The 129,141-nt window shown below is 40.3% G+C and overlaps 1 protein-coding gene across 2 annotated transcripts; it reads left to right on the forward strand.

The window, feature by feature from the left end:
- The first annotated feature begins 36,747 nt into the window (after positions 1-36,747).
- LPAR1 (lysophosphatidic acid receptor 1) lies at positions 36,748-104,425 on the forward strand. Of its 2 annotated transcripts, XM_077790314.1 has the most exons (5): positions 36,748-36,831; positions 37,288-37,414; positions 59,613-59,783; positions 72,373-73,120; positions 102,716-104,425. In XM_077790314.1, the coding sequence occupies exons 3-5, from the start codon at positions 59,724-59,726 to the stop codon at positions 103,015-103,017; spliced, it is 1,110 nt and encodes a 369-aa protein (XP_077646440.1). In that variant the 5' UTR covers positions 36,748-36,831; positions 37,288-37,414; positions 59,613-59,723; the 3' UTR covers positions 103,018-104,425. The 2 variants fall into 2 exon arrangements, with proteins under 2 accessions (XP_077646440.1, XP_021380684.1); XM_021525009.2 differs by lacking the exon at positions 37,288-37,414 and having other exon boundaries at positions 36,770-36,831.
- The last annotated feature ends 24,716 nt before the right edge of the window (positions 104,426-129,141 follow it).

The following is a 129,141-nucleotide window of genomic DNA, read 5'->3' on the forward strand; positions in this document are numbered from 1 at the left end:
CTGAGGGGGCATTTCCCTGGTTGTGGACTCCAGCTTTTCTTTTCATTTGGTCCTGTTTGCTTTTGTTTGGGAGTTTTAGTCATCTCAATGGCCTCTCCTTATTGGTATAAAGGGGAGTGTTTAAAAATAAAAGGGATGGTAATTAATTTTGGAGTGTCTGTCCCTTAAATTGTATTAAACCCAGACAGACAGACTGTACCCTAAGAGCCCAGAAATATTTAACATATTGTCCATATTACTACCCACTTGAATCCCTGCTATGCTTTGTGGTGTTTGGTATGTCAGATGTTTAGACCATTGCTGCTGCTTCCTTGTGAATGGCAGAGAGGTCACTTTCAGACCCACAGGTGACACAGATCCCACTAGTCCTGCTCATCATCCTCTTGCAGGCAACATTTCATAAGTGGATAATGGGGTGATGGTTGTTGTCAGGGCTGGATCATGAGCCTTGCAAAGTGAACAGATGCTACATCACCTACCTGGGTTTGAGAGATGTGATTTTGGACTGTGTCTTGTAGGTAAAACATCTGACAGTGTTTTTTTACGAGGGTATTGGTAAATCCATTGCAAAGGAGAGATGTTTTCGCCACTACATCACACAGAAGACTTCGGCATTCCTGGGGTTGCTTTTACTTTTCTGCTGAGTACTGATACCAGGTATGAGTTCAGATTCCCCTGTGCTCAATTTCCTACTCAATCAAAGGCATTTTTGTTACTCTGACCAAGGGAAAGTCCCAGCCTGGGAGTACACACAACTGAAAGTGGAAATGGAACAAGTCCTTGGCAAATTATGTTGCCCATCATGAAAACACTAGGAATAAAAAAAAGCCAACAAAGCCAAAACCCCCCAAGAATTCAAAAGCTGGAAAGTTTCCAAGAAGCTGTACCTCATTACTGCAGACCCAGGCTGGATGCTGAAGCTGTCAATCACATATTTTTCTTGCAAAAGTCATTGCCATCAAGCTATGTTACCTGTTGTGGTGTCAGCGTGAGATCAGTCCAACACCACCAACACCACCGCCATGGCCACAGGTGCTAATGGTTACCCCGATATTACCTCATTACTAATTAAATTGTGCAACAGGCTAGGAGCACTCACCTCACATCCCTCAACAGAGGCTTGCTTATGTGGATGGGTGCCCCTCAAGCTGTTTCTGCACTGGAAGGGAATCAGTGGCCTCATGTAAAAGACCTTCTTAGTAGGGTGGCTGCAGTCAGGGACACTAGAAGGCAAGTAAAGCAGATACAAGTCGATCTGTTCCTTTGGTCTCCCCAGATTTTTCAACTGTCACTCTATCCAACCTGCTGCAGCAGATATCATTCCAAAACACTACAAAAATCCTGAAAAAAAAAGCCTCAGGAGAGCTACATTAGAAGAAAACACCTTCAACAACTTTTGGTACTGTAGTGTAGTGACTTCCCTTTTTTTTATTTTACAGTTGCTAACCCTGCAGCAATTACATTACTCACATTTTTAAGTTTTTTTCACCACCTTGAACAGTGGAAACGTTGTAAAAATGCATTTCCTGGGGCTTCACTCATCCTCATTCATTCAGTGTAGCCTCAAGCAAACAGCTGCATTGGACACAGGACGAACAAGGATAAATACAACTCAATTTGGTAGAAAAAAAACACAGGGGGAAAAAACCCAACAATAATGTAAAAAAGTTAGTGTTTCTTTTCATTTTCAGTTTGAATTTTGGAGTACATTTATTCACCACTTTTGCCCACGACTGCATATCTTTGTGAAGGCTACAATAGCAGCAGCAATGCTGTCTGTGAAATTCAAGAAACAACTTCATGAGTGGAGATGGGCTTATGGCTCTGTACAGTACTTGAGAAAAGGTGCAAAACTTACCATTTTTGATGACAAGCAATCAGCTCAGTATCATAGCACCACAGAATTCTTCTGATTAAAATACATCAATCTAACAAAATCCATTTCTTACTGTGTCAAAACAAATATAACACCTTTGTGATATATTTAACTTTTCTAAAGAGTTGTTCAAATGGATTTGGATCTAAGACAAACCCTAAAAGAGATGTAGTCTCAATGGGAATTATTTTTTTATTATGTGATCTAGGAATTGCTGAATTTTTGAAAATATTTCTTACCATCTCTGTAGAGTTTTGACAAAAAGGTTCAGGACTGAGATGAGACTAATGTCTCCTGATTTTTAGGTGCTCCTATTAGTTTGTATCCAGTGTGAGATAGTCAGGATGTGAATTGATGAAGTGGTGTAGTTGCACTTGTGAAAATAAAGGACACTTTGAAATGTCGAATTTGGTGGTGGTAAAATAATGGATTTGGTCCTTACACAAGGACTGTCATGACTGTTTTATTACTCATTGCTAGGTTTCTTATTCCCTTTGCCCATTTGATCTTAATGAGACCCACATTGCAAAAACATCATGCAGTCTGTAGGGAATACATACAACCTTGCATGTTTATTTAATGTTAGTTACTTCAAGACCACTAAGGATGAGGAGAAAGAAGAAGGTTTGATTCCTGCATGTGCAAAAGTAAAGGCATATACAAGCTGTGTTATGAGATTAAGGATATACTTGGAATTAATTAGTTTCTGCGTTGCTTTGAGAATATTATATACTGGTCTTGAGGAGTGCTGCTGATGTCATCTGCCATGAAAGCACAGCTGGAGCACAGCATGAAGGCAGCAAATCCCTGAGACAGAATCACACTCCTGGTATTTCAGCCATGGCCACGTGTGGTTTTCTGGCAACTGGGCTCTTACAGAAAGGAAGTTTGTTTGGAAGCAGAGACACAGATCTGCCCCCACAGGTAGGAGGTATTCCTGTCCAAAGGCAGGGTGGCCCTCAGAGCCAGCGCGGTGCAGCCATGCACTGGCCCTCACACACTTAGTCAAGCCATGGTCTTTGGGGTCTGTCTGCACCTGCACGCTGACATTGGCATAAAAAACTATGAACATTTCTCACGTCTGTGTTACAGAGATGTCTCTGTGCCCCAGCAGGACAGAGGTACCAACAAAGCATGTGGAACAATAGACCAAGAGCAGCAAAGAGGTGAGGAATGATGGTCCCAGTTTAGCGACAGGAAGGAAAGGCTTAGGCTGAAATTATATCACTCCAAGTCCTGGATATTGCCTTGAAACACAGGCTAGGAATCTGAGCTCTGAATTATGGTAAATTCCCCACTTGGCGTGTAAATCCTAAGTCAAGAAGCTCTGTCCTAGGGTAGATCCTAACAAAGGAGTAGAGAGAAATACTTGGTTGAAATAAGGGCTAGCTGTAGGTTTAAAACTTGGAAAAGGAAAGTTTAGGTCAGGCAGAGCTCAGTATAAATCAGAATTAATTAGGCTGTACATTTATTCAGGGCAAAATTACAACTGTAAGGGCACAGCAGTTTTCTACAGTTTTGCTTCACATCTTGTTGATGAGAAGCATAGACCTTTCCACTAGTTTCCTTTTCTTATGACACTGCTGTATCCTGAGTCACTGTCTGAGTCCCATCTTCTTAAGACTGGACTTAAGACTGGACTTCCTCTAACCCCAGTGCAATAAAGAAGCTTTTGCCTAGGAGCCTATTAGTAATATGGTGGTCTTTTCAGAAGTGGAGGCAATTTTCTCCTGCTTCAGCCCTTTCATCTTCTAGATCTTGGACTGAGCATTCTCTATATTGTAATGTGAAATGATGTTAAATTCATTATATTGCAGAGATCTTTACTTGTTTTGATGGTTATGCTTTCTCTTTCCCCATTCCTTCATAAAAGAGCAGCATGTAATCTGTATTTACAGCTCAGTAAAGTCATCTTTCAATTGAAATTTGGCTGCACTGTGAATTGTTCTGCTCTTTTTTTTCTCTTTCTTTTCCTGCACAGCTGGAAATGAATTCCTCTTCAGTCCTTTTTGGGATGAGGCGAAGAGTGGTGAGAGAAAAAAACCCAAAACTGGCAAGGACAATACTTGTTCTAGATAAAGTGAAATAAGCTGAAGTTAAACCAGTGGTGTTTCCTCTTCAGGGTTAAGCTGACAGTTGCGTCAATACTGGACTCATGGAGCAGCAGCTGAAGTGTGGGGACATAAACTAGAAATGTTCAGCAGTTTGGTGAGAAGGGGGTTGGCTGCTGACCAAAGGTTTGGGCACAGGGCTGTGAAATGAGCACACACCCTCTTGGCCTAAAATGGGGGACAGAGAGAAACACCCTAGTGTTTCACACTAACTGTGGCTGACCCCTCATTTGCGCTCACTAGAGGTGGTGAAGCCGGGGTGTAATAACGCAGCCACCTCCCTCCCTCCCTGGGAACAGGGTAAAAATTACAGCTCTTAAAAGGCATTTGACACAACTGCAAATGATGAGAACACACACTTGAAGTGGCTGAGATGCACAAGACTCCTCCTGAAACATGGCTTGATGCTGCAAGGAAGCTCAGAGTGTGACTCAGAGGCGGCTCATCCCCGTCACCACCATCAGGGCTGCGGGACGCTCGGCAGGCAGCGATGGACTGAGTCACCAGCTCCCCCCCACTTTCATGAAGCTCAGAGGGGAAGAAATTAAATCAGACCACGAATCCAGTGAGGTTTTATTGGGGTTTTTCTTTTGGAAAGTATGCTGTCGGTTTCTCTTAGGCCTGAAGTTTTTCCACAAACCATCCAGCAGCTTCCCTGCCTACTTTTTCAGCCTGCTCATTGCACATATACTAGCTTGAATGTGTATTTTGCTACCAGCTCAGAAAAAATAAAGCTCAAAATTAAGATTTTAAACTTACAGGCAGCAGCAGCAGCAGAACCAGAAAAACAGAAGTACTGGCTTAATTACCCTCAAGCTGTTCAGAGTAATGTTAAGTGGCACCAGTTGTGAAGACTCCCAAGGTTACCAACACACCTCCTAATTGCTTTGAAATTCTCCACTCTTCTTGCAAGAGAATTCACATCTGCAAGGGCTGGTAAAAAGAAGTTTGAGTAGTCTTTCACAAAGAGTGAAAGGCAGGCTAACAAAATGGGGAAAACCTGTATCTCATTCAAGGCGGGACATGGTAATTAACAGGAAATCCCTGAGGTTCCATAAAGCTCAAAAAATACTAACTCAAACTTTCAAATTAAAAACTCTGCTATTTTCTTCTGTTGGGCAGCATACTACATGCTTATTAGGACACAAATCCTGTTATATGTAAATACTCATAATATTCAGTAGAAATTAATAGGAAAATGCACTACAGCTCTTTGTTCTTTCAGCAGCTCCTTACATTGGGAAAATCTCCTTGCAGTGCATACTTCTTCTTGAACCCCACAGTCTTGATCTGTGTATGATGCTTCCTTAGGCTGATAGGTAGAAATGGCACAAAAAGAAAATAAAAGAAAAATAACAGAATATAAGCAAGATCCAAAAACAGAAACTTGGTTTTACCCCATCTGCCCTCTTTGGGCTGTTTCAAGCAGTGAAAGGAGAACTAGAAAGTTTAGAAGTAAGAGATTGTCCATTCTTCTTATTTACAATGGTTCTATATTGATTTAATTGTTTAGATAAAAATATCCCCAAGCAATACTGGCCATATAGACAAAACATTAAAAAAAAAAAAAAAGAGAGGGAAAAAGAAGCAGAAGTTACAGCTACTGGACTTTAATTAGATTCACTGCAGTGCAAAACCCTTTAATGGTCAAAGAGAAGGGGTTAGCAGTGAAATCTTGAAAAGGACTGAGATTCTCACTTGAGTCGACTACACTATGAGAACATATTGCACCATACAATGCTTTTCTGCCCTTTGATACAAGTTTTTTCTCTTTGTAACAGATCCATTTATTCATATGTAACTTTATAGTGTCATCCATAATTTAATCTATATTCTCACAGTTCTTTATTCCCGAACATGTTTACTTGCCATTTTTTCCCAGAGCTCTCCAACAAACCACTCAAGCAGAACAACATACCAACAAGCCAGTACAGTCATATAATGATAACCATAACTTAGAAGAAGTCTGGCATTCCCTGCTAAGCCTGTGATAGCTGTCCCCTGAATGCCAGCAGGAAAGGATAGGTATTTGTTTCTGTGACCTGTGTGTGACTGCCACACCACTTATTTTGGGTTCAAAGAAACAAATTTACACTGCAATACTGAATGTAAAAACTTGCCCAATGTGATATATTGGGTTTTTATTCTTCACCCACAATCTTAAAATCCTCACTGCATTTGCAAAAGTGCTTCAGACCTAAGATTCCACAGCTGTTTTGTTTCCTGTATCATCACCTAAATTACCAGTTCAACAGGTGAAACTGTTCAGCTGTCGCAAAAGCATAAAATAACTGGTATCACCCATGTGTGTGTGCAAGGAGATATTTTTCTACCACCTACGACATTTCCAGTTTGCTGTGTGTGAGTGCCTCTGGATTCACTCCCAGTAGAGGGCAGAAATCAGCACGAGGTTCACCAGGCATAAATTTGGTATCCTCAGGTTTTGCCAGAGATGTTCAGCAGAGATGCTCCCAGCCCAAGATTTTGCATTCAAATGAGATTTGAGAGAGTTTGGTGTTGCATGTGGTGCTGAATTCATTATTCACTGCAGTAGCAGTACTCTAAAGAAAAGTTCTTCATCCAAACATCACCAGCTTTTGAGCATATTGCAGTTTGAACTTGATTCTTGTCATCCAGGTCTCTCTCAGCTGTACAGTTCCTTGTTTCTAGAGAAGTGAAAAGCTTTTTTTTTTTTTTTTTAAAGCACTTTTTGTAGGTAATGTATTTCTAAGTTCTTAGACATAATGCCATTATATGGTCTGTATAGCATACTGTTCAATGCCTCCTTTCAGGAGTATGGTACTTGTAGCATCTAGATCCTAACAAGTCAGAAAACAAAGAAGGAGTTATATTTCAGAAAACAATGTCTGTGCAAAGCAAGTACTACAGGGGCCCAAGCCTTTTTCATGCAAGCTATACTTCCAGAAAGCAAAGTTAAAATACATATGTGAGAAACTCCAACTTGGGAATGAGCTGTCTTTCAAAGCCATTCTTTTTCCTCTTCTTTTCCCATGAGATCGATTCCCCATATATCTTTGCTTTCATCTCCTGCCTACTGATGGTGACCCTGTCACCTTTGCACTAGAAAAATAAAAAAAACCCACAGAAGGTGTTATTTCTACCTCTGAGAACTACTGATGATCTCAGAGAGGCCCAAGATTCTCACAAGGGAGCAAATTCTCTCACCCTGTTCCCTGAAAAACATTTCTTCTATAATCTGATTAAAAGATTCGCACAAAAGGTAACACATGACTTGTATCTTCTCAAAAAAACCCTGAGTTTGTAAGTAAATTATATTTCTAAAAATTATCATAATTTTCTAAATATTTGGTTGTTATCATTAATATTGTGTATAATCTAGAGTCACTGTGGCTCTTGGTTTTACCTTCTCTGTGATCTTAGTCTTGCAGGCTTCATTTCATAAGAGCACTTTCTTGTTTAGGCTTGGCAAAATATGAGATGAAAGATGGACCTATGCATTTGCTTTGCAACGTTAATTCTGTGCAATTCTTACCTGCATCTCTTTACCTATGGTAATTGTGGCTGAGGAAGAAAATCAATAGCTGAACACCTTCAGCAGTTGAGGTAAGAAAAGGTCTTCAAATAGGAAGGAAAACAAAAAAACCCTAAAACGTGTCTACAATAAGAAGAGAAATTAACATTTTTCTGTTTTAGAATATAAACTGGGTTCCTCAGTTAAAATGAGGAATAAAACACCTTTCATCAAAAATTCTTATTTCTTTATATTTTACAATTGTTTTTTCTTATTTGCATGCAGCTAGACACTGTGTATCAGATTAGCAGTCACAATCCTCACCTGTAAAACAGAGAACTGTGGTTCAACAAGACATTTGGAAGGAAAACTGGGAGATGGGGTCTTCTTTGGTTCTGCTCCTATGGCTAAAAGCTTATTTCTGACAGCTTGAATGGCAGTGGAGTTCAAGCTGGGAACTGCCTCTTCTGAAATATTTTGCACATGTGTTTCTGGGGGCAGCTGCTGTTTGGAAAGAGAGGCAGGGAAGGCACTGCTCTCTCACACCACACACCCTCCATCCTTATCAGTGGCTTATAGATCTTGGTGACTGCATCTTCCAATTTTGCCAGGAAAACCATAGCCATAGGTGAGTCTGAAAGAACAGTTTGCCCACACAAGCTCACCTGGTTTAATCTACCTTTCTGCACAGTTTAGAGCAAGGGTCCAAAGGCAGCAGCTGAAAACATCTCTGCCCTCATATTAAATGCCACAGAAGCCTCACTGGCACAGGAACTGATACCTAATGTGAGCTGAGCTGTTGATGTCTCAGATACACAAGACTTCCTTTTGTGGTACAAAGACTCATGCTGCAGTGCAGCTCTGTGTGTGGGAAGTGCACTGTGGCCATGTAATAACCATAAGTAATTGCTTGGTCATACATCATTTTGCAAACGAAAGCCATTTTTGTTCTTCAGTGGCAGTAAGCTAATGAGATGGCAGGTGATTTGCCACATGATGCTAACCCATTTGGAAACTTGAAATGTCTTATAGGGTCTGAGAAAATTTATGAATGACATTATGTGTCTCTATGTCTTCCCATCTCAAGGATGATTAGACTTTTCCCTTCCCTTCCCTTCCCTTCCCTTCCCTTCCCTTCCCTTCCCTTCCCTTCCCTTCCCTTCCCTTCCCTTCCCTTCCCTTCCCTTCCCTTCCCTTCCCTTCCCTTCCCTTCCCTTCCCTTCCCTTCCCTTCCCTTCCCTTCCCTTCCCTTCCCTTCCCTTCCCTTCCCACATAAGTGGGTGCTCCTCTTGCTTTTCTGCCCCTTTTGATGTATTTCACCCTTTAGGCTTTCTTCTGAGCGCAGGACTGGATCCATGGCAGCCTCCACTCGAGCAGGACTGCCTGCCAGGCTCGGGAGCCTTCCATCAGGGATAATTTGCGAGGGAGCAGCCTTTGTTCCATGGTGTGGGAGCAAGAGAGGGCCAGCCTCCTCAGGCTATGAGCAGGGCAGTAAGGACAATTGTAAGGGTGAGCTGTTTGCAAGGTTACAGTGATTTTTAGTGGGGACAGCAACCTGAACATGTATTGATTTAATTGTTTAGATAAACAATGATGACAGCAACCTCAAGATGTCTGAAATACCACAGGGATCCTGTAATGGGATACAGGAATGCCGTTATCCTCATTGACTGGCTACAACTGGAAAGACATATGATTTTAATTTTAGCTGGCTCTGCACCATTTCAGAAAGAGACTTACAAGAGTATAAATAGACAGAACAGCTCTGCAGACCAGCCCATTGAAGTACCCCAGAGCATAACCCTCCTCCCCCAATGCCACAATATAGGACCGACAATAACATCTGATGGAACACACAAAAACAACCACAGAAGGGTTTCATGCTTAACACATAAGATTTCATGTATTATTTTCCTGTCTGAGTACATTTGTGCCTCTCCACTGAACAGCCAGTGTAAGATAAATGCTGAACTAGGCATCCACAAGGCTTAAAAAAACAAAACAAACATGTAGGCTGCCTTCCAATGTAATAATTTTGTTGGATCCTATAATGGATATTTTGTCTGGGTTTTTTTTGTTGGTTTTTTTAATTATATTTTTTAGCAGGTGCTCTTTTAGGGTTAGTATGGAATTGGAACACCATGATTATACTGAAGAAGACAGCTGAAATAATATTCATATTTCATGTGGCCAAATAAATGATAGGCTGTCTTGATGAAGATGGCCCTACTAGTGCAAACGTGAATGTTTCTGAATACAGCAATGACAGAAGAGAAACAGAAAGTAAGTCTGTAGCATTAAGAGGATCCAATTTGGACTAAATTAGACTTATTACATTAGCAGAACAACTACAGAAGAGTGTCTGGAGGTCTAGAAAACCCCCCAAGGATAGTTTGTCATTGGTGTATCTCCTGGTGTCCAGAGCAGAAAGGATGCCGTATGCTTTGTGAATTAGTCCTGCTAGCCAGAATCAAGGCACGGAAGGGAAAGCATCTAAGTTCCATGAGACATTTTTAAGACATTTTTTATTTTATTTTTTTAACTGGCTGTTTTGTCTATGCAGCCAAAATCTACAAAACCAATAAATACAATTTTTAAATAACTTGTTGAAAGCACTGGTCAGCTTCCTCACTGTAGGACTTTCCAGTTTTTCAGTCATGGCTGATACATCTGACTGTGTAAATATGATATGGCTTTCTTGATAGGAACTAAATACTCTTTAAAAAAACAAAAAAAAAAAAAACAACCCAAAAAAAAACCCCACTTTTTTTTTTTTTTTTTTTTTTTTTTTTTTAATCTGACACTGGAGAAACCCAGAGCTTCACAGAGAAGACAAGGCTCAGTCTGAAAGCTCACACTGGAGCGAGACACTAGGCAACTTTGCCTCTGGCTGATATCTTGTTGTTTGGAAAGACATTTAATTGTCCTTAAATTTTATTATGAAGAATATCTTGAAACTGTGAGGGCAGAAAAAGAACACAGCAGGAGGACATGTGGCTCATACATCTTCTCAGTAGACCAGCATTCTGCAAAAAAATGCAAGCAAACAAGAGAAAAGGGGATTTTATTGGTCTTGAATTGCAAAGATCTTCTTTTATATCCCCCAAACTAGATTTGCCAACATACTGTTCTGTGTTTCCTTACCCTTCTTTTACTTTTTGTCCCTGGAAAGGAGAGTAAAAGATATATCTATCAACCCTTTGAAACTTTTTCAGCAAAATGCTACCCCACCCCCAAGCTTGGCCACTGCAGCAAAACTTAACCTGATGCTGTTGGTCACTGTTTTCTGTTGTATGAGGAGATCTGAGTCTCTATGCAGTACCTAGAGAGGATGACATAAAGATTGTACAGAGGCAAGGCACTCACCTACTTTCTGGACTTGTCTGGCAGGGCTCTTACTGTCCAGCATTCCTATTTCTTGCCTGTGCAAGAGGGGCAGTTGTGATGCTCTAGTGCATGCAGGGTTGTGAGTTGAGTGACATTGCAGGCATAAAAGCACTCAGACCCTGCAGTGAGAGAGGTCACAGTGCTTCAGACAGGTCAGCTAAGTTTAAAATCCTAAGGGAAGCCTTACCTTATAGAGACTAATAGGGATAAATAATGAATGGCTGCAACTTACCTAGGTACAGGTAGTGTCTAGTGTCATATCTGCCTCTGCAAAGCAGGGAACAAAGCAGCAACATACTCTTTGACATGTGATGTCATCTTAACTCAGAGTCATAACCCAGCGGGAGGATCCCTGTGGGAAGCTGGGTTATGCTTTTGTTTTTTGATCATGGAGATTGTGAAAGTGCTGCTTTGTGCACACTGGTACATATGTGTGCATTCAGAAGCACACTTGTGTTCCCAGAAATGCTGTGACCTGTCCGGCCAAGCTGGGGAGTCACAGGCCACTCTCAGTAACCCCATTCAGCAGGCAACAAGTAAGTGCCCAAGTGATACAAGAGAATTTGCTTCCTAGGAGTACTGAGTTACTTTCACTTCACAATTGGTCAAGTTTACCTTCCTGAAGTCCTACTGGAAAAATCAACAGAGTGTTAGGGGTTTGTTACCTTGTGTTCTTCCAAAGTATTATCTGGCAAAGCACAGCACCAAGCAGGTAGCTGCCTCCATGAACCCATCAGTAAGGAATATCAAACAGAAAAAGATAACTGATGTTTACTCAATATGATGTTCTATTTGCCATATTGATAATGCTTCAGTGAAGACAATGCTCTGTCTCAACAGTTACATTGCTTTATTATCTGAGCGCCAGCCACTGCTAAAAATGCAAAGACAAAGTCACTTTAGGCTTTCACAATTTAAAACTGTCAACTTTAGCCATAGCACTGCCGTACAAAGGACACCCTGAAATGAAAGTACAATCACCAAGATACCCAGAGAATGTCTTTGCAGCTCTCAGGTAATGGTTCCTTGGGTTCTGCAGGGTCCTGCTGTATTTAATGGTGGATTGCTGGAGGAAAGCACTGGGTAAAGAACAACAGAATTATGAGAAGTTGCTTTTGGAGGATCCTTCCTCAGTGCCTGATCACAAAGCTACAGGGCCCTCAGAGTTCCTTCTGATGGCCATCCCTGAAAGCAATTCAAAGGAATTTAGCTATCCAAGACAGGAAGCACACGGATTAGAAGACAGAGAACAATTACTTGCACTGGCAAAAAGCTCCACTGTAACCATTGAAAAGTAACTCAGGAGTCAACACAGCAGTGCAGGATCTCATAACAGTGTATGGGAATAAACTCACCAGATTCTCAGGTGCTGAAGCAGTGGAATCTCAAGGAGACCAGGAACAGCCATCACCCATGAGAACAATGCCACCAAAGTATGGCAGGTGTGGGTCAAAGTAAGAGGGAAGCAGTGTTCCAGTGTCATTTTGGACTTATTAATTCCTGAAGATATTAAGAAGGAAAACCTGCCTTAGGTATGTGTTATCTACACAAGAGCATTGTTTGTGACTAAATAATATATTTACAGCTTAGTGAAGTAGCAGCTATACAGTGTGAATTGGACTTCAGTTACATAAAAGACCTCACATGTACTGAGCACTGTACCTATTAGGTTTCTTAGGGAGAAAATGGGAATTATTTTTCTCCAGCATATGTAGATAGCACCCAGTAAGCTGAGGCTTGGTGACACAGCAACAAGAAGAGCTGCTGAGCTACTCAACTGACCAAAGAACAAAACTGTATTAGTGAGGACTACCACAAACCAAAAACTGGGGTAAACACACACAGATTCTTCCTCAAGGGAAAAGAAAGGAAGAACGGATGAAATGCAGCTGCATAAGATAATACAAATCAATAATAGTAATGATTAGACAGTGAAAAACTTCCTCTCATCTGGAAAAATGTTCTTCTGACCTTAGGTTCACTGCATGTTGAACTTCTCAGCAGCAGGTACACTGAGACCTTGCTTCCCTTCAGAACAAAAAAAAAAAAAAAGATGCAATGGTAAATAGAATAGTCATCTTTCTTCATATTTTGAAGTTTATAGAAATTTAATTACTAAGTTTCAATTCTTTTTGTATATAAAATTATATTTCCTGGATATTTTTTCATTAAATATTAGTATTCAATAACTGTAATAATTCTGTTCTCTTCTCCAATTATCTTTTCCAGTAAAGATGTTTCAGCGTCAACTCTTTAGAAATTAATCATAGGGTATTTCTGGAACAACCCGAATTAGGTTTATCAGTGAAAGAACAAAGGTGTCACTGCTTAAATTATGGCTGGAATTAAGATTAATTTGCAACTTGTGAAGGTCAGGGCTGTAGAGCAAAATTAAATGTGCCACTGCAAATCAGATCCACATTAAGTTTATGAGAGCAGACATTAGATTTTGCAATGAATAATTAAAGATTTTGTATCTCTGTCTCTAGGGCAAGCATAAGTTTAGGAATAGAGTTCAGGAAGAAGCAATCAGCATGCCAGTCAAGAGACTTCACAGAACAAGATCTTAGGTTTTACAATAACAAAATTAGGAACTAGAGAAAGAACTCAATTTGAAAGATCTAGCATTAAGTTTATTGAAGAAGAGAGTTTACCAAATAACTGTAGTAGAAAGCTGCACCATTTTAAGAGAGGGACTGCAGAAAATGAAGCAAACTATAAAGCAAATATTAATATTTAAAGCAGAAAAGGCAAGAAAAGACAAGAAAATAAAAGGCAAGATAAAGCAAGGGAAAGGCAAGGCAAAGACAAGGCAAGGCAAGGCAAGGAGAAAGAAAAAGGAAAAAGAAGGAGGGGGGAGGGAGGAAAAAACCTTACAATCAGACAGGGAGTTTTTAAAAAGTAAGGAGTTAGAAGCCAAAGTAAACTCTACCACTTTTCCAAAAGAAAACAAAGCAAAATAAACCCTTCGTCATTCAGAGTCTGTAAGAGTTAAAAAGCTTTCAAAAGGAAAACATGACATTTAAAAATTGAAAGGTTACTCAAATGAAAATACAGGAAAGTTTTGAAAAGGGATTGGGGCAAATAGACAAATGACAAGTCTGTCAGTTCGTTCTATAGTGCATAGGGAGGATGTCTGGAGCATCCCTGACAAAACCAGGTATGTTCCCACACCTCTTCTCAAAAAATTTAGGACAGTACATTTCTTTTCTAGAGTCTCTGAGAAACTTCTCATTCGTCTCTGTTCATCAATAAGGCAAAAGTTATATTCAATGAAGCTGAATCAAGGGGATATTCATTCATATATTCATTGTATTCTGCCCTGTCCTAACACTCTCTACCATTGTAAAAGTCCCTCTCCCTGTGTTTTATAGCCCCTTTTAAGTACTGGAAGGTGATATAAGGTCTTTCTGGAGCCTTCTCATCTCCAGGCTGAACATCACTGACCCTCTGAACCTTTCCTCATAGCACAGGGCCTCCATCTCTCTATGCACCCTTGGTGACCTCCTCTTTACTCACTCCAACAGGTCCATGTCCTTCCTGTGCTGGGACCCCAGGGCTGGATGCAGGGTTCCAGGTGGGCTCTCACCACAGCAGAGCAGAGGGGCAGAATCCCTTCCCTCCCCTGCTGCCCACGCTGCTTTGGATGCAGCCCAGGACACGTTTGGCTTTCTGGGCTGGGAATGCCCATGGCCAGGTCATGTCCAGCCTCCCACCCACAAGAATTCTGAAATGCTTCTTCACAGGGCTGCTCTCAGAGAATTCTTGTCCCAGTCTGTACTCATGTCTGGGATTACCCTGAAGACAATCCTTCAAGTAGAAGAGGTAGAAACTTCATTCTACAGGATACCATTTCAATTTATGCAATACTTAGCTTAAGATTTATTTTTTAATTTACTAGAGTGATATTTAAAGAAAATGGCAGCAATAAGGAGCAAGCAGTAAATCCAGGACAGTAGATTTCTGCTTCCAAAAGACAGAAATACAAATTTCACTAGGCATCACTCTGTTATGTCTGAGTCTATGTCTACTGTTAGTCCAGGTACATTAAAGAACAATCATAATAACAATAATAAAAATATAATGGGAAGCCAGAACCATAGATTAAAAGTTTGGGCTGAGATATATAAGTGCTCAATAGAGAAAACTATGCTAAACCCCTTTTGCTGACTAGTCCTCAAAGCATATTTAGAGTAAATTGCTTTTTTAGTATTGTAAGTTTAAATTTGAGTTTGAGTTATATAAAATGCAGAAGTTCTGAGAAAGCCACAGAAGTTAAGCTGTAGCAATTTCCAGAATAGTGAATTTATATCTGAGAATGAGGTGCTTGCCATGAGAAATCCAGGAAAGTAAAAACTCACAAAGTGACAAAACTCTCTTTTAAAAACACATCTAGGACACATGGATTATTCCTATGGATTACTATGGAGCACCAAATGGGCACACTATGTACTCCCCATAAAGAACTCCCTACACCACCTCTCTAGATCTTAAAGCAGTACTGCAGTCAGATGATGGCAATGTCTACCTCAATAAGGACAAAAGTTGCTATTGGTAAAGTATATCCTCAGTAGCAGAAAAACCTACATGGCTTCATAATCAAAAAATTGGCAAAATTCCCCAAGGGGCTGGATCTAGTGTTTGCTTCATGTTTCCTGAAGCTGTCTTCTGACTCCAAAGCAAACATGATTAAGATGGCTATGATATGTCTGCATGCAATTGCAGAGCAAACTGCTCTTAGTTTGTTCTCTGCCAGTCTGTGACTTCAAAAGGTTACCTTACATTTAGCTAAGACATGGAAGCTCTGTTGCACCAGGATTTGCATACTCTCAATAACTCTGCAAGAAATTATGTTCTTTGCCATGTGACACAGGAGGTTAAAAGCACAGGTTTTTCTTATTCCTGAAGCTCATTTTTTTCTCTCATAGCAAAAGCAAGAAATTTTAACTCTTTATCAACTGCAGCTGATCCTTACTATAGAATTAATTTCTTTATTAAACAAAATACTTTTTTTTTTTTGTTAGTGTTGTTTATTCCCCTCTTAACACGGGACATGTGGATTGGATCATCAGAGTAATTTTTTTCTAATACTGAGGGAAAACTTCCACCTACAGATTAGAATGGAAGGGCAAATTTTATGCAGAGCCACCCTTACAGTTTGCATCTAGTACCACTTGAGTCCAGACAACTCCAAAAGGGGTTTGTTGCTGTAGAAGCTATTTCTGTTGAAAGGTTTGTGCCAGTAACACAGGGAAGAGAATTTTGATGGAAACGTATTTTTATTTCCTAAAAACTGCCACCCTTTTTTTTTCCCCACAACATCATCCCATGTGACTGGAACTCTGGCTATGAACTTTAAGAGCTAAATGGGAAGCACAGATAGTGTCTAGAATATATTAGTCATGAAGCTACTCAATTGTGGATTATGAGTGTTGGTGCAGTTCTTATTTCCATATTAACAGTTTTCTCAGCATTCTTTCTCTAGAGCATTTCTTAGATATAGGATGCAATTCTAAGGTGCCTCAGACTGGGCAAGACATTAAATTAATATTGGATGAAGGGGACACAGGGAACTAGAAGGATTTGGACTTCTAACAGGAAGAAGAAACTAAATTTACTCAGAAACTTCCCATGATGAAATTCTGTAATTCTGGATTTTCTTCTGAAATTACAGAGAATTTTCTGTATCTTTTGAGTAATTTCAAGATGAAGATATGAAAATAGAGAAGGGATTTTTTTTTTATTAGACAGGAGCAATCTGTGCTTCCAGACAAATTAGTCTTATAGAATAGCCAAATCAAGAAGGATTTGTTTTGTCCTAGACCAATTGCAGAGTCTAAGAGATTCTGTTAGACATCTGGATATTTAACTGCTTTTCCAAACAAACTTCTTTTCCAAACTGCTTTTCCAAACAATTGTACTAAATGTATTGAGGCTACAGATTACTCCTGACCATACACAAATTGCTGCTGAAGTTAGATAGGAACTTGCTGCGTTCACATATTTGCAATTGCTCCATGTCCTCATGGAATGACAAAGCAACAGGACATTAAATCGCATTAAAAGTATTTGTGGAACTGTGATTTGTTACGCTTGTTACCTCTGACCTGCTCATAATTCATGCTGAAGGCATAGAGCTCACTCTTACCCATGACCCTTTCCTGTGGTAAGAGTCTTTGTCCTGTGTTGCACTTGCATGCATGACTTATTTTCCCTATACCTCAAAAATATTGTTGACCCGATGCAACATATTGGAATATCACAGTTCCTGAACAGCATCACATCCTTTATGGAGGAATCTTTAATCTAGAGATTATCCCATCCTTTCCTTGCTTGGAATGTGACTTTACTCTGGAACATGAAAGGATGTCATCTCCATTCCTCTCTGCTGTGTTCCTGGTCTGAACCTAGACTCATGTCAAGATGCTTTAGTGACAAAATTATTATTTTTCATTGTCTTTTATTCTATCCACCACTCATGAGCCACCCAGGGTAACTGAGAAGGAGCTACCTTAAATTATTTTTTCTACTTTGCTGCATGATAGTTGCTCTGTAGAACATGCTGTGACTCTTGGGGGTGGTGCTGTGCAGGGCTAAGAGTTGGACCTGATGATCCTTGTGGGTCCCTTCCAATTAGTATTGGAATATATTCCAACATATTCTGTGATGTTGTGATTTTGTTGCTTAGTTCATTATATCAATCAAATTACCAAAGTGGCTGTATCATTGAGACAAACAATATCCAGAGAAACAGACTTCTAACTTCTTTGTGCATGAAAGAGATTGGGCTTGTTTTCATCTTATCGATTCTGAGAATACTGAGAAAAATTTGGCTGATGCACGTGCTCTTAAGATATTAACCATTTTAGCTGATGGAAGGGGGAAAAAAAATGGTGGCTTGTATGCTGGAGGAAAATGACATGTGTCATAAAAGACATACAGCACTCCACTGAGTGAAAAACTTGCTTGTGCTAACAACTGGCAGCCGCTTCCTAACCTTCCTAGTTTTTGATAAAAGAAAATATTGCACATGAGCAGTTTTCACATTTTCCTAGTGTTTTGGAATCCTCATTCAATTCCTTGGTGGCACAAAGTTTCTGTGCAAATCTGTTGTGCAGAAGCTGCTGAGGTCATGCAAGTACATCAGCAACAGTTCTGCATGCATGCAATAGGCAGAGCTTTGTTCTTTGGGCTGAAGATCAAGGCATAAAGGAAGGAATGGCTTGTTTCTTCATGGATGAGCCAGAGACATAAAATTACCCTGTGTGTGCATTATGTTCAGTGCAGGATCATAAGTGCCAAAAAGGGGACTCTTGTGGTGTTCTTTGAATGAAGAACAAGCAGAAGGCTTATTTATATGACTTCTGTTTTCAAACCATAAGAAGATTTTCCTTTAAGAATCGGTGTTCTTGAAGATACAAGCAGAGGCTGAAAAATACAGACTATTTTCTGTTCTAAACAGGAGTTCCCTTCTGCTACTGACTGATTAAATACAATGGTAAAATACAGCAACCCAACTGTTTGGAGTTCTAAAGATTGGAAGGATTTAATTAATTTTGGGATAGTCAGTTATACAAGTGCAATGTATAAGTCATAATTAGTTGGTGAAGCAGTGAAGTAAAGCAGGAGTTGCATTCCTTTCTCCCTCTGCTAACAAGCTTCCACAAAATGAAAAGACTCAAGGCTGAGGAAATGCCCATTACAGAATGTGCTCACCTTTCCTTGCAATACTGTGTTTGTCCCACCAAAGCCAGGTGGTGGTTTGGCAGTGTTTAAGTGTTGGAAATATGAATGCTTGCAATGGCAGCTTCGCCTGTTGCTTCAGCATAAATAGAGCTTTCAGTCCTAGGTGCAAACCATATTCCCTCAGGGTCTGCTGCCTGTATCACAAGCTGACAGAGGAAAAATGTCCATCAAGCAGAACCACCTCCCACAGAAGTCCACATGTTCACCACATGTTTTCCTGCCTCACCCTTTGAAGACTCTGCTGGGAGCATCTGTAAATGTTTCCTGTCCATTCAGGGGAGGCAGTGAATTCTCACTTCCTTGAGTCAAATCCTGCAAACTTTGCAAGAATCAAAACCTGCTACTGGTACTGGCTTAGACCTCCAGTGTTAAGCAGCACCAGGGGATGGGCTGAGATAACCTTTCTCCAAAACAATGGACCTTGTGTTAATAAGGAGTTAGCTAACCTGGTGTACTGAAGTGATCACAAATGAATATGAGAAGCTGACCATCACATGCTATACATGTTCACCTGTTCTGTGAATTTACAAAATAACTGCTCAGAAATGCCACATTGCAAAATGGATGGGAAAAGGAGTGGATAGATGCAATAGAACTGCATCCACGGCAAGAGTTCTCTGTAACCTTGCTGGCTAAAAGTCAGTGGCCTTAAGAGCCATCATGAAGCTATGGCAACTCACCTGTCAGTGACTTGTGGCAAAGAAATCAGGAAGTGTATTTATGACAGTGTCCTCCAGAAGAATAAGCACACTTCTTTTGATTCTGGCAGAGGAATGCAGACAACACAGTCAACTAACAATAGCTGCAATTTAAGTTTTACTTGGATCTGCTACTATTTTATAATCAGAAAATTATTCTGTCATGTGAATAAAGAGGGGTTACAGGACTCCCCACAGTGATAGCAACTCAATGTGTGCTGCTGCCACAAGATAAACATATTCAGCCTACTATCAGGTGCATAGATAAGAAGAGGACCTTTAGAAGTAGCTTGCATGTGTTATTGTGATGGTTGTCTTCCCTTTTAGCTTCTCCCAGAGGCCCTTGAAAGCATTCAGGAACTTAGCTCTGCACATGTACAGCCCGGGCAACTGGAAGATGCATGATGGTTCACCTCTTCAAGAAACTACTAGATGCTGAGCACATGAAAAAGGTATGAACATAGGTCACAGCCATGGCATAACATCTGCCTTTCATCACTTGGCTGGAAACACTGGAAATTTTAGTTTGGCATATATCCTACCAAAGAAACATCTATGTGGAGTGCATGTACTGTAGGCAGCCATACAAACACAGGCTGCTGAGACAAGCTGAATGAATGAGTTCAACAAGGCTGAGTGCCAAGTCCTGGTCTTGGGTCAGAACAGCCCCCTACAGTGCTACAGGCTGGGGACAGAGTGGCTGGAAAGTGGGGTTGCTGTTCGGCCTCCAGCTGAACATGAGCCAGCTTGTGCCCAGGTGACCAAGAAGGACAGTGGCATCCTGGCCTGCACCAGCAGCAATGTGGCCAGCAGGACCAGGGCAGTAACTGTCCCTCTGCAATTGACACTGGTGAGGTCACACCTTGAGTCCTGTCACCAGTTTTGGGGCCCTCACTACAAGGAAGATGCTGAGGTGCTGGAGTGTGTCCCAGGAAGAGCAATGGAAATGGGAAAGGGTCTGGAGCACAGGTCTGATGAGAAGTGTCTGAGGGAGATAGGGCTGTTTAACTTGGAGAAAAAGATGTTTGAAGGAAACTTTATCACCCTCTACAACTGCCTGAATGGAACATGTAGCCAGGTGAGGCTTGGTCTCTTCTCCCAGGTGACAAGTGACAGTACAAGGGGAAGTGGCTTCAAGTTGCACCACATTCAGAATGGATGTTAGAAAAAAATTCTTCACTGAAAGGGTTGCAAGGCATCAGAACAGGTTGCCCAGGAAAATGGTGAAATCACCATCCCTGGAAATGTTTAAAAAATGTGTGGTAATGGTGTTTGAGGACATGGTTTAGTGGTGAACATGATGGTGGTTGTACCTTTACAGCTGGATGATTTTAGAGGTCTTTTCCCACCTTAATGATTCTATGATCTAGCCCTTCTTTAATGATCACTCCTGAGAAGTTGTGCACTGTGACACAATGAAGCAATGAGCTGTACCTAGGGACATTTGTGCTGTCAAAAGTGTAGAGGCAGTTTCCATACTTACACAGCACCAGTATTAATATGCACACTGACACTGTCCATCCCTGACAAGTCTTAATATCAATGAAAAGGAAAAGCAGCCACATTTTTAAGGGGTGTTTATGCTAAATCACTGTTTACTCTTTCTCAGCAGCACTTTTCTTTACTTCTCTCTTCCTTATTGTTATGAATAACAGCAGGCAAGCTTCTCTAGAACCAAAAGAGTCAATAAAAAAGATTTCTCCAAGCTATTTTAGAAGCTTTGAAAGCCAGTGATTTGTTTTGCATATATCTAAAGTGGGCTAAGTAGATGTATCTAGTCTGTACAGGGCTAGGCCTGTATTGAAACTGTTCACAAAACTTTCCATTGATTGCTACTTTTACTTCATAGAGTGCAGCATTTGCAGAAAACTTTTCAGATTAGATACATTTCACAACTTGTTTCCAGACATCATGGTTCTTGCAATCCCAGTTTGGAGGATTTTGACAATAACTTTGTGTTGTCAGTATGTTGGAGGGATCTCTTTTTTTTTTCTCAGCCATCGCTGCTGAGCTCTGCCACTGTTTCATTTAAGTTGTGGATGTCACATATCCTTAGCATTAGTGCTACAACTTTTTTGACTGCTGCTCTGTTGTTTTTCATCTTCTCAATACAGCTTGTATTACTGACATTTCTATTAGAGTGATATTAATGATATCTTGGCTAAGATCCCACATTTCACTGGAAATTGTATTAAGGTGGAACCAGCTCTGTTTGGAAGTCCCATGTATTTTTTTTATGTGTTTTTCTATCCAAATCTGTGGATGTTTTGCACCTTTGCTTTCAATACACCTATTTATTCTTTTGCAGATTGTCATTTGGGAGAAAGCTCTGTGTTTACCCACTCCACTGTAATTTCTGCTTCAATCATTGGTTCTTCACTAACTTCTTTTGTTTACATTTGCCTGCTCTGTCTGCTTCCTCAGGCACCTCAATCCCCCACCTGGAGTTTTTCAATGTGTTTTGCAAGAGTTTCATTGTGGTTTTTTCTTTCCTGAGGAGTTCTCCATATCTCTCTGTTTCTCCAGTTCTTGCTCACTAAATTGATACCCAGTTGTATCACATACAGCTTGATGTCTGCTGTATCAATTATTCTTCCAGTGTGCCTTTTCTCCTTTCTCTCCATTCCTTTTTCCCCATTCCTCACTGAAGAAGGAGCTTCTTGCAGCACTGTCTTTCTTTTCCAGTACATGTTCTTTCTTATATTACTGTATCTACTCTGCATTTTCCATGATATGACTTTTTTTTTCAGGAACCTAGCTGCAGTTTAACTCAGCTCTCTCTACCATGAAACACTCCTTAAAATAAAATAATTCATTTCTGAGAACTGACTGTTCCTCTTACTGTGACTGTAGGAACAAAAGTGCAACATGATCTTCTTTGTCACAGAAATTATAATGCCTTCTGGCTGAAGGACAGGAGTTCTGTTTCTGCTTTGTGGGTACTCCTGCCAATGCTATTTGTGCTGAGCAGTGTCTTGCTCAGCTGATTCTGGCCTTGAAATGAAAAGAGGAACCTCTTTTGAGAATGAGGAAGGGCAAAGGGATCAGTCCCAGTGTTATATATTTATTACTAAAGCTTTTGCTCGAAGTGCTGGACAATCTTCATGAGCCTTAAAAAAAAGAAAAAGACCAAAAACACTACTCCAGAACCATAGCATTAGGAAACTGTTCCATTAGGAACTCAGCAGGAAGGTGAAAAGTTTAAACAAGTGAAAAACAGGGTAATAGACAGCCGTTGGAGATTGTGGTGTAGATGCATTTGTGCAAAAATATTAATGAAGTACATTGTCAAAGACATAATACCTCTAATTCAGCCATATGTAAACAGGCACAGTTTCAGATGAATAAACTGAACTTCACCAACTTAAACTCTGATTTCTTCATGTGTTTGTACACAGAACCTGCATTTGAGAAAGGAGGGATTTTATTGGTGCATATTTTGATACATATCAATCATAGAAATCTTTGAGTTTATTTTTAAAGTATACTTTTATTTTCTGTACTCAGAGCTGGACATATTTTAGACAAGTCTAGTTTCTTCTTTCTGGCACTTGGGAGCTCCCCAGGTTTTCAACTGCTAGCTCTGACAGCAATTACATGGACAGCTTCGAGCAAATCACTAAATCCCTCATTCCTTAATGAACAATACACCTCTTCCCTGTCTACTGCTCTCTGCTTATTTAGAGTGAAAACTTTAGAAAGTATGAATATCTGTTCATATCTGGCACAATACAGTCCTGATCCCCTTGGGTGGAGCCACAGAGGCAGGAGAGATGCTGCTGCAGTAGAAAGAGTTTCCATATCTACCAGCAAAGGACTAAGATGCAGTGGAGGGTAAGCTAGCAGGTCAGAAAGAAACAAGCACTTTATTAGCCAAGACTCACAGGAGCTTTCAAGCAACCTATTGTTCACTAACAGCACAAGGCAAGGGCTACACAGGCTAAGATTAAACAAAAGAGCAGAGATGTATAATTCTTGGTGGATTTGGTTTGGGTTTTGGTTTTTTTCAATATAAACACAAGCCTTTAAGCACTGCTATGGTTTGGTCTTGTTTACATGTTTATAGCTCTCGCTCTCCCACTCCTGCTGATAAACGATCCGATCCCTTCTACCAAGATCAGTACTAGTGGTTTCCATCAGAGCACACCTCTCAAAGACCCAAGAAGGTGGTATTGTCTGCAAATAACACCGGAGGACATTTATTACAAGAGATATTCAGTATGACAGAGGTGTTTATTACACCTAGCTTGCAAGTCTCTTTCATAGTAAACTGACTGGCAACTTGAAGTAGATGCAGATAAAGGAGGTCGGTGTAATTTGAAAGGAAGAGACCCAAATGAGAAGGAGGAATGTGTGTCCTTTGGCATGTACATTTCTGCTTCAAGCAGTTACCTCAGCCATTGAAAGGCAACCTACCTCTTCTCACTGAAACGTTCAGATACACAAACCATGTATTCATCAAATCTTAATATGAAATCCAAAGTCTTTTACTTGTTTTGCCCTATAGGCATGACTTATTCTAGATTTATAGGGCAGGAGAGATTTATGGCATCACCAATTACTCCAGCTTTAACAAAAATGAAAGAGAAATAAGCTTGATTTTAAAATATTAATCTTAGGTGAGGTCTTCAGTTATGGTCTAAACCTTTTTTTAGAAAAAAGCACAAGTCATTTGTGCTGCCCCCACATTCCTGTAGCATATAGATGACTGGAGAGCACCACAGTTCTTGGACTAAATGGAAATTTTGACTGTTCTCCAGATAATGTTGTTTGCAAAAGGAAATAATGAAACCCATGGGATGATATTGAAGACAAAAGGCATTTTATAATTTATTGTTATTATTATGCTATACATTTGATTTTGCCAACTTCAGTTTTCTTGCTTTTTAATAAATTTTTGCTCTAGAATTTCATAACATTGCACAGCCTTCCAACATTTCTGCTGTATACCCAGTCTTTTCACGCCATGTGATTCAACAAAAGGCATCTCCTTAACACAGTTTTTCTTAGTGGCAGCAGCACACTGGCAGTGGTGGAGTCCCAGGAGAGTCTGATAGCCAGTTTTCCATCTTTCGTGTTGTCCCCAGCAGCAAGATATCCATATGTCAAGTGCTTCATGGACCAGAGGAGGGGGAATGTTCAGAGTCAGCCTGCTTCCAGATTTGCTGCACAGTGGAAGGGGAACTTCATGGGTCAGAGCTGTGCATATTTGATGGTTTCCTGGTTTTTTACAGTTCTGCCATCTGTGAGCCACCAAGTCTGCCATTGCATAGAGATTTTACAGAGTGGATGTAAAAGTGGGTGGAGCTTTTACAGAGTGGGTCCAAGCTGTGACATGATCATTCAAATCCCAGCATAGGATTTGTTTTGCTGTTGGAGATCAGCTGCCTTTTATTGGAGGCCCTTATTTTTCCCCCATGTTCTGTGGCCCTGCACCACACATTCTGTGTTCTTCATTGCTGAGGGTCAGGCGTGACACTTCCACTGCCAGTTGGGGCTGTGATGCCATCAAGGAGCTCCAGTTCAGGTCCTATTTGTCATTATGGCAGTTTGCACAGAGCTGGAAGTGTGCAGCACAGACTGAGACCAGGACAATGTCTGTGTCAGTAAGAGTGCATAGCAAGAGGTGGTAAGTAGTAAGGATACTCTATGCCAATGTACCTTTTATGTTATTTGAGACTCCAAGCCAGGAGTCACATGCTTCCAACAGCTAAAGATATATGGAGTGGCTGCATACCAACTGCACTTTTGTTGTTTGCTTTAAACTATAGTACTTGTGGGTTCCACTTAAAACTGATATTTCACTCTTCTGGAGACTGTCAAAACCTGATTTCTGCCTCAAAGAGTTTACAAATCCCTAGTGTTACTTTGACCAAGTTTTGCATTGATGCATTTAAATGGAACATTTGAAATGAGAATATGTATTTTTTGACTGGAGGTACTAATTTCAGAGTTTTCGAGGCTTCCCTCTTCATTCCATATTCTTTAAACCTCTGACCATGGCATGTTCCAGTAATCACGGGAGCTGTTAAGGACTGCAGCAGGTGCCCAGCTCAGAGATGGGTCCCAGAGCTGCACATACCACCTTTCTTCCCCATTTGTCCTCCCTCCAGCCTAACCTTCACTACTCCATGTTGATAAGAGTTTCTAAGGATGGTGACTTTTTAGGAAACAAATACTTTTTTTACAGGCAGCCATTCACTATCTGCCTGAAGATAATCTTCCTCCACATAAAATCCATATGTGGGTAGAAGAGAAGTACATTCACTGTTTCTGGTAGAGTCTTAGAGGCAGAGTGGAAACTAGAATGGGATGGTATAGATACAAAGAAGTATGTTCTCATCATGCCAAGGATGCTAAATTGAGCTTTTCCTGTTCTGCACAGGTTAGCATACTTACTATGAGAAATAACCTCTTTCTTGTACTCAGAGTATTTTGTATTTCCAGCAATATAAAGCAAATAAATTTTTGGCGTAACAAAACCCAAGCTCCTGACTCAGTAGGGAGCTGAACAGGCAAGTCCTGCTGCCTTTTATTCTCAGGCTTCGTCCCAGGGAGTACGGGTATTTGTTCTCCTGAATGGGCAGTGTGAGAAGTTTTGCAATTTGAGGAGCAGCACTGTGCACAGTCCTCGCTTGAATGACTGACCAAAAGAGAATCTGGAAAGCACCAGTCCTAAGTCACAAGGAGCACTTTGCTCCAGGCTTCCTGTGAATGTGCTAAAATACAAGGCTATATTCCTATTTTGAATATGAGACAGTCACACTCCTTTCAGGTACTAATGGGAGTCACAGGTCAAGCTACCTAGGCATGCAGACAGTGGTGCAGATGCCTGCATATAAAAGCCCCTTAAATTATATTGACCCCTTACTGATACTGAGAACTTGATTTTGACCCTAAACATTAACTCATCATTGCCTATATGACCTCTGTACTTTGTGGTAGTTACTGATTTCTGGAGTTCACACAAGCTACGCATGTGGCTGTGTGAATGACTTCACGGTCTTCTTATTATTAGGTACTACCTCTCCAAAAAAATGTAAACTTTCACTTAGTGCAGTAGGTAAAAACTTGGTTGAATCAAACTAGGCACCAAGAATGGGTCACAATTCAAAAAGGAAAAAGACAATAATAGGGTCCAGAACAGTTTGGCTGAGAATATATTCTTTAATGTGACAATTGTAAAAGTTATCCTAGAAAAGTTCAGGAAGGCATAATAAACCATGGTACTCAAAAGGCTTACTGAGCACATTGTACAGATTGTAATTTAAAATTTAGAAAATGTACACAATGTCAGTCCTCTCATAAATATTTTTTAAATCATTTTGCATCAGGATTTTCCCAATCTCTCGCACAATAGGTAACTTCATTATTCAGTGCTTACAGGATCAAATAATTTCACCTTATGTGAATTGCAAGAAGATTCACTACCAATCAACAGTGTTCACCCTTGTCTGGGGAGAGCCCAGAGAAGTGAATTTCACTTGACTCATCCAGCTGCTCATAGTCGTCAGATACACCTTAAAGAAAAAAGATAGATTCTTTGCAGTCACATAAAGGAAATCCTTTTTTTGTCATTGCAATTTTCAAAGACATGTATTTTTTACTATGTGTCAGAAAGTAGGATGCATTTCTAGGATGATGGATCAGTGACTCAAGATGGTACCTGGGGGACTTTTTCTGAAAATAATGATTATTTCTGCTTTTTTCCTGCTTATATCTTTTTCAGGCTATGAATCTTGTCCAATAAATGCCACCCAACTGGAAAGAGGCACAATGATATTGCTGTTTTCATTGATTCAAGCCTTACTCCACCTGAGTCAGGAATAATTTCTTTGACCAAGAGATTGGGTCAAATCCATGGCTTAAGCAGTTCTTCCCAGCTAGAACAAGTTCAACAGACAACAGTCTGAACAGGACATGTTTGTGAAGCCTTGATGTTATGTAGCTTAAGAAAGTGGACACAAGTGTGTGCAGTTCAGTGGTAAGGCTCCCAGTATACAGACACAAACAAGCTTGCACCCTGACCTATTTCTTCCCGTTCAACCTTACACATTTTGAAACTTTTTTTTTGAGAATTTTTGCTGAGAAGGGAAAACATCAAATTTCAATATATCTGTGTAACTGCTAAAGACCAAATTTCTGGTTGAGCAATTTAATAATGTGGGGTTTTAGACACTCACCTGTAAGGCAAATGCTTCTGCAGTTCCCATTAACCTTCACAGGACATGTATACCTACCTCAAAGAAAGAAGGCATCTTTGTTTCCAGACTTCTTGCACAGCTTATGATCTGGAGACTGAATTTTGGCCCAGAATGTTCTGTGGACAGGTTTCATAACAATTTTAAGAGATCAGTCTCAAGCGGTATATTAAAGATTTCCTATTGCATTTGATTATTGGATCCACTTAATGATCATTGAAATGGTGCATGTTCTTTATTAATTATAAAATAATTATAAAATAATTTTTAAATCACATTCATAAAAATTACAAGTATTCTGCTGATGTTAAGGTCAAATATTCAATTACAAGTTTGTCTCCTGATTCCTATAGGGAAAACAATAATGCCCATTTTTCATTCATTGTTCATTTTCTGGTTGTTAATTCAATCCCAAAACTAGTGAATACCTTTATCTATTCTACTCTATTGAATAGTAGTAGTGGGTAAAACCATACAACATGGGCTGTTTCTAATTATACTCTCATGTTTCCTCCTAATGAACAAAAAAATCTCCATTTGGTACGTTGCCTGTTAACCTCTGTAGAGGTAAGTGCCTCGTTCCTGTAATGCAGCACACCTTTTTCCCTTCCATTTAGAAACAGTTATTAATTTCTGGTAGGCATGATGTTTCTTGTTCAGACTGATGCACAATCAAGCTGGCCCTTTTCACTCAATATATTACATACTTATGTACTTGAAGGCTCAGGGAAAAGTAATTAAGTCTGACCACGAGTGTAATAGCTGCCACAGAGGTTGCCTTGGCTACTCATCCTTTGTGTGCTAAATTGATGACTGATAAAACATGTTTTCCATAAAAATATATGCTCTTGGCTTGCAGATCTTAAGCCATGGTAGAACAAGGACTTGAATTAAAATATTGCTAACTGTATGTATCAGCAACCTATATTATTCTGCCTACCAAACAGCTTATTTCTGTCATGGTCTAAAAATCCCAGTTCTGTGGCAGGAAATTTCAGCCAATATACTCTATTGCCAATTAACAAGTTGCTAGTTGCCGACTGCGTACTGTGAAATAAAACAAGCAAACATACAGAGAAATATCTCAGCTTTGGGCCTGACATCTCTCCTTCCCCTTTTTACCCTCTTTGCTGCACTCAGCCTCTCTGACACGTGGGTGATGACACAGGGGACTTGGTTGTTGTTCCTGTACTTTTGCTTTTCTCTCTCCTGACTTCACTGCCTCAGTGCAGGGTCCTGCACAGGCTGTATGCCCTCCTGAGCCTCCTCCCTGCCCCTCCTGGTTGACTCTCTGTTCTCTGCTGTTTGAGAGGCTCCAGAAGGGAAAAATTAAATACAAAAATCTAATGGGGCCCCAGGTTTGTTTTATGGCACAGCTCAAAAGCCAGAGCTGGAGCTATTTTTTGTTTCTCCCAGTGCTGAGGAGGTCACCATCAGGGCAAGTATGTCTCCCAAGAGTTCCTATGGAAATTACCATGCACTTTGAATACCTTTTCCTACTGAAAGAAAGGAGAGCTGGGCATCTAGAAATCTTGGGAAATCACAGTCCAAGCCAGCCAAAATCTGGCAGCTGGTCAAAAAAGTAGATGTGCCACCAAGAAAGCTATGTTTCAAAATATTTCAAAAATACTATCTTTTGAAAATATAGGGTTAGACTTCCATCAGGTTTAAAGTGGCTTTAGTCATTGAGGTCAGGGACTCTGTCCCCCTACTTTGCTGGCATTAAACAAATGGCTTTCTACTTGTTTTCCATTGAAGTGCTTACTCTCCCTGCCTGATGAAAGAAACACAAAGGAACTACAAGAACAATTGCAAACAAATGCTGCAAATACTACACGTGGTATTGTAAACACAAGCAGTGATTCAGCCCTAAATGGCAAAGGGAGTAGCAGGCAACCAGGCCTTCAATTATTAACTAACAAGGCTGGAATGACCCCAAGATTTTCCTCTGTGCTGGTGAGACAGAGCAGGGGCATTTCACTGGGTACCCAGGATCATTGACTGGGAAAGCAGTGCTGTGGCAGCCAGCCACCAGAGCATTCCTAGGGGTGCAGGAGCTGGATTACATGGGCTTTGCTCCTGTGGAGCTGAGAAAAGTCTTCAGATGTCTTGATCACCCTAGCTTACTTTGTCTAGGTAGGGAACTGAATCCAAACCTACACATCTCTTTCCACCTGGGGTGCCCTAGAGTGTCCTCTCCCCCTATTCCAGAAAGACACAGAAGGGTGTCCTGCAACTTGCATGTGTGCCCAACACCTACAGGATGGGTGTTAGATAATCCTAACAGTGTCTGTAGAACAAGTAATAGGATGGTGTGAATACCACTCTTATAGCTGGACATAATTTTCTGTCCTTTAGTGTCCCTGAGACATGATGCTGAAGTTCAGGAGAAACAAACATCACAGAGCATCCCAGGAAAAACTTGGAATGTTCTTCTTAGAGAAATGGAGTGCCTTGAAAAATGGGCTTCCAGCTCTGTTATCTGGTATCCATGTCTCCTGCCTTCATGCTAAAGGAGGGTTAACATGAGAATATCCCCCTGCTACCCGACTTCTGCTTCTTTCTTGGTGTGGCCCTGCCCCAGAAAGCAGTACCAGAGATAACTAATTCCTACCAACACCACCAGGGGTTTTGAGGAGCTAGGTGGAAAAGGAGGCAGAGGAGCCCCAGGGAAGAGGAGAACTTGTCTCCAAGGGTCTTGTGGGTAGTCTGCATCCACACTTGTTTACTTCTGGTTTTTCCCTCCTGTTTTTTCTTGTTTTGCTTTTTTGTTTGGTTTTTTGTTTTTGTCTGGTTTTTTGTTTTTATTTCTTTTACTCTAATTTTAACTTTCTTAATAAGTGCAACCTCAAATGGACTGAAATGGAAGTAAAATAAGAAATAAGAGACCTGGGTCACTTCTGACACTAGGGATTGGAGTCTTCCCAGCCTTTCGAAGATAGATGTATAGCAAAAACCCTGCTCTGACAGGAAACCTTTACTCAGTGCTATATTATAATATTCTAGATTTGATATTTTTTATTTTTCCCTTTAGGTCTGTTCAGACATGAGGATCAGCAATGAGGCACAAAGGATAGAAATATGTTTGTTACCAAGCTACACCAGCCCTTTTTGTGACAAAAAATGTCTGCAGAGCCACAGTGAAGATAGAGCCAGTGTTGGAGTAGAGCATTGGAGCAGAGGGAAAATTTACAGAAGAGACGTGTAAGCCAGAAAAATTAAGCTGCCTGTGGTAACATACATATGAAGTGGGTTCCTAGACTGTTCATTAATTAAGCTTGGAGACCGGAAAGATTATTGCAATAGGAATTATGGTTAATAAAGGAAGCATCTGCTCTGGCGGAAAAGTATATCTCTTAGTGCTCGATAGTGTTCCTGTATTTGCACATATCTGGAAGGAATTTCTCCCTGCATACCTACAGCTGTGATTTTCTTTTGTCCTACATAGCCATCACAGGATAACCCTGTTGACTATAATGGAGTGTCACCTGGAATATATTTTCCTGCACCTTGGAAGAAAGAACATATTGTGCATGGATTCCGCATACATTATTTAAATTAAAGAACTAGGAAAACAGCATGAAATGTATTTATCAGCTGGACTGACAGAGGTGTTGCACACCTGCAGGTCAGTGGAAAGTGGGGACAGAGGCATGTCCTCTTTTGCATTCTGAGGAATTCTGAGGTTACTGAAGGTTTTTAATAGTGGTGCAATCAAATCATTATAAGCAAAAAGCTACAAAATCAAATTCAGAACAATGAATGCATCAGTTCATTAATGGAACAGTTCCAGCCATCTGGTATTCATATGTTCTACACTGGGGCTGCTATTGTGCAGACATAAATGACCCAATCTTACCTTCCAGCAAGAGCTTTCATTAACTAAATATATCCAAATTCTTTATTGTTCAGCTAGGATTACAGGTCCTATCCTGTGTTTTAGAAAGTCTGCATGTTGGGGGATTTTGTTCAGTTTTGGCCAGTTAAATCTCCAATCCCACACTATTTTCCCCTTTGGGCTTGTGTGTGTGTTACCTATCCCACTGTGGACATGGCACCTCTTGGAAAACTTTTAGTGACTTCTGCTGCTGAATCTCTAGAAAAGAGAGAAGGGGTCAATTATTGTTTCAGTAAAAATAAAAACACCTAGTAAGAAATAGTGTCAGTAAAAATTAAGACACCTAGTAAGAAATAGTGTCTCTTGAAGGAAAAATTCTAATGTAGCACTGAGTTTTTCACTTGTCATTGTTTACTTTTTTCAAATTATAGCTCCAGCACCTTTTCAAAGCCCACAGAATTCCAGAATGGGTAAAATTAGAAAGGACCACAGTGGTTCATGTGGTCCAACCTCTCTGCTCAAGCAGGGTCATCCCAGACCACATAGCACAGGATTGTGTCTAGACACTTCTTGAGTATCTCCAGTGTGGGAGAGTCTACAACCTCTCCAAGCAGCTTGTTCCAGTTCTCAGTCACTTACAGAGTAAAGAAATTCTTCCTCATATTCAGGTGGAAATCCCAGAGCATCAGTTTCGATACTTTGCCTCTTGTCCTACTGCTTGGTACCACTGGCACCACCAAGAATAGTTTGTCTCCCTTCTCTTGGCACTGTCCCTTCAGACCCTGAGAGGTCTCCTCTCAGTTGTTAGTTCTTGAGGCTGAACAGGCCCAGCTCCCTCATCATTTCCTTGTAAGAGAGGTGTTCCAGCCCCTTTGTTGTCCTCTGCTGGACTCACTCCAGGAGCTTCATGTAAGAACTGGCATTTAAAAAGACCAAATTGATGTACAAAGTTATATACAGTACAGAGGCATGGCACTCAATTTTTTGGTGTACAAATATCATCCATTTCAAAATGAAGGGACATATCCAGGATAAATTATGGATTTTAGATGCAGTCTATTGACTCAGAATCACTGTTGGAGCACAATTTTATATTTATTGGACCTTGCAGTTATAGCCAAAGGGGCAGGTGCTGAAGCAATGGACCCAACAGCTGCCGCTGCACTAGCTGGAGGTAAAGTTTTCCTTGTTGCCCTGTATCCTCATTAGAAGGGGGATTTCAGTAATTTAATGGCAGACCAGAGCCCTGTGCTTGATGAAAAGACAAACCAGAACAGCATTCACTATCTAGTTGTCCCTTAACACCCTATAAACAAAGGTTTCTTCAACAACCTGGAAAACAGAAGGCTGAATGAGTAGCAGTATTCAGGCAGCATAAAGGCAAGGCTTCCCTGAAACAGCCATGGTGACCCAGGCCCAGGCTCCAGCACCGGTGTTCCATAGAGCTAAAGGACATGTGAGAGTGTTCAGTGCTGCAGCCATCCCGTGGGATGGGAGATGCCCACCCAGCCTCCCCCCCTGCCTTCCCTCCATGGAACCTGCAGCCATCCGTGAGCCTCACCACAAAACCATAGCTCCTCCTCACTGTCTCGCCTCCCTCACCACACTGAAGCCACAACCAGTAGCTTCCTGGCCTCCCATCCAGGAGCCTCCTGGCAGTCTTCTGCCCCCATGCACGCCCCAGACAAACCCCAGATGCTTCATACAGCCATCCGCTCTCTTTGATGCATCTCATGTGATTCGTAAGGCTCTTAACAGTAACACAGAGGTTTATGGTTCTGTATGAGTTGCTACTGGATTAGTTACGTATGCACTGACCTCCTTTGCATCTCTGGCGGTAACTACCTGAAGCATCTTGCAAACCCTAGTCCAGTCATCTCAAGGCAACACAGATGTTGCAAGTGCCAGGACAAACCTAAACCTTCTTTCATAAAGACCCCTGAGTTTTGGTCACTTGGACAGACGCTGCTCTTATTTCTGGTGTAGGCATTGTCTAAAGAACCTGATCTGACCTAGATTTTGCCACAGAAGCTATGAGAATCAACCATCTCCTCTGCTTTTGTGGATATAGTCCTAATCCTCAACATGCTCAGGCACCTATGGGCACCCATTTTTCCCTCAATCCTGGCCTTGCAGTCCTGCTGTTAGAGATTTGGCATGAGCAGAAAGCTGTGAAGACTCAGAGCTTGGTTTCCAGGAGCACAATGGTCACATTCACTTTTCAGCAATCTGCCACTCTTCAGAAGGATTAGGATATCCTCAGGTCCAGACAACAGGAGGCTGAACCAGGGAGAAACAGAGTTTCCATGGAAAAAACTGCTCTTTTGCTTTGAGAACTTAGCAGTTTTAGAGGAGTTTGTGGCTCACAGAACATCATGCACTGCTGTTGCATCATAGCAGGAGTCCCAAGGAGACTGAACCAAGGCAGAAGCACTGCCACAGAACAGTTCTGTGCGAATCTGTGAGATTTCTGATGTGTCTGAAGTTTCTCTGGAAACTTAGAGTCTTCTGCATCCTGTTCTGATCAGAGATCCCCAGCATGTGAGCACTGGGCTTCAGCGGGTACGTATGTAACAAATGAGCAAAAAGTCAAACTCCAGAGAGTGCTTTATTATTTGTGAATTGTTGAAGCTGTTCATTGTAATGAATACATGCTTTAGCAATCTGTGACTCCCAGAAATGGTGGGACTCTAAGAAATAAAATCAGATCAATAAAAAGTGAAAATACTCTTCAAGGTCTCTAATTATTCTAATGTCAGATAGTGTTGAAGCATGCCATTTTTTCCCACAGGAATTAGTAGTGATCTCATTGAACATTTTGTTCAAAACATCCATGGCACTGAAAATTTCCAATCCAAAATGAAATTATTCATTGCTTCCCACACCAGAGTATGCTGCATGGAGAAATGACAGAGTGAAGAGACACCTTAAGTGTAAATTCTCATAATTTTTTTTAAAAACCAGAACAAAATTAAGTACCAGACGTACTTTCCAGGCCCAGACTGAAGAGGAATTAGATGTTTAACTTTTATGGGTTTGTATGATTAATCTTGCAGCCACTCAGTTGAAACTTTATGAATGCTGAGAATGAAGTATAGGTATATCAATGTCTGCACATGTTAAGCACACTTATGATTTGAATCAATTCACTAAATTGAGCACACGGAATTTACATGGTTTGTTCTGAAAACAGAAGTTTTTCCAGACAGAAAGATGTGAAAACTACGTCCCTATCTAATGCAATTCAGTACATCTGTGTGTGATTACATAAACATGTCTCAGACCACAGAGCACCACAGCCAAGTCTCATAGCAGTTACATTCATTAAACATCAGACCATGTGATCTTCCCTGAACCTTCAATATTTGCCTGTTTGTAAGATTTACTGAATATTCCCTATATTTTCTATTTAAAGGAAGAGTGGCTGAGTGAGAATCAATGACATTATCCTTGAATAAATGACAAGTCAATGTTTCAGGGCTGAGCAAGCATGCCTGAAGTCACTAACAGAAAACAAATGAACTGAAAAAATCTTGCTGCTTTTACATCAGTTACTGAAAGAGGACTTAAACACAGTTTTCCTTAAACTGTGATCATTTAACCTTCATATAACTCCATCTCATGCACAGATCAGCCTTTTCCCATGAGCTCAGGATGCTACTTTCTGCCATTTTCCTTCAGGGATCAGTAGCTAGAGTTGCTGCAGAGGACATCCTAACCAGTACTTTTTGAGTAACCATAGGAATGCTAAGCAGAGGTGATTTCCAATTTGCAGATGTAGTAGCCCTTAGCAGCAAGCACTGTCTTACTGAAGAAGACTTCTACATGCCTGAGGTTGTAGGTCTCACCCACAGAGATGTAAATCTTCTCAGATCACCCTTTGGTTGAAGTTTTGATTGCTTTCAAGTTAATATTGGTTCTTATAGCAGTATCTGGCAACTGGCTGAGGACAGGACAGATTTTGTAGACAAGTACAGGCATTTTGCATCCCAAAAAGATGTAAAATCTGGTTTATAATGAAGATACAGCAGATATGCTGCCACAGGACTGGAACAATCAGTTCTGCATTCTGAAGACCTGCTCTCTAATCAGTGACTCATGTATGTCATCCCTTTTCTACCATCAGGAGAGGACACATGCAGTTTGAGCACATTGTTTCAAGACTGCAGTTGTCCAGCCATAGCCCGTGCATAGGTGAGAAAACTACTAAGGCCTGTCACTTTAACTGGTGTATAGATGCTAAGCCATCTATTAGAGCTTGTAACAGAACATGCTTTTTGGTCACTTCTTGCAAACACTTGGTAGCTTGCTTTGAACAGGTAGGAGATGAAATCCAGCACTTTCTGAAGTTAATAGCCTGCTGAGTACTTCATAAAAATTTTCAGCATTGAAGTCTAGTCTCAGAACAAGATTACAATGCTGAGTGCAAAAACCAAGGTCTGTGTGGTGACAACTTTGTAAAGAGAAAGCATCTCACCAGGCATGACAGCAAGAGACTTGCTCTCACTGATGCCAAAACCTTTGTTAATAACCATACCTGTGAAGCAATACCAGCAGCTATAGCAGACAGTGTCATCACTGTGTTGATGGCACACAAGCAAAGATCAGACTTGGGAATGGTCTCTGTTGCTTTCTGGTTGTTTAAGAAATATGAGTGCTTTAAGTGGGCTTGGTGCTTCATAACAGGCTTTTGTGCTGCTGGAGGCACCGATGGCTTGCATAGCTGTAGGTAACCTCCCTAGAAATTTCACTACAGGGTTTAGGAATGCTTAGCCATTTCAGCTACTGAACTCCAAGTATTGTGCAACATAGGTCTTTTCACTTGATGCATGTGTATGCAAAAGTGACCTCTAGATGCTCCAGCAAACCAATGAAATCAGACTATTTCACAGTAAAAACTTATGGAGGGCAGGGGGTGGGGAAGAAGTAATTTGAGCCTGGTTTTGTATAATAAAATAGTTCTAATCTGGAAAACTCTGTTGTGCAACCCTGTCCCTTTCCAAGGATGAGCGCTGGGTGAACCTGCAAATTGACTGTTCCTGTGACTGAGGCTCCCAAATGCCGATGTCGGCAAGAGATTCGAAAGTTTCCCAGGACCAGAACTGCGGCTGCTGCAGAAACACCTGCACACCACCACCGCGCAGACCGAACCCCGCGCCCTTGCCCGACGTATCCTCCGCGGCCGGCCGGGCTCTGCTGGGGAGAGCGAGCGGCCGAGCGCCGGACACGCGTGGGGCCCGCGGGTGGGGCGGGACGGGCACACCTGGGCCCGCCCGGCGAGGCGTGCGGGCGGGCGGGGGCGGAGGGAGCCCAGCCCAGCCCGTCCCGTCCCACTCCGCTCTCCTCTGCTCTGCTCCGTCCCTCCCCGTCCCACCCCTCATTCCTCCCTCCCTCCCTCCTTCTCTCCCCTCCTCCCTCTCCGTGCGCGCCGGCGGCGGCGGCGCCGCGCTCCCTCCAGCCGCGCCCGCGCAGCCCCCGCAGGTAAGCGCAGCGCGGCGGGCCGGGGGCGGAGCGGGGCGGGGGTCCCGCAGCTCTCGCCCGCGAGAAGGTGCCCGCTTCCCATTCCGCTTCCCATTCCCCGAGGGCTCCGTGCCCGCGGCGCTGTTCGCCTCCTCTCCTTGGCTGTTTTTCTCGCCTTTCCGAACCTGGTCTCCGTCCCGTGGTGCGCCGGGCGGCGCGACTTGTCGGGGTCCTCTCCTTCGGGATGGGCTCGAGTGGATTCGAGGCGTCGGGTTAGGCTGCTATTCCTGCTGAACTAACGTCTCCGGGGCCGGCCTGGAATAAGTGATGGGCACTTGTTTGATTAAGGAACACTAACAGGACTTACTTAGGATCTGGCCTCGTATTTTCTTTTTCCCTTTTTTTTTTTTTTTTTTTTTTCCTTTCCTCACCCCTTCCACCCCGAAATCTCTTTGGATTTATTTATACCAAATTAAGGCAGTGGAAAAAGTCCTGGATAAAAAATGGTTGCCACCGCTCTCTCCTGACTTCCTCAGTCTTTCGGACGAAGAGCCTGCTCAAGTCCGATGGGAGCAGTGTCGGTGTATCCGTGGTGTTTACAAAGGTAAAGGACAGGGAGAAGATGAATGACAAGCATAAGGGTGTGATTTATTAGAGAAAGACCGGGGGCGGGGGGAAGCAGGAGGGAAGCTAGAGGACAAAAGCCGTTAGCAAACTGAAGTGAGAAGACAGAGGTGGAACCAGAGGGACCAAGTTTCTTCCTCTCACTTATTTTCCTATGTTCTTTTAAAATAGCTCCACAGTGGGAACCATCCCAAAAAACTGCTTCCTATGGAAATATGTGAAAAGTTTTCATTTTCACAAAAATGTTGGAATGTCTAAATTTAATTTTCTTGGGGGTATCTCTGTGAAACAAGCTCACACCTTCATGATTTCAGTTGTCTGTGAATGTTAGAAGCTGCCTAAATCCCCCTTTGTTATTTTTTTTCCATCCTTATTTGCTCCAGGTTTGGGTTGGTTTTCTGTGTGGGGTTTTTTTTTTTTTTTTTTTTTTTGTGTGTGTGTGGTTTTTTGGTTGGTTGGTTGGTTTTTTTTATTGTTGTTGGTTGGGATTGTTTGGCTTTTTTTTTTGTTTGTTTATTTTTGGGGGGGGTTGGTTTTTTTTTTTTGGGGGGGGGGTTTAAAGTTTTACGGTAAAGTAATTTGGGGGAAACCCTGTAGGCAACTTTTGCTCTCAAAGTGTGGGGGACTTGGGGTAGCTGCAGTCTTTTTGCCACTAAGAACTGTTGCAACTCTTCTTATCTTTTCAAAGGAAATTTTTGCATGCTAGTTCAGGTTTGGTGTGTTGTACCATTTGGTCTAAAATGAATCACTCTCAGGTCTGGGAGTCATGTTTCCATGTGGTGGCCAGGGCTGTGTGCCGTGCAGCCTGTTACTCTTGTGCAAGGATAGGCTATACTGCAGTACTAAAATAATATTTCTGGCAATTTCAGCAGTGGACTGAAGCAATGCTCTGTGCACAGGCGTAAGTGAAGCTCTGCCCTGCAGCTTGCTATTGCTGGCCATAGGCATGCCGCATGTTTTTCCTTAACTGATACGGGCTCAGACTTACAAAGCAACTTGATAGCCTGTATTTTACTGTTGTTTTTATTAAATATTAACCACACAAAATTAAGTGCTGTTTTGTTCCAGAATAGATTGACAATGTCTCATCCTGTGCAGTTGTACATGAACTGTGGTTGTTTTCTTTTTTGTACGGTAAATAACCAAGAAAATGTTATTTAGGAATACTAAAGCACTGCTGCACAATCAGTGTGGTGCTGTCTTTATCACTCCCTATTATAGATTGCAGTAGTTAGACCCTTGGCTGCTATAAACCTTGTTCTGAGAACTTAGCAGTAGTGGTGCTGGTTGAAGAGAGGAAATCATTGGCTGGTGTCTGCTTTCTCTTCCTTTGCTCTTCAAAACAAATATTGAGGGTCAAAAGGTTAAACAGCTTTTGAGACGAAACACATGGAAAATGCAAAATTAAAGTAATGCTACACTGTGTACCCAGCTTTAATATGTGAACTCCACGTGTAAGTAACAGACAATCTTATCACTGTGAGCAAAAATACTTTATGGTCATGTGGTTTTCATCAGTAGCTCTGGAAGACTGTTACTAAAATATAATTCCTTCTCTGCTTAAAAATGGGAAAATTAAAAATATGTCTTTAACTTGGTCTTATAGTGTCACACAGTTGAACTATTTGGGGAATCCTGGTTGTTGAAGAAAGTGTTTTGCTCTGCTTTGTACTTATATGGGATTCATTTTGATATCTCTGTAATGAGCCCTTAATAACACGTTAATGGATAGTTAACTGGTTGTCAGTGGCCTATCCATATTGAGCTTGCTTTGTCTCATATTCAGAGATTTAGATCAAAAGGCAAGTAATTTTTCTGAGCACTTTATTCCTTTGGGAGACCACCACCATCTTCCCTTTGAATACCCAGCAGTTTGAGCACTCTAAGAGGTGAGCTGGCTTCTCCAGATGTCAGAAGAGCTGGCTTTGAGCACCTCTAGGTGGTGACCTGCCAGCACTTACTGAGCAGTGTTGCTGTGTATCTGGCTTTTTTTGTCGTATTGACGCAGAGAAAATTGAATGCAGCTCTTTTGCCATCAGGGCTGAGTGGGGAATCTCTTCACAAGACATTGCTTATGGTCTTGATAATGCTCAAGGATATGTGAAAGAATTTGAGAGTGGTAACCAGTACTGTGTGGCAGTTGTCCTTTTCACTGTTGTTTCCATCACAAAATTAGAATTTGCTACATAAATGAAATTTCCTCTCTTTCAGAAAGAAAAGTGCATGTAATTTAAGGGACACTTAAATTCAGCTTAAATCCATCTAATTGAGATATTTGAAGTGCTCCTGCTACACATAATGCCAGGGTAAAGAAAAATAGAGCAATCGATATTTGCTCCCTCCAGCATCTTTAGTTATTGGATTAGTTCTTTTTATGTTGTGCATTTCACTGCTTCATCTTTCACAATAGTCTGTATTATTTTTTCTATCAGTTTAGTAGAGTGAAAAGAAAACCAACTTTCGAGAAAACAAAGTGTCTTTTCTTTTTCCATCTTCTCATGTCCTTGCCTTTAAGATTGCTTTCAATTTCAGTGTGGTCCTCATTTGTTGCCTTAGGAGTTCTAATAATTTCAAGGGAGAATGCTAATTTCTAGAAATGCTTGATCATGAGTGACTTGAGACAGTAATGGCTTCAATTGACAGTGGTTATATAGCATCTGATGTGTAGGTGATACTGTGGAGATGTGGCACTCCTCAACAATGCTGCATTAGGGCTGAACTTACACACTTCATTTTATCCCCCACGTGTTTGTCTTCACAGCTCAAGCAGAAGCTTCAGGTTTCATCCATGGCCCATAAATGTCAATGGCAAACCTGTATTGGCACTGAATGACTTTGGATCAGGTGCAAGGTTGATGGGTTGCTCTGACAGAAATAGAAAATTATTCCCAGGGCAGAAGAAAGTTCTGTCAAGGAAATGAGAGCTGCTGTTCTACTTACATATCAGGGAACTTGAATTTTGGCTTTCTTAATTTATATTTCAAGCTTAGTTTCTTTGAAACACATAGCAGCATTGCCTGTGCATACTTGACTTTCATTGATATACTGGTACAAATGACAGTGAACATCTGTATGTCTACTACCTTGGTTAGGTTTTTGTTGAAAATAGGGGAGAATTCTGAGAAGTGCTTGTCTTTGTGTACCCAGATCTCTCCTTCTCTCCTCCACTGGTGTTTCTTGACTGCCTGGCATGCTTTCCATACTCCCAAGCTGATTAACAGCACACCTGGCCTGCAAAATCTTGGTAATTGTTTGGATGAAGGTTGTACTCTAGGATCAGTTTTCATTTTTTAATGACTGCTGTCTCTAATTGTCAAAACACTGTTTCTATTTATGCAACATTGAGCACCAGAAAAGAAAAGAGCCTATGTATTGGTGCTGGTTTTGGTAGTATATGTGTGTCCCCATCTCACATGGCAACTCCATGACCATGACATTTCTCTTATAAGCTCTTGACAAACATCTTTGAGGTGGTTAAGGCATTATATTTCTCTACAAAGGAGCAATAGCCTAGCTTGCATTAGTGCATAGTGTCCAGAATTTCTTGATAGGCACAGCCTGGAATAGTTTGTGTACCATGTTTTTTGGTTCTGTCTTGATTTCCTACTGGATCTGGATCCTTCTTGACCCAGATACTGTAGGTAGTTAGGTTAGTGCACATAAAGAAGAGTTCATTGGTGCCTTTACTCCAGAAGTAAAGAAGTATTTCTTCTTAAAAAGAAAGTGAATCTTCTCGCTTTGCTTCTGGCAGGCAAAAACAGCCACAGACTTGTGGGGCTGCTGTGGTTCAAGCAGTCTGGGTAAGGCATGCCTGCCCCTGGCAGCAGCACAGCCAGAGGGAGAACCACATCCCTCCTCCTCAAGCCACTCCCAGGATAAATAGCCTGGACAGGGTTCTGGCCTGGGGTGGGTAAAGTGTTTTTCTTTTTAAGTTCCTTGAAGATTTGTTCTGGTGGACTTTGTGATGCCTGGCTGCTGGAGAAAAGGGAGCAAAACATTGTGCCTTACTGTTTACCACTCATACATTGCAATGTGGTCTGCTGCTGAAATGATGGTAGGTGGTGTAGATCAGTGGCACAAGAAATGCCTTAAATTGCAAAAGTGGGGAGTCTGGATCTCTTTTAGAAGGAGAAATATTTTTGGATTTATTTTAGATTTCTTTAACTTGAAAGGCATTGGAACCTCTTTTTTTTTTTTTTTTTTTTTCTTTCATGTGATATACTCTAGATAAAATTCAGAGGTCCTCTCATTTTGCTTTTTAAAAATACAAAGGTGATAAATATGAGAGACCAATATTATCTTTTTATCTTTCTGGTTTTGCTTCTGCTGTGACTAAGAGGCCAACACCTCCTGAAGTGGATATTTTAAACTGCTGAAAATAATGTCTATGAGTTTGTTAATCATGTATGATAATTCTGTTTGGTGTGGTCCTCATGTTGCCATATTACAGACCATTCTGGCTTTTCTGTAAGAATTTACATGTCACAGTGACCTTGGGGTAGGATGGATTTCACAGGCACTTAATGCAGTACATCCATTTCTTTGCCAGCTAGAAAATGTATTGCATATTGCAGTGCTTGCAGGAGCAAGCTTGAAAGCATTGGATTGACATCAAAGGCAAGATCTTTCTGTACAGAATGCTGGAGATTGTAAGAGGGGTAAAAGTCTGGCAAAGGAAATACATACTCTTTTTCATTGCAAGCCCCTTTCCCTCCGTCCTCTCCACTTTTTTAGGGTGTGTATGGCACATATGAAATTGTGCTGGTACATTATTTATGGGAGCAGACATTTTTCTTAGAAGATTTTTTTTGCCATTTGAGGATGATTATTTTCACCCTGGGTGGAAACATATAGCTAAAGTAATATCCATTTTTTATTAAGAAGAATTTGGCTACAGCGATAAATGTTGGATGGGTATTGAATCTTTACAGCATACAGAAATTTGTATCTTTTTTGAGTAAGTGGGTGATTATTTAATAGCAGTGAGCTGAACATGAATTCTAGCAAAAACTTACTGGGATCCAAGCAGAGAAGAGAGATGCTGTACAAGTCATACCTGTATTTAAGGTGGTAATACTTCAGGTTGGTGTTTGTAGGAAAGGAGAAAGACTGATAAACTCTCAAGCTTTCATAGCTACATAGCTTTCAAATGTGGCAATTGTTATTTTGTCTACTGTGAAGGGGTTTTGATAAAGGGGATGTAGCCACTGGATTTCACTAAATGTTTAGTCTTTGATAGTGCAGTCTGGTTTTGACCTGTTGTGGTTGTTAGATCAAGGGAGCTGGGGTAGCATTTTATAACTGCAATGTGTGAAGGACAGCATGCCTCACCCAGCCAGGATGTGGGTGTCCACAGCCAGGGTGCTTGTGCAGAAGAAAACTCAAGTTTGTTTGCTGCTCCATTCTGAATTAGCTTTGCTGGCATCTAGTGAGGTGGAAGGGCTGAAGGAGGGGTGGAAGGCTCTGTGGGTGCCACCAGTGCAACTTTCACTGTCCCTTCAGCTCACAGCACAGAGGCCCAGTGGGTGGTGAGCATCCCTACCCTCCTGCTGCTTGGGATCAAGGACAGGCAAATCATCAGCGTGGCACAGCTGCAGCTCCTGCCAGTTGGATGGCTGGTGGCAGGAGACCTCGGAGGAGGACTGCAGGTTGGTACCTCAACCCAATGACAGTGTCAGGAAATGGTCATCTTGCCCCTACGTGTTGCTTTGCACTGGAGGGACTGTGGTGGTCATTATTATGGTCAGTATTTTTTTGTGTGTGCCTGCATTAGGTGCTCACTGATTCTCTTGGTGGGATAGGTTTTCTTGTGGTTACTGTTTTTTTTTTGCACTTACTGCAACAGTGGTGTCACTTCTTGAGTGCTGGAGCTTTTAAGGTTTCATGGTTGCGTTACTAACCATTTTTGCAGTTACTTGTAACCAATATGAAGTATTGAAGATATGAAGCAGCAAAGGATGGCAGTGTGTATGTGTGCTTGATGTTCTATCTGGACACTTCTGAGCTCTTTCATTGATACTCCAGCTAATATAAGTAATTTGTGCACTTTTGTGCATAATTGAGTTGTTTCAATGCCTGCTGTGACAAGTGTGTTTTCGGTGATTGTACATATCTTGTAAAACTACTGATCCAGTCTCCACAGACAATCTTCTTATGAGTTACAGTGGAAAGCATTTCATGAGGTAGTGCAGCTGTAATGTAGGATGTAAAGGGAAAATTTGGCTAAGGTTGTGCTTATAGGAGTAAACTTTTTGGCACGTTTCTGTAGTTGCATGCTAACTTTGAATATATAAAACTAATTATTGAAGTAAAAAGCATTTGGGAAATTGGTAGGGGAATGTTAGAGAAGCATAAATTCAGACTGATAATGATAAGCTTGTCAATCCCAAAGGAGAGTACAGTGCAGCAAGGTCTGTATTGCTACTGTGTTGCATCTCAGTGACTATTGCACTTGGAAGGTGTCTGCAAATGTGTACACAGCCCTGCTAAAGTGTTGTGTGTTGTACTGGCAAATTTTTAGTACAGGAGAATAGCCTGAACAGTCCCTGCGTCCGTCTGATGATGTCTCCAGGAATTTCTGTCTTGTCAGGATGACCCCCACTACTAGTAAGTGCATGATGTCCTGTGTGCCACAGTGACACTGGGGTATACTTGGAGTAGTGTTTGAACAGATGTTAATCATCTACATAAGCATTAGATTTGGTTGAGGAGCAAAGCCTGTGCTTTCAGTAAAGAATTCATTGGGTTTTTCAGCTGTTTCTATCCACATGTATCCTTGTTTGTTGTTACATTCCTGCAGACACAAGTCCAGTGCATCAGTAGTCATTGCCTCTTCATTCCTCTTGCCAAGGAAATGGAATTCACAAATTGTTTTCCTGAGATACCACAGTGAAACTAACCACTTCAGGGAAAAGGATGTGTGGATAGGTACCTAGCATTCACATCTTGAATGTGAATTGTTCTTGAAAGATACCGTTATAAATGTCTATCGAGTTTATTGGTCTTTCTGTCTTTCCTTTTCCTTTCTGTTCCTCCCACAAATGTGTCACACGTGGAGAGCAATTCTGTGGAAATGAGCCAGGTATCTTTGTGCTGCCGTGGGCATGGCTTCTGCAAGGGGCTTTGAGAACTGTCCCAGTGTAGCAAGCAACATATCAGGATTGCTTTGCTCCTCCTAAATATTTTGATGGAACTACTGAAAACTTTACCTCAGAGCAGTGTATTTCCCTGTCCAAAAGCTTTGCAAACAAAAGAAGACTTTTCTGAATTAGTATTTGCTCCCCATGTCTTTTATCTTCTTGTTTACAGTAGTTACAGTGTCCTATTTCAAAAGTCTCTGCTAGTGGGACTGAAAATTGCTGAGACTTCAGGGTATTACTATAATCAGAACAATCCTGGTATTAATGAATGGACTAAAAATGGGTCTTTAGAATTACTCAATTTTGCAGTTGATAGGAGTAGCATAGGTTAATGCCTGCTTCTCCAAGAAGTACAGTGTTTCTGTTTCCTGCTTTGGATTGCTTAAGTTTCACATGCAAAAGCATCCTAGGAGGTTCAGCCTAGAGGAAAAAAAATCAGGGGGAGATGTGCAAGCTGATGACAATCTGATGATAGGAGGGAATTACATGACTGTAGAAAACATAAATGTCTTAAAAAATATATGCCTAATAATAATATGACCCTGCATATTTCCATCTCCAATGTCTTTCCCACAGTTTCTTGCCATCAGTTGCACAGATTTTTATAACCAAGTTCTGTTTGAGAGTCTTGTTTACAGCTTTTTCAGTTCTTCTTTCTAAATTGTTCCTAATATGCTATGAATATTAGGAGGGGATCTGTCTTTGATATAATTTGGTAAAGGTAACTGAAAACAGTTACTTTTTCCCTCAGAAAGTGGCACAAAAATGTAGGAACAGCTTTGGCAAAAAAGCCACACCCTGCTCCTTTTGCATCATGAGAGAAAGGAGAAGGGGGCGAAATACTGACTTTTCTTGGAGCTCCCAAGATGAGGTGACATTTCTTAGTTGGTAAGAAACCCGAATGTGGACTTGCCATGCATCTGCCTATTGCAATTGTGCCAGAAGTCATTCTGTGCTCAGTTTATTCCCCTTGTGGTTTCTTAGCAAGACCCTGCAAGTGTCATCTGCTTGTATAAGCTGTGTCTCCACTAGAGGGGGGTGCCAGTATTGCTGCAGTGGAAAATTTTGAGGATTTGGTAAGTTGTGGTGCTTTACTCTTCCTTCTTGCCTGGAAGTGTTGCTGTTGGGTTAAGTGGAGTATTCTTGGAAGAAAGCTGCTTCAAGACTGAAGACTGAACCCAACGCCAACTACGAACCAAGTAGTAGGCGTTGGGTTACTCCAAAACACTGTCAGTTCTGCCAGCATGCTATAGTGCATTTTTGTATAGAATTATAGAAGGATTTGAGTTGGTGGGGACCCAAAGGATCAGCTAGGTCCCAAGCCTCTGCTACAGACAGACTTTCCACTAGACCAGGTTGCTCAAAGAGCTGTGCAGCATAATTTTGAAGAGTTCCTGGGATTGAGGTATCCACAACTTCTCTGGGCAACCTGTTCCAGTGTCTCATTGCTCTCACACTAAATAATTTATTCCTAATATGAATCGATATATACCATCTTTCTGGGTCAATTACCCCCTGTCCTATCACTACATACTCATGTCCCTTTCCAGCTTTTTTTTATAAGCCCTCTTTAGATACTGGAAGGTGCCATAAGGCCGTCCCAGAAAACTTGACTTCTCCAGGTTGAACAACCCCACTCTCTCAGCCTGTCTTCATAAGAGAGCTGCTTCAGGCTTCTGATAATTTCTATGGCACTCTCTGCACTCTTTCTTTTATTCAGAGATCCAGAGCTGGATGCAGTACTCCAGGTGGGATCTCCTGAGAGGGGAGTATAAGTTTGGCTGACCTAGGAGAGTCCACTCAGTAGTGGGAGGCTGAAAATCAGACCCAGCATGCCTAAGTGGGCTGTGTCAGGGATGAGAATAGCATTGCATGGGCCTCAAGCTTTGGTGTCATGGACACAGCTGGTGTGTGCAATTGTGGGATGCCTAAAAAGTCTGGTTTGTGGGTGGATTTCAGTACGTTCTCCTTTTGCGGCCTGAATCCCTTGAACTTCTTAGTTTATTTGTGTGGTCACAAAAAAAAAGTCTTAGTGGTTCCCAAGAAATGCTTTATGGCTTATGCTTTTGTTACAAGACTGTCTGAAGAAGACTTTGAAGTGTGTATGTGTTTAAAGTTTGTACCCATGCTAATGTGCACCAAGTTCCAATGGAAGAGCCAGAGGCAAACTGCTAGTTAGTTCTTATTTTCTTTTTTATTTAAGAATAGTCCATTGATATGGAGTTGTGCTTTTGTCCAATAGGATTGTTTTTTTGCCTTTCCTACTCCTTAAAAGATGTGCAAAAGGAGTTTATCTAAAAAATGATGAGATAGTGCTTGGACACTAGCCTTTCTGTCATCATATGTGTTAGAAGATAGGGTTTTTTGATTTTGTTCTGTTTTTACATCAGTTCCATTCTGCCTCCTGGCTTTCTGTTTTCACTTGAATTTGTGGCATCTCCCAAATATTCTGATTGGATATTTGTTGCTTCTGTTGGGCATCGTATGTATTGAGGACCTAGTCAGAGAAGCTGAATAATCGCCGAAGCATGGTGTGAATTTACAACAGCCTACTTAATTCATGTGACCTCTTGCATGCACTAAGAGCCTGTCTGCTAAACACAACTCAGAGTTAATCCAAGTCAATTCTTAAAGTGAATTAGTCAAGCTGTGAGCTAATCCTCTGTATTTACCTGCTTGTTCAGATAAGCAGCAGCCTAAGTTGCTTTAAACTCCACTTGATAATTGAAAAAAGAAGGGTCAGAGGGAAAGGTGATGAAATCTTGTTGTTTTCTTCATATCTCTGCTTTGAGGATATATTTCAGTAGTGCTTTGCATTTATAAATCTTGAATTTATAGAAAGATCAGCATAAGCTACCCAAGGCCAAAACCCAGTACTCTGCTGCAGTTCTCTACTAAACATCCCTGACAAAGCCTGCTGCTGCTGCCAGGGTATTTTGCAGAGTGCGTTTCTTGGTCAGTCATAAAAACTATCCCACAAAAAGTCCAACCAGTTGAGTTGGCATACTGTAGACAGTAGGGACCATGATGCAGACTGTGAAGACTAGGAAGCCCTGTTGACCTCTGCCAAGGAACTATTAACCAGCCCCAATTTTACAGAAGGGATTCACAAATTGAGTGTATTGTTCTCAGCACACCAGATAGTTGCATGATGGACAATAAGTAATTCCCTTTCATTTGTCAACATCGGGATTTTTGTTGTCTTGAGCTACTCCATTTTGACAAGATCAAAGGTAAGATCTTATTTCTGGGTCACTGCTGTCCATCAGATAAGTTTGTTTGTGGCCTTGGGAAAGAGCAGTGACGTGAGAATAGGGAATTTAAATCCTGTCATTAAAATAATTCTTCCTTATTGTTAATTCCAAGTTATTTCAAACTTAATTCAGGTTAACTTTGCAAAATACAGTACTGCAGAAAGTGTATGGAGAACAGTCAGTTGAACCAATGCATAAATATTTCTGAAGGAGAATGACTGTTATTTCTGGTTTGAGGGATTGATAAATAGTTCCAGTGTCTGCATTGGTGGTAGCCTGAACCATGTTAAGCTACTGCCTTACAATCTTAAATGTATTGTTGTGAGTGGGGGTAATAGTTGGCAAATTTCTATTTCAGATAAACTAAATTAAACTCCTGTTTGTGTATCATTGGTCATGGCGCATGCAGATCTATACTGAGGTGGTGCCTTTGTAATTTGTGATTTGGAGTTTGGCATACTTAATTGTGAACTTCCTTGGCTTCAGCATTTCCAGATTATTGTATTTTGTGGTGGTTTATATTCTGCCTGAAGATTGAACATCTGTTTTGTGGATGTGGGGTAAAAAGGAAGTATTCGTTTTAAGGCTGGCCCCCTCAAAGCTGCTTAGAGAATTGTGACATTTTGTTATCATCCAGCTGTTTTTTTTTAATCTAGCAAAAGGATATTTCCTGAATGTTTAAATACAAACTTGTTTCGAAAGAGTGCCAGCCTATTACTAGTTTTCTGAGTTTGAAACAAAAGGTGGAGTTTACAAATGGAGTCTCTGTTGCTGATCCATAGAAGTGTTGAATTTTAATTGCTTTGTTATTTCTTCTTGGAAACAAATATTAAAATTGTTTTTGTAAGTTGTTGAGAAGATTAAGTTCTTGTACTTTTTCTGCTAAGGAGTGATAGTTTGGAGAAAAGCATCCCTATTTCTGATATGGTGATTTATACCTCACTAGAATCATAGTCATATTATGACTTGGAAGAGACCATAAAGCACATCCAGTTCCACACCCCCTGCCATGGACAGGGCACTTCCCCTAGACCGGGTTGCTCAAAGCCCCATCCAGCCTGACCTTAAATATTTCCAGGGATGGGGCATCCACACCTTTCCTGGGCAATCTGTGCTAGTGCCTCACCACCTTCACAGTAAAGATTTCTTCCTAATATATAATCTAAATTTACTCTCTTTCAGTTTGAATTCATCCTCCCTCCTCCTGTCTCTAAATGGTCTTGTAAAAAGTCCCTCTCTTTCTTGAAGTCTCCTTTCAGGTCCTGGTAGCTGTAATTAGGTCACCCTGCAGCCATCTCTCTTCCCAGCTGAACAATCCCAATTCCCTCGGACTTTTCCTATAGGAGAGGTGCTCCATCCCTCTAAACATCTCCTCTGGACTCAGTCTAACAGGTCCATGTTTTGCCTGTGCTGGAACCCCAGAGCTGGATGCAGGGTTCCAGTTGGACTCTCACCAGAGCAGATCACAGGGGGATCTGCTCACAGGAGAATCCCCTCCATCCCCTGCTGTCCACACTGCTTTGGATGCAGCCCAGGACACGTTTGGCTTTCTGGTCTGGGAGTGCTCGTGGCTGGGTCACGTTCAGCCTCTCACCCACCAGCACCCCCCAGTCTTCAAGCAGGGCTCTCGATCCATTCATCCCCCAGCCTGTGTTGATACTGGAAGTGTTCTGACCCAGGTGTAGCACCTTGTTCCTGGTCATGTTAAATCTCATGAGATTTCCATGGGCTCACTTCTCAAACTTGTCCAGGTCTCTCTGGATCATATCCTGACCTTCAGGTGTGTCAACAGCACCACTGAACTTGATGTCATCTGCAAATTCGCTGAGGGCACACTCTATCCCTGCAGCTCTGCCATTAATAAAGTTGATACAAAATCCTTTGCCCACTATTATCTTCTTTAATTGTTTTAATTACTAAGCAAAACAATAATGAGAATATTTTTGGAGCAAAATTCTGTCCACAACCCTTGCAATTCCAGAGTTCAGAATAATTTTAATGAGCAGCTCCTTGATCCGACACTCTTTTTCTCTCCTCTTTTTATTTCTTTTCTTTTTTAATAACAGAAGAAACAGAAGAGGACAAAAACGTACCATACTTTCTTTTATACACACATGTGTACACACTGCTGGCAACAGCTAATAATGTATCTTAAACGATGAGCTATCTATAGTTACTTTGAACTTTTCTCCTCTTCATTAACTACAAATTTCATGTCTGTCAGAAGAAATAAACAATTTTAAAAGAGTTTCATAAACTGCTTTGAAATTACTTCTTTGAGGAGTATTTGGTATTATAGATGTCAGTATGATGAAAGTGTATATTTAGAAAATAGTCACATGACAGCAGCTTCATTGTGATTGTGCTATGAGAGACCATCCATATTGTTGTGACTTGTTTACATAAGCCTGAGCAGTTTAGCATTATTTTCCTGGAGTTGGTGTCTAGGTGTATTTTAACTCTTTATTTTCTTGTGATTCTAGAAGTTTAAAGTAGTAAGAAAATGTTGAAATCAGATGATTGCATGAATTATTACTCTGAAATCTTTTTAGTTCTTTAAGTTGCTTGAAATGCAAAAATTAAAAATTCACGTTCAGGGATATATTACTGTTCCAGTATTTACTAATTAAAAAAACATTATGGAGCTGCTGCTGTAAGTTGTTTCTTGAAGATGGTTCTGTGGCTAGCAGAGATGTTTTAGATCAATTTTTGTGCGTCTGTGTGTTTGGTGTGATTATTTTACACTGACCTGTTCATTGTGCTGAAGAAGCTCTTAATAAGTCCCAGGAGATATGCATCTACCAGCCAGCATCCCTTGCATTGAGGCAGATGTTCATTCTTTTCCCCAGAGGGTGGGAAGAAATTCTCCAGCTTCAATGAGTGGCAAAGAAAGAATCATCTCTAAGCAATTCCTAACAGGCAAACACTTATGTAAGTCATTAGAAGAAGCTAGATAATGACCGAAATAATTCTAGAGGTGCTGAATAGTAATGGGAAGGCAGACTGATGTGTTGGCTTTAAAGGGCAAACTGCAGGAAAATGAGGAAGCCATGTCTGCATGACTTTTTTTGAGTTTTCAGACAAAGCTCTGCTTTTCAGACAAGTACAAGGCTCCAAGAGAAGATGAGGTATCGTTCTGGGTTTAAAAAACAGCAACAAAATGCTCCCCAAGAGATGGGTGTGGAATAGATACAATATGGAAATAATCAGGAAAGGAGGTTTAGCAAGTGAGAGAATTGCAGAGGATGGTGCAAACTGACCTAGGTCAGGGAAGTATGGAAAGGATTCTGGAAAAGGACAACTACATAAAATAAGTGGAAATTTTGTCTGTCTGCAAATGAGATTAAGTGCCTCAATCTGTAGCAGAGAAAAAGGTATCCTGTGTTTAGCAAGGAAAAGGAGTATGATTAAGTTTTTGAGAGTCATGACAGTTCTAGCAAAAAAAAAAAAAAATTGAGATGTTAATAGAAAATTAAAAGTGTTTCTCTTTTGTTTTTTTTTTTCTTTATTTTAGTAAATTTTTTTTCATCAGTATGCAGAGAAACTTGATAGATTAACTGCTGCTGATGTGAGTCCAGTTTGTATCATAACTGACATGACTTAGGGTTAGTGTGTTCACGACTTCACATGTTACAATGCCAAATTCTATGGGTTTGTCCTTTCAAAGTATGTTTTCTGTCACTTAATAAAGTGTGACATTTTCTTTTCTCTCCAAAATCCCAAAATAAGAAAATACACAACTCCAAGACAAAAACAGTTCCTGAAAGAATGAACAGCTTGTAATTTTGAGAATAATCTACTCACTTATCATCTGGAGGTCCTTTCTAGGCCAGAACCTCAGAGCATGTAAAGGAGAAAGGTAGATGTGTAATTTAATTGCAGTCTCTTGAGTTGTCTGCCCTTAAGTGGAACCCAGTGCATGACTAGGGTCAGTATGCTTTTGTTATTCTCAGAAGGGGTATGAGGCAAATTAGAGTGGCATATAGAAAAGACTACCCTGCAAGGTAAAGGCTTAAGGATATTATACTATCTACTTGTTTGTTTGGTTATTTTCATTGAAAATCTGTGAAGAGAGGTTTCTGTCCTTTTATACATTCATATTGCTCTTCTGCTTTTATTTGGGGATATGGGCAGGCTCTCTCTCTAACCTTGCCCTGGTGGGGTCACTGTAAAGGATCTTTGCTGAACCACGTTGTTCATGAGCAGCAGATGATTTCTCTGAGGGAGTTCAACTGCGTGATGGTACTATTTTTTTGTTGTTGTTGTAAATTAATTCACTGTGTGATAAATGATTAAGGTGACAGGTCATTTCCCTAATCTTACAGAGGGGAAAGAGGACAGTTTCACACCACATTCCGTCTACAGAGTTTGTGGAACTATTTTGGTTAAGGAAGCTCCACTTGGGCATCTTTGCTGAACTTGCAGGCTCTATTCTGTCATGGTAAGCTTTAGCAGGAATCTTGTAGTACTCACATTATTGAGGCCAGAACAATGATCTTCCCCAGATTAGCCACAGAGCTTCTATTCAACATGGTTTGAATGACGTGATTATTTTTTTTTCTTGTTTGAAGCACAGACTGCACTGTGAATGCAAATGGATTATTTGTGATCCTCTGTGGAACCTTGTGTTGTGGAAAAGTCCTACTGAATTTAAGGGCAGTTTTTAAAATTTGTATGGAAATAAATTTCTAGCCTCATCACTACTGAATTCTTCATCTTTTTTCCTTACCTAAGAAAGGCTAACAGCTGTATTTTGAAAGTAAAGACTGAGGTAATGGAAACTGGAGGTCTCTTTTAGCCCCAGGAAGTTGCAAACTTCCCTGCAGAAGCTTTTAGAAAGTCTGAAAATCTTTGAGGTATACAGGTGTGATTTGGTGGAACGCAAAAGAAAAGATAGGAAACATGAGTTTCATTTTTTTTTTCTTTTTTTCTGGTTAGTAATACACTTTGGGACTTCTGCATTTTAGTTTGATCTTTAAGTGAGCTCTTGTGTTTGTTTTGGTTTGCGTATTTTTGTCACATGCTTTTCAGGTACCTGGGCATCTTGAAGTTAAATTTTCCAAGGTGATGTCTGTTATTTCATTTTGATTTGCTTAAATAAAAGCTGAGTGTTCTGGCCAGCTGATGTTGCTTCAGTAGAGCAATCTGCAAGCTGATAGACAGCTAAGCATGCTCCTGTCCTGCTTTTAATTCTGTTCATGGCTAAAGAGGTGGTTGCACTTAATATTATAGCTGAATGTATGCTTTGGTTGACAAATTGCAATCAAATCAGGCATCATACCAACTCAAAAGTAGATGTATAACTTATGTGGAACCATAGCAGAAATAAATCTCTGACTATTTGTTATATCACTGAATCACTAACAAGACAATTGTTTAGGACATTATCATTCCAAAGTGATAGCAGTGGTGTAGGCATTGCCTGTTTTGACATGTTCAGTGATTGGGTTTGATGTGTAACTGGAAGTGTTTTTTGTCCTGTTTTTCTGGTTGCTGAAGTCTTAAGTGCTCAGATTGCTGAAAACAAAAAAAAAAAATCCTACAAAAACACACACTTGTACACACAAAAACCCACAGAAAAACAAGAAAAATAAACAAACAAATAAAAAACCCCTCCACAAAGCACAATTTTAAAAATTATTTTTTAATGACAATGAAATATTTAAAACATTAAATTATTCTTGTTGCAGGTCTCTTTCCCTCTCCTTCCCTCCCTTTCATGCCTCAACGATATTTTGTTTAGCCAGTTTCTCTGTTGTGTATTTATTGTTTCAGGTTGGAAAACGATAATTTTTAATAATTGTGCTGGCTATGTATGTGCTCAAACAGTGCAATACTTCAACAACAGGAGTTTTGTGAGCAGAAGTGACCTGGATAGACATTGATGCTGTTGGATTAATGTTCTCAGACAGGGAAAGAAAATTCTGATCTCTTAAACAATATCTGAAAGGAATTTACATTTAATGTAAAAGTGAATTAATTACTGACAACCACAAAGAAATTACTAGGTAGGTCCCTAGGGGGATTCCTCCACAGAGACAGGGATTTGATGGAAAAATGTTTATAAATATAAATTGATTGCCAGTTGTGGTTTGGGTAAATATATTCACTATGTTTTGGGGATGAGGTATTATTTATATAAGCATCTTTTATTCTGTGTAATTACTGCCTGTCTTCAGTGCATATGTAAGAGCTTTTGCCCCTATACAGCATGCTAGTCCAACAGCAGCATTGTTTCCTGTGAGTATATCAGATTCTTCTGCAGAAACTTATTTGTTAATAAGCTCAATTTTGTTGTACATTCAGTCTGTCTTTTAAGTCTTAAACTTAAAAATCTTGCCAATTTCTTAGGGCTGATAGTAACTTTTGTTAATTTTGTAACTTTTTGTAACTAATACCAAAAGTATCCCACTTTTGATACTGGGAAATGGCAGAGTCAGGTATGTTTTACTATGGGTTTTGGTTTTGTTTTGCTTTTATTTCAGTATTTGCAAGGTAGAGATTTCCTATTGTGTCTGAACCTTTTCATATATTAGCAAATTCCATTCTATTTTTCTAGAAAGTGAAGTTAGACTAAAGAAATGTCTGTCTCTACTGGCAGGGACTGTTTCCAGGGGAGTTTATGGTGCAGCAAGCACAGGAAACATGGTGAGCTTGTCCCTTGTTTTTGGCACTCCCCTTCTAGACTTCCACGACCCCTCAGCAATACTTCACAAATCCATTTTCACAGTGAATTTATTCATTCTTATGAAGAGCTTCCAAATGGCAAGAAGCTATAACTCTGTTGTTTTTTCAAGCAGTCTGGCCAGTGATTAGAAATAGCAGACAGGAAGGCTTTAGGGGTGGACATATCTGTAGAACTGGTCTTCACTGGGATGATGGAGGTGTTGAATGTGCTGTAAGAAGAGGTGTAACTTGTGCATTTGGTTGGTAGTTGTACCAGTTTGATAGTGAACCACTGAGAGATTCCAAGCCAGAACTGCAATTTAATAGGAAAATTGAAATAAAGGCAGAAAACACGGCTTAAATTGACAGAGTCAGAATACAACCTGACACTGGTGGTAGCAGTCCAGTTGAATGGTGGATTGTGGTTCTGTTGAAGTGGTGATCCTGAGTAGAGTCTTGTCCCTCTCCAGTGGTGGTTGTGGAGCTCTTGAACTCTGGGAATCCAGTGGTAGATGCTCTGGTATTCCACACCCCAGATTATGTCCAGGTAGGAATGCTTGGCTCCTTCCCCTGGGCAGAGCATCTCAGAAAGGGATGATGGGATGATGTAATTTTATGACTCATGCAGTGAGTTCAATGGCCCATTAGCAGAAGATATCCCTCAGAGAGAGCTATCAGGGGTGAGTCATGGAAGAGATAAAGAGCACTGCTCCACCTGGTTTTAACAGCTTGATTACACAGCAAGATCATATAAGAAATCCAAATCACCTGAAGTAATCATGGACTGGTACAAAAGCAAAAATTTCAGATCATCATCAAAAGTGGAGGAGGAGGTGGTAATGGTGATGTGCTGAGGAGACCATACCATATTATCAGCTATGTTCTCTCTTTACTGACAGTTTGTGCCATATCTTAAGGCTATGTCAAAAATTAAAAGCTGCTCTATGGAGTTGTGTGTGGCAAGTTGCAAACCTGTTGATGGAAAAGTTGGATCATGTCAGGTTGCAGAGCTTAAAGCCATCCAGCTGGCTTTGGATATCGCTGAATGAGAGAAGTGGCTGAGGCTCTATCTCTGCACTGACTCATGGATGGTGGCAAATGCTCTGTGGGGATGGCTGGAACGATGGAAAAAAGACAGTTGGCAGCAGAGAGGGAAACACATCTGGGCTTCTGAATTGTGTCAAGACATCTCTGCTTGGATGGAGGAGTTGCTATAAAAGTGTATGCTGTAGATGCACATGCACCCAAGAGTCAGGCTTGTGAAGAACATTGCAACAGCAGATGGGCGGCTCTAACCATGGCAGTGCCTCCCAAGTTATCCATGACTGTGGGCTGTGTGCTGCCATCAAACAGGCCAAGAGAGTGAAGCCCCTATGGTATGGTGGGCGGTGGTCCAAGTACAGCTATGGGGAGGCCTGGCAGATTGACTACATCACACTGCCCCAGACACGCCAAGGCAAGCGCTACGTGCTCACCATGGTGGAAGACACCACGGGATGACTGGAGGCCTACTCTGTGCCTCATGCTACAGCCTGTAACATCATCCTGGGCCTTGAAAAGCAGGTCCTACAGAGACATGGTAACCCCCAGAGAACTGAGTCTGACAACAGGACTCATTTCAAAAATAGACACCTGGCTCAGAGAGCATGCAATTGAGTGGGTTTGTCATAATCCCTATCATGCACCGGTCTCTGTGAAAATTGAGCAGTGCAATGGACTGTTAAAAGCCACATTGAAAGCAATGGATAGTGGGACCTTCAAACATAGGGATCTACATTTAGTGTAGGCCTCCTGGTTACTTAACACTAGAGGCTCTTCTATTAGAGGTTCTACTCTTTGAGCTGGCCCTGCCCAGTTCAAACCTCCATGTACTGTGGAAGGGGATAAAGTCACTGTAGTGAATATGAGAAATGTGTAAGGGAAGATAATTTGAATTGGTGCTGCCTCAAGAAAAGGCAAACCCATCCATGGGATTGTTTTTGTTCAGGACCCTGAGTGCACTTGATGGATAATACAGAGCGATGGGGAAACATGGTGAAGGAAAAACATGGTGAAGGGAAAACCTGAAAAGGATTTGCTTTTTGGATAAGAAGAGTCTGATTTATTTGTTGCTGAATGATGCTGCCACTATATGTCATAACTTAACTACCAAGGACAATGAGTTTGGATGCTCCAGAAACACCAGTTTTGAGCTCCTCAGAGCCCACAGTCATGGACTAAATGAACACAGGAGAACATCTTGGAGGGATGGCTACTGACTATGGAAATGATATCTGTGTTTGTGTGTACCTGTATATGTACGTGTGTAAAGTTGGAAGGTGAGGTGTAGGATTGGGGCATGATGCAGATGGCATAGAATAGGGGTGCATGGTGCTTGTTTGTTGGCCAGGACAGAGTTAATTTTCACACAGTAGCAGGGAGGCGTCAGAGCCTGGAGCCCTGTCTAGGTGGCTGCTCTATACCAGGCACATCATCATAGGGGGCTGGAAGTTAGGGAATCTTGCTTCCAAGAAAGAGGCAAGGCTTGAAGTCAGGAGGAAAAATATGGGCACAGAGGGTCTATGCGTGTTTCATTCTCTCAGGGGCAGGGTCAGTCTTTGAGCACTTTTGCATATAAATCACATTCTTTATGTATACTTACATTACAGCAACTTATTGTTGCTGTTACTCTCTTTGTATTCTTATGTCATTGCTTTTTTGTTTCCAGTAAATTGGTCTTATCTCAACTTGAGACAGCCGAAAAACACCTGTTGTGCTACCTATCACTTCAACAAGTAGTAAAATGAAATGCTAGGCAGGACAAGTCATTGCTGTTGTTCTTCCCTGGGTGGTATTCATCTTTCTTTGTGATTGATAAGGCTGCCCTGGTAGGGTGATGCTTTTATTTGTGAGCTGAATGAATGAATGAATGAATGGCAAGCAGGATTTTTTAGTGAAGGCTGCCAGAGGCGAGTGATGGAAATTAATACTTTCAGATGGCAAAAATTCAGATGTGACATCTGGAAGTGTAATGTTTGTGTGAGATCTTTTTCTTACTTTCTCACCTTTTTTACATGGTGTTCAAATGTTTTGTTTTCTCTGATGAGTTTACAGGACCCGTCTATCTGGGATTAATTAGTACTTTACACTATATGCTGAACAGACTTCAGACTTTTTTTCTTAGTGTTTTTTTTTCCTTTTTTTCTCTATGATGCTCTGTAGTAAAAATGCTTGTTTTCTCTCAGTTTTGTTTGACGGGTAGGATTCAAAGCATACCTTTGGTTTTGGTTCAGACAGTATTCTCTAAAGTCAGCCTCAGTTGCAATTTTTTCCTCACCTTCATAATCCAAAAGTGACAGCATTTCAGGATTAAGAGAAAAGATTTTAAAATAAACTAACAATGACTGTTGTAAAGTAGATGCAGTGAAACTGCTGCTTTTAGCATATCATGAGAAGACATGTCTTCTGAGATCATATTTAAGTTAAAGTTGCAATAGCTCACAAGACATTGATGAGATATGTTTTTTGAGGATTTCAGGCTGGTAGAGCTTTACTGAAAATCACTGTCAAGTTTCAGAATCTTCCCTAAGTCAGAATTCCAAGCTGATGCTCTCTGTTTCCCTCATCTGTCCAGAGATAAATGAATGAATTTCAGAAAATTAGTTCATCTCTCATTTTTTAAAGAAAACAGGAAGCCTGAAATTGTGTTTGTTCTTTTACTTTGTGAAGACAATCTTGGAGATATGCTGCAGCTTCATTTTCTGCTCTCCCCATGAGTATAGGAGAAGAAATTTGGAGCAGGGAGTGGAAAGAATGAAGGGTTACTAGCAAGAACTGAGTAGGAAAGAATAGGGGTCACTGGAAAGCTATATAAAGATGGAAAAAGTGATCCTAAAGCTTGGAAGATGAGACAGCTACATGTGACGCAAGGCATGTGGGGATGTGTTGAAATGTGAAGCAGGCATTTCAAGATTATGCTTTTTAAGAAGGAGGAATAATTTCCACGGTGGCATGCAAAGGCTGAGTTTAAATTAACAAGACCAAAAACAAAGACATAACTGAATCATAAAAGCATGTGGAGCATAACTTCCCTACAGCACTTATCTGTTCTTTCTTGGCTTGTTAAGTGTTGCCGTTGAAAAAATAAACTTATGGCCAGGAAAGTTACTGGCATTGTCTGTGTAACTATAGCATTCCTCAGTTTGAAAAATACCACAGAACTTTGGAGTAATTTTTGGTACGTTTATTGGATGCTGATTACACTTTGCATGAGTAGATTTCTGCCATGAGTTGCAGAATAGGAAGTGAAGATGAAGACAGCAATCTGTGTATCTCCAAAATCCTTTCTGTGGTGACTAATTTGTGGGTTGTGTTGTATATGTCTGGTCTCACTAAGGGAAAAAGCCAGTAGTTGTCTTAGTCTAGAATTTTTAAATGAAATTATTGTCTTGGACATTTACAGGGGTTTCCCCCTCCACCTCTTGTTAGTTTCTTTTCTTTGCATGCAAGAGTAGGAAAAGAAAAGAACATATATATAGAAGCTCGACTGACCTTGATAAATATGATAACTATGGAGATAACTTCATTCTGTTGAATCAGCTGAGCAAATTTTACAGTTTGGTATATTCATGTACTGCAAATCTGTGACTAACTGGAATAAAAGGCTGTCATATTTATAAGGCATAGTATGTAAGCTGGTTTTTTTTAACAAAGAAGAAAAGTTCATGTGATCACTGAAATGAGGAAATAAATGTATCCTGGATTCCAGCAAGTAATTCTATTGGTATTCTTTTGTGGGGATTTTATTTTTCCTTTTGTTGCAGGGGAAAAAGGTCAACACAGTTCTAATATTCTGTAGGTAACCATATTTCCTTGCAAAAGAAAAGCAGTCTATGTGTTAGCCTTCTTGCTGATTTCAGTTTGTGTGAGTTTAGTTTGTGTAGTCAAGTGAATTTTTTTCCTGTTCTGGATCAAATTCCAGTATACCTTTTGAGACTTCTGCAAATCTATTGTAGGTGGTCATGTCAGCAAGTGGGGCTTTACAAAGTCGGTCTGGTTTTGCAGCAGCCCAGGATCTTGGGTGTTGACTGCCTACCCAGTTTTCTTGTTATTCTCAACAGGTTTTTTTCTTTCCTGTTAGGAGTAAATATCAGTATGACTAGAGTCTGAGGAAGGGCTCCTGTGTTCCTACCAAGAGCTTACTGGTACAGAGGAACAGTGCAAGGAAGCAGCTGGGGCATTTTGAGCTACCATGGATATCCCCACTGATTTGCTGCCATCATCCATGATGTCCCAACCTGAGGTGATTGAGGTGAGTACACCACAATGAAACTCTAGCAGGTGAACTGATTAAACCTTTTTTATTTCCTCATTGAATCCTAGCTTTTTCTCCTCTCTCATTTTGAGTCATCAGGGGATTTTTCTGGAAATACTGTATTAAGGACAGTCATCACTTACCAAGAGTATTGTTATACTTTGACACATGACATTGCTCTGTTATAGTACTATTTGTAGCAGAAAATGCATGGCAAAATGTGATCTTTATTGACTCCATGTAGGTGATCACTGTACTACAGCTTGATTTTTACTGTGTTTAATAAATACAAAATAGAGGCTGTAATGTGGATAAGTTGGAATAATAGCAAATGAAATTTCAGGTTTATGTTCTTAACAGAAAAGTTTTACGTGAAAAGCAATAATAAAATTAATAACACATTTATTATTACTAACACACTAATCTTACTTTCATGAAACCACAGTGTGTTTCAGACTCATGTATAAAAGTGATTTCTTACCTTCATGTGCTAAACACCAAGTGCTCTAATATTCTGACAAAGTAAAAACTACAAGCAGAAAAGAAGATGCTCATAACAGTCAAGATTTCATTTCATAAAAGCATTTTCAAAGTCCTTTTGACTTCACAGAGACCCAAGTGCCTGTTACAACTTAAAACATTTAAGGATGTGTCTTTTACTGAAAAAGACACCACAATAAGTAAGGTACATATTAGAAAATTGTACATTGAACATTTATTTTGATTATTTTTTGTTAGTCTTGTTTGCTCTAGATTCTTTGGCTCAGGAGACTATAGCTCTCAGCAATATGCACTGAGAAGCACCATATTTCAAAGATCCCTAGACTCTGAATTTAGGAAAAAACATGTCCATTACTGGGTGATGTGATTATGAGCTATATCCAAAATCTGCTTTTGAGAAACTTCCTAGTGCTACTCTTCCTCACATGTATTTTTGTTGCTTTTTGAGTCTCTGTTAAGGTTCCAGAGGATTTTGTCTCTTTATGGCACAGTAGAATACCTCATAGGAGGTGAATGCTTCATACCTGTGTCCCAGGCTGCATAGTTACTGCCAGACTCCTCTCCCTTGCTGGGGAAAGGTTCCTGCAGGCCATCACCACACATCTGCACTCCTGTCTTTGTGGGTTACCTCTTCACAGCCTTCTTTATGTATATATAGTGGGTTGACCTTGGCTGAGCACCAGCTGCCCATCAAGCTGTTCTATCAATCCCCTTCCCAGTGGAACAGGGAAGAGAAAATATGGAAAACAAGTTGAAGGTTGAGGTAAGGCAGTTTACTAAAGCAAAAAAAAAGGTGAAAGTTTGTGTCTGTGTATATAAGCAAAGGGAAAAATAAATCAATCTCTACTTCCCATTGGTGAGTGATGCTCAGCCACTTCCTGGGAAGCAGGGCTTCAGCATGTGGAGTGGCTACTCTGGAAGACAAATAGTGTAAAATAACTAATGCCTCCCATTCCTCCTCCTGCCCTCCCTCCACTTTTGTATCTGAGCTGACATCATATACCATGGGATAAGGCTTTGGTCAGTTTGGGTCAGCTGGCCTGGTTGTGTCCCCTCCCAGGATCTTGCCCACCCCCAGCCCCCTTGAATGTTGGAGACACAGTGCTGATGCTCAGCAATAGTCAAAGCTGAGCAGCAGCTGGTGTGTTATCAGCACCTTTCGAATTATCAATGCAAAGTGCAGCAGCACGTGGGGGCTGTTAAGGGGAAATGTGCTCCTGCTCAGCCAGACTCAATATAATCTCCACCCCTTATTCCATACCATTTATGTCACACTCAGATCCCACATAATTAATGTATCTTCTAACTATTCCTTTTTATTTATTTCTCATGACTGGAACCCCTTCTTACCCACACATACAACTTAAACTACATCCTTAAACCATCTCTCTACCAAACATACATTTTCATTAACTACTGTCCCCTACTGTTTCACAGAAAAATATTATTATTATTCTGTTTCATGGGCTTCCTTCATCCCTCCAGATCTCCAGTCCATCAGGATGAGTGGTCAGGGGAAGTGATATACTTGATCACTGGGCACCAACACCAGCCTGGACTGGGTTGTCATCACATTCTCCTTGCTCCTCACAAAATTAATTCTTCATCAGTTCATGTCACTCCTGCTACTTTACTTCCTGCAACATACAGTTTACACAACAGAATATTCTTCCTACAGGATTATATCTTCTTGAGGCACATACCATGCCTTTCCATCCTTCCACATAATCCACCAAATCATTACCCACCAAGTACACCTAGGTCCTTGGGCAAAAACAATCTGAACAATGGATTTGTCTTAGTTTAGGAGAAACCCATACTGACTTCCCCAGCTACTTCCCTTAGGTATTTCAGGGAACATATCTCCTTCCACAGTGTGAAGAGATTTTATTTGAGTAGGACAAAGGCAGTCAGCAGATACCAGCCAAATGGCTTCTGTTAAATTTGCATCCCAGTGATTCCATGCCCCATTACCTAATGTTCTTAACATGGTCTTCAGCAGTCTATTATACCTCTGAATCTTCCCAGAGGCTCATGAGTGATAAGGGACGTGATATATCCATGCAATGCTATATTTCTTTGCCCAAGACTTCCTGATGTTATTTTGAAAATGAATTCCATTGCCTGATTCAATTCCTTCTGGTGTACCTTGTCACTACAAAATGTGTCTCTTAAGGCCTGAGATGGTGTTCCAAGGAGTGGCAATGGTTTACAGAGCATGCTTCCAGCCAGACAGCTATTGCCTCTACCATGGTGAGTATGTAGGTCTTGCTGTGGTGTGTTTGTGGCAGTGGTCCAACATAGTCAATTTGCCAGCCCTCACCATATTGGGAACCCTGCCACCAGCCTCTATTCCAAGGAGATTTCACTCATGTAGTTTGCTTGATGACAGCATGTTTCATATTTGTGTGTATCTAAGGATTGTTGTTCACGACAAATGACTTCTCAAAAGGAGAATAAGAGCAGCTATAATGTGAGAATGAGCAAAAGAAAAGCTATCTGTTGTAAAGGACTTGATGATCAGCATAGTCACCTTTCTGTTGTATTGAATACACATATCCTGGGCCTACAGAGAGATTTTGCTGCCTGGACTTAGATCACTAGGCCAAAGACTAGAAATGAATAGGTGATTCTAGTCATTAATTAGTAATATAGAGGTCTCCCTCCACACTCAAATTTTAGAAACTCTGCTTCAATGAGATTTGACTTGGGAGCCAAAAATAAATTACAACAAGAAGCAGTAGAAAGACTGGTACCTCAGTGTAGGGGATTATAGTAGAAAAAATGCCATTCTCTCATGCTCATGTTATAAAAGTAGGCTCAGAATCGGTATCTGTACAAGACTTAAATGATTAATTACATGAATTCCCACATCTCAGTAAATCATTGTGGATATGATAGTTGATAAAAGTCATATAAAAGTCTCCTCCCAAGCTCCACTGGGAGCCATCTATATGTTTCTGAGAGTAAGGAAGACCTTTTTAACAGGCAAGGACATAGTGAGATATGTATGTAAAGAGACAATTACAAGATTAAATATTGAAGTAAAACACTTTTCATACTTGGACTGTATGGGCAACTTTTGCTTTTCATGTCTGGAATGAATTTTTGGATACAGTTTAGAAAACAACATCAACTAAATTTTCTCCCCCTGTCCCAGAGGACATTATTTTGCTTTTTGAAATTGAGGAGGTGCCACAATGTGCTGCAGAAGAAATTTAGAGACTAGTATTTTAAGGAAGGATTTTTTTTTAAACTTGGAAATAACCTTGCATGCCTTTTGCATGAGCTAGACGGCATCTTACTTGCAAAAGAGCTTTCGATTTTACTTTTAATTTTCTTTTTTTTTTTTTTTAATACATATTTTTAAACTTTCCTTTGGCATTGCCAGCATAGTTGGCTTCTTTCACATTTGGTCAATTTAGACTCAGAAGTAAATACTACCTATCTTGCATACCTATATATGTATATGCATGCATGTTTACACATTGCAGTAATAAATACTCCTCTGCTTGCCATCAGTCCTTTAACTTCACCAGGCAAACAAGCTTATTTCCCCTGGGAGAGAATCTCAGAGACTTCAGCAGGACCTTTTTTTTTAAGCCAGAGCACCTTCTGATAGGTTTTTGCCTTGGACTTCAATCTTACAGCTGCTCATTGTGGCACCACAATAAGAGAAGTTCCTGTTCATTTAGTGGATTAACAGGATCCTCTAAATGGATGTTCCCAAGATTTGTTCTCTGAGTCAGGTAATAAAAGGCTCACATTTTGAAAAAGTTTTGGAAACTCACTTCTGGGTACCAGATATGAAATTACTAATACTGTCTTAATATTCTTGCATCAACATAGGACCTGCTTCTGGTGCTGCTCTACAACCCTCTATCAAAGCAATGCATTTCTGTAGTCATGTTTCTTCATACCCTCCCACCGCACTAATTTGTTCAAATCTTCCTTCTTTTCTACCCCCAGTATCTTGTTAACCAGACACAAGAAGTGGTGAGTAAGAGCAGAGGCACCCTGGTCATGTGTAAAGGTAAAAGATAAGTAAAGTTTCAAGGTAGTTTACCTGTCCATAGCTGTGATTTGAGACAGAAAATAGTTAGGGGACAGCATTCACAAAATAACAAAGAAGTCAATGAAGCAAAAAAATTCCCAAATATGCTTTTAGCTTTTTGCAACAGCATTTCATTGTAAGGCAGAAAAGATCTCAAATTAATCACAATAAATCACAATCTAGTGACTTCTGATTAGCTAAGCTGTACTGTTCATAAAGAGAGCGAAATAAAATGTAACAGAAATTTATGATTTTTAATTTGGAGATATTTTGTATACATGTTATGACTTCATACCTCAAATATGCATAAGTAAACTGATCTCATAGAAACCTGACTAATCTGACAACATTAAATAATTCTGTAAGAAGCATTTAGCATCCCAGAGGGCTTTGCTGTTTGCAAAAAGAAACATCACAAGTGGTGACCCATACTGATGAAAGCATTCTCTGAAGTGATTAGTATTTTCTCTCTTTGTGAATGGCATGAGATGAATTCTGCAGTAAAAGCTTTGAATAAGTCATGATTTGAGCTCCAGTTACTTAATGAACCAGGGACTTCCGACAGTGCCTCACAAATGCTTAAAACAAGAAAACAAAGAAATTCATCATTCTCTCTGCTTTTGCCAGCAGTGGATCCTACCAGCCAAATACTGGGAGCAAATGAGTATGTTTAAATAGCTGCCTTGCAGTTGTTTCAAAGAGAAATCCAGAGCAGTTTTCATTAGAATGGCCTTTCATGGCCAGAGCCAAAAACCATTTCTTGCACTCTGTGTCATTGAATACATCTCTATTTTCTACTCATTTTGTTGGAACTGGAGTGGACGAGATTTAAATTATCATTGCCACAGAATGGTTATCCTTATCATGATATGCTTGAGAACAGGCTGCTGTGAGCTGGCACAGCTGCTGTCACCCCTTTCCCCAGAGAAGTACAACAGAATTTGCATTTTGGATTTGGTGCCCAAGTTTCTGCAGTCAACAAGTGTGTAGATCCCCCTTGAACTGAGTAAACAAATCAGCCTTGTTACCAAAACAGGCCTCTTGTGGTGGTAAATACAGCAAACAGGAGAACTAAAGGAAATGGTGAGGCTGGAAAAAACAATTTGTGATTAGAAGTATATCCACCCAGTTACAGCCATCATAGGGGAAATGAAAATACCAGCACACTTTTTAAAAAAATATATTTTTCTGGGTAAGATTACTGGAGGTGCAAAATGCATCTCTGTTTTGTTTAAAGTAGACCAATAGTGCCTTAAAGGTAACTGCTCAGTAAAGTGTGAATGAGTTAGTTCTAGAGACCCCATTGCTTCTAAAGCTCTGAGAAGCAGATTTTTCTATATTCTGTTTATATATTTCACAAATACCTCAATATATCAAAGCAAAAGAAACCCAAATTTTCTAACGTATATTTCATGAAAGAAATGTGGTTGCTGTACTTTATTGTAAACATAGAGTATTCTTCTTATTTCCATCTGTAAATCTCTATTTCCAGTCTCAAAATGAAATTTGCTATGCATTTTGCTTGTAGGCTAAACTTTCCCAAGTGCTCACTTTGCTGGTTTGCTTGGTGAGGAGTGATGGGGAGTGTGCCCTGGAGCTGGAAGCAGTCCCAGTGTAGCCCAACAATGGTTTTTCAGCATAAAATTGCTATCTTTGAGCTGCTGTAGCCAATACTTAACTCCTAGCTTGGTTGACTAACAGGGCTTAAAGGATGCACGTTGTAAATCATTTAATGATTTATGCATGGAAACTCATTTGGGATGTTACAGGTGTAGATTTTTTTCCCCTCTGGCTGCTTCCCCTCTGGCTTTTGAAGTGCACAGATAGGAATTCTGTGTCCTTTACCTCTCTCCAGAAAACCCCTCCCAAGGTGGTTAATGTTCAGTAATGGTCTATCCTGCACTGCCCTCATCCTCACAGCAGCATTCAAGAACTCACAGCGGTTTGCAACTGGGCAACTGGGGATGAACTGGGCAAGAAAGTGGAGCAGCCCAATCAGCATCATGGCAAAGACATTTTCTGAAGACTTAAGAGGTGGAATATTTCAGTCACTAAATGACATGATGGAATATAATTGTCTTCCTGTGTCTTCCACAAAGCCACAAAATGTTGAGCCTGTGCTCATGTTTGGCTAGTGTTTGTAAAGCTCAGCTTGTCATGAAAGCTACCCCAAAGGAAAGGAAGTTTTAAGAGTTTTGCAAAAGGCCTTTCTGTACTTTGGAACACTTGGGCTTATGTACCAAATTTGGGCTCAGTATGGTCTACCTGCTCCACAGCCAATTACTTTATTTATGCAATATTTCCACATTACACTGTTGGGAAGACAGATGAGGGGTGGCAGAGAAAAAACGAATTCTTAATAATCAACATATAAGCACCATTCTAGGACTGTGAGAGAGGGTGTGATGATGTACAACTATGCTCTGATTGAAACAGTCTTCATTTCCTCCTCTACTGGAAAACTTCCCTATGAACATTTATGTAGTACTTGTGAGGGACACAGCACATCTGAAAATGCTGGGTCTGTGGAAAAGGAGCAACAATACAACAGGGTGTGAAATGTTGGCTAAGTTGTGGATAGATGAGGTCACTCTATCTTTTTGTCTTCAATTCTTCTTTTAAATAATTCTAGCTTTTAATTTCTTAAATCTCCTTTTACTTGCAGAATTTTGGAAGGTCAACAGCCTCACTGATTTTATAGCCAATCTGTGAAGGTCATAATCGTAGTTAATAAATGAGATCTGTGTCACTTGTGAATTATACCCTCCAAGAGTAAAACTGCCTCTTTTCTCACTGTTCCTGGTGGCTGGGTCTCTTTAATACACTGAGTGCCTAGAATGTTGAGCTGCATTTTCAGGTACAAACTATAGTACCATTTCTAGTAGTTGGGACATTGGTCAGCTCTGAGACTCTGTAGTAATACACTCTGCTACAAAATCATCCTAAAAATTATTGGATGCACTAGCTCTTGCCACATGATCCTTAAGTAACTTTATGCTTTAGGATGTTTTAATAGCATTAAAGGGATCCCCTTGCAGACAGATTAATTTCCTCCTGTCTTGTCAGCTTTGTGAAGGCCAAAATTAATCTAGTGAAATGAAGTAACCTGCTGTGACAGAACCACTCCATCTTATTATACAGCTTTATCTTTAAATCTGTTGAATAGTTACTTTGAGAGATGCAATTCTGAAAAGGAGGAGCCATTCTATGCTGGTGGTAGGGTTTCCTACTTCCATTGTGCAGACAAAAAGTATGTCTGTGCATGAGGCTATAATGAATCAGGACCCTTGTCTTGTGACTTCATGATTTTTTTTTTTACTTCTGCTTTTATCTTTGAAGGAAACACATATTTTCGGCTTTATTTTAAAGCTTTTCTTTCATGTTCTGCAGTTTGAAAAGTAGTCTATGTTTTTCATTAGGTCATGGAAAACTGTTTTTGCTAATTGGATTTTTTTTCCTCATCTGTTACAACTTTATTTTCGTAAACCCCATGTTTAGTACTTGTGGGTTGATTAAGTATTTACATATTGATTCAATTATGCCTATACTTACTTGCTTATCCTTATTTTAAAGATATTCTTAATTTATATCCTTCTTTGGGAATTTTGAACTTGAAGTCTTTCAGCTTGACTCCTTCTGGTATGTTGGTAAACTTAAGATATTTACATAAGGTAAAAGCAGTGGCACTGATTTCCATTTACTGCTGCTCTAAATGTAAAAATATAAAACAGTTATTATGGTTTCATAGTCTTAGTTTACCACGCCAATATTAGAACAATTAATTGCTTTTCATCGCCTCTGTGTTCTGGGTAAGAAAACAGTGTCATATGGAAGTTAATTCAGCAAAAGACAAAAAAGAGAGGAGCAGAGTGTGTTTGGAGAGTTTAGGGTCAAGATATTTTTAAGAGATTTCCTGGATATGGATTTTTTTTTTTTTTTTTTTTTTTGTTAGCTTATAAGTTTGAAAAGTGCTGTAACAGTCAGCCTTAGTATTCAAAGAATGTTCCTCTCAGCTTCTCTCAACAAGAAATAGGTACACCCATGGGTACTGGGAGTGGGGAGACAGTGACCTGCCTTTTTTTTGTTTTCTGGATCAAGGAACTCACCAAAGCCTGAGACTGCAGAGGTGTTTGTAAACTGATCACCTTTCCCTCAGGCAGCTCGTGCTAATTAATGCTTTGTTTAGGCAGGATCAGGCAATGGTATTTGAAAACTTTTTGATGTTTGTTTTCCACCCCAAGCATGGCTCCATACACAGTCCTTACCAGGTGAGCAGCTCTCACCAGGTGAGCTGTCACTCACCACAGATCTGGCAGGATCCAGAGATCCCCTCTCGCCTTCTGCTCCAGGCAGACTGTGTTCTTCACTGCTGTCTCTGCTCCAGGAGGGACAGACAGTAATGGGCTGCTCTCCCAAGGACATCCAATGGTCAAGCTGCTGTGGATCCAAATCCTCATCCTGTTCTTTAGGGTGTGTTGCACAGGTGGTGCAGAAGCAAGATTAATCAGGCACAAAACGTGGGAAAGCTTACATGAGCTCTTCTTCCCTGTGTTCCCACTGGCATCCTTGTGCTGTGATCCCATACAACAAGAGGAGAGGAGACAACCAGGCAAATAGTGCCTGAAAAGGCCAGTGCCAAGGTGATTAATTGAATGATTAGTTGCTGAAGAAGAGTGAGTTTTATTTATTAAGCCCTGGTGCCAAATTTCCTGGTCTGTGTGCACTGTGCTGTAGTTATAACTATGTCTCATGATATTAAGAAATTGAGTTCTATGTACTTGTGATTTTCTTCTTTGATTTGAGACAAATGTGTCTTCGGTCATCTTTATACTGTGAGAGAAGACTTTGCTTTCAGCGTACTTTTAGTGCATTTTCCTTTATCTGTCCTGTTTTATGACTCAATGTTTACTTCTTCCACATAGATGCATCCTAGAGGTTTAGTTAACATGGGCAATTTGCAGCTCAGTTTGTTTTAAACTTCTGTTGAGATATACTGAATGGATGAGGTAAATCTCTGGGCACCACACATCTGGCTTACACAGGCAGTGAAACACTCTGAGTGAAACTTCAGGAAATTAAAATATAAACTTCCCTGCCCCTTTTCCTGCAGAGGCAGGAGAGGGGATGGGGTCTGCCTGCTTGCATATGCCTTTGTGGTATGTTAACACTTTGAGTACTGAGAGATAAAGTGCATTTCTCTCCTGCTTGGTTTCCTGCTTGGTCTTTCTCAGTCAGCATCACAGCTAAATGTGATGCCTTAGGATTTTTATGTTTGTCACCTGGGAGGTCAGAACCTTCCTTTAAGATATACCATGGCATCCAAGAAAGCTGATCATCTGGAAGTTCCCTGCTGGAACTTTTGCCAGCAAATTCTCTCATCTTCTTCTCTTCTTTCCCTTGGTGGGGGCGGGGAGGGAGGGGGCTTGCAGGGCATGAAAAGATTACTTTTGCAGAAGGTCCCAGGTTTTAGATTAGAAAGCCTTAAAAATAAAACTTCTCCAAAATCCCTTACATGAACACAACATTTTGTCTGTCTTCAAAATGAGAGAAGCAGCAAGTGAGCTTCATGCTAACTTCTCTGAGATTGCTCAAGTGCTGTCAGACTTTTAAATTGAACAAGTCTGGCTCTGTAGCATTTTACATACTGTTATGTGTGTACATACATTCCATCTTGGCTTGGCATTTCATGATTAAGTCATTTTTTTTCATATTTTGTTTCAGATTTCAAACAAAAAGGTAGGAGAGAATATTGCACAATCATGGAATAATTCACATTTTAAGCCCATGTGCAAAACAAAAATACCAAGAAAAAAAAGAAAGAAAAAGAAAGTAAAAGCATAATACTGGCCACATTTTAAATTTCTGAATAAAAAATATATGTTTTTTCCAGGGGTAAAAGGCCTCATTCCATAGGAGCAACAGCAGAGTGGCAATCATTACATGTGGGCAGCAGACATCTGAAAGAAAAAAAAAGTGACAAATACACAGGCAAAGAGAATTTATTAAATATCACAAATATCCGCTAGGTCCTGCCTCCAGATATTCCTACAGAGACTAAAGATCCTGTGCATTACATAATTAATGCAGATGTTGGCAAACTTTCATAAGGGCCACTAATTCATTCATGTGACTTCCTCTCTCCCTCACAAGGTCTTTAACCAAAGAATTAAAGCCAGATGTCTTGTACCTAGGTCTCCTTTTGCTAAACGTTCCTTATAAATATTTTTTATATGCAACAAATCCTACATGAGAACTTCCAAAATTTCTTAAATAATTAAGGCTAAAAGGCTTCAAACCCAAGGGCTGATATATCCTAGAGAAGCAATAAAAATATTATACTCACTGTGCTGAGAAACACTATTTCACTTTTTATTATCCTGGGACTGCAAATGTTTCTGGTCAATGTTTAGGCTGGAGGTAAAATCTTTCTTAAAATGCCTTTTTCTTTAACGTAATTTTAAACATCATGTAGTCCATTTGGGATATAGGTGGAAAGTTTTGTATATTGCTTTATTGGAATTGGCTTAATTGCATTGACAAATGTAGAAATGAAAAGAAACAGCAACAGCTTTGGGTAATTCTAAGGAGATCTTTATCAGACACTATTTTCACTTGAGTCAAGTTACAAATTTTGTTTCCCAATTCTGTACGTTTTTGTTTTCAACAAGAGGGTTAGTTTAGCCGTAGCACTTCCTGCAGAGTAACTGGAGCTGTCCAAAACCTGTGGTTAACTTTGTATGTTTTAAGGGGAAGAAATTACCATCTTTAAGTGTTGTTGAACTGTTCCTTCATTGGGCTTCTTACCTGCATTGCTAGAACTGGTCCTGTTTTTGTAAAAATTCAAATTTAGTTAATAAGAGTTCCAAAGCAATAAAAGCAGAGAGACAAAGGCAGATCTTATCAAAAGAGACTTCGCTGACATGTGTTTCTTGGTTTGATTTTTTAAATTATTATTTTTACATCTTTGTTGTTTACCCATGCTAAACAAGGAACCAGGATGTTATGCAGAGGAGTTTCTTTTCTTAAGGTTTGCCTTTGGGAATTGCACCTTGAGTAACCGAATGGAACTGGAAAAGGAAACTCATTAGGCATTTTCTTATAAGCCAACAGTTTTATCCAGAATTTCCACATTCCAGTGGAATATGGGCTGGTTTGTTGCCCCCCTAACTGTTCTCTGTGGAGTACTCTGCAAAAAAAATTAATCATGTGTTCTCTGATGTAGCCACAACAATAGTTAATGCAGGAAATAAGTTGGATGCTTTTAACAATAGTTAAGCCAAACATTTCTTTTCTTATTTCTTGGCTCACTCCTATTTCAAATTGGAATAAGTCAGTTTGGTGAGTTATAGTTAAAAGCATTGTGTATTTTAAACCATTTCTAGAAATGTGGATGGTGCTCATAGAAATGCTATGTCATGCTTCCTTTATTGCACATAAAAGCACTTTTTATGGACATACGTTATCCCTCAAAATATACTGGCAATTTTTAATTAGGGTGTTCTTCCCACATTTTAAGGCAGGACAAGAAGGAATACCCATGGTGGAAAATGGAATGAGTTAAAACCTGCTTGGAAATGTAATGCACATTTCCTCCTCTTTGAAGGACTATTCTTTCACTACAGTCAAACAACAGTTCTGTGCACTGATAACATAAATAAGGTGTCTAGCAGAGTTAATTTTTCTTAATTCTGAGTTGCATGCCTTTAACAGAATCTCTCAGCAGATCTGCTTGGCCAGAAGCTTGTTTTCTATGCAACTTACAGCTACATCAGAAATCATACTGTCTCTCAGAGCAGATTGAACCATTTCTGGTTGTTTCTAATCTGGTTGTTGTTACTAGATTCCTCAGAGCAATTGTTTGTGAGTTGTGGAATGCCATTTGGTCTGAAACAATAAATTTGTTCTGAAGCATGTTCCTTTCCTGTCCCCCTCCCCACTCTGTGTGCATGTCTTAGCCATGAAGGCAATCATATGTTTTCAGTTCTGATGTCATTCTGGGTTTTTTTTCTCTCTCTTTCTCTCTTCTTTCAGTCCACAGCCATGAGTGAACCACAGTGCTACTACAATGAAACCATTGCCTTCTTTTATAACCGAAGTGGAAAATATCTAGCCACTGAATGGAACACAGTCAGCAAGCTTGTAATGGGACTGGGGATTACCGTCTGCATCTTCATAATGCTGGCCAACCTCTTGGTTATGGTGGCTATTTATGTCAATCGCCGATTCCACTTTCCTATTTATTACTTAATGGCCAACTTAGCTGCTGCGGACTTTTTTGCAGGGCTGGCCTACTTTTACTTAATGTTCAATACAGGACCCAACACTAGAAGACTGACTGTAAGCACCTGGCTTCTCCGTCAGGGTCTCATTGATACCAGTCTGACAGCCTCTGTAGCCAATTTGTTGGCCATCGCTATTGAGCGGCACATTACGGTTTTCCGAATGCAGCTGCACACTCGGATGAGCAACCGCCGAGTGGTCGTTGTCATTGTTGTTATCTGGACTATGGCCATCGTCATGGGTGCCATACCGAGTGTCGGATGGAACTGTATTTGTGATATCACCCACTGCTCCAACATGGCACCTCTCTATAGTGACTCCTACCTGGTCTTCTGGGCTATTTTCAACCTGGTCACTTTTGTGGTCATGGTGGTCCTATATGCTCACATCTTTGGGTACGTTCGCCAAAGGACTATGAGAATGTCCAGACACAGTTCTGGACCCCGCAGGAATCGGGACACCATGATGAGCCTCCTGAAGACTGTGGTCATTGTGCTCGGTAAGTGCTTACTTTTCCCACCTTGTTACCCTGCGCTGTTTCTTATAAGGTGACTTCAGTAATGCATAGCCAGCTCCTGGGGGTCATCAGAATTTGGAAGACACTGGAAGAGGTGCAGACAATAAGAACACTCAGAGTTCACTACTGTGACCACTCGGACTATCAAGCTTTTTTATGGAAGTTGATGTGACTTGGTCACTCAGCCCTGTAACATGAAATCCAGATGTAATGTGGTGGTTTTTTGCAGCAACACATACTTAAAATCTTTTCTAGTAACCTATTATATAATGTTTGTCCTTTTGCCTTTGAAGATGCCAAATGACTTAAAATAGTACAGGGAAGGTTCGGTATTCCACTGAAGTATCTGTTGTCTCCTTTTTGCCACCCAAAAGGTGTTGTGTGTATTCATGTGAAATTCCAGTATGTGGAGAACAGTCAGGAACTACAAGCTATTGACAAAAAGATTGTGTGTTAAGCAGGACTGCATGTACCCAGTTCTATAGTGTTTGGTACATTTGCTAATACAGGAATGTAGCATATGAGATACTGCTGTGCTTCAGCACACTGCTCAGGAGGTGCGTAGGCTTCAGAGCTCAGCATGAGGGCAATACAATAACACATTTTGGATTCAGGGGGTTATTGTAATTTTGTGAAGAGCTTACTTGGGTTTTGTTTAGGGCTTCCAGTTTCCTTATGCAGAAGCACAGCCTAAAGGCTGAGTACTGCTCCCTGTTGATCTTCTTTGCTGTTTGTTATGTTCTTTGTCCCTGCAGATGATAGTGAGCTGAAGGCAGCGAGGATAGTGTAGGTTGTCTCCTTGTCCCAATATGTGTTCTCACGTATTAGGTCTTCCAGTACAGTACATGGATCTCCAGTTATCCCAGTACCCTGTTGCATCAGATGGTGGTCCTAACAGTTCATAAATACAATTGCTAGGCAGTCCACAAAGCCCAAAACTTAGCCCCATTTTTCTCCTTGACATTATGGTTCCCATAGGTTTATGCTGTGACTTGAGCTTTCTATAACAAACGTGGCAGAATGGTGTCAGAGATTCAGTGTGAGTCACTGTGTCAACTCACTTTTTAGTTTCAGAATTTACATGTTGTACTCTGACCTAGTGATTTGCTTTTTAACCAGAATATGAATTGTGCAGTTAACAAACCTGTCAAACCATTGACAAGATGTATTCCTCCACATCCTGTTCCTCCCTTCAGGGAAAGAAGTTTTATGAGTTTTCCAAGATTGGTGAAACCTGTAGTCGTTGGTGAAATCTCTCCTGATCTCCTGGTGATTCAAAAATCTGTCCATTCCCATCTCCATGATTCTCATGGCAGAAAGCAAGATGAGGTTAAGAATACAAAGAAAATTTGGGTTTTGCAGTCCTCTTTTAGGAAACAGTTCTCAGTTTTCCATCCTGAAGACATTATTGTTTATACAGTATTTCCTATGAGGTGAAAAACTGGTTCAGATTTAACAAAAAAAAAAAAAAAAAAAAAAGGCAAAAGACTCCAAAAACAGCTACTACAAAAATTGGATGGAAAATAGTAGGCGCTTCTACCAATGCAATGTAGAGTTGTAGCAATAAACAGTCACTGAAAAAATAGCAAATGTCAGCTAATCCCAAGTATGTAAGGTACTAGAGGCATGTGTATGCAGCAGGAAGGATTCTTCTCCTGTGAGAAGAGGTCAGAGGGAAGATGTACAGGCCACTCACTGTGGCCACAACAGCAGTGGTGTACAGAGAACGTAAAGTGACCTTTTTTTCTCTAATAAGTATAATTTTTCAGGTATTGTTTTAAAAAGAGTGAAACAACTCCAGGGGGTAAGGGGCATTAGCTAAACTGAAGATGAATTCAGTATACCTGCACATATAGTTTAGTAATACCTCTGATTCCTCATAAAGGTGGGATTTTTCAGGACTGCATGTGGCACGTGTTCAAGCTTTCTTCAAAATTTAAACAGGATCTTATTTCTTGTTACTGCTGCACTTCATTCAGTGTTTTGCACACACTGTACTTAAGTATCTCTTCTAATCTGCATAAAATACCATTTACAGAAAAAGATAACTTATTATTTTATTAAATCTGTTCAAAGGAAACAAAAATGCTCGTAAGTTGTGACACTCTTTGTCATTTTTGCAACTCCCACCTTGGTATTATTTTGCAAAGGGTTTGGGTTTTGGTTGAGTTTGGTTTTTTCCCTAAGCAATGTGGTTTGTAGACGAAAGCAAGAGGAGGTCAGTCATAGGCCTGTAGTGTAAAGAAGCAGCAGCGCTTTCACCTCCTTACCACCTGGGAGGCACAGTTGCAAGATAAAGATGGTTGGGAAACACCTGTGAGTTTGTTGTGTAAATTCTTTTAATTTAATAAATAAATAAATAAATAATAGACTGAAGTCAAGAATTAGACTTTGAGGTAACCACAGAGACTTTGGGGGAGTTAAATATTTGTGCATCAAGGTGTTACCAGACTGCTATGTACACCATGAGAAATTTTCATTAGTTGCCATCAGCTGGGGAGTACCATCCCATATTGCTGAATTTGCACTTCAGGTGAGGATAGTTTTGTGATTGTAAAAAAGAAAAGCTAAGCATCACTTCAAAGCACTTCTGGGCAGCAGATATCTCAGATATCAGTAGGTATCTCTCAAGCAAACAGTGTGGTCAGCGTGTTGATCAGGCTGGTGTGGTGGTGCTCTATCACTGTTTGCAGTCTAGTTTTAAGTCTGGCTTAAAGTTTTCTTAAGCAGAAGACTTAATTTAAAGGGTCATACCTCCTGAGTGCCTTCTTGAAAAGATAGTGCTTCAAATTTATCTACTGGAGCTTGGGAAGGGCAGAAAAGGTGAGTGTGTTAGTCTGCATGGATCAATTTGCTGAACATTTATCTCATGTTATCTGGCTTTTTCTGCATCAGTGAACCTCAAAAACATGGAGGAAAAGAACCCTTGCCTTTCTTAATGATGCAGATTAGGATAATAATGCATTATTCAATACATTGGTTTGAGGCCGAAACCAACTTTTTGCAGGAAGTGAAGCTGGGAAGGAGATTAGTTTAATCTGAAGATGCCTCTCCCTCCTCTCTTTCCCCACAGTCAAGTGGGGAAGGGAACTGATTTGTGTCAGCCTACTTTACACAGGAGAAGACATTGCATTTTGGAGGAGAGGTAGGGTGTCCTGGGATTGAAATGAAAACAGAACTGGGGCTCTGGGTAAACCTGTGAGCATTGGCAGAGGGAGGCAAATCATTCCTCATTTTAGAATCTTTGTTAAAATGCTGCTCAGCCGTAAGTAACCCCACTGTGAATTGGGCGGCAATGAATTGTTCATTTGACTTTTAAACTTCCATAAACGGGTGTCCTGGAGTTGTCCTGCTGGCTGTAATCCCAGGCAAAGCCATGCTGCTGCTGCAAGCAGAAGAGCATCTTTTCCCCTGTCTGCATTCTCACTGTGTTTTGGGGGCAGGAGGGGGAGGCAATAGCACAAGAGCTTCTTGTTTGTTAGCTGCCTGACACAGCTGGCCCTCCTCATGCCTTGCTGCCTTGCTCCAAGAGGAGAAGAGCTGCCCCAAAGGGGTGCAGTCCTCCAGGCAGTGATGCTGTCAGCGTGTGCGGGGAGGGTGCCAGCTGCCTCTGACAAGAGGGTGATTGTGTGGGGAGGGCTCTGGCTGCTTGACGCACTGACTGGAGCGGTCAGGATCTGGCACACTGCGTCATCCCACAGAGCGGGTGGGATGCTGAATCCTAGGAACAAGTCAAAAGCAGAGAACAGATTTATTTTTTTTTTTCCATGCCCTCTTGTTTTTTTCCTCGAGTAGAATAGTTTAAACAGAAGGAAATGATTTCATAGCTGAGCCTTTTCTTTTAACAAGGCTGCTTTTGAGAGCTTTCAAAAGTAACAAGGAACATAAAGCTCTTTCTCTAAGCCATGCCTTTCCTTTGCATTGGAACTAAGGAAGGACTGATCTGTGTACTGCACACAGCCATAAAATCATGTCTGGTTTGGCTTGCAGCTCACTGACACTTTGCCTTTCACCACCACCATGTGTTCCCTTTAAATGAGCAATCAGGGAACAGGCAGAAACTGAGCAGATACATCAGCTGAAACTTGGCATCCTCTCTTCAGTTCTCCACTTTTTCTCATGTTACATTTAAAGAAAAAGCTAAACTGCTTTTTTTGCTGGGGATCATAGTTAGACTCTGAAAGTATTTGTCTGGGCTGGTTGTACGTTTGGCCCAAAAATGGATGACAGTATCTAACTATTGTTTTAAGAAGTAGTGAAAGTACCAAATTAAGGATTTCAGAGGCCAGGTCTGGATAAACTAGCTCTGGTCTGGATTTCCTTGGCCTGGAATCAGTCATGAAAGGCTAGGGTCTTTCAGGTATTTTCAGGTGTATAACTATATTTGTAGAGAAGTACTGGCTTAGAATGTTACAGGTGGAAAGTTAGCCTGTATTTCTCTTGCCTAAATGCTGATTAAATAAATATCCGTCCTAATTTGTCACATCTCGTTTTTATGGTGTGGATAACTCTGCCACATACCTCCATATGCATCTTTGGTCATTCCTCTTTATTTAGAATTTAGACTGTGAGATTGTGATATTGAGGGTTTATAACTGAATTTCAAATAAGCACGATACCAACAACCCTTCTTATTTGTATTTTACTAATCTTGAAGATTAGCCCTCTATGTTGGGTGAGTTCTCAATGTTGTTTGGCCAAAATTAGGCATGCCTATTGAGCCAAGAACCACAGCTAGCCCCCAGGATGCAGGAAGACCAAACAATGAATTCAGAATTGTTTACACTTTTTGTTCCTGGGAAGTAAAAAGACACTTAGGACTTTCCTGCCTGTAGAATCATCCACTTTGTTTGCAGGAATGTGGTTTACTCTGACATATTGGGAAACTAATATGGGCACAGATAAAAAAGGTGAAGGTTCTCCTTGTATAAACTTTGAGTTTGTATAAATTTTGATTTAAAGGAGCCTCACTGTGTTTGAAGACAATTCTTTACTTATTATAATGAAGAAATAAATGTAAGAAAAACATCTGGAAGTTCAGTATAAACATCTGGAAGGGTAGAACTGCTCAGCAACAGCATTTTTCCTGTCCTCTCTGCAGCAGTTATGAGTTGCATGAGATTTATTTTTGTACTTTTGTAGCTTTTATTTCACATCTAGGTACCAAATAGGGTTGGAAAACAGCAAAAAACTGTTAATGCACAAGAGTGTTCATATATGCTCTAGCTACACTGTTGAAGCAAATAAAGTACATTATTGGTAACTAACTTTTCTGAATGGTTGTTTTGACATGCAGTCTGCACTTCACTCCCTTTTCCTTCTTGTGCAGTAAAAGCACTTGTTTATCAGAAGAATATAAAAAGACTATGAAATAATGCCACAGCCTGACTGACAGCACATGGTGTTTTGACAGAGGCATATCTTTATTTCCATATCCCTCATGCAGCATCAGTTAATTAACTGGAATGGTTTATCTTTGTTTGCCTTAATACTTAAACAATAGGAAATACATTTCATCAGTTACCAAGGCTGTGGTCCTGGGCTGAGATGAAGATGATAATGTCTAGATAGAGCTTGTTGATGGTATCACTCAAACTTTGACAGACCTTCTCTGCCCATGGAAGCATCAGCCCTCTTAGAACAATGCAGCTTGTAAGATGATCTTTTGGAGAAGACAGGGTTTAACTCTGAGCCCAGTGACTGTGAGACAACCTATTTGCCTCCTCCTTGAGGAGTCCTGCTGCCGTTGAAAGAGATGAGCTTTGCAGCATTTTTCCGAAGATGATTGAAATTGATGATGTTGTCTTAGCTTGGGGATATTCTTCCACCAGGTAGCAGTGGCCTCATGAGGAAAAGAGCAACATCCAGTCAGGTGTTTTTCCTTGTAATTATTGCATTTTCCATAGAGAGTTGGGCTGGGCAGTAACATCATGCTGTTCAGATGAGAGCAGCATTTTTCACAGCTTCTTGCCTGGAAGTAGTGCAGTGTGAAGCCATAAATACTGTGTTACCCTGTGGTCTGCACAGGGGGCCAGTTCAGAGTCACCAACCCTGCCTGACCCCCACATCACAGAAATGTCACTTGTGTGTTGATTTAATCCTGACAGAAAAACAGGGCAATAATCTCTGTACTTGGTGCAGGCAATACAAGTCTGAGCATCAATGACTTTCTGTTCTAGCACGCGGGTTGCAGTTATGTGTAGTCCCAGTGTTTTTAGATCAGTATATTTTAAATGTGCATAAACTGTGAATTTAACCCTGCAGTCAAGTAAACTGGGAAATTGTTGGTGATGACTGTAGCTTAAATGGAGAGCTCATAAATTTAAAGGATAAAATCTTGTTTCACAGTATGGAGAGCAAAGGTTTGTAAAATGCTTTCAGAGATGCAATGTGACAGCAGTACTTTCAAGCTGTATCACCAAGTGAAATCTTGATTAAAACTATTATTTATAGCACACAGTATCTATCCTTCTGGATTTTGGCTGACTTGGATTGCTCCCTCTGCTCCCTCTGCCTTAGGAGTAATTCTGATTGCTCCTCAAAAGCTTCCTTGTGGGAAAAATACAGTTTAGGGAGACAGTGGTTTCCAGGCCTTGCCATTTCCACTTATTGTGTATTATGTATTATCCTCTTGGTTTTGTAGTTGTATTTTTTTATTTCCCCTTAATTTTTAATTTCCCCTGCATCTTAATGACATTTTAGTATTGACTTGAGTAACAGCATGCTTATAGCTTATCAGTAGATGAAGGAGAATAAAAGTCTTCATAATTTTGCATATATTTGTTAGAAGGTTTAATTGTGAAATCATTTGATTTAATAACAAGAACTTTAACTTTTAGTCAGTGATTCATACAAGTGTACTAATATTTTTATGTTTGTAAATGTAAATATCTGTATTGTATTTTCTTAATAAATACAGCTTGATTGCTATATTAGACAGGTCTAGCACTGTTTTCTAACAGGAAGACAAATTTCCACAAAGAATTGTTAAAAATCAGTTCGGTTTGATTTTTCTGGTTAAAATAATGGAGGCATGAAAACTTGCCAAGGATATATGTACATTATTTATGTAGTTATGCAGTGATTGTAGTGTGTTTTAAAGTTAACACCCTTTGAAGGATTTTTCTTGATAGCTTGAAATATTTCATGCTGCTGGTAAAAGCAGTACTATGTGTGTTCTGTCTCAAAATATCAGTCACTGTTCATTTTTATTGTCATTTATAGTCCAGCAAATGAATTCTGGTGGATCTTCTTGAATTTTTTCTAGCAGTCCCAAACCAAATCTCTTCCAGTGAGAATGCTGAAAGGAAAAATAATAAGGAAGCACAGGATCTGGAAATGAGAGTGTGGTCAGTTTGTTTGGGTGGTAAACTTCATAAGTAGCTTTCTTTTCCAAAAGAAGCCCATGCAAGCTCCACTTGATGAAGCAGAAGATACTGATGCTTTGTATCCAGGCAACTCTCTCTGAACCCAGAGTATGTCTGGATGTGTAGAAAGTCTCATGCTAAATGTTTTATTTAATTTCTTCACTGACTCAGTTAATGTTATTGCATCCACAATTAAAGCTGATACATCTGTAGTAATTGTCTTTTCTCTAAAGTATTCCAGGTATCCCTACGGCATTCAATGCTTTGCGCTGGGGAATCCATTTAGAAGTTTTCTTCTTCTTTCTCCCTTCAGTTAAGAATCAGAATTATTTCTTTTCATTCAGAATCCTTTGAAAATGCACTTTGAGGACCTTCCATCATTTCCCAAGACAGGAATGTGGTTTTATTTTATTTTATTCTTGAGAGAGAAAAATGTCTCTAGTAAATACATTCCTTTAAGTATGATGAAAATGAGGCCTTGTTTAATAAAAGTCTTTTCCCCTGACTTCAGTATAATTTATTACCTTTTCAGGGAAAGAATAAATTTAAAGGGCAGATGAAAGCTCTCTTCATTTTTCCAGGAGTGGCCAGAAAGGGGTAAACTTTAAGTAGTTCTTACACTTCACCTTTTGATTAAAAAAAATTATAAACAAAATACTAATTCTTCTTGCTTGCATAGGTTTTGACTTTTTTCAAGAAGCTTCTAAATATTAATTACAATGGCAAAAATAGGTATATTTCTCAACAGGCCCTGAGAACTGATTTTTATTTTTCTTTAATTTAATAATAGGATTAAAAATCACACCTTGACCTTTAAAAGTAGAATTCAAGCTTTTCACTTGGATCCAGGTAAAATTAAAAAATGCTGACTTACTGCAAATCCACACCTAATCAAAATTAATTGGTAACCTATATTGCCCTGAGGTCAGACTCCACTTAACAGTGCTCCATCCATGAGTAAGTAATCATCAACCTCCACTTCTCCAAAACAATGTAGATGGGCATGTTTTGTGGGTCATTTGCTCTAAAACAGAGACCTTGGTTAACTTTGCTGAATACCCAGGGCAGAAATTGTTACCAAAAAGAAATTTTGAAAATCAGCATGTACAAGATGGCTTACAGTGAAATGCCACCACATGACCAAGTCCTGCTGATCTCTCAAAATTTGAGAATTTTGAATTTTTTGGAAGAGAAAATGGGAGTCCTTTCTTTAGAAGAGGCAACAATAGTGCTTTTTAAAAATGGCTACTCACACATAACATAACATTTTGGTCCTGTAGAAAGCACATAGTTGCATGGAGAATTAGTTTCTAAATGTTTTGCTTATTTTGTTAATTCCTTTTATGACTTTCCAGATTATATTTCTTGACCCCTCAGCTAAAACTGATACATTTTTGTCAACTTCTAAAGGAAAGCATTTGCAGTCTGAAGGTACAGGGTAAGGTCTAAGTCCACCCACTATTTTCACCTTTGTCTTTCCCATGTTTCAGCAAACACCACCCAAGTGCTAAATTTACAGCTAGACCTCAGCTTCAGAAATTATGTGAACAAAAACGCCAGATGTTAACTAGTCTCATGTAAAACTGCATTCAGTGATGCACTGAACTCTTGTTTGTTTCCACCAGTGCAAAGTAAGCACTGACAACAACAGACTGTTTTGTGCAAGAGAAGCAGTGAGTAATTTGGGCTTGTTTTCTCTGGGAAAATCCATGAAAACAGAAGAAAATAATTTTTAATATCAAATTATTTTTGACTTTATAATTTCAATGAAACTTTGGCTTTTAACATCAAATCACAGAGTTACTGCTGAAGGCAAAACTTGCTGAGACATTTGAGGTACAACAGCCAGTCAGTGCAGTGGGAAATGGTCAGCAGTGGTTGATAGCTTTCAGGCAGCAGCCATGGATCTGTCCTTCTAGCATAAGCATGAAAAGAATGTTCATCAAAAAGGCTTAGTTTCTGCATTTTGAAAAATAAAGGTATTTAGAATCTGAATGTGGAAGGAAAATATGATTCGGAGTTCTTCTGGTGGCAACAGAACACCTTCCTATTTTCATGTTTCATACTCATGGGGATGCTGTCACTGAGTTCATTGATGGACTACTTTTACTTTATTTTTTTCTTTCAAAGATATTTTTAGGGTTTTTTTCTTCCTTTTTTCTTTTTTCCCCAGCTTGTTTATTATAACTTTCTCTCAAACAACTTACACATTTTGATGCCCTTCTTTAAAGCTGGAAGCAGCAATTGCAGCAGAAGATCCCCATCCTTTCTGTAGTTCTAGTTCGGGAAAACATTGTGTCACACTTCTACTTTCCTCAGCATAAGAAAATGTCTCTGAAATTCATTTTCTTGTATCCATATGGAGAAATGCTGAGGTACTTAATTTCCATGCTCTGGTGTTATCCATCAGTCTGCGCTATTTAGTGATGTACCGGAGCAAAGGGAATTGCTCTAAGTGAAAATCCTTGATTTCCAAACCCACTAGCAAACAGGAGGGATTTGAACAGGGATTAGTGCTCTGAAGTTTGTGGATAGGGTGATGTAAAGTTTTGCAACTGGGGAAGTGAGAACTTGGTCTGTAAAATTACCCCAGACATCTCTGCCATGGGGGTGGCCATCTGCTGCTGTTAGGAGAGTATCCTCTTGTGTGTTGCAGAGGTCAGAGTAATTCCTTGATGTTGGCATTAAAAGTCTGTGAGGTTACTATAAAGAAAAAAAGTTGAGACATGTTTGAGAGCAGTGAGAGAGTAATTCTGTTGCATTTTTTTCGTGTTTGAGTAAGAGCTGTCTGCCTGGGTCTTTCTGTTTTAATAAACTACTTGGTATCTGATTACAAGTTTGTTAATGTAACCATAAATATGCAAGAACAGTTAAGATTTTTGAAATATCTTCCTTCATTAAAGAAGTAATCTCCTGAAGAAAAGGGAGGGGATTTAGCTGTTAAAAGGAAGAAAAGCTGCCAAGCTCTCCTGGATTCTGTACCTTCCTTGTTCTTCTAAAAGCAGTTTTAAGGGAACTGTTTCACATCTTCTGGTATTGATATAACCTTAGAAAGAACTTGTTCTGACATATGGCATTGATAATTCTCATCTTCTCTTGTTTTAAGTTGTTTTAAGGTGCTCATTTTTTACTTTTCTAGTAAAGCACAAGGAGTAATTTAGAGATGAATTTTCTAAGCAAAAGCTCAGTATACAGAGAGTAAAAAACTATTGTGTAAGACTATTTTCGTTTTGCAGAATGGTTGCTACTTTGTTCATAGATTAAAGTTGAAAATGTTGGGGGACATAGTTCTAAGGGTGCTGGGTGCCCAGGGATCACTGCTGGCAGTCTGCTTGCTGTCTGATACTCAGCCTTGTGAACACACCTGGCCTTCCAGATGCATTTTATATTTACCCTCCTTCAGCAAGGAGAGAGTAATATCAGAGTATGTTGTAGCATAACTTCTTTCCTATTGTAGTCACACACACATACACAAAGAAAAGGTAAAGTGAATGCATATTGGTTAATAGACTGTAATGCCCCTGTAAACCATAGGAACCGAAAATGGTCCTTCATTGAGGGTGATCTGCATCTGATCCTTGCCTATTTTGCCAGAGTTCTGCAAAAAATGAGTTGTGTGAGTTTCTGTCTTTCTAGTAGAAAAGCTTGGCTTGGTTCACTCTCTGGGAAGGAGGGATCAATTTCAGTAAGCAAACAAAGCAAAGGATTTAGTTTTAAATAAGTAATGTAGCATTCTTTGGAAAAACTTTCAGCCAATTGACCCATCAAATACCTGAGTGCTGTACTCACCATGTGTAGTCCTGTTATAAAGCAGAAGGCCTTCAGGTACACTGGCCTGGCACCAGCAAAGAGGGTGAGAGGTGTGGATTAAAGCCATATGCACTCCAGAAATACTAGCTTTTAAGCACATTCCAGAGAACACGTTACTGATTCCCTATGAGATTTTTCTTTTATTTTTTTTTTCTTTTTGATTCTTCACCCTCTTGCCTCCCCTTTCCCTCATTCCCATCTCTTCACTCTCTTTATTTATAACTTTCTCAGCATTGCCTTGTCCCAGTTTGGCTGGCAGGCAGGAGCACCATCTCTGACAGCCAGCTTAATTGCCAGTATAATTCATGGGAGCCTGAGTTGTCAAAGAGTATTCTGGGGCTTTCACAGCAGAGACCACCCTGTCCTGGAGTACTGGTGTCCCAGCTCACATGCCTCACTGAGCTGGATTGGGCTGCCAGACTGTCCTGGCTTGTGGCATGGCACAGAAAAGCAATTCCAGGCCTATTCCCAGAAAACAAATTGTAGCCACCTCCCTGCAAACCAGTATCATAGGCATAAATATCCCATATATATATATATTTACTCTTAGAAGAAAGAACAAACTTTTTTTTTCCTGAATTATTGGAACCAGGTTGTGAAATGGCAGGCCCATATATTCCATTTTAACCCTGCCAGTTCACCATTAGGCCTCTGATTGATTTATCTGTCTGATTGTAGGAGAGAAGTACCTTGGTGGGAGGAGTATTGAGTACTTTGCCTGCTGGGTAGGCATACATTTGCTTCCTAGCTTCCCTGACTATGCTGGGAAGTTTATTATTACAGTCTATTAACCAATATGCTGATCCAAGAAAGGGGGGGCACCAGGATGCAAAAGAGCCCGCTGTCTTTGGCCACTGGCCAGGCACAGATCAATTTACTATTGCTGCTGAGGTTTTGGGGGTCGAGGGGTTGGGTTTCTTTCCTTGGCTAGCTCCTTCTGCATCCATGGGAGCTCAGAGAAACCAACCAGGGCTGGGACACATCCTCTGGTTAAAGGTGCAGAGGCTATATGACTTTCCAGGGCTATAATATCTCCTCAGTGCTCTGGGAAACTCAATATCAAAAAGATTTTATATTTTATTTTATTTTATTTTATTTTATTTTATTTTATTTTATTTTATTTTATTTTATTTTATTTTATTTTATTTTATTTTATTTTATTTTATTTTATCGTTGTCTTGTACTTCCAGTTCCTAAGTCCAGGATTGATCAGCACTAATTCAAAAAGTAGATTGCATAGAAATAATTGTTGGTTAAGGTTTGATCCATAAGGAAATTGAACCTGTTTGAGTATTTGCCATTGGGAGAGACGTACATCCAGAGATGCAGCAATATTCTAGGATGCAGTGTATTCAACAGTGCCTCAAATTCCAAAATCTCCTGCATTTAAAATGAGCTGAGAGAGCTGGCCAAAGCACAAGTTCTGCATTTGTCTGTATAAACACACAGATTTCTCTGCAAGTACTGTTGAAATCTTATCAGAGACATGAACCAGGTTTCAAACCCGGCCTTGACCTTGACAGCAGTGATTAAATACATTAAAACCTTGACCACAAAGCATTCATAAGTATTTTACTCACTTCACTTTAAAACAATTCACCTTTCTCCCCAGAGTTTACAGTCTCCTGCATCCACAGACTACTAAGAATTACCCTTGATTCCTAGAGTACAGAATCTTGCAGAATGTCTCTTATGGGATGCCTTCATGGCATATTGCACTGTTGAGTGCGGATTTCCCCTGAAATAACAAAGAATATATTATACTTGCCAGAGGCTTTATTAGAGAAGCTTTACATCCTTTTCATTTGAAATTCAAGTTCGCTGCCTCTTTTTGCTGCAGTTGCTTTCAAACAGAAGAGATAAATCTCTAACAGATGCAGCAGTTTCACTGAGTGTTTTCCTCAGATGTATGCAAGAAAGAAGAAGATACAACAAATTAAAATGCCAGCACAAGCAGAAAGCTTCTAATACTGTTGTAAAGAGTTAAGTTGGATTTTTTTTAACAGGAAGTAGTGTTAGTACAGTGCAAAGGCCCTAGTATCCTGATATAATTGCCTTAAATATCTGCATGCATGCAATTTTGAAGGCAGCATTTTGCAGCAGTGTATTACGGTAGGGCTTCTCTGTGTGCTGACATCTGTGATAGTAAGAGATATTTGTTGCCCCATCTTGAAACACTACCCTGCACTTCCGTGACACAGACTGGCTGCTTTCAAAAAAAACAAGAGAAGTCCATATACTTAGAAGATGGGTAGTGTATTTTTTTGTTGTTGTTTAAATACCTCTATTTCTCACATCTCAGAAAAATTAAGCACAAAGTTTTTGGAAACACCAGGGATATTGCCAGCTTTTTAAAGACTTGTGAAAACAGTTGTTAAGCACTAGGTTTTGAAACTTGATGAAGCAACATGAGAGGTATCAGTAAGAGAAATATCTGGAAATATTGAATGGTTCAGTAGTTCAGTTACTGTATGAATTGTTCTTTAATTTAGATGGAGGACTTGTGTTCGAATATTTTCACCCTTTTTGATTAAAAGGTGTGTAGGCATATTGCAGTTTGTGTCCTTGGTATGAGGGTTTACCAGGAGACCCATTATTGCTGTGATCACAGCTGTCCTCTTCATGGCAGTGTCTTCTGGCTCCAGTACTTGCTTAGAGTTCAGAGCACTCAAGAGATGATAAAGACACTTCTATGGTGCTGCCATACTAAGAGTAAGTCAAACCTTTCTGACACATGAAGGGTAAAGATATTTAACAGGGAAATAAACGCCCTTGTGTTCCAGCTGGTCTTCAGATACCAAAGCTGGTGGCAGCTGGGCTTAGATTCTGGGTCATAGACAATTCCACACTAACAGAAATACAGAGGCAATGCAGCACTCTAAATCCAGCCATGTTCAATAAGCCCTACTCTTATAACAGACTTACAGGCAGAACAATACCACACAATGCACTGTAAGCCTAGTCATGCCCAGTGAAACCTCACAGCCAGAACAAAAACGTCTGATGGCATTCAGTAGCGCTCATGACCAGGTACAAAAATAGTATCATTTCATGAGCAACAGAGATGTGGGTTCTTCTTGGATTGCTCATGATCAATGCACTGAAAGCATGCTTGAATACTTAAAATACAAATAATACAGATGACAAAAATGCATTAAGTTGCAAGGTGAGTATATGTGCTAGATGTGTGATGACAATAAGCTATCTTTCTGAATTTCCATTTGTATAACCTTTAGTATAGCTGAGTCTGACCCAGTAGGTGTTCCTGTGGATGAGGAGCTGTGTACAGCCCACTGACTGTGCCTGGATACATTGAGAAAGGACAGCTAAGGATAAAGATGGAGAGGTGGCAAGTTACAAATGGCTCTCTTCTGCCACAAAATAACTCTTTGGATTGTCTCTTTCCATCTGGTGAACACATCTCAACACAACATTTCTCTGGAAAAGATTGATTTATTTTGTGTCCATAAACTTTTACATGTGTCTGTTGCAGTATTCTGCAATGCTCTTGCTGGCATTTCTACCTCTGTCTCTCCCTTTCCCTGTGCTCATATGGCAACCTGGTGGTCATCCACCTATATGGTCATCTCACTGCTTATCTCACCACTTATCTCCTGACAATTTATACTACAATCAGCAAACCAACTTATTTCTTTACTTATTGATGAGTTTGCTCTTGCCTGTGCACTGCACCATCTACTGTGAACATGTGAATTTTCAACTGAAAAAAGCTTGCATTGCAGCAACACCCAAGCTTAGACTTCACAGTTTTATATTATATAGCCACAACTGAACTGTGGGAGATCTCTGCATTCAGCCCTCTCCCATCAACTCTGAACTCCTGCACAAAGTAACCCTTATGGATATGGGAATTAGTCTGTCATGCAGAATAAGAAGGAAGAGATTAAGAACATCCAGGCTGGGGATCAGTTGCCCTTTTTGTTGGTTTTTTGTTTGTTTCTTTTATGAATGAAATGTATAGCTGTGTCTGCAGTAACATGCTGCCAAATATGGAACACATCAAAGCCAGTGAACAATCAAAAAGGTGGATTTCAACAGTTGCAATTTTAATCTGTAGGGACCTCCCCTGGCCCATAGAGAAAATAAGAGATCCAATTCCATCTGAGATAGTAACACTGTTTATTATTTACTAGAGCAAAACTCTCCTGTTTGCAGGAGGGTAAACGGGGTGCAGCAATACTGTTTCTTCCCATTCTCATTCATTCCCTTCCCCAGACATACACACCTCGGATTTTACAAAACCCCATGGTTCAGGTAGTGATGCAAGCTTCTCCAGCCATGGGTCAGGTGGGAGGAGAGTAGAGTTGACATAAAAGCCGTGTCAATAATGGGGCAGGGTGGCTGGATTGTAACTAGGCTGATATCTTGGGCAGTGGAGCATGAAACTTATCAACTCAAGAGACTCATATGGTATTCCAATGCTGAAGGGTTTGCAGAGTGCTCAGCCAGCTTCACACATGAGCTCCACAAAAAGTGGATTAAAGTAGCAGGGAGTGAAAACTGTCCTGCACAGACTTGCCCGACACCTGTAGCTTAGCCACTTCATTCTTAAAGGAATTCAAGGTGGTGAAACTTGAATGAGCCTTCTCTAATAAATGCAATTAAAAGACAAGAGGACAGACAACAAAAAATATAATTAATGAGTGCTTGTTTTTAGAAAAAAATGTACTGGAAATATTGTGAAAGCAACAAATTTGCAGTCAGTCAGTCTGTTCATAGCTACATATTTTCATGCTTAATGAGCATGATTACAATATCAGGGTTTGGATAGCATACAACAGCAAGAACACCAGTGACAGTAAAATCCTTGTGGTGTCACTGGATGCCTGAGGAAACTGAATTCTCATTATTTTGAAGGACAAATAAGATGCCTGAGGAAACTGAATTCTCATTATTTTGAAGGACAAATAAGTGGGCTTATCCCTTGTTGCTTGTTTCTCCTAGAAAACACCAGGGACAGAGAAATCTCTGCTGCTTTTCTCCCCTCATATCTTGCAGAACAGTTAGAGCCCAGCAGATAGAAAGCTTGCAGTGGTGGTTGGTTTAGCTCCTCATTATTTAAGGCACAGCTGTGATCAATCTCCAGGCTATAAAGTTTATAAGAAGGAGCTGGAAGCATGGGCTTTTCCTACAGCACTGAAAAGGCCCCTCTGCCTTTCATTTGTCCCTCATTTAGCTAGCCTGACTTTGGTGTGGCCGCTGCTCTGAACTCTGGAAAAATGAGGAGAAGCCAGCAAGTATCACCAGGAACTTCAAATGAAGTCCAGCAAAATCTGATCTGAGTTTGCCTCAGGGCTTTTTCTTCATGCATCTTCCCTACACACTGCTGCTGTGTTGGACCTTACCTCAGTGTTGCTTGAATATTCCATTGTTAAAACATTTTAAAAGAAAATAACGTCATCTCTGAGTGGTGCCCTTCAGTGCATTGCTGAAGAGTTAGGAGAGTTTTAATCTTTTCTGAAAAAGGAAAAAAGCTTTGTATTTCATTTAGAATAGAAGAGTACTTCTTAGAAGCAATTGATTTGCTGAACAGAAGGATTTTGCAAGCGATTTTCTTACAATGTACTAATTGCTTGTTTATCTCTTTTTTTTTTAAACCCAAAAATTCCTCACTGGAGGGCCTTTATGCCTGGAAGGTCTCATTTTATCTCATGCAGTTTCCTGTTTACTTTAGACACAAGCCTACAAGTATCTCGTAAAACAAAATAAAAAACCACAATCCTTGAGAAGTCTTTCAGATTCATATATCAGGATGTCTGTCCCAAAATAGTCTGACTTGAACTACTGTGCACAATGATGAACTAAAACATCAACATGAGCTAAAACTGATCCCACAGGTACTATTTTGGGGGGTGGAGGGGGGAGGTGTTGGAGGAGGAATACTCAGTGGAAGTGCTTTGATTAGTTAGCATTGCAATAAAACATATTTCCTTTGTCCCCAGGTTCTACTCCTGGGCATGTGCTTGTAATATTGAGCAGTGCTGGTGGGCACAGCCTTTCTGCTTGGTGTGGTGCATTATTTTTTTTTTAACATGGAACAATACAAAAGCTGGGAGTAGCAATTTAAGCAGGTGTCTTTTTTGATCCTCTCAAAATCCTCTTGGTCCTGTTTCACCCCCCTCTGCCACTCTGTCAGTTTACTGCTTCCTCAGCCCCTTAGGTGGGCTGCAGACATGTGCAGCTGCTGAATGTAATGCAAGTGGAAATGGCTTTTGTGGTTTGGTAGCAGTCTTGGTCCTTTGCTTCCTCTTCCATCAGGCAACAACAACTGATGTGCACTAATTTGGTTTTCCGTTTCACAATCCTGCATCCACTGTATTGTTTAAAGGAGGACACAATACAGTAGATAGCCTATGCATACTAAGACCTTCTTTTGAGGACTGATAACTTTGCCAAAATTTCTTGTGGGTTTCCACAGAGCCTGGAGGAGTCTTTTATTTTCCTTTCAGCTAGCTTTCAATGCAGCCGTAGGGATTGCAACTGTTTGTTTTTGCAATTGCTTGTGGGAGTTACAGTGGAGTTACAGTGTCTTTGATGGCTGACTCCCTGCTTGTATGCTGTCCCCTCCCTTGGAGCAGATATCCCATCCCTGCACCTAGAGCTTGTTCACACCTAGAGATAGGGCAGCATGCTCCACAGACATGCTTGGAGATGGCACAGGATCCCCAGAGGGGATCCCAGAGGGGATTAGACAGCTATAAGGGCCATCACATGAGACAGAACATATTAGGCTTGCTTTCTGGATGCTTCATCACAGTCTGCATGAAGTCTCAGGCATTCCGAGTGTGAAGCAAATACTTTCACAAGTAGTTTCTCTCTCAGCAGCCATGGTGTGATCTGCATTGTATGTCATTACCTGTCACATCTGATGGAACTGTTACTGGTGGTTATTTTTAAAAGTAGAGTTCTACTGTACATAATGGCAATCTGCTTTTTCACTAGATCAGCTTGGTCTGCATCTTAAAGAGTTGTTTAAACTGTCTTTTCTGTTTTGAAAAATTCTAGACTGTTTAATTTTCAGCTGGCAAATATTTTACTTTGGATGGATAAATCCCTCATTGCTTGAGGATTGAAGTCTGTGGCAAGCAGAGAGTGCTAAAAGGGGAGAGTTTTCCTGCAGGAGCAGCACGTTCACTGGCAGATCCATGGGTAGTAGCCGCTGTATAAGCACAGCCACGAGCTCTGCCCTGGCAGCAGCATCTCTGTGTCACTGTGAGATACAAGTTGGCATTGCCCTTGGGCTGAAGACAGGTGACAGAAGAAAATTATTTCTGTTGTCTTTGACAGCTTCATTAGAGAGGCCAAGAGTTCAGTGGGAATTCTTGCTTGTGCCTAGCAGCAGAAAACCTAGGACAAAGCCAAGGAGCAAGCAAGGCATGCTGCAGAGAAAGCACCAGTGTTAACACCTCTGCTTTCCTTGCATGGTACATAGGGTCTGAATCTAAATTACCTTTGTCTGGTACTTCTCATGAACACCCCTGAAAGAGAGGAAAGTGGCTGGGAGTCAGCCCATTTTTGGAACAGACAGTTATTTCAGATTTCTGCTGGTATTCAATTGAGAGGATGGGAGTAAGGGAACTGAATGTTAAGAGGCTTAGCACCTTTTTTTTTTTTAACTTTATCATTGTTGTCCATTGTTATATATAGCCAAAACCTACAATCTTTTGTAGGGACACTGGAGCAAACTGCCTGCCAGAGGTCAAAGGAGTCACATTCTCAGAAATTTCGCAGATTGAGAAACCTTCAAAAAAGCATGATAGTGTGCTTTTTTGTGCTTTCAGAGGCTATTTATATGGCAATCTTTAAACTAAGCAACCAAGGATACAGTGCTAACACAGTCCAAGCACTACTCTGAGGTGCTTTTAGATGCCATACTTTTCTTAGCAGAGGTTACTTTTAGAACAGGAGAGCAGACTGCCAAAGGTAGAAGACTGTTCCTGTAAGCCAGTGGAAACAGGGATCTGTTCTGTAAGCCAAATCAAGCTCACTTAACCCAGAGCAGTTTTAGTGACTAATCCTCTAAATGGATGAGATGGGGCCCTCATTTGTAGTCATGAGGGTGTAGCTACATAGCCAGGGTTTTACACCAGTGTGTACTGCTGAGAGGAGCTAGCTGAAGATACACCTTTTTCTCCCCCAGATAATGCATGGCAATGTGATTCTTGATGATATGACTTGAAAGAGAGGCTAGATTCCTTTAGAGCTCTCATCTGTGTTTGCTTGAAAATTTTAAATCAATCTAGATTCTGATATGGTAAATTAGTTAAAAAAAAAAAAAATTACAGAGAAGCTGCCCCTGGAATCCATCAGCAGCAGTGAAACATTTCCAGTCCTGTTCACTGAATTTCTCATTTGAAGTATGAAAAATACTGTGTTACTGCACTGAAATTATATGCAGCAAGACAGCAAGTATCTTAATGGGGAATCCAGAGGAATCTGTGAGAGCCAAAAGGTAGCTGCATCCCTTTAAATATAGTCTCATTTTCACAGTGTGGAAATGCAGAATAAAACCTGTATTTTCTGCCCTAGATACCAGCCTCATCTAGATAATTTTTAACAGGTACATGTAGAATTAAGTACCAAAACCCAGAATTTATCCCTTCAATAATCTTTAAGTATATACTTGCCACAATCAAAACACAAGTGGTTCTTCACTCAGTGCTTCTCCTGTGATATGCAATGCCACATTTGTCTTCTCCCCTCTGTTTTAGCAGTGCCACTTGTAGGTGCCTCTCTGATGGTCTGATAGCCTGAATAATGTCTGAATTACCTTAACACTGCTTTGGTGCTGAGGTGTGCAGGCAACTCAGGTAATAGTTCTGTTCATGTTCAGTCTGTCCAAGGCTGCTTTTGTTTTAAGGCAGTAGTTTGATTTGTTATATTCTGGTGAGAATTAGAAAGGCCTTTCTAACTCGTCCAAAGGCAGGCAGATTTTTCCAAGCAGATTCATCCTAGAGTGGTATTCCCATATCCAAAGGGCTTACCCTGTTGTCCACTTCACTTTGGAGCTTGTGTTCTTCATTTTCTCAGAGAGGCACAGCTGCCAGCATGGATTCTGCTTCTTAAAACCATTTTCTGTGACTGATCTTAATACAATTTCCTCAAAGGATGTCTACCACAGCTTAACCAGATAGCTATAATCAGATAAATGCTAGCATGGCCATACAAATTAAAAGCACACACAGTTTTCTTGCAGTTGAGATAGAGCTGGTAACACTTATTAACACTTTCTCCTACTCAGAGTCTGGTATTAGCATGTTAAATAAAACAAATTTTATTCCTATTAAGGGAACCGACTAATAGGAATAATATTTTTTCTTCTAATATTATTCATTTAATCTTATGTAAGAATCAAGGCAGTCCTTTACATATTAAATTGCATCCATCCAGACTTCATCTGAAATCTTGTGTTGCAACTGGAGTTTATCCAAACATAATGCCAGTAACACTTAATGTCCTTAACAACAAAGGAAAATACAATTAAACAGTCTCACATAGCAAAGTTGTTTGATATCTGCTAAACACGCTGTATTGTTTGAGCCTGGTGTTCTGATTGTATAGCAGAATACTACAGAAGTTATATGGATTTCTGCAGGAAAAGTGGGCAGAACAAGTGGGCTTTTTCAATATGGCCATGAATTATTTTTTCTGTGATTGGAAACTGCAGCTGCTAAAAAAGCAGCAAAACACCCAAGTTCCAAACATACTAAACATACCTTGCAGAAGTAGGCAGAGTCCAGTCTGCAAGCCCTGCTTGTAGGGTGCCAAGCAGTCCTGCCCTTGCCTCACATGATGTCTTGCAGTGAGCCTTCACTTCTGCAGAGGCATCTTCATGTTTCAGGAGACCTGATGACCTCCAGCTGCCCCACATCTGGGACCTGAAAGCCTCACCCAGACCCTTCAGACAGAGTCTTCTTGCTGTTCAGGGGGACGTCTGTCCCCAACCTGAAGTCCCAAGTCATTCCTATGAGTAATCAGGGCCCCTAAAGAGAATCCTGAGTTTGGACTAGGGTATGTAAACAGGTTGTCCTGCAGCCAGAGACACAGTACCAGAAGCCTCTTATCAGCTGGGCTTACATGTTCATTTTCCAGCCAAGCTACCAACACTGATTTGGGACTGTAGAAGTATTTGTTTTGAAGTTAGAGCATAAAGACTTGTCTAGAACACCAGAAAATTGAAACAGACACCAAAATTTCCCCTGTGTTTCAGGTTTTTTGGCAACAGAGAAACTCCACAAGGACTAATGTTTGTCTTTACACAGAGATAAATAATCAGATTGCTTTGGCAACAGCCAAGCTTTTATTCAGATGTGAGTTTCACATATGTTTATGAATTTAGAAAACAGTCAGAATGCTGACCACTGCCATTTAATGACTTCCTGTTTTTGTCTAAAATGCTTTCTATAGATAAAAGCCTTATTTTCTCCCTTTGAAGAGGAACAGTGCACCATTTCTCTCCTGCAGTTACTAGATCAGGAGCAAATTCCATTTTTCTTGTTTTGAGGGATTCAGATGGGTACAGATAAGCTGAAACAGGATTAAGCTTTTACTTTTCTTTTTGGAATGCATTTTGCACATCCCTCTTCGCAAGTTGTTCTTTAAAACAATTACAAGTATGTTCTAAAAGAGGACTATTCAAACACCTTTAGTTTGCAGATGTCAATTGAGAAACCTTTCTGGTCTCCTCCATTTGCATTAGCACCAGAGTTCGCCTTCAGAGATGTCAGCTATGGAATATTTGAGGGTGGCTGGATCAGCTGGCCAAACACCAGTACACTCAATTGCAAGACTGCAAGCATCAGTGCAGACATCTGCAAGCATCAGGTGGGGAATTACATCAAGTGTTAACCTGGGGCTAGAGTTTGGCGAGCACCCATGAAATAAGCAGATCACTTCTGGTGGCTTGAATCTGGTTTCATTTTCTCTTCAGTTAATTTTATTTTGTTATTGGTCCTCCCTGGCCTTTTCTGTCTTTTTGCTGTTTCACACTGCCAAAGCTTTAGATGCTACAGCGATACAAAAGTGCTTGGAGAAGTATTGGAAACACATCAGGTGCCAGGCTCTGTGGAAGGATCACCTGGTGGTGTCCAAGTGGGAAGACATGCAGCAGATAGGGAAAGCCAAGCAGAAGGAAAGCCAAGAGTCCAAGTGTCAGCATTCTGCTCCAGCCTCCATCACATGCCAGAAAGCACTCGGAGCAGGAAGCACAAGGTGCTGCAGAGAGCAAGTTCACAAAGATTCCCATAGCTGTCACTTGGGAGTCTGGCTGAGGAGAAACCTATTCTTCATCGCCTCTGGTCTGGATTTGCAAAGTGAAACAGGAAGAGAAGATGAAAGGTGTTGACTCAGCCTGAGATAAGGGAAGGTACATCACTGTAGATGCAGCCCTACCGATCACAGGCATTTTGGGTCCACGTATCTCCATCACCATCTCTTCAGAGATGGTGGTCATGCAGCTAGTGATGCCAATGGAATTATCGGCTAATGGTTGTTGTCAGCTCCCTGTATAACACCCTAATAGGTCAGATGTTTCTTCAGTTGATCCTCTGTGTAGCAGGTATGGCACCAAAGTGTGTCTGGTTTGAAAGAAGATTGAGCTGAAGATTTCACCAAAATATTTGTGTGCTGACATGAGTACTGGAAGACAGCAGGTAAAGCAGAGGCCAGTCTTTAGCAAAGGAGTCTAGGTGCTAGCAGAAGTATCATTGGTAGTCAAGATGTTGTGTCCCCCTAGAAAGAGTTTTTTACTTTATTTTTTCTGAAATGAAAAAAGGTGACGAGGACATGAACAGACACACATGAAATACTAAATATTAAGGCCCAGAAAGAGGTGATGCTAACACATACAGGACTTCATTCTTTGGGGTCAAGGCTTGTTGCTCCTCCCAGCCAGAGCACAGTCAGAGCCTGAAGGCTGCTTTCATGTTAAGTCATTAACATGTTTTAAACCAGACAAATGTGTGAAGATGGAAGCAGATGGATTCCTCAGAAAAGGGATGGTTTGTTGACAAAGATAGCCATGCCTTAAGCACCAAAAAATTCTGTGCACCTTCAAAGGTGAAGACAGATGTTTGAAGCAGACGCATTCTGAATTCCTGCTGAGAAGAGGAAACACATTTTTGAACAAGATGTGATTTCTCTATTCCTACACAATCCAGCCATTATTTTGTACAAAGTCTGGCTAAACTTGCTAGCTGAAATTCCTAGAACAAGATTCAGCAAGAGGTTGGATTGTGCACATGCAGGTAACTGTGGAAAGGGTAGGAAATCAGGGATCTGATGCAATAATAGCGTAACCAGTTTATTCTAAAATGCCTTTACAAAACATGGGTACAGTAGACTGAAAAATCTCCTAAACCTGTCAGTTACAGAATTCATGTGGAGTTAAGATATTTGATAAAGCTGAGCATAGGGTTTTATCTAGAACTTGCACATTTAGAGCTGCTCAGCTCCTGGGAGACTAGAACATGGATCCCTAGGGAGGGGCATATATCGTGTTATGAAAGACAAGCTGCTGGCTTGTATCACCCAGCTCCTTTCATATGCTCTCTAGGTGGTATTCTCTCTTATGTGTTCACATCCTCTTGCTTCAAACCATCTGAGAGAAGTATATGTAAGATAGTGTTGCATGAATATTAATGTAGATTTTATTTACCTTTGCCCTGTTTCTCATTTCCTGTTTTACATTGCTATCCCATCTTTCCTTCTGGAGATATTTCCTTTTTCTTTCACACACAGTCTCACCAGATGAATGTTTGGCTTGAAACACAAAGGCACCCAAAGTGTTAAATCTCCCAGAGGCATGTCAAAGAAGGCAGCATTTTACAATCCTTCAAAAAACTGCAGGAGTGTGCTATGAACCTCTCACTCTGAGAATTCATACAGCTTCCTTAAATAAAGATACCTTGAGTAAATGAAGCTTCTGATAGCACCTTATTTAACCGGTACCCTGTAGGCAGCTCTTCCCCACCTGGGGTATTTTTCAAGGGCTTTCCTTCACTGTCGTCCTCCTCAAGTCTTTTGGAGTCTGTGGATGGAGAGGCAACTGTTTCACATATAAAGTTCTTCAGAATTTGTCAAATTTAGCACACAATTATTTAAATCTATTAATCTGATCCAAATGTGGTAGTCACATTTTATTTCTTCACATGAAAATTCCATGTGTTAAAACAAACATTGCCCCATGTTAATTATTTCCAGCAGAAAATGCATAAAACAAGAACAATGTTTTCATCCACCAAGACCTATTAGCTCTATTGTAATAGTGTTGTGTCAAAATTAGGAAAAATTAGGTCAGACTAGAATTAGAAGAATCACTCCTACACTCTGTATGTTTACAGCATGATAAATGCTCTTCATGATCTTTGGCATCTATAATCATTCATTTTAGATTTCATGCTGTCGTGTTTGTGTTGGGGGAAACAATGCATAACTGTAAATAGGCACTATTGCTTGCAGTATTTATCTCTGTTTGTGCTATGCACAAGATAATCCTCAGTGTGATAAGGAGGACTATTGATACAATTTGCAGATGGCTAGGGCATGAAGTGGTGTAGTTGTGTTGCAGCTGATGGGCTTGCACCTCAGCTAGTATAGCAGGTGGCTTCCCTGATGAGGATGTGAATTTATCAGAATGTGAAAAATGCCAGGCACTTCTGCAGCCCTTTTTGGCTATGGTTTTGTTAATTAAAACAAATCATTCTTCCAGAGCACTGCTTTTAGCCTGCACCAAGTGCAGAAGGACTCTTCTCTGTTGGTAGCTGTGATAACAGTGATAGCAGTGATGTTCAATGTCCTTTCCTCTCTCAGACACTGATGTCCCAGAGGAAGAGGGGGTGCAGCTGCCTGTCACAAGTACCACTCTGAGGGCAGGAGGGGATTTAGAGAGGACAGCAGATGGACTAGAATAGGAGAGCAGCAACAGCAGCAGATTATAAATGTTCCTGTAGTTAGCTGTTGTCTTTGATATGCTAGTTCCTTTTTCTATTCCTGTAATCTTAAAAAAACGGCAAACACAGGAGAGATTTTTTTTTCCCTTCTCTCACTCACTAAAAGAGGCCCTTTCAATATTTTTCCTCTCCACATAGACTGAGGAATTTGCAGGGTGAGTGTGAGCCCATGCCAGATATCAGGGTTAACACACAAGATGAATAGAAGAGAGCACATGAGAGGGACACAGTGTGGTTAAGGTAGAGAAAAAGGGTGTTTCAGAATAGGTGTGCATTAACAAGAGCTTCATCCCTCTGGAGCCTCTGAAGGACAGCAGTGTGTGACTTGGCAGAAGCAGAAGTGCTTCTTTTATTTTGCTCTTTTGAGTTAGAGGAAAACAAATGTTCACAGAATAAACACAGACATAGGCTCTCCAAGGCAAAAGACAAAAACCCCAAAAAATTTAAAAAAAAAAAAAAGAGTGCTGCTTAGGAAACACTTTGCCTGCTAACACAAGAAGATCCATGAGTAGCCATCCAGTCTGGTATCCTAGTAATGAGTCACTAGTTCATCAGTGTTTATTCTTATGTAGCTTATTTATTTTCTGCTGCCGGTTTTTGGAGTTGTTTTCTCTTTTGTTCTTGTACTCAGTGATTTTTGTGTGATTTATCATGGCTGGTTTCATATGTCTACTGCCTACAATAGTTTTTGCTCTCTTGCAATCAAACCTTGCTGTGAGGCTTTGTCTCATTTACCCAAGGGTTTCCAACATCCAGCTGCCATGGAAGCATAATCTGCACTGATGCACTAGACAAGGGTTCTAAACAGATGAGATGTAGTCATATCACGGACATTGGAAAGCCTCCAGTAGGCTTCTACCACAACTCTGCAAGACAGACAATGCACAAGGAGTTGGAGTTTCATTTCTTTTTGGGATGAGAGGTATCACACTTCAGCAAAAGATTAGGTTAGGTTATAAATGCTTTTTTATAACTCATTCCTGCTGTAAAACATGTTTCTCAGTCTGCAGGGACCCTTCAGTCTTGTAAGATGTGCTATTTCTCTGGTTCCTTCAAGCTTTCCTGTCTAATGGCTAGCCATTCACTTCTGATGGACATTCAGCCTGATGGGCATTTCTTCTTCACCCAGCCCTCTGTGGTCTGACCCTCAGAACAGACCTTGGCCATGCTCCATGGAAATGTTCCTTCTACTGCAGCTGAAGAGCTCATTTAGCTTCTTGCAGTGCCGTTGCCTTTCAAGGACTGTCAGGGCTGGAGGTAGTGTCCCAAGGTGCTCACTGTCCAGGGAGCAGTACTCTTCAACCACCCAAAGACATAAAGTCTGCACTTTTTTTCAAGTACACTGGGCTCTCCTAGTACTGTAGTATGACTTTGGCATTTCCACAAAGGTTCAAGTTACTGAATGCAACAGGTCTGTTTTGTATGTCATTGTAAATTAGGTTTGACCAAGTTTGTAAAATTATAAGATACCCCTGCAAATTACTAACAGTGTACTTTAGACTGCTCTGAGTTCTGATTCTGAGCAGAAAATCATCAATATTTTGGTGTATGCTTAGGGCTTTCCAGTATATGGCAGCAGGAAGCTTTTAGCTATCACTGTTTTATTTAATGTGTTATTTTTAGATCTTCGTTCTTGGTGAAGTCAATTCACAACAGATTTCTGGGAGGGGAAGAATTTAATCTCATTTCCAGCTTACTTCAACAAATATTCTAGTAAGAGGAAAAAAAAATAAATTAAATCATTGTTTTACTTGCGGAAAAAGAATTCCATGTTTAACAGATGAAGTTTCCTAAATCTGAAGTATTAAGAGCCTGACATTTATGTTTTCCTCTGTACCTAACTCAAACACATCCTTACTGTGAGTGATGCTTCTCAGTATTTTCCGGTGTACCTACAGTTAAATAAAAAGTGAGCAAAGCTGAGGCACTGTCACCATTTACAAGCATTTAATAAGCTGTCAGAGCCATTAGCATGGGGGGATGTTTTGCTAGGAGCAGAAGAGTAACAATTTGCATAGTGGTGACTTCCATCCAGAGCTGGGTGGGAAGGCAACTTTTGTTTTTATCATTTTTCAGTGTAACTTGAGCTGCACAGAGCAATTAGTTGGTTGCTCAACCACAGTCCAGTTTTTCTTGAGTGCAGCTAATCAAGCGTCGGCACGTAGGTTATCAGACCTGTCTGAGATACTGAAGAGCCTAGAGAGGCTCAGGAACTCCATCTGAGACAGGTGTTCAGTGCAGTGGATTTTTCTGGATGACTTTGGAGCTTTCTCAGGAGCAAATTCCTATCTGCCTCACCACAGAGCTTTTGGTTGCTGTTTCTAACATATTAAAAATTATGCTAACAGAATGTTCTGTTGGTTCTTAGTAACAGATTTAAAAAAAAAAAAAAAAAAAGGAAAATTGGAAGCCTTCAATTCCAGCTTTGAACAATACTATAAGAGCTTTCCTGCTAGCTCCATTGTTTCCACATTGGACTTTTCTGCTACAGGCCTGGTGAGGATGCTGTCATTGTCTTTTGTCCTTCAATGTAGATCCCATGACTTGCAGTGTTCCCATCTCTGATGTTGTTCTCCCAAGGCACCCTATAGTGAAGAAAATGCATGCTTAAACTAGAACAAAGTCAACATGCACAATTTCAACAGTGAGTGGTTGAATTTGAATTAATGACTTAGTTTCTGCAAAAAGCAGCTCAGCAGAGCTTTTCTGTGCAGGGGGCAGATTCTATCAGCATGGACAATACCGCAAATAAAGAGATTCTGTTTTCTACTCTTATGGCAACAGGTACAAGGAAAGGACAAAGGCCTGTAGTCCTACTCTTTTCTAGTACTGCTGAAATCCAAAAGAGGTACAAAAAGACAAAAGCTATGAAGTGGGTTCATGTGTTTGATGCCATCTCAGTGTGGGAGAGTTTCATCCCCATGCTGTCAAATTGCTGCCAGAGACCCTAACAAAATCATTTGGTGAAAGGGCTTGATGCTTTGACCTGGCAGCTGGCAATTCAGCCCCCAGCTTTTTTCCATTGGTGAGGTTTATTGGTCAGCAAAGCAATAGGCATTTAGAGGCACCGTTAGTTGCAAGCAAACTCAGTTTAGGGATGCTTTTTGATGTATAAAAAGCATGTGTGTGCAGTTGCCTGGTTGGTAACCAATGAATGTCACCTGGTATATATTGCAGGCTTGCAGACCCCTTTGGAAAATCTTCTATTTGATCTAGGTGGGTTTGTTGTCCAAACTGCACAGCTTAGAGTTGTCACTGCCCAAGCTGGAAATTGCTGGCACCTTCTTGGCAGGCTTGACAAAAAGTCTGTCTGGTGTGGGAACTGATTTAGGTGCTAGCACTGCAAGAGATCATCACTGTAATAAAAACGGGAGCAGTTAGTAAACAAATAAATACCACAGTGACAGGAGAACCAGTTTGAAAACAGTGCTCTCAGAGTAGTGCTGGGAAGTCTTTATTGCTTCTGCCTGTGCTAATCCTGCTCAGTGATGATAAGACATGGGTTTCCACCTCAGTAAAGCAGCCTGGAAAATCTCAGTAGCCCTGTCTTTGTTCTGACATGATTGGTGCGTAAGGGTTTCCCCAGCAGAGCTTATATTTAAAGCCTCTCTAGCCCTGCAAGGAGTTACAATCTTCCTTTAATTCAGTACTCCCAATAAAGTACAAAGCATTTGATTTAATTTCTGCATTCAGCTCTAAATTTTGTTCTGGGCTTTGTTCTCCTCAGAGCTTTGGAAAACAGGAAAAAGGAGGGGGGAAGCATTTTAATCGGTGTAAGACTCTGTGGCTTTGACGCTATTGAAGCCTGATGAGCCTCTGAATTTTGACTGAATAGAGCCCTAAGAAAAGAAGTAGATCCATTGAAGGACAGCATTTCAGTGCAAGAAGGATGTGTGTTTAGGACTTTCCATCACATAATGGCACTGAAATGGATTAACAAGACCCAGGCTTTCTTTCTCTTGAGAATTGCTGCCTGTGCCACTCCTTTTCTATTACTGATGCTTCAGTCACTGCACTCACAGAAAGGTTTTCTTTGTTATTATTAGTTTGAGAAGTAAATTGCAGTATTGTTTCTTCTGATCAAGAGATTGATTAGTCAGAGGTCTCTAGCTGAAGGGAAAAAATGTTCCTCATTATCAACTTTAAATGTAAATGTATTTGCCAAGCAGAGTTTCAGATGGTAGCAGGCTGGAGCTGGGGCTTGGGGGATGTGTCTTGCTCTTCTGATGTGCTGCCCATAACCATTTACAGATCTTTGAAAGGCATCCCTCACATCGGGTCAATGAAAAGAGAGTGTGGGAGCAATGCTCCTGAAAGAGAAAATTAACCATTGTTGCTTCAGTCTGGATGGTTCTTATGGTATTTTGACAAGTAATGGTACATTAGTATATTTGTAGACTTTGTGTTTTGTCCATTCTTTCTCTTTCTAGGTGCTTTCATTATCTGCTGGACCCCAGGATTAGTTTTGCTGCTCCTTGATGTTTGCTGTCCCCAGTGCAATGTCCTGGCCTATGAAAAATTCTTCCTGCTCCTGGCAGAGTTCAATTCTGCCATGAACCCCATAATATACTCCTACCGGGACAAGGAAATGAGTGCGACGTTCAAGCAGATCCTGTGCTGCCAGCGCAGCGAGAGCACCAATGGCCCCACCGAAGGCTCGGACCGCTCGGCCTCCTCCCTCAACCACACCATCCTGGCTGGCGTCCACAGCAACGACCACTCCGTGGTGTGAGCCCGCGGCCGGACCGCGGCCGGACCGCAGGCCGTGCTGCGGGCGGGCGGGCGCGTGGCCCCAGCGAAGGTAACCCACTCATGTTTTCTCAAACACTAACGGACTACAAGTGCATCTTTTCCAGACTGCCCTGTCCACAGGACTGGCCATGTTGCAAAGCCCTTGATTTCTACTTTGAAAAAGTAGAAGATAATTGCTTTGCAGAAGAGGCCATCAATAGCCCATGGAAAGCCTTGCTGAGACTTTGTTGGACTCTGCTGCATCTTGGTGCCAGTCTGAATCAACTCTGATTAATTAAGCTTATACTTGCTTCACTGCATTTACATGTAGCCACTTAGTATTTTTAAAAAGGGAGTAAAGGGGATAAAAATATGCCTATCATTTAATAGACATGTAATATGTATCACCATCAGCATGCTTGTGATGAACATTTTCTGTGCAGGGAGTAAAACTGTGCTCTAGTCTTTGTATCCTTAGTCACACTGTCATAACTACAGTAAAAAGAAAAGTATTTTTTTTCTAACACAGTCAATAGGAAGATGAGGAAACTGACTCTTCTTACCTTCATTACTGGTGTTAGAGGATGCATGTTCTGTGTGTATGCAGATTGTTTTAATTATGGAAAAAAAAAAAAGCTCTTTGTAAAGTCTGCCGGAAAGTAGAAAAACATAGACTGTATTCCAGTGTTTGTCTAGATTATGAAATAAACAGTACTTTAGTCACAATGTATATAAGGTTCTTCTTTGAAGTACAGTATGAAATTTGTAACATGTGAGAGTTACCAAGTTTTTTATGGATAAGTTCCTAAAGTAGGATACATCCCTAAGGCTCTTAAAAGGTTACAGTCAGGTTAACAGATTGCAAAAATTGTATTTATGGCATATTCTTGGAATGCTTTTCTTGTTCATGGCAAAAAGCATATGCATTTTTAAGGGCAAAAAAGAAAAGGTATGTGTTTATGGAACCTTTCCTGTAATTGAAAACAAAACACCTTCTGCATTTTTGCACTGAGAAGTATTCGTAGGGTACCATTCAAATGTTGCCTCCCTCATTTCAGAAGCAGTGGGCTACTAAGAACCAAGGCACAATTTTTTTTGTAAAGTTGACATTTTTCCCATTGCAAATGACTGGACCTTATTACCGATAATAGCCACACATGTACACTGTTATAAATACCTAAGCTAACAGGTGTTTTCTTTTTCATATGAGGCTGTTTTGAAGATAAATGTAATTCATGTGAATATCAGCTACCAAGAATCACTGATAGTAAACAAAACTCATTAAGAGGGGTAAATGTGAGCAAAGGTGAGATCCTGCTGATAAAAAACTTGGGACCTCTTTCCAAGAAACTGCGTGTTCTCCTAACAAAGTAAAATATATCAACAATAAATTCCTGATGCTGTTTTCATCATTGTAATTTGTCTCTATAACAAAAAGAAAACAAACAAACAAAACAAAAAAGGGGGGGGGGGGAAGGAAAAAACCCACACTCACAAAAAAAAAAATAACGCCACAAAATGAAACAAAAAACCCAGAGATATATATATTCTTCATTGTACCATACTGAAATGTAACTTAAGGGATGATATTCTCCCATTTGGACAGGGAAAAAATGGAGGGTAGAGGGTCAGCTCAGCAAAATCCAGTGTTTCCAGCATCTCTTGCTTTGAGGAGATGTTTGGATCTTATGCTTCCGCACAGAAAATTGCTTGGAATAGGCAGTTCAGTGCCTGAGACAGGGAAGAGAAACAAGTGAACAATCCTGCCTCCACTGAATGAAGTAGGAGTTATGACACTGCTTTCAGTAAAACTGAAATCCACCTGAACTGTCATGCTAGTTTTGTGTGGACACTGTGGAAGGTGGAATAGGCAGAGAAAATAAATATTACATTGTCAGCCAGTTGACCAGGGTTTTGAATATATCCACTTGCTTTGAACAAAACTGGTCTTTTCTCTGACTGTGTTTTAGAGCAAGTGATTGTTCAGGTTGATTTGGTTTTATTCATAGGACTGTACTGAGAAACAGAAGAACAGGCTGTATGAACTTTTTAATTTAAAAGCATCTTCTTACTAATCCACTCATATTTTTTCCTTAGTGCCTGCTTGATACTTGAAGTAGTGCAGGTAAGCAGAAGAAAGGAGGGGGTAAGACTGCCTCCAAAGACAGGGTACATCTGACTGAAAAACAATTTCTTTTTCCCAAGAGTGCTTTCTTCCTTGGATCCAGCAGGAGCACTTTTTCCTGCCCCTAACATTCCCACAAAAGTAGATCATAGACACTTTATTATAGGATTTTGGGTTTTTCGGGCTGGGGCAGTTGCCCTTTCCAAGGGTTCTTTTCACTGCTATTTGCATGCTTTTATTGAATCTCATCTGTATAGGGTGGGAGGATGATGTTACAAAATAACAGCAAATAATTCACTCTAGTTTAACCTGCTGGAAGTCTGGTGGGTTTAGAGAAGCCATGGGTGAATAACTTGAAAATATGAGTGGTGTGGTTATTTGAACATGGGTGGGTCCAAAGGCCTCTTGTGAAGACCCATGCCCAAGGAGGTTTTTGTCATCATTGTGACTGACAGGGGGCATTTTTGTTGTCCGGGTATATAGTTCAATCCAAGGAGGCACTTAACAATTCAAAAAGGTGAACCTTTTGAACTCTTAACAGCAGTTAAATTTCAGTTGTCAGGTATATTAATCCAGGAGCATGCCTGAAAACAGGAGGTTTTTCTTCTAAAAGATGAAGTGCAATTTTTCAGATCAAATGCTATAGGAGGAACATTGCTTATGTAATTCTGCTAGAGGAATTCACTGAGCATATGGCTGCTATATAACAATTTTATTAGTGCTTTGTGTTGTTGACATGTTGTTCCTATATCCTTAAGAAGTCTGATCTGTGAATTGAGTAGTTCTTTGCAAGCTAATGAAATTAAAGCACCAGTGAGTGAAGAGAATAAAAAACAGAGCCTAGAATAGAAGGATTCATTTGCTGTATTCCTTAGAATCATTCCCAGCTGTTTGTTGTCATCTCAGAATTTTTTTAAATTTTGGTCTTCTATTCAGATTTTTCCAGCCTCTTTGTGCAGTTGTAGAATTCACTTCTGCTATGTGAAAACGTGGTGCAAAGTACTTAGGGAAAAAGATTGCCCCACTTATTTTTACTTATCTCAAATCTTCAAAAGGTTTTAGAACATTTCTTAAAATACCAACGATCCTCCCACAGTCATTAAAATTCTTTTGTTGCCGATTGCCTCTGGTCCAAGTAAATCCTATTGAAGTTCAAATCTAATGGTGTTTGTGTCAGCAATTGTAGTGGTGGGAAATTGTGTATTAAAAGGAATATCATTTGCAGATCAAGAAAAATGTGTTTTTCTACTTCATGTATTTCCAGTGGCAGTATAAATCTGAAAACTAATTAAAATATGGCCTTTGGATTTTAATTCCCTGTTGCTGTGATAGATATACGGAAGCTAGGTCAGAAAAAGCACGGTTTTATAAATTATTGAAAATATATTCCATGTATGTTTGACACATTGATTTCCTTGTCAGGACCTTTTTTGTTCTGAGTATTCTGGGATCTTTTGGCAGCTTCAGGCTTCTGACTGAGATACTAAAAACAGGTAGAAGAGAGAGCAGACCAAAAAAAGGCTTTTTCAGTGGTTCCTAAAATTCAGCATACCTCTCTGTCCAGAGTGCACCAGTAATGGAGTTTTTGTAAATAGTTGCCGCATTGTTTTTATTAACTCTGCCTTTGCCAAATAGTTGCAGCTGTAGCAGCATTTAAACAATCAGGCAGCAAAAGCTCAGAGTAGGCCACTTGGTGAAAGGGAAAGGGCAGCCCTGCTGTCTTCATGGGGCAAACTAAGCCAGGGTAACTTGGATGTCAAAGAGGAAAGGACACGTCTTATGCCCAGTGTTTTAATTCTCCTTCCTCTTCTAAGTAACTTCTGAATATCAACATAAATTTGTCCCAGTATGGGATTGCACTGAAATTAAACTTTTCAGGTCATTTATGGACTACCTTTTGGTCTGTACTAGTGTGGTGGGCAGAAGTTTAACCATGACTAGTTTGGGTCCCAAGGAGCAGTGTGTCAGGGGAAACTGAAGTGGGGTCTGCTTCTGAACCAGGTTTTGTAGCTTTTTCTGACCTTTGTGTTGCTCCAGATTATGCTGCCAGATACTATACTTAACTACTGTAAAGCCATCTAGGGTTTCTGTCTGTGACACTGCTGCAGGCAGATCTGTCTGCAGTGGGTATCCACAGACAAAAAACGTAGATTTTTCTGTGAAAGAAATAAAAGTCCACCATGTAGATTGGTTTTACCAGGTAGGATTAAAAAAACACCACCAAATGGAGAGGCTTTGATGCAAATACCCCTGGTCTGTCTTTCAGTATGTGTGAATCATAGTGATGCAAAGCAGAGTGGGCGAAGGCATTTCTCTAGGGCATTGTCCCCAGCCCATGTGGAGGCATGACCCCATCCCTGGTATCCCTGTCATTGTTCTGGGTCTCTTCTGACTGCAAGACTGGATGTAGCTGGCAGAGAACAGTCTTAGCAAACTGGCTAGTTTTTTCCACTCGCTGCAGAAGTAAATACAGGCTTTTCCTTTTTCTGGTCCTGTTACGGGCTTTCCAGTTATTGCAAGTGTACCTGTCCTTTCAAACCATTTCTTGCTGTGAGGCACCAGTCTGTGCTATACACTGATGTCTATAAGGGGATTTGCAACTGCAATCTCATTTGTTCAGACAAATTGCTTGACTTTTCCATTTGATTGGAAAGGCCATTTTCAATAGAGAGTTAGCTTTACTGACATCCACACCTGCCCAGCCACAGCTCCTTAAGAAAATTATCTTAAGATAAGGATCTTTCCTTCTATTTTCCTCTCTTAGAGGATTTTCTAAGAAGCTATTCACCTAGCTCCTCTTTTCTAAATCTATCAAGAAGACAAAAAAGAGGTTGATATTTAAAGAAAACAAACAAAACACTCAAACCAAAACAAAACAATTACAACCTCACAACAATTAAAGCCTCACAAAACAAACTAAAAAAGCCACAAGGAAAACACAGAGCAGGAGGATATTAAACTATGCTGCTGTCTTCTGCAGTATATGAAAATCCAACACATTGATAGCTGCCAACTTTTTAATAAGAGCCTCCATGAAATGTTCCTTTTTGTCTGTGATAAAATTCTGATAACCAAAAGTATATGTGAGAGACTCAGGAATCTGTTAATTTTTCCTGTTTAAATAAAGCCGTGTTTGTAATTCAAAAGTATTGAGAGAGCCAATGAGCTTTGGCAAACAATATTGTTACTAAGTGCACTTACTGTAAATGTTTAGAGGTTGTATCTAGTACAATAAAGTATATGGCATGTGTAATATGGAGCATGAAAGAAATACCCTTTTTTGGGAGAACTGGTATTTTTGAATGTGGAGGAGAATTAATCAAAAACTGTATCGAGGCACAGGCTTTTCTCTTCCAGGAGACAGCATAGGGCTAAAACACAGGGGCAGCAAAGGGACAGGTTATTTCCAGTAAATCATTTAATCCATTCTGTGATTCTTTTATGCCCACCTTCCTTTCTTTGAAGTCCACATTTGCACCATTTAACCTCAGACCTCATCTTGTTGCTATAGAGAAAACACTTCCTGCACAGAGAAAACAAACTTACTGCTTCTTTTCCCTCTTCCTATTCCTTCCTCTGCTTTTTTTCCTTTTCCTTTTGCTCTTCACCCTCCTTTCATTTTTTTTATGCATGGACATGTTTCTCCTACAATGTGTCCCCAGTTTGGATTTCACCATAGAAGGTTAACTAAAGCAAATCTGGTTGTATCATGTATATGAAATTCTTATGTATAGAAATAGATGTGTCTACACATAGATCTGCATAGCCATAGGAAGAGGGCAGAAGTGAAATAAAATTATTCTTTCAGTGCTGTTTGAGTATAGGTCTTGATGACTCTATTTTTCTGCTAAATCCTATTTTACATTTTGAAGAAGAGGACTTATGTAAAGGGTTCATTAGCCCCCTGCCTTTTGTTAGAGAAGCCATTCACTTATGCACTGATGGAAGCCAAGTGTCTGCTTCAGAAAAATGACAGAAAAAGAAGCTGGTGTTCCTAATCACTTGAAGCATTATTAAGTACAAAAATAAAAAATGAGAAGAGTTCAAGTTTTTTCATCTCCCCAGATCCTGGTGATTCATGACTAATCCTTGGTGCTGGGCTTTCCATGGCATGGCATGTATAATATAAAGCAGCCCCATAGAGTTTGATTACTGGACATAATGAGCAGAAAGCCAAAACATACAATTGCAAAATAAATCATGTCTCATGAAAATGCACTGCAATACCTCTGGGATTTTCTGCTTAAGCCCTGGATCACCATTTGCTGGGAAAACCAGACTGTTTATATGGTGATCTGTTAACATTAAACACACAACACGTGCAGCGCTGCAGCTTGCAGCCTCAGCACACAGTAGGAGATGTGCAGAGCTGGAGATCTGAGAACAGAGAGCCACCACATTTGAGATCACAGTGCTTGGAGCCTGCAGTGCATTTCCCTGCATCACCTGGGCCAACGCTCCCTTCCTGCTTTTTGCCTTTTTGTGCCCTTTCAGAATAGGCGTATCTGGGTGGGCAGCACTGCCTCTCACGAGCAGGAGCAGATGCAAGTTAGCCTCTTTAATGTTAATCAAAGCCTTTCTCTCCTTAACTGCTTAGACTTCACATGGTTACAGATCTGCTACTCCCTCCTCTAGTCCTTGCATGCCCAACCTCTTGCTGAATATTCTTATCACCCCTTGGAGTCCTTCCAGTTCCCCATTTGTGTTGCCTTTCTCTGTGCCTCCTCCAGAAAGCCTAAACCATCTTTGTGGCAAGCTTCAAGGTGACAGCCAGGGGTTATACCCCACAGATGCAGTTCCTTTGTAACTCCCTGGAGGACAAGGTGGAAATGGAATTAAAGTCAGTAGGCAGCCGGTCACAAGTGGTGTTCCCCAGGGCCCAGTTTTGGGGACAGTTTGGTTTAATATCTTTATCTATGATTCCTGAAGGGTGTCATGATCCCTGGAGGTATTTAAAAGATGTGTAGATGTGGCACTTAGGAGCATAGATTGCTGCTGGCCCTGACAGTGATATGTTAATGGTTATAGTCAATGGTCTTAAAGATCTTTCATAACCAAAACCATTCTGATTCAATGGGAAATAAGTAAATACAATACATAAAGAAAAAGGAAGTGAAAAATTGTGAGAAGGAAGAGACAATGCAGAAGAGATTACCCTAACTTCTGTGCAGAATGTGATTTATAACCTTTCAAAGGCCTTCTGGCAAGTTCAGGAAAGAATTCTTGGTTGTGGCTTTTGTTCAAGAGGAAAGAATAATTCCCCTTTCATGGCATTACTTTTTTTCTTTCTGATTAAAAACTTTGTTGTTTTAAGTGCATCTAATTTATTAAGAGATTAAAAGGCCAATTGAAACAAGGAGAAGCCTTCCTATTTACCACCCATACTGAGCACAAAATTAAAGTGTTTTTATATAAATGGTGTTTTACCACTCAAAAGATTGAAGGATGCTTCAAGGATCCCTGATATAGGTTGGAGGTTCTCTATTTCTCTGTTTTTCCAGAGTTCATGCTATCTGGATATTTTGCTGCTTATTCTGCCACAGATGTTTAAGTTTGTACATTCTTCTTGTCCTCAAGTGTCTCTTTGCAATCCTGCTTTTCAAAATATGTAAACACTCCTTAGTTCAAGGGAGTTACTCAAAAATGTGCCTGATTTGAGCTAGTCCAGCTGCTACTGCTTTCCAGACCCCTCTCATGTCTGAGCACAGTGAGGTCTGATTTCGAGCCACAAATATATGCTAACAAGTGACAATTATTTTGTTTGGAAATTATTGTGTCAGGGAAAATGTCAGTATCATATATATGCCTCTACAGCTAATTCAATATTCTTCAGGTGAGCTGGCTGCCCATATGGTGTTTCTTACAGAGACTCATCAGGAAAACAGACTTTCCTGAGGTGGAATGGGTTAAGGGTTTGAAAAAGGTTGACTGACTTTTCTTTTACTTTTGAAACATCATTCCTACATCTTTGCATGAACATGCTTAGAGGTGAGCTGGTGTTTAGTCTTCAGATCATCTGTCCTTTCTCCTGCTGTTTGGACATATGCACACTCCTATTTGTGCTCCTGAAAAAGCCTGCATATTCTCTATATAGAAAACCTGATTTTCAGTCCAGATGCTTAAAAGCACAAGGCATCCACACCTGATCTACCAGAGAGAGACTGCACAGGAGAGTGGGAATTGTGAGACCTTGATTGTCAGACCTCTTTACTTGACAGCTGGACACACGCACAGTCTGTGTCTTGATGTCTCTCTCCTTTGGCCTGAGAACACCAGATGTGCTTAATGACTTATTCTAAAGGCACACATAAAACACAGTCATGACACAGGCAATGATTTTGTTTAGCCAAACTCTATGAAAACTTGCAGGATTGGAAAACTTTCAGGAAAAACTTGAAGGGTGTATTTTTATTTCTATTTTTTTACTTCTGTGCAGAAAACTGGAAAACAGTGGGCAGCATTAAGGTTTTGCTTTTTTTTTTGTAGGCAAGAACATACCCTGAATCTAAGTAAGAGTTCCAAAATCCTGGGAAAGCACAAAGAACAAGACTAAAGGGAGAAAGTACTTTTTTTTTTTTTTTAACAGCAATCCATGGGTGACAACTTCCTTTCTCAAACAAACCATTTCTTACCTAGCTGCTTGAAAACTGTGCTTGAAAACTGATGCCAGCTTCTGAACCTGTCCTGCACCCTGTGAGCTCAGGGAAGGGGGGGCAGTCAGGGCAGTTTTATTATTTATATACCCTCCTACCATGGCTGCATGGTGTAGAGGACAGCAGGGACCAACCAGGCTGTGGAGGGGGGTCAGTTGTCTCTCTGAGGTATGAAGTCAGCCTAGGTGGGCAGCTGCTCCAAGCAGCCCACCAGGAGAGACAGCCACTAGTGAGCCACAGGGTCATGTTGCAAGAGGGACATAGCAAAAAATGTTTGGAAGAAGTTATATGAAATGGAGACAAGTGGAACTACCCTCTTGTCTGCCTCTAGCACTTTACAAAGAGGAATCTCTGTGGAGATACAGCAGAACACCACTAAATTGGGATTGATATGGTTATAAGGAACCCATAAAATGGTATGTAAGGATTCAAGATCTGGCCCAGAGAGCAAGGATATAAATTTTGTCTTGAGGCTTGAGAAGGAGGAGGTATCAAAGTGCTCTGCAGTGAACCACATTGGGATGCAATCCTCTCTGCTGTCCTTAAGTCATGCTCAGTTGCTGTAACTCAGCCATAATAAAGGACAGGTCAAATAGTGTTGAGGCACACGTCTGACCACCAGTGATCTCACTGACCTGCAGGCAGTGGATCGGCTGGAGATGGGCCAGCAACAACACCCCCAAGGGATCTGCAGGGTGTGCGGGGAAACTTGCTGGGAGCTCAGCAATGGTGTGGTCAAATGGTGCAGGAAACAAGGAAAAGACAGGTACAACTGAAGTGCCAAAACTAAAGATATTTATTAAATAAATAAAAGGGCACAAACACAGATGCAAAACAAAAGAGGCTGCTTCAAAAGACCCCAAAGTGGGGCTGACACACACACACTCACACACACTCACACACACACACAAACAAATATAAATATAAATATAAATATAAATATAAATATAAATATAAATATAAATATAAATATAAATATAAATATAAATATAAATATAAATATAAATATAAATATAAATATAAATATAAATATAAATATAAATATAAATATATATAAATAATATAAATATAGCCTCTCACAGAATGTTCTAGAAGCCTTCTGGCCAGTTATGGGCTGTTGATTTGCATGGCCATCCCCAGCTGGTCCCAGAGTCCTTTTTGAGTCCTTTACTCCTCACCACAAGCTGCCTGGATGTCATCAATTGTGGCTTCTTATTCTTGAGGCCCACTGTTGTTTGTCTGTTGTGTGGCTGTGTGGCCAGTATCTGGCCTGTCCTTACCAAGGCAAGCTCCTACAAAATAACACATATGGCTTTTAAAACATGAGAGGCTTCTTCCAGAGGTGTGTGAAAAATGGCAGCCTACTGGCCCCTCTGCCGCTTCAGTGAGTGCTGAACAGTGGACAACTCTGGCTTGCATTGTCTGGCCCAAAGGCTGCACTGCAGCAGCAGAAGCCATCCCACAGCAGGTACTGGCAGCAGGATGTGAGCATCCTGGGATTTTTTTTCTGTCTAGATTTGAATAGCATTTCTTAAATTTCCTGCAGCACAGTAACAGCCAAGGTAGACATTTTATTCATTAGTGAGCACCAGACAGTGGTGAAAGAAAAAACATCTAAGTCATCTATGCAAAATTAAAGTTCTTGCTTTTTCTATTTATATTCTAATGAACAGTGATATAACAGGAAGTCTTTATAGCATTGTTGGATTTTTTTCTTAATGTCTGTGTTCTGTTATTTTACTTGCAAGGCTAACATTTTCAACAAGGATTTGCATAGCTGAAGAAGTATCAAGTTTTATTAGTGTAATTTGGCCCTTAAAAATTCAAAAACAGTTTTCTTCACAAGTACTTTAAATATGCACAAAGGTGGCTGCATTCATTTTACTGAGTTGGATAGAAGAGACACAACTCAGCTTGTGTCAAGATGTCCATGTTAGTCTCCTATTGCTTGTACCAGTCCAGGTTAATCTGGTTCAGGAACTAAAAGAAACTGCACTAATAAAAAGCACCTTTGTTCTAGTGTCTTGTATTTCTATCTGAAGGAACAAGCATTGAAGGAAAACATCACATCCAGTCCAACATGTGCCAGTAAAATTTTTCTGGTGTAAGCCATAGACTCCTAAGTAGCTCAGACACTTTTGAAAATATTGCTCTTCATCCAAATAAAGTAAAAGATCAGCCAATATTCAGAATAAGTGGCTTTACTAGTAATGTTGCTTAAGCAACCTCCCACATGCTTCACCTTCAATGAGTAACTCCATTACTGAAACGCCTGGAGATGGTCCAAACAAAACAGTGTGTTTTCCATTAAGAGTGAAAAAAAATTACACAGCATATAAATTTACAATGAAGCCATGTTGTTTGCTATGAACTGGCAGTGACATACATGTGAGTTTAGTAAGAAACCCCATAATTTCATTAGTTTACACAGTCTGTAAGTGAAGCATACAGTGAAAAACAAAGCAGATCCAGTCATTCATCAAAGAATGCTCCATCAATAAAGCTCCTGAGCCTTTGCAATCCCACCACCGGTCTGGGTGGGCTTCTGCCTCCTCCCCCTCCTCCTTCTTCCCTAATTATACCCAGCCCATTTGTGGCTAGATTTGCCCCCACAGTCAGCAGTGGAGCACTGCACTGAGGAGGGCTGTGGCTCTAGCTCCCGTGCTTTCCCCTCTCCTGGGGCTCAGTGCTGAAGCACAAGGCTGCCACATGATACAGTGCAGCAGTCCAGGCACTGTGCACCCTGTACCTTCCCTTCTGGTCTGCCTCTAATCCAGAGACAAGGGGCAAAGTCAGAAAATGCAAAGAATAATCAAAAGCAAGAGGAAATACAGCCAGATGAATAAAATATTGTGCCAAGAATCCAAACACAGAAATTACGCCTGGCTCACGGAAATTACACCTACATGTTATATACAACTAGGCAATTAGCCCTCAGTATTTAAGTTTTCCATTTCAGTAAGGGGTATTAGGTTTATGCCATCTGCTCCCTTTCCACCATGAGTTCTACAGTATGGGAAATACCTCTTTGTAATGTGTTTTTGCCGAATCCAGAGCAATAAATGAATGTGTTCATGGGAAAATATTTCCAACGGCAAATTATGCCATTTCTACATCAGGACTCAAGTCACTCTGTTAAACGGCTCTGTCACCCAGCTGACTCACTGTCAGCTCGGGCGTGAGCTGGTTGGTAATCTTTTTACCTCATTCTTGGAGGAGAGTTTGGAGAAGAAAGAGAGAATTACATAAGAATGCAGCTGGACACCAAAAAGCAGTAATGAAGGAAGAAAGCAAAATATATGTTCAGGGATTATAAACTAAAAGGAAATATGTAGAAAAAAAAATTAATGGACTAAATGTAAGTGAAAAACTCCTTGTGATTAAGCTTTGCTGGACCACAGACAGAAAACTAATGGGCTGCTAAATTTGATTTTCTGCAGGCCTGGAACTGAGGAAGCCATCAAAGGACCTGCTGAAAAGTAGGATGCTGAAGTAGAGTCTATCAGGAAATGGCTGTGTTTCCTGAAAACCTGGAAGGGTTGAGTTAGTCAGCAGGTTTATCATTTAAACCCAGACCCATACAGCTGCTGAGGAGGGTTATGGAAAATCAACAGGACCATGTAGGCCTGCGGAGTGCTGTTGAAGAGGAACCAGTGGTGCTTGGGAGGAGAGAAGTAAAGGACTGGACCTTGCCTGAAAAACAGGAAGCAGAGACATTTAGCTCCAAAATATGACTGAAACACAGAGCACCATCTGTTAGAGCAGATGTAGTTAACATGAGATCCATTATGGAGGATCTTTTCTGGAACCTACAGCATCATACTCACTAGCAGGTGAGATGGCTGTTGGATGGGAGGATGAATCCACAACACTCTATGAAAAAACATGACCTGAATTTTCCATGTTTTTCTCCCCTGGGGTTATGGTCCTTCCAGGCATGGTGATTCCTCAGGGGAAACCAAGAATTTTCATTCATAAATCCTAAGATGAAAAAAAGGGCTCTGGTAACCATTTCAAACTGACCCTCTGTGTGCCAGCTGCAAGCTCACTGGGACTGAGTTGCACCACACTCTTGTCAGGATGGAGGCCAAGCCATCCAGTTGCCAGACTGTTTCCTGTTGTGTTTAGTTCAGTTGGACTTATTTATTTCCTCCCCATTGTGATGGCTGGAAACGTGTTCCTTGCTTCCCACACCAGAGCCAAGGCCATGGCCACAGCTATGTTTTGCTGAAACAATCAACTTGACTCTTGCTGAATTTTGTTGTAATAATTAAGTTCAGAAGGAAGGCAGTACAATTGCTCAAAATAAGCCTCATGGCAGAGTGCTTACGTCTCTCTGTAGAGACAGACCAAAAGGCAAAAAGGATTTTCCCCTGAAATTGCAAACATAACTGAATGTGAATAAAACATCCAAGACAGAAAAGGCTGGTGCTATTGGAAGGGATTTCCTTCTAGCAAAACTAAATTATGAAATTCTAATGGTCTCATGGCACATTAAAGCCTTCTCATTTAAGTTGCTTTGCAAGATCATTGAGTTCAGAGGTCTGCTATCCTCTTCCAGGATACTAAAGGTGATGCAATGAAAGTCTTGGTGACTTCAGGCACTTCTGGGTGGGAATATCCCGACCATGGAAGGAAACAGGAGTTTCACCAGTGGCTCCAGGAGCCAGCACAGAGCTTCCCAAATTTCCCAGCACCAAGCGTCTGTATGGGATGTTCAGGATGCTCAGAAGGAAGGATGCTCAGGATGTCAGTACCCACTCAGCCCTTGGACATCTCCCTGGAAGCAGAAAAGAAGGCACTACACCAGGGGTTTAGCTGGAATGCACAACACTAACTATTCGTGTCTACTTTATAAGTACATTTGTCCATTAGGTGAAACAAATGCCCTTCCGGCAGGCAAGTGGCCCTTTTTAATAAGAAAAATAGAATTCCTTTTTTATTAATTCTCCATTAAATTTGCTGCAATGTTCAGTGCACAGGTGGGAACTGCTTCTGGAATAAGATCATTAACTTGTTTGCACAGTTTTGCAGATAGCATACCCTAGAAAAATCATTTGTCACAGGTTTAAATTCCTACTGAAATAGATCTTTTAAGCTGTTTACAGAATAGTTTATTAAATGAAATACAGGAAGTGGTGTTACTATCTCCCAAACAGTCATGGTTTTGTCTTGTTTCTCTGGAAATGCCAGATGATCCTATTGCAATCAGAAAATCAAATCCAGATGTATGTTTCTAAGACCAAGATCAAAACCTAGGCACTGCCTTCTACACTTTTTTAAGTAGGAGTTATACCTGTCTTTGACATAATCTCTGAAAACTCATGAAGATATAAAAAAAGGCCAAGTCCATACCAATATTCAGATCAAGGCAAAGTTTCCCTGTACCAAAGACTGGTATTAAGACTTTGTCTCTGTGACAGCAAGTGATCAGGCTGTGGAAAGCACAAGCATGGCTGTGGGTCACTCATAGTAGTTGAGTGAGTGTTGCCCTGGATCCTGGATTTCCTACTGTCCTAATCATTATCCTCATAATATTTTTGGAGTTTTTTAAAGGTGGAGATTAAGTTTGAAATTTGAAATAAAACCAATGCAATGGCTGAGATTTCCAAAGAAAACCTTTCCACGCTATTTGAGATAGAATTAGTGCTAACCTTGTCACAACCAGTGAGAATCTTAAACCAACAGTGCAAATGTTTTTCGGAGAAACATTTCTACAATCTCCTACAAAACTGCTGCTACAAAGTGTGGGCCATTCATAGAAGACATATTTTGGCAAATTTTCAGTCAGCAGTTTTTGTGAAAAAACCGGAGTTCTGAAATCAGGTAGTGATCAACATCCAGTGGGGATAATGCCTGTTCTCTGGTACACTATCCTCTTTGGGGAAGCAAGCATGAGTTTGGAGACCCAGTAACACGGTGGCACCCTTGGCAAGAGACAGAGGCACTGTCAATATTATCAAAGGTAGGTTTTAGAGTAAGTGGAACAACCTGCTTTTCCTGTAATTGTTTTTATATATTGTAGACATTTAAAACTTTGTGTTCATAGAACTTGACTATAGAAATGTATTTACTTTTCAGTTTTTCAAAAATGTTTGTCTACCCAGTGTTCTTCTAGAAATCTAAAAATACCTGAGGATAACACTATTTACCATTCAGTTTGATACTCACTGCTTTTATCTGCTATATAAGTCTGATAAGTTTTGCACTGGTATACAGTGATTTTCTTTAAGGTATTTATTTTTCAGCAGATAAGTAAACTGAAAAGAAGGACAACCAGAAATACAGGTGCAGTGTTTGGCATATAAGCTCCTTCTTCACCTCAGTTTGACCATGTGGTGAGCTGTTCTTAGAAGCATTTTCAAAGTTTGTACTTCTGCCAAGGCACGATTCACTCTCTTGTGCGAAAATCCTCACTGTGTTGTGATGTTTATTGTAAACAGAGGTCATGGGGTGGTGTGGAGAGAGGAAAGCTTAGGACACATATAGGAGACTTACTGAAGGATACTTTTTGGCATATGTTTTATTGGCCAAAATGTTGATCTTAATCAGCTGAAGAATGCTCATAGCTTCAGGCATAAAGATGGTCCATCTTTAGAGAATATCTAGAATATTTGGCCTCTGTTAATTATTTTTGGGAGTTAGAAGGCAGATTCCAGTAATCAGCCAGCCCTTGCAAATCCCAGAATGTGCCTCTCCTATTTCCAGCTGCAGCAGAAGGGCTGAGGGACCAGAGCCGTTCTGTAATGACTTGCCTTCAGCAAACTCTGAAGTACAAGACAGTAAACTCTGACAGAGTAAACAGTTGAATGAGGACAGGCTGCTGGAGGTCTTTCCAGAAATGATCCATCATAGCACAGACATGTCAGGAGTGCTGACTGCATTTCCTATTATTTTGTGAATGAGCGCTCATAGTTGTTTGTGGTAAGGAGAGAACTCAGCTGAATGATGAGCCTAGGAAAGAGACGTCATGACAACATTCGCAGTATGGAGAGGTGTTAACAGCAGGAAAGGAGAATTTTTTTGGAAAAAGGAAGTGTGGGACCCATAAAGAGGAAATGGAAACTGAAAGCACAGCCTGCATATATGGAGGGTTTTCTCTCTAATCCAGGCAGTGGTGTCATTACAAAGTAGTTTGAGAACTACTGCTTTGAATATTCCAATCCAGTGCACACAGTTTTCACCCAGGAGAATGTCTCTTCCATATAGTTGTTTAAAACAACTTCCTCATGATTCCAAAGGTGTCTTTTTCTGTAACATTTGCATTACCCTTTTTATAAAATTGGTGTTAGAATGCCACTACAGGTGAGGAAAACAGCAAAACCAGTACAAAGGATTTGTTTGTTTAGAATACATCAATTACTATGGGATGGAAACAGCTTTTAATTCATGCTGACACAACCCAAACACCAGCAGCCAGGGAATGCTTGTGAACCCAACTGAAATCTGAGCTACCAGCAGACCTGAGTGAGGGAAAGGCAGGCAGGCTTCTGTCCTGAGGCAACTGTGTGGAAAAAAGAAACTAGATGCAGCCACCATCTACCACCAAGAAATCCTTGCATGCCAGAAGGCCTCAAAGTACTTTCCAGAACATTTGTATTGATGCTAGCCTCCAGGATGAATGTGGACCTTGGGAGAAACGGATCAAACTTCGTGCGTTGGCACAGAAGGATCTCTTCATCCACAGCTGTCATCTTTCTGTAGTGAAATGGGAATATGGAAATCCATTGACATTGCATACCTTAGCTGTGCACCCAGAAAAGGCAGATTAATCATCTAGTCTGTCTTCTAAATTATCTTAAAGTGAATCAAAACATGTGCTCCTGAAGAAACTACACAAAGCACCATAGTTACGTGAGATGTGCTGTAAAAAACTATCCCATTACTTGGGGCTGCTCATATTGACAAGTCTCTTCCTGCAGCTGGAAAATACATATTTCAGCAATGTGATGGCCAAAGGATTAATGGAAATTCTTGTGGGATGAATTATTGCAAGAAAGGGTGTTTATTAAGAGACCTTTCTCCTATAAAAATCTACAGGTGGTCTGGAAAAGTCTGACTGCCTGTAGTAACTACAGGCTGCTAAAACTTAGTTTTAGCACTGCAGAAGCAAGCTGTCTTCCTTAAAAAAATGGAGAATTCCTCAGTTCCCACTAGCTGGGCATGTTGATTGCTTCAGCTCTGTTGCCATACAACAGGGCTCTTCCCTCTTCACCTCTCCATCTCATCATTTTTCTTTGACCATACTTCTCATCTTCCAAGTGCTTCCTGACTCAGTGATGCTCTGACAGTCAGTTCTACTCCTTGTTGATTACTTGCTTTTACTCACAGCTCCTTCAGGTTACTTTCCATTAGAAAATTTCTTCTGTTTGTGGCTCACACCATCTGCAAGTGCAGAATCTGAATATTAATTTAATCTTTCTATCTTCAAAATGCTTATTTAAGGTACACATCTCTCTGGTTTGAGCTCAACTTTTCGTCTTGTGAAAAAGCCTCTCATCTGTAACTCTGTCTGTCCCAAGCACAATTCTTCAGGAATATTCAATCTCAGTGTTTCTTTGTGTCCAAGTGCTGTAAGAAGAGTGAAAGCAGTTTACACAATCTAGGAAGAAACACAGCTCCAGAGGGTGGCCTTCAAATGATAGCTCTCAACAAATTAGCTGCACTTGTCTATCTGAAAATATGCTTATATTGCTACCTTACTCTCTTCTCTCTTGTTCCCTGGCCTCTTGTTTCCCCCATCTGTTGCATGTTTTCTTAAATACGGGACGAAATTATTCTATTTCCTGAATGCTTCTGCATCACCTAACACCATTAAGTCCTAACTTTACAAAGAACCCTTGGATACCACCCAGACTATTGCAGCAAATTTAGACTCCTTAAGTTAGGGTCAAAGCATATGTTTTGAGGATTTGTTCCAGCAGGAAGAAATAAAAGGTTTGGTATTTTGCATGTGCAAAGATTATTGCAAAATTATTCTGGTTTTTATCCCAAATGAGCCCATCCTACAGAAAGAAGTATCTGGGAGGCTCTTTTCTGGCTATCCTTTCATCTTAGAGCAAGAGAAAGTGTGTGCTGTCAGAGAAACGGCATGCTAAACTCATAAGCTGCATACTTGGTGCTGTGGAGTGTCACATGTGAGATTCAGTCTCACTCTGTTGCTAAGCCCTTTAAAATGCTTTTGAACAAACAGACAATTACTCCTCCAAGGGCTGATTCAATTATAAAACTGTGTTTTGGGTCAGCAAATATATGAATCAGGCAAGATATTTTCTGATGCTCTCTGGATTCCACAACTTGAAATAATCTTGCTGGAGAAAACAAAGTCAGGACTTTGGGGAGTAGTTAACATGATTTTGGAAAGATACAGGATAGATTTGCATTTTATGGCCATTTTTTCCTCTTTTTTCACAGCACTTTGTTCTCTTTTATGTGTGTATTAGAATTTCTCCCTTTTGTATTGCATAAGCATTCCTTTTCTGTAGCTGTATGCTATTAACAAAGATGCTGGAGTAGGAATAAAAATAGATGCATAAATGTAATATAAATGTCTTCCCATTTATTAGACTCATTTATTTATTGATCTGTGACACCAATTTTACTGGTTTTAGTGGGACTTAAAGAACAGTTAACTGTGACTGTTGCAGTTATAGTTATATTGTCATTCCTGTAGTCACAGGAAGAAGATGAGTGGCTGCACGCACGCAGAGACTGTTCAAATCATAGGGAAAGTCTGAGGATTACTTCATACAACTAATTCAAGACTATTCCCAGCCCAGCTCCTATCAGCAGTCTGGTTAATGAATCAAAATTCTTTGAGCTGGCAACTGTTTTCCATGAAACTGTCCTGGGATGAATTTTTGGCTAGTCACAGAGGCTGTTAGTAAGAAAAAAATTTTCTGACCAAAGAACTGGTATGTTAATATAATCACATTGCAGTGGTACAAACATATGCAAAGATGAAAAATTATTCCCAAAGCAACCCTAAAGAAGAGGAAAAAATAAAATTACCTCATTCCAAATCTCTCCTCATAGTCACATGCCTTGAAATTAAAATTATAAGAAATCATTAGCAGATTTTGTAATAACTCCCATTATTTTTAATGAAAAACTGCTACAGAACTACAACCACAATTCCTATTAATCAGCACAGCCTCATCAAAGCCCCTCTTCAGTTTCTTAAACCTAAAGTTTTATCCTGAAGAAGATTACAAGAAAGGCAAGTCATCCTAGTAGCATGGATCTATTCTCCAGGACTCTAAAATATCCACCCACCAGACAGGAAAGGTATCGTGCACTGCAGAGAAGCTTCAGTTGTAACTTGGATGGAAATTATGCTGGAAAAGATTTATAATAGGTTAATGCAAGATTTTAAATCTTTCATGTTTAATATGTGTCATGAAGGATTTCAAGTAACTCTGAAAAAAGTAAAGGCTACAAGTAACTCATTGCCCTTTAGACTCCTTAAAATTGATTGCCAGTCACTAAGGCAATCTATTAAGCACCTATTAAAAAACTTTTTCAAGCCATTTTTATAAGAGCCTTCATGAAAACTATGATCTATGGTTAATTTCTAATCCTTCTTCATCTACAAAAGTCCCTGTTTTGCAACAAATAATAACTGTCTCTACTTCACTGGAGCTCATGACATGATTCTCTTATTTCAAAGATGTTCTGCAAGTACAACTTACACTGATCAAAGAAAGCAGAATAGATCGCTCAGCCCCGTTATTCTAAAAGTGGGATTTTTTCCTTAAAGAAGAAGAAAAATGTCTGCAGATTCATGGAGAGATAGCAAGTGTGAGATGTTTTCAGAGAGTTGCAATGCAGAAGTCAGAGCCAGGATGGGTGAGGCCCTGTGCCTGCCAGGCACATAGGAGCAGCAGATAATACACTCCTCCAGATGACAAAACCACCGGCCCTGGCCCTGGAAAATGTATCTGTACCCTAACTAACTTGTTAAACTTACCCTGCCTTGTCCTTACTGTTCTGCAGTAAAGTAAAAACTGTCTGTTTGCTTTAACAGAAGGAAAGAGCATAAAAGAAGGCAACAAGGTTGTTTTAATAGCTTGGCTCACAAAACTAGGAAAAACACCATCACACAATTAGAAAGTCAGATCTTCTGCATGCCAGTTCAGATTATTAGAAAACCTGTGGAAACCTCATGAAGAGATGCTTGGGGGTAAACTACTTTCCACTTTTTTCTCTGTAGAGCTGGTTGTAGTTTTTAAGGACTAAATATCTTGAATTAGCACAGCAGAGTATTAAGGACACAGCTGGCAAGGGAGAACCTTCAGAGACTCACTTTTGAGAGGGGAAGGTTTATAGCAAAGGTTGGCCACAAGGGCTGAAGCTTGGAAGAATATGTATGCTTGGTGCTCTTAAGGGAGCATGAAAGGGAAGGTTTTTTCCTCCAACTTGCCTTGTGCTTAACTGTAGGGTAAAGAGAGGAGCACCTGTTCTAATATCTTGTTTTTTCTAAGCAAAAATTTCCCTTGAGAAAGGGGTTGGGTTTTCTTTCCTTTCTGTTCCCTTCTTCTCTATTTACAGTCCCCTTATGAAAGCCCAGGAGCACCACATGGGTGCATGGCTGTGAAGACGTCCTGTACAATGCGGTTTTTCTCTAGTTTTGCACACTTTTCTGGGTTTTTTTGTTGTTTTTTTTTTTTTTTTAGCTGCATCTCTCTCTGCTCACAGACCCTTCCACTGTGTGTCACTCATGATCCATAGCTGGGCCATCTGTACACAGAGACCTTGTTAAATGAGCCTCTGACATGTTGGCTTCACATTGTCCCTGCTACTTCCCACAGCCCCAGCTAGTGACATGCCCCCTGTAGTCTTCATGGGCTTTTAATGGATCAGCACCTGGAAATCATGGGGATACATGAGACCGTGTTGGAATGTTTTGGTTTCATTTGGGTTTTTTGGTATTTGTCAGTTAAATTTTTCTTAGTATAGTATTTCAGGGCTTGGAGAACTCATAAATAGTAGTGCCTTCTCCCTTCTTTCCCCGTAGATGCTGCTCCATTCACATCAGCAGGAAAATGAGGCAGATTAGTGTGATTTATATCTTGAGAAAGCTGGTATTTTGCAAACAAGACACTTTCTAAATCTTTTGGGTGGAGATCTAGCTTGCACCATGGTTTAATGCCATGTACCAGCATGTTTCCTGTTGCTGTCAGAAGCTCAGCTACACCAGCAAAAGCAAAACGAGGAAGCCTGAAGAGGAATATAAAAAGCTTTTTACAAAAAAGACCAAAAAGCAGGAAGCAGCAGGCTGCTCAGGATAGATAATCCAGCCCTTGCATGTGATCTGCTTGTAATAAAATAATAGAAATCCTGAGCTATTTGTCATGTTACAGTGCCCAGCGGAACAGAACAGCCCTGCTATTTGCCCTTTCAGAGTCTTTTTTTTTCCCATGTATTTTCAGTATGTTGCCTCTCTTTGCTTTTATCTCTGAATTTCACTTTTCTCCTCTTGTTTCATTTTTGCATTGTGCTGGAGAAGTACAGTGCAAAGATAAGAGAGTAGAAGAGTGGCTGTGGCTCATTCCCATGCTGATGTGGTACAATGCAGACTGGTGGCAATAAAGATGCTGGCTTTCATGAAGGAAGATATGTGTACCTTTTTTTTTCCATTGAAAACATATGGTGAGTGCCTGTGTGAAGTTTCCCAATTCTGAATTTTCTCAAGGTGTTTAATACATTAATTTGATTACTTTGCAACACAATCTTCAAAAATTGTCCCTGGCTTATCTTTTGAGTCAGACCATCTGAATAAAGATGTGTGTGGGTTTTGTCACTGTAAGATAGCAGGAATCCACTTTTTAGTTGAATTATTGAATAATTTTGGTCTTAGGCAAGAGGCAGAGAAGAGAAAAAATATATTAATTTTATATGTGCACACAGATTTTCAGCAATTTTCTATTTTCACCAAGAGCTTATCCTGCTATTTTTCACTTCTCTTGGCTCTCCTGCCATGAAGTTACCTGTTTGTACTTGACAAATATTAGGCACTTTTTTTCTAGCTGGCAACAAGTTTGGGTCCAAAGACCTCAAAGTCAGGTCTTCACCAGTCCCTTTTGCTGAAATAAGGACCCTTCTGGCCCTGCACCCACATTTTCAGCATCTCCAGACCTTCATTACACTCAGGATAAAAAATAGTCAGGTTCTTTTTTATTATTTTTTTTTAATTGATGGAATGAAATAAACTGAAACAGTTGGTCTCTGTGAAATTCCTAGTTTGCATGAAGCCAAAAATGACACATATCAGACATCAAGCACACTCATCTCTGTGCCATTCTGGAATGAACAAAGTTTCAGCCCTTCTGTGTTTTCTGCAGTAGCCCTAAGGAGTTCTTTCATACTTTCTGCTTTTTACTTTTGTTTCATTTTAACATAATAATGCTGTGTAAATCCATCAATTCAAGTCACTTTTGAGTGTGTGACCTTGTTGCATCTTTTTAAATCGTATATAATATTAAATTTTGACATTAACTTAATATCGTTTCTGATTCACATAATCATCTGATAAGAAAATAAATGCATGCATAAGTGTTTTTTCTGTTCTGTCAGAAAGTTATGTCACCTCTTTTTTTTGGATCTTTGGCAGCCTCTTTCTTCAGCATTTTGACATAATTCTTCATATGTAATGAATTATCATGTAACAGCATACTCAAACCATGAGATCAACTGAAGGAATATATGGAGACATTCAAAATCTGTGGTGTGAAACTTGGCATTCAAACCATACGGTGTACAGCTACATCTCTGATAATGTCAGAGGTTTGATGGGGAACACAACCTCTGAGCAACTAAGACAATGCTTGTTAGATATTGTTTGAAAAACCATGAATGAATACATTGTTTTGGTACCAAAGCTTAACAACTACCCTAGACTCAAACATCCAAAAGTTGTGGCATTTCATTAGAAGCTATTTTTAGTTTAAAATAATGCCTTTAGGGCACTTTTGCTTGTCCCTCCTCTAGAATTTTTCTAGCATATTCCTATCAGCTACAGAAATGTTCAGAGCATATGCCCAGACTCAAAACCAGCATATGCAGAATCTGTTATCTGAAATTGAGTAAACTGGGATGCTTGTGTTTGCAATTAGATAGGGAAACTAGATGTTTGAAACTAGTAACTCTGTGTTACTCTTTCACCTGCTTTTTGCCCTACCCCAATTAAACTCTGATCACTCAGGTCCCCCATAGCCTGAAGAGAACTGAATGGCCAGGTTTCACAAGCTGCCTTAAAAGGCCCAATCTGTGATTTTAAACCAATTTCTTTGCACTTTCTTGCATCAATGGCACCTCTGTGGTAGCCTGCAGTGTCAGATAGAAGTCTCCCTGACACAATTCATACCTTTGCAGACTTGTTTTTGGACAGACTGTCTTTGCCCTCATATTGAGGGAATTTGCAATGGAGTAGCAGAGAGTTTTCCTAAAGTACTGGCTTGGGGCAGTCTCTACAGCTTGCTGAGGGGGCCTTTACTACATTTTTTTTAAGGTAATAGCAGCAAAGATGTTTGTAGCTAGAAACATTGCCAAAGTTTCTTCTCCTCCCTTTGGAGGCATGCCCATTAACTTACAGTAGTGTGTGGTCCAGAAAACTGTGAGAGGTGAAGAGGTGTCTGCTACTTTTGTAGAATCTTTTCTGACCTCTGGTCTCAGAGAATGCTTTCTTCAGGACCTTGACACTAAAGCACTAACAATACAGGAGTGGATAATCTGACGGAAACTCTTGTTTGGAATGGAGGTTGCTGATTTATTGTTGTCCCTTGGGATTTGTTTTGGCTCAGCTCAAGTTCAATCCTCCGAAGTTCTGAACATCTCCTTCCAGGGACTGGGCCTTGCTTTGTTTTCAACTGACCACAGTGTTTTATGGAACTCCTGGAAAATTCCCCCCAACAATATTGTTTAATAGTTTATTCATAAGTCTCCCTTGGCTAGGGAGCGGAGGAACATCCTGCCCTGAGAGGGCATCCAGAGCTGCAAGCACAAGCACCTCCACAATCAAAGCCCTGTAACAGCTTCCATCTTGAAGGGCGTGAAACAATATGTGCTCCCCTCTGGGAGATGTAGTTTCTCTGCTCAAAAGACATTGCCCCATTGTTTGAGGCGTGTAATGTCACAGAGGCTGTGACCTTTCTCTTACATGACAGTCACCACCTGGCCACAGATGGGACCTGCCAAAGGAAGACCTTGTTCTTCTCACTGTGCTGACTGCAGGAGCTCCAGCACTTTACGTGCTGCACAGGACAGGGAAAGGCACTTTTTTTTTTTTTTTTTTTTTTTTGCACTGAATAATGCAGGAAGATCACATCTTTAGGGAGAGTTTCTCTCCCACCTGTAGCAGGACCTCAGCCAGAAATTTATGTGGCATCTTCACTAAATAAAAGGAGTTGGAAAGAACTTGACAAGGCACATGTGAATAAAAGGGTAGGCAGGGCACATGTGTCCTCCTGAGTTTTGCCTGCTGACAAAGTGGGAGACTTTATAAATTGCATACAGACACCTGTAATGAAAACATTTCAGAAAGCCAGCACAGGCCTTTGGATATTGTATTTCTGAAAAAAATCCTACAATGTTTCTACACTTTGCAGTATTAATTAGGAGAAAACTAGTTGAAAACCAGTTTATGTTGGGTTTTTTTTTGTTGTTCTGTTATTTCTGATTCAGTGGACATTGCTGTCACAGAATGAAGACATAAGGCTTGAGTGACAACAGGTTGTCCTCTAAGGACTCTCATCTCTACCCATTCTTTCTTAAGCTCTTTAATAAAAAGTAACCTGTCACCAATACAGCGTTAAGTAGAATATATATTGCAACACCTGATACTTGCTGTTTCTTGTAAAAGTTCTACATTCCCCCTGCAGCATGCATTCCTCCTCTTGACAAATGGGCAAGGAAGCATTTGCAAAGTCCAGGGTTGTAATTTCACCAGGGCGTTCATGGACCTACAGCTTTGCTGAGGGAAAAGAAGATCTTGCAAAGGATACAAAAAAAATATTCTGGGTGTGTTTGGGAACAGCAGAGAGCCACATTTCAGCTCCCATTTTCTATTAAAGAGAAGAGCTTGACCCCCCACATACAGAGAGATTCCCATGGGGTAATTGATTAAATTCCAAGCTCTGCAAAAGTCCGTGGGGTAAGATTTGTCAGTTTCTGGAGTACTGGGGTGTCACAGCAACCCCAGCAAAATTCAGCTTCTATCATGAGCTAAGTGTCTGTACTGCTCCAGCAAAGTATCTGAGCGCATGGTTGAAATTAAACATGCATGTATTTGTTTTGCTGAGTAGAGGAAAGGAGTAGAATTGAGGTCAGTGATAAGGAAAAGGTGGTATTTTGAAGTATAGTATAAAGTGAGAGTTAACTCATTGCATTATGCACCTTTTGCAGCCTGTCAGAAAAGGACTTAGACAAATATTTTCTGTGTCTTGAAGAAAGTGCATATCTTGTTCCAAATCCTTCTTATTTTTGGAAAATATCTGTTGCATTCCTCAGAATGTGGCTTTTCCTCAGACATCTAGTTTTATCCTTTACATATACAGTTTTATATTTCTCTGCAAGAAGTCTGCAAATGAAGTAAACCCTGAATAGAGACCTGATCTCCATCCAGAAAAAAATCCTACAATTCCTCTATTTCTATTTCAGAAGACTGAGTCCCACCAAAACTGAGGGTATTTTTTATTTCTGCTCCTCAGCAAAGAAGAAGTAGCACTCTAGTGAGTCCTTTCATACTGTGACATTGATTTTTACAAAATATTTCAGGGTTTTTTAATCATAACAATTTTCCATTATTTGTTCCACTTGTAAATTTATCTCCAAAATATCTTCAGAAACTTGTGGTCTCAGTCTCCTATCATTTTATAGTATAAGTCAAATCAAGAGATGTGAAAAGAACATGCTGGAGTCTGTTTCATTATTCAACATCTTCATGGAACCTCCTGACCACACACAGAACAGTCACAAGTAGTCTCTATAGCTTACCACGAGATCAGAGTATGCAGAGTGCACACAGAGCTTTGAAACTGAAGATTTCAGTGGAAATGCCAGACTGACTTGCTCTTAGGACTCACATCCAGGCTGGAGGGTTTCATTCCATGGGACATAAGAAACTGCATGCCATTACTTCAGCTGTGTTATGAATTGGCCCTGCAGATGTTCACCTCTGTAGCATCTGTAGGATAACAGATCTGCCAGTGCCATGCTTTTTGAGAGCAGCCTCAGGGGTAGACAGCATGGGCAGCATTAGGTACACTATTGTCATTTTTGGCAAAAATCTGAGATTTTTTATTGGCTGTCCATTCCTGTTGCATGAGAGGTTCTGGAAACACCTGGCCTG

The sequence above is a fragment of the Lonchura striata genome, chromosome Z (genome assembly GCF_046129695.1).
Source record: "Lonchura striata isolate bLonStr1 chromosome Z, bLonStr1.mat, whole genome shotgun sequence".
Classification (NCBI taxonomy): Eukaryota; Metazoa; Chordata; class Aves; order Passeriformes; family Estrildidae; genus Lonchura; species Lonchura striata.

Excerpts from the sequence above, each read along its gene's own strand:
- LPAR1 (XM_077790314.1), top strand. The coding sequence starts at position 59,724 with ATGGATATCCCCACTGATTTGCTGCCATCATCCATGATGTCCCAACCT. Across the intron at positions 59,784-72,372 it reads CCCAACCTGAGGTGATTGAG|TCCACAGCCATGAGTGAACC; the intron begins GTGAGTACACCA and ends CTCTTCTTTCAG. Across the intron at positions 73,121-102,715 it reads GACTGTGGTCATTGTGCTCG|GTGCTTTCATTATCTGCTGG; the intron begins GTAAGTGCTTAC and ends TTCTCTTTCTAG.